Source organism: Eublepharis macularius, chromosome 15, assembly GCF_028583425.1.
Source record: "Eublepharis macularius isolate TG4126 chromosome 15, MPM_Emac_v1.0, whole genome shotgun sequence".
Lineage (NCBI taxonomy): Eukaryota > Metazoa > Chordata > Lepidosauria > Squamata > Eublepharidae > Eublepharis > Eublepharis macularius.
In genome coordinates, this window is record NC_072804.1 from 56,087,485 (window position 1) to 56,189,135 (window position 101,651).

The window sequence follows — 101,651 nt, forward strand, 5'->3', positions numbered from 1 at the left end:
GGTGGGGTGGGCAAAGGTGATAAAAAAACAACAAGGAAACTGCTTTTGTGCTTCAGGTAGAAAGCCGTGTTGGCCATAGAACAGCAGGATTTGAGTCCAGTAGCACCTTAGAGACCAACAAGATATATAAGCTTTCTGCTTTCAAGAGTCAAGATATCTGAAGAAGGGAGCTTTGGAAAGCTTATATACCCTGAAAATCTTGTTGGTCTCTGGAGTGCCACTGGACTCAAATCTGATTTTATGCTTTGTTTCAGCTCTGTTTTTGGATTTCTGCAATCCATATCTTATTGCTGTATTTATTGTTTGTCCCATCCTGGTGATTGTCTTTGACTTACACTGTCTGATCATCTTTGAGTCTCGGTGAGAAAGATAGGCTATAAATAACATAAGGGAAACAAAGAAATAAAAAATATGAGGGTTCTCAACTTCTCATTGTTTTTGGAGATGCTTTCTGTCCTATGGTGTACATTGGTATCACAAGGAAAGATCCAGTACTAATATAGAGTGGTCAGTATATGTGGGGAGCTTGTAGGCTAATTTTTAACGGAAGGGAAGACCAAGGCAGGGTGAGAAGAAAAATATACACTTGTTCAGTGACACATACGTAGGCTAAATCTCAGTAAGGACGGGGTGAATTGCCCTAGTATGATTGAGCCCCCAAATGCACAGGAAGGCAGATTTGTCCATGTGCAGAATTTCTGTGTGGGAGTTGGACAAGCCAAGAAGTGAACCCCCTTACTAACATGCCATGCTCTCCTGATGTGAATGGGTACAGCTGTGCTGGTGCTGGTAACCTCCTGGCATGGAAAGACTGTGAAAATGGGTGAGCCTGATGCTTTTGTTGTTGTTGTTGTTAAGCTGACTTAGCTTAGTTTTGTTAGCACAAAAACAAGTGATTCATGCATCTGCCTTGAGTGTCAATATGGGTTTCAACCTTTAACTCTCGAAAGCTCATATCTTGGAAATCTAGTTGGTCTAGGGTTGCCAGCTCCAAGTTGGGAAATTCCTGGAGATCTGGGGGGGTAAAACCTGGAGAAAGTGGGGTTTGGGGAGGGAAAGGACCTTGACATGGCATAATTCCATAGCGTTCACCCCCAAAAGTAGCCATTTTCTCCAGGTGAACTGATCTCTGTGGCCTGGAGACCAGTTGTAATTCCAGGAGATCTCCAGCCACTACCTGGAGGCTGGCAACCCTAAGTTGGTCTTTAAGGTGCTATTAGACCTGGATCTTGTTCTTTCACTTTAGACCAACATGGCTACCCACCTAAAATTTTAAACCAGTACACAGACCTAAGATCTTCAAGGGGGACCTGTAAAGAGGGAGGGGGGGGGTTGAGTTTAATTTGCAGGAAGGCTTTGAAGAAAGTAAGAGGTGGCATTCCATAGGGGGATGGGGTGGGGGCTCTTCCAAGCATAAGGGAGAACAGATATTTAAGGGAGCAGGAACCCATTAGATGGCAGAAAGTGGATTTCCAAGGACTGTCCAACAGCAGAGATGTTTTAGCCGGTTGCAGCATCCCATATTACCAGAGACTTGGCAGAGGCACTGACTGCATCTGCTATCTGCTCACTCACAGAATTCGGGGAAGGAACCAAAAAAGGAAAAACAAAGCCCCCCCCCCATCTGAATTCCAGATGTGTTGATTTTGGTGCAGGAATAGTGATTCCTCTGTAGGTTAAGACAAAGGAATGGCATTTCTATTGCAATAATGTCTTTACCTTAGACGTGACTGACAAGCAGCTCAAATGCCTCCCTACAGGGAGAGGCAAAACCAAGCAGAGAAACATGAGCTAAGAGGTTCAGTGCATGTTGCCATGGAGACCCCCATCTCCACGAGAAGCAGATGCCAAGAGAAGAAACGGCCTAGCACCTGCAGGTGAGCTCTCTTTGACATGCGATGTAAGCAAGAAGACAGTACAGGATGCCTTGTGACGGACAGCGGAGTAGTGGTGGTTAGACTGGACAGCTGGCTTTTGAGGGCTCTACACGAGCAGTGTGGTGTGAGCGTTTTCATGGAATATCAGGGGGTTATACCTGATCCAAAGCAAAACAAAACTGAACCACATGAAGACATCACAATGCATCCTTCACACAATACATTATTAATATATGGAAATAATTGCCACAAGATGTGATGGCAACTGTTGCCTCAAATGGCTCTTTTAAAAAACATAACAAGTGAATTGTTGATAGGCATGTTATCGGCTATCAGCGATAATTGCTAAGTAGAACCTCCATGGCCAGAGGTAGTGCTCCTGAGTTCCAGGCCCTGGAAATAATCTTCATTGTGCTCTGCCTTTAAAGAGTCATCCACCAATGGAGACTGAGTGCAAAACTACATGGTCCAGCAAAGCAACTATTTTGGCCCTTGCCGCTTAAATCAACAAGTGGCAGAGCCTGCTTGTGATTAAAGTCACACCAAAGCCTGGTGTTTGAAGTGATGCTGGAGCAACTATCTGCACAGAAATCTATTATCACGGACAGATCTTTGCATTGGAAAAGAGCAAGAGTCCAGTAGGTACTTTGTATCTGAAGAAGTGAGCTGTGACTCACAAAAGCTCATACTCTACCACAAATGTTTCTAGTCCTATATGTGCTACTGGATTCTTACTCTTTTCTATTGCTACAGACAGAATAACATATGGCTACCCATCTTGATATTATCTTTGCACTTGTGCACAAACACACAAACAATATCACAGGGACATGGTGGGGGAGGTCCAAAAATGAAAGAGAGTGGAAAGAAAAGCACCTGGAAATCATAGCCAAAGTCACATCAGCAAAGAGGTGGTTATCATGTGCTTGAACATGACTGGAATTTTAATTCTTGGGTCATTCATCATTTTACTGCTCCCAGGAAAACTGCAAACTGAGCCCACTGAGAGCGTAATACAAAAGTCTTTATGACATTTTCAAGATCCCTCCAAGCCATAACAGTTTCCACCTTCCAAGAGACAATGGCTGCCGTGGGAGGGAACAAGAGAGCACTTCACTTTACTTCAACAGAGTTTAAAGGCCCTCTTTACAAAAAGATTTTTCGGGCTCCCTGCTGGATTTCTCCTTCTCTGCGCATGCAGAGAGAACCCCATTTTCTAGCATTAAGAAGATGCCATTGGTTTGTGGCATTCCTTTCTCAGTTGTTTGGGACGCAGGGCTTTTTTTCAGGGGGAACGCGGGGGAACGGAGTTCCGGAACCTCTTGAAAATGGTCACATGGCCGGTGGCCCCGCCCCCTGATCTCCAGACAGAGTGGAGTTGAGATTGCCCTCTGCGCCATGTAGTGCGGAGGGCAATCTCAACTCCCCTCTGTCTGGAGATCAGGGGGCGGGGCCAACAGCCATGTGACCATTTTCTCCGCGGGCCGCCCACTGAGTTCCACCACCTCTTTTCCCAGAAAAAAACCCTGTTTGGGGGTATTATATTTCCAGCAGTCTTCCACCCTCTAAACTGACATTGGTGGATTCCATTGCATGATGTTCTTTCTAGCGAGACTCTTTTTTGAGGGAGGGGAACTGACAGGTCAGCATTTTTATTTGGCATTGACAAGGAAAGTTAATTGCTCGTTAATTAATAACTGCAGTCCATGCCAGGCAAACACATTTTGTGCACGTAGCTTTGGCCCCTTATACTCTCCAGAACTAGCTGACCCCAGCATCGTGCTTTTGAAATGTCCTCATTGCGTTGACAATAATCTGGAAGAGATTGCTTCTGATCTTGAAACAGTTATGTTCTCCAGCTAGAACTGGCAACCTCAAGGTGGGGACTGGACTTGTCCCAAAATTACAACCAGCCTACAGAAATGGCTGATTCAGAGGGAATCGCATTGCTGCTGAGCTCCCTCCTCAAACTCTGCCCTCCCTAGACACCGTCTCTGAAACTCCAGGAATTTCCCAAGCTGGAGTTGGCAACACTGTTTCCAGCCCAGGGTTTGTGGCTTTTACTAGAGCCCGAAGGGCAACAATGGAACCAACAGAGGCTTCATACGGCCTGCCAGTCATAGGGTCTGATGTTGGCAGCTTTGATGCCTGAAGAGACCACTGAACACTGGACACACACAACTGCAGGTTGCTGCGCCTCCAACCCTAAACTCCCAAGGCAAGCTCCAAGCAACCTCATAATTCCTTCATCTGCTATTTGGACTAAGCAGGAAACAGCATAAGTATCATAGCAATCGTAGCGTGCTTTAAACCATGGCCTACTTTTAATTTTCTGTCTTATCCGTTGCCATTCATCTGGTCAGCTCTCTGCTTCTTTCTCTTGCTCTTCATCCATCATTCTGCTTCCCTCTTGTTCTTTCCCCAGCACTCCTCAAAGCTGGTTGCAGACTTTACTAGTTTGACCCATGTTAGATAAAATAAATAATCAATCTTTTATAACTCTGGCCGTGCCATGTAACTCTTCCAGTTTTACTACTTAACATTTTCAGCCGTTAAGCCACCTAGGGTCATCGCCTGTTTCCTGAAAAGCATTGAGACCCAAAGCTTTGAAAGGAAGGATCTAAATTGTTAGCAAATGGGGGAGAATAGAGTGATAGGGTTCTAAGGGGTTCCTCTGGGATATCTTCCCCTTCGTCTGCAGTGAGCCTTGCCAGACCATTTCATCAAGGCGTAATTGCCAAGAGAGCTGAAAGGGCCTACACTTGCCTAATTGCCCATGTTCTCACAATAATTACACAATCATAATTACCAACTTTGCCCTAGCTCCAGGGACGAGGAAATTTTCTCCACAAGACAGAGCAAGAAGAATTTTTCTTAATTATTTCTAATTTTAAAAGAAAAATGCACATCCGCTACACAATAGCAGCAATAACTTTCCCTTCTTGTTAGGACACAACTCTTCTTTGCCGCAACCCATGTGCACATCTGTGGCCCCATTCCTGGCCTTACACTTTCCTGATGCTCTGGCACCAACAGGATACAGAGAGCAAATTAAATCCCAATCGTACTCTTTAATCAAAAGTTCAAATATACTTTTTCATAATAAAAAGTTACTAATGCTAGGGTGCAGCACAAATGCTTCATCTTGCAAGTTGCTTCCTGAAAAACAGGAGGTGGGTAGCTGGAGTTTCTTTATCACTTGAGAAGTAAACATTGGACCCTCCTCTTGTAATGTTGCTAAGATGTGACTTGCCCTACTTCTGAGGAGGCAGGTGGCTATAAAAATCCACAAAAGCATATTAATGTCTGGAGGGCTGTGGATGGAGCGTCACTATAATTATGAATATTAAAGTCTCTGTCAAAAGCCAGATTGTCTCTCTGAACACGTTGAAGGAACAAGTCAGGGAGCACTTCTGACCAGGGCTTTTTTTCAGCAGGAACGAGGTGGAACAGAGTTCCAGAACCTCTTGAAAATGGTCACATGGCTGGTGGCCATGTGGCCACCAAGCGCAGAGGGTAATCTAAACTCCTCTCTGTCTGGAGATCAGGGGGCGGGGCTACCAGCCATGTGACCATTTTCTCCGAGGGCAACCCACTGAGTTCTACCATCTGTTTTCCCAGAAAAAAGCCCTGCTTCTGACTATATGTATTTAGCTTTTACCAGCACAGCAAATAACTGTAGCCTGTACACTACCTACCCATTTTAAGATTAAGGGGAAGACATTGCAAACAGTTGCGATGGCCAGTTCCATTAAATTGTTGGCTCTGGCCAAAGTTATACGCACCAGTTAAAGCCCTTTTTGGAACTTCTCCCGCAGCTTATTCATACGTGTGAAAAACAGAAGTGCAGTTCCAAAGGTCTATACCAGCGTTGTCTGATCTCTGACAGTGCAGAAAGGTGGATTTTCAACCCCATTTTAGCTGTTTTGCAGTGCAGATGTGGTGTCATCCAAATCCCTTACTCTTATCTCCAACCATATTTCTGTTTTTGCTATTCTCTTCTCCTCCTCCTCTCCCACTCCAATCAAAATGTAGAACGTCATCCTCCTTGGATCTGGGACCTGTGCGTTCGTGCGTATGTGTTACTGCAGGCCTGTAGAACTTGCAATCCATCACCAGCCTGATAAACCTATTTTGTTTCGTCATGTCACCTAACGTGTGGCTCGGTTCAGCATTGTGGCTCGGTTCAGCACAGCTGGTATTACGATTCAAAATTACATGCATGCTGGTGGCAGGAAGGAAAGCACATTCCAAGTGATCCTCTCCCTTTCTCTAGAAAGGTAAGCTCTGCTACCATCCGCTGTCAACCCCCAACTTTCCAAATCCTCTCTCCAAGGTCCATTCAGCTGTTGCATTACGGACACCGTGTCCCTCTTCTAAGCGCTTTTCATCACCAGCAATCATTTCACCTAAGCAGCAAGGAAAAGAGGGAATTACCCAGCTTGTCTGGCCTCGTTCCTTTGAAAACAGCCTTTCTTCACATACTTTCTTGGGAAAACATCAAATACGTTGCAGATAAACCATGATTACATAAATGATGCTGGTATTAAAAAGGCCTTTTGGCACTGAACACTGTTTGCTCAGTTGTTTAGTTTTCATCGTGACTCAGACTCTTTGTCTTCGAGGTTGATTTTTAGATTTGAACTGTGGAAAAAGTTTTTTTGTAACCTTGATCCTATCCCTCCACAGGGCCTTGCTTTCCATTCCATGCACATTTATCTTCCTGATAAAGGGACTAACTCTGGGTGAGATGAACAAGGTGTTCAGTGAACCTGTCTCCACCTGGAACCACCAGCAGGCTTTGCAAGAGAAGCTGGGTTTATAGGTAATGTTATAAGTAGCATTTGAATGCCTCTGTGAATAATTGCAAAATTCCTATTGATCAGAATCTTGTTCCTTTGAACTCTCAGCTGCCTCTCCGTTTGTGGGGAGGGTGGGTATACATTTGATAAAAGTAAAATAAAATATGCCACATGGTTAAAGCCCTCTTTGATGGATTGAATGGTGCCATTATTTTCCTATGTTTTAGAAATAACCTATATGTATATAGGTTTCACAAAACCCCAAGCCTCCTGCATATTATGGGGCAAACTAGGGAGACGTGTCATGAAACACCCCTATTCTCACAACCAAAGATCAGTGTCCTTCCCCTCCCCTCTCCCATTGTTATTCTTTGTTGAAGATGCTATTTCAGCTGCTGTAGTTGGTATTAATTTACTCTGCCATTATAGCAAGCACAGAGGATTGACTGGCAGGGGCACAAGGCCTGGCTGAGGTGGGGAGGATGAGACAAAGAACGCAAAGGAGAACTTTTGTGGGGAGGTGGATTTTGAACCCACCTGTGTTAAGAAGAATTCTCTCCATTGCTGAGTGTCCTTGCATTGGTGTCCTGGGCTGTGGATGGAAAAATCAGGAAACGTGGCACCCCCGCTCTCTCTGTGTGCATTTCACCAGCAGGTCCTTACAAAATGCAGCAAAAATACTCTGGTACATGTATAAACCTGCAGTCCAGCAGGCAGGACTTTGGAGGGCAGTCTCTGTGGCATCACACCCTTGCTGAGATCCATCCATTCTCCAAACTTCGCCCTCTCGAGGCTCTGCTCCAAATTTCCAGGAATATCCCGAGGTAGAGTTAGCAATCCTTGTTGAAGACCACTAGTTTGGACTGAACAAACTTATGAAATTCACCCTCATCCCTGTTTGTGTGTGTATACTCAAGATGTGTCCACCTTCTGTATACCTATTTCATTTACACCCCACCTTTCCACTCAACGAGGACCCCCAAGTGGCTTACACAATTCTCCACGACTCTATTTTATTCTCACAATGATCCTGTGAGGTAGGTTAGGCTGAGAGTGACCGGCTCAAAGTCACCCGGCGAAGCACCTGTGGTGGAAGGGGAATCTGAACCTGGGTTTCCCACATATTAATCTGACCCTCCAACCCCTACGGCTCTGCATAGAGGTTTAATTTCTAGAGACTTCGGATAAGGAATGAAACCTGCAGTATCACACAACTCTAACAAGCAACAGAATTGAGCAAGGCATTTCCCCAAAGGCAAAAAATAGTGACCACAATCAATAAAGGACAGGAGCCTCCAAATCAGGATTTCCCATGCTAAATAAGCGGCTGCAGCACCTGCAATGTCCCATAAGCAGGGCTTTTTTTCAGCGGGAACGCGGGGGAATGGAGTTCCAGCACCTCTTGAAAATGGTCACATGGCCGATGGCCCCGCCCCCTGATCTCCAGAGGGGAGTTTAAGTTGCCAACTCCCCTCTGTCTGGAGATCAGGGGGCGGGGCCAATGGCCATGTGACCATTTTTATTGAGGGCAATTTAAACTTTAAAAAACTCCCCCCCTTGTTCCAGCTGACCCAAAGTGAAGTCATTGTGCAGTCCTGAGTTCCACCACCTCTTTTCCCAGAAAAAAAGCCCTGCCCTTAAGTAACTGATCTGAAATCAGTAGAAATAATTTTCTCGGAAGTGCTTAGCAGCGGCTACAAATGCCTCAAGCCCCTCTAGAAGTCGAAGACCCTCAATACTCCCGTTTCTGACCGGGCCACTAGATAAGATAGGGAGATCTTGCAGCCAAGCGAGGCTTTGTGCTTGCCCCTCCAGCTTCTTCTCTTCTGACAGCTGTGGCTGGCTGCTGTTATTTCACAGGCACGTTGCATCAGCCAATCAAGGAAGTGGGAGATTCAGCGGCCGCTGGAAAGCATAATGTCTTAAGAGCAAAAGTGCCTCCTTTCCGTCTTCAGATCAGCTATGAAATCCCAGTCTCAGTTGCATCAGTAGCCAGAATGGCAGCAATACTTTCAGGAGAGGCCGTCGTGCAAGCCTGTTTGCTGCCTGCCAGGCACTTCCTGCCCTCCAAACAGCTTATCTGGTTCAAACCAGCTGGCTGTAAAGCTCACTCGTCTTCCTTTTTCCACTTGTATCTGACGAAGGGAGCTTTGACTCTCGAAAGCTCATACCCTGGAAATCTAGTTGGCCTCTAAGGTGCTACTGGACCCAAATCTTGCCCTTCTTCTTCCTTTGGGTCTGAAGGAGCCGGCGGAGGTGGGGGGGGGGAGAGGAGTCATTTCCCGGCTTGGTTGGTTTGTTCCCTGTCCTAAGTGGAAAACAAAGCAGGACTACTAATGGAAGGGGAAAAAATTATATTTGCAGGTTTATAGGACATGCGGGCGGGTAGCTATCCTGTGTCTTTAATAGCAGCCAGATAAAAAGAATTTAAGCAATTTTTTTTTTAAAAAACCATTCCTTCATAGGGGGAAATAAAGCTTCAGGATGCTGCTAAAGACACAGGAGCAAAGTCAACGAAAATGGCAAGTGAACTAGGAGCTACCAAGCTAGCTGGTGTCCACGCTGCTGTTGGAGGCAGGGGCTTTTCTATTGGTACTAGAGCTGCCACTTTTCTAGCTCCCCCCAGCTCCTTTAGTTTTCACAGCTGTCTGTCAGAGAAAGGATTCCTGGCATGGAGATGTCTGAATGGCAGGCTGCTGAATGGCAGGACAGAAAGATGAAACCGAATGTTGCATCCCAGGCTCCACTCCTGTCGAATCTTTCAGGGTTGAGAGGAGGCTAACAGAAGCAATAAACCAGCTGCTGTGAGAGTGCTTGGCTTAAGGACCAAGGGGGGGGGGCAAGGAAAGATAAAGAAAACAGAACCTATCGCATTCCCCCCAGCTGCATCTGGTCTACTTGATAAAGGGCTTGCTTTTGTCCCCCATCAGAGGTGGAATGCTCTCTCAACAGAACCAACATCTGGCTGAAGGATATGGTTAAAGTGGTGTCATTTCTGCACAGCAATGACCTGGAAAGAAATAACGGGGCGGGGGGGGGCAGAGTGCAATGCAACAGCTATTACAAGGGCCCCTTTCTTAAAAGACCCTTATGTCTAATATAACTCAAATACTTATTTTCCAAAATAAGAAATGCCGGGGCTCGTCTGTGAGCCCTTTTCTTCCCCAATCACTTGTACACAGTTGTGGCTCCTCAGTGCTGAGGCACAGAGCACACCATACAGAGCCAGTTTGGTGTAGTGGTTAAGAGCGGCAGGACTCTAATCTGGAGAGCCGGGTTTGATTCCCCACTCCTCCGCTTGAAGCCAGCTGGGTGACCTTGGACTAGTCACAGCTCTCTGGAGCTCTCTCAGCCCCACCCGCCTCACAGGGTGTTTGCTGTGGGGATAACAACATACTTTGTAAACCCCTCTGAGTGGGCATTAAGTTGTCCTGAAGGACGGTATTATAAATCGAATATTATTATACATTCTCAGAAGCATTGCTCCAGGAATTTAAAATAGGCGTTGAACTCTGCCTCAAATGAAGCCGCAAGCTGCTTTTCTCTCTCACTTTTCCTATAAGTATGACCAAATGATTGCTTCTTATCTCATGGACGTGACCATTTAATAAGCCAGTTGGCGGCATGTTATGTTGCCCAATGATGATGAAACATTGTACCATTCTGCTTCTGATCAGAAACACAGCTAAGCAGGGGCAAGCCAAGATTTGCCTCATCACCTCTGGGTTCCAGGTACATACATAATTTTGCTCATTCCTTGGTGACATGTTTATATTTCTTGTTAGATTTATATTCCGCCCTCCTCGCACACAGGCTCAGGGCAGCTCACAACAGGCATATAAATATAAACATTTAAAATTACATATTAAACAGACATGATGCAGATGTGCCCCGAAGCCACAACTGATCCAAGCTGCTTCTCTCCACTTCAGCAGCTGTGGGGGTGCAGCAGGAAGTAAATACAACTAATGATCATTTTGGATTTTCCATCTCTGTCAATTTGACTTGAAAATCCTCCGTTTCCCATCCACATCTCCTGAGTTCAGTTTGCATGTAGTTTTCATACCATTTCCTGTTTCCTTGCACCAAATTATCCTCGTTAAACAGTTGTTTTTTGTTACACCAATGGCAGAGAAGATCAAATCAGGAGCAGCCGCTAAAACAGGCAAAACCAAGGGCATATTGGCACATCCCTGTTTTCTGAACTAAGTCTCTGGAGTTGAGCATCATACATAATCCAACTTGCTGAGATTCTTTCTTCCCAGGAAATTCCTAAGGCATCGATTGTAGCACTAAAAGCCTGACCCCTCGTGGCCACTGACAAAAATTGTGCAGCGGCTGAGATGGAACTTTTCTCTTTAGGTCAGCTGGCATCGGTCCCACCCATGGCTCAGGGCAGCAGGATCTCAGACTTGACTCTAGACTCAATTCAGTACAGCATCAAGTGGATGGAATAAAAGCAAACACGCCTGCTGTTTACAGGGCATTTGCGGAGCAATCAGGGCCAATTGGCAGGGCCCCGTGACCTTCCTGTTTAGATAGGACTTGGAAATAAAAGATGTAAATTTGGGTCAGACTGACCTTGAAGAGTTCTAGAACTGCATGGGAACTTAGCAAAAGTGTAACTAAAGCTGCTAAGCACATGGTGCATGACAGGGATTTCCTCCTGACTTGCACGCAGAAACAGTTAGTGAGGTGAAAGGTTCACTGTTCGTGAAATTGGCAGGAGCTGGTCCTAACCATGTGGATGTACAAAACTCTGCCACAAGCTGTCTCTCAAAGTGGCTGTACCAAGGATGGCTAAGACAGGCTGGCAAGAAATTCCTCTTAGATGGCTAGGAAGGAGATATCCCCCCCCCCCCGCCCCATTCTAGGCAACAACCAAAGTTATGGTTGTTGTGGCTTTTCCGGGTTGTATAGCTATGGTCTTGGCATTGTAGTTCCTGATGTTTCGCCAGCAGCTGTGGCTGGCATCTTCAGAGGTGTAGCACCAAAAGACAGAGATCTCTCAGTGTCACAGTGTGGAGAAGATGTTGGCAGGTAATTTATGTCTATTCAGGAAGGTGGGTTTAGGCTGAGTCATCCTGTAAGAGTTTCCCAGGGTGTGGAATACTAATGGAGGGAGGCTTCACTGTATCCTGAGGAGGTTCTTTTGCATATGGATTGGTGCTTGATATGGTAATCTTCTCTGCAGGGCTGTTGCGGGATGTAGAGTATTTTGTTAGCCTGGTGTTTTACAGGACTGGAAACCATGCTCTGTTCATTCTTAAAGTCTCTTCTTTCCTGTTGAAATTGTGCTTATGCTTATGAATTTCAATGGCTTCCCTGTGCAATCTGACAAAGTAGTTGGAAGTGTTGTCAAGTATTTTAGTGTCCTGGAATAGGATACCGTGTCCTGTTTGAGTTAGGCTATGTTCAGCCACTGCTGATTTTTCAGGATGGCCAAGTCTAACCAAAATTAGTTTGAGTGGGCATCCAGGCTTATAAGTTTCTCTGAAGGGTGACAACTTCTGTGCACCAGCCTTCAGACCCATGACCCCTTTTGCTCAGTCCCCGGTTAGCAATAAGGCTGCTGCTTTGAGAACGTAAAATCAAGGCCACCAATTTCTACCCCCTCCAAGAGGCCTGCCAGCATCTCCTGTTGGCACAGATGTAGCTTTTCAGCCCACTTGAGGGCCAGGCACCATTCTCCATGGGTTCAAATGAGCTCGAACAGCCTCTAGCCACAGACAAGTGCCAATTACTGTGGGTCCTCTTGCTCTTGTTCACTGTGAAATATGCCCACAAGGACAGCTCAAGACCCAGCCCTACACACTCAGCCTTCAGTTTTATTAGCGTGGTGTTTATCTTTCTGTCCTGGGGTGGCCTTTTATCCTAGTCCCACTAAGAATATTTGGCACCTGTTCTAAGCATCACACAAGTCAGCCCTGCAGTACAGACAATTACTGTGCAGGAAATGCTCTCTCTTCCATAGAAAACGGAGAGGCAGCTGTTTTTTTAAAGTATGAACAGACACTTTATTTCAGTACATCACTTCACTGGCAGCACAAAGCACTCGCCATCACTCACAACATACATACAGTTATGGTCCTTCTTCCACAACAGACACAGCGCAACATGTTAACAGGAATGGATAGAGAAGGGGACGTGGACTGGTTGTACAGAAGGGGAGTTGCTGAGATTGTGTCAGCAGTGGGATAGCGGGACTTCCTTCCCTTCTGATCTGCACCCTCTTGTGAGAAAAAGAGGCAACCCCACCCAGGCGACTTCCCATCCTCTGCCTTTCTCCTTGTGAGGAGACAGGCAAAGCAAGCCTGGAAACATGGACTGGTGTCCGATTCGAGATGCTTCCCCCCCCTACCCCCCACCTCCAACTATGGAGTAAATGGCCAACTTCGGTTTGTGCAAGTCACTGATTCAGGGGACTGGGTGAAGAGAGATGAGCCTGGAGGGTTCGTGGCAAGACCTCGCCGATTCCTTTCTCTGTCTCTCATTCTAGGGACTGTAACATGAGTAGCTGCTTCAAGACCTTTGTCTGGCTGGTCTCCCGGATCTCGCCGGCCAAGAACATCTCATCTACCACGGTGTAAACCTGCAGCGAGAAAAAGTTTCTTCTAAGCAAGCGGCACCATAAGGAAGACCACAGAAGCGCCGTGGCCTTTTGGACTCCTCTGCCCCATTTCTAGGGGAGTCTTTCTATCTAACCAGCAAGAAGCAAGGCAGAGGCAACCCCCGGTGCTAGAGAGTCCCAAGAAAAAAAGATGGACATGGCATTCTCCCTGTAGGGTATTGGCAGAATATGGACACGGCTCAGCGTGTTCTGCTGGTTACAGTATGGGCCAGGCTGGCCTCAAGCCTGGTCTAGAAACCCTGCTGCATATATACTGCCGGGCATCCTGCACCCCAGTGAGGCCAATCCCTCGGTTTCCTCAGCAGAGTCCCTCCTTAGCTGAGCTCTCTGGGGTATACACCCTCCCAGGTGGGCATCCGGGCCAAGGGCCAAGTAATTTCTGCCCCAACAGCTCAGCTGTCTCCCTGCTCCCACTGCTGTGTGGATGCCATGCCCCTCCACCTCCTTGTGCCCTTCCAGGGCCTGACTTTCACCTTCCTTTCAGATACAAGATGACAATGCTGATGAAAGAGAAGCCTTTCCCATTGGCTGCTGAATCAAATGCGCTGCCCTCTGCAGAACACGGCCCTAAGGTAGCTGCCTAATGGCCGGTCTGGCCTTAAAAGCTCATGTCGTAGGAACAGAGTTTTGTTCCTTCCTTACTCTGACTTGATGGAAGCATCAAGCACAGAAACCCACCTTGTAGAAGTTGAAGACCAGGTCGAGTTCACAGACGTTGTGGAAATATTCATTCAAAACCTAGACAAAAGAGAAAGATGGTGTGCAAGGAACAGGGCAGAAATGGAGGTGTGCGTATGCCTTTCTGCATGACGTCTAGCCACTGCAACTCAGTTTTCTGAAGAGCCGATGGAGCCAACAACTGGGGGGGTGGGGGACGATGACATTAGCCTATGTGTCCATACATTTTTGTCCAGCACAAACCTTGCTGTGCTAGTCTTCTGTTTTCTGGGAGTTTTTTGTGCAAGGGAATTTTAAAGCTGGAGTTTATCGCCTGGAGCCTGAAGTGGCACAGTTCGTCCTGCCACCTCAGGACGTTGCTCTCTCATTCACAGCCAATGAGCTTGTCCACAACCGGACTATCTATTCAGGCTACAGGGGTGGGGGTGGAATTCACATGGGTGAAGGATTTCATAGGGAAGGAAAGTTACCTGCTCATGAAGAACTAGCAGATAAGGAAGAACATGGAACCAGAGACACGTCTCTCAGGAATCATCTTGGGGAGAGGAGATTTTGTGCTTGTTCTTTTCCCCCCCTCTAATGTACAGAAGCATTTGATCATGCAGTTCCCCACAGTGGGGTGTGTGTGTGTGCGGGTATACATGCAGACGCACGCACGCACACACGCGGTCGAAGATGATAGATACCCACCTCCACAAAGTTGTGAATGGCTTCCAAGTAGGCCAGATTGTTGTCATTCACATCCACACAAATGCAGAAGTAGAGCCCTGCGTAGCGTCTGTAAATTATTTTGAAGTTGCGGAACTGAAAGAAAGGAGGTGAAAGTTGCCATCGCCACACAGAGGTACTCAGTAGGGGCTACTACAAGGCACCGAAGCCTTGGACAGAAGGCTCAAGTCATGCAAGACGGCAGGGGCTACTTTCTTGGCAGGGGAAAGAAATTCTAGCTATTCACCAACTGACTTTCTACCTGTCCAAAGGTTGCAAGGAGCTCCCCAGGAAGAGGGCCAGGATTATACATGTTTGCCCCACTATGCAAACAAAATGCAGGAAAAACTTGAAGCCATGGGCAATTACTGGGGAAGTCTCAGGAATCAGACACTGTCCAGTCATGCTTTTAAAAAGCTCTTAAAACCCAGATATTGAGAATATTTGTAGCTAGAATCTGGAGAACCAAAGAAGGGAAAGGTGGGCCCTGAGGCAGCCAGGAGACAGATGCAGGCCCCCAGCGGGCTGGAAAGGGGCCGGGGGGGCAGCAAGCGTTACCTCGACAAAGTTGGTGTGTTTTGCATCCCGCACAGTCACAACCGCATGGACCTCCTCAATAAGCTTCTGCTTCTCGTCGTCGTCGAACTGCATATACCACTTGGCCAGACGTGTCTTGCCAGCCCGGTTCTGGATCAGAATAAAGCGAATCTGAAAGAGAAAGGAATCGCAGAAGGCTGAGACTAAAGCGGCACCCTCTCCAAACTACCGATAACTGAGGTACACTTTTACAACACAAACCTGGTTCAGCGCTTTCGGCCAAAGGATGGTCAGTATGTGAGAGAAAGTAACCTGTCCTCTGGGGAGGCTGCTCATTCACCGCTCTGATCATGCAGCACTGAGAGCCAAGCTACAAGTGACGCCTGACACAGGTTGGGCACTTGTCAGCTTCCCTCAAGTTTTGATGGGAAGTGTAGGCGTCCTGGTCTTGCAGCTTGGCTCTCCATTTAATTGAAGTTTACAGAAATCCCCCACACACACCCAGAGGAGGGGAAGGGGGGCACACGGCGAGAGCCCGACGCCTGCACTCCCCTCCTGACCGCATGTTCTCCCTCCCATAGACTGCCGCTCCGTAAACTTAAATTAAATGGAGAGCCAAGCTGCAAGACTAGGGTGCCTACATTTCCCATCAAAACTTGAGGGAAGCTGACAAGTGTCCAACCTGTGTCAGGCGTCACTTGTCGCTTGGCTCTGATTAGAAGTCCAGAAGTCATTCAGAGACGCTTGAATCAGACCCTTGGTCCAGCAGGGTCAGCATTTACTCAGACTGGGAACTGCTCTCCAAGGTCTCCCACAGAGGTCTTTCACATCCCTTATTTTATGATTCTTCTGACTAGAGATGCCAGGGATGGAATCTGGGACTTTCTGCGGGTCACAGAGATGCTCCACCACTGAATCATGGCACTTCCCCTATATCGGGATTGATTTAATGAGTTACATAGGACTAAACAGTCAAGCAGATTGGAGCAGCAAGTCATGCATAGACAGAACAAAAGAGCAAAGAGTCCAGTAGCATCTTTAAGACTAACCAACTTTATTGTAGCATAAGCTTTTCAGAACCACAGCTCTCTTTGTCAGATTTATTGTCAGCTTTCAAAAGCTGATGATACATCTGACGAAGAGAGCTGTAGTTCTCGAAAGCTGACGATGCATCTGACAAAGAGAGCTGTAGTTCTCAAAAGCTGACGATGCATCTGATGAAGAGAGCTTTGGTTCTCGAAAGCTTATGCTACAATAAAGTTGGTTAGTCTTAAAGGTGCTACTGGACTCTTTACTATTTTGCGACTACAGACTAACACGGCCGACTCCTCTGGATAGATAGAACAGGCAGCCTTCTCTATGGGTGTGCGTGTGTGTGTTGTGCTTGCAGGAGCTTTTAATTCTTTGATAACTGATTCCACACAACACACATATGCAAGAGCCTGCTTTGGGGGAATCACTGCCTTGCAGTGGATCTCATGCATGTTTACTCTGAAAAGAATTCCACCAATTTCAATAGTTCACAAAGCAAGGATGCATAGAATTGCAGCTGTAGAAATGAGTCTTTTTCAGTGCAGGCGGTTTAGAATAAGGAAAAATACGCAGCTATAAAAAACGAAAACATAGCTCCCACCACCCTTTGTTTCCCTTTCCAAACCTAACTGCTTCCTTCCCCTCAGTACAGTATTCAATGGCTAGGCATATATTAGAAATGCCCTTCTAGTTTTCTCTGAAGGATGGGACAGGCTTTCCTGATCTTTCTGCTGTGTGTGTTAATGAGATAAGGAAATGACCCATCCCAGCAAAATCAGCAAAGAAAACAGCTGACAACTCGTTATCTTCTCCAACAAACATGAACAAAAGTCACTGCAGCTATCATTAGTTGCAAGAATCTTCTATGTGGATGAGCCCCCCGATTAATCAGGGGATACAGCTGCATGAACTACTTGTGAACACAGAAGCAATATGCCAGTGGTAGGAACTTTAGGGGAAGCAGAACCCATGTAAGACTTGAAGCTTTGCCCTATACTTTGATGTCTAGTTCGAACGAGCCAAACTAGCATGGGAAAAAAATAACCAGTAGCTCACACAAGCATAGTTCTATGCCATAACTAGGTCCATAGGCCCTCATGTGCCAGTCCAAAGAAAAACACACACAAGACCACCTCCTCAGAGGTATCATCGCATTGCCTGTGCCACTTTTGGTGCATGTTTAGAATGGTTCTCCAAGCATTATGATTTCAGCTATCTGAGTAGTTCATCAAAGTAGAAGACTGCCAAGGTAATCAAGACATACACTGATGAACTCAGAATCTGCAGAAATGCCTCATGTGCAGAAGGGAACACATCCAAGGCCACCTTCTCCCCTCCAAATATCTTAAGGCCTGGACCATTTCAGAAAGTTTTACCTGCAAATAACAGGTGCATAACCCTTCTCCATCCCAAGAGCCACAACACAATGAAAAGAGTTTAGTCATTCTGAAATGTCAGCACCCATGAGCCTTAACAGGCAGATCGTAAGATTCCAGCCCAGACAACCAATTCTAGGTTTTTGCTGCCCCAGGGCCTCTTTGGGATTGGAAACTCGCCCCTACTCTGGGAAAAACAGTCCCTCAATCCCCATGACACTCTCCCTCTACTAAATTTGAGGATGGCAAGGGCCCTGGATTGGTTGGTCCATGAAACAGCCATGGGCCTCAGTGGATGGCTGATTCCGCACACTTTCAATGCACTTTATCAATCGTTTGAGGTGGATTTTTTTGTTCCGCGCACACAAAAATCCGTTCCAAATGATCTATAAAGAAGATTGGAAGTGCATTATCCAACATGTGCGGAATCAGCCGATGTCTAATATTGGAGATACAGGCGCCAGCCAAGCAAATCTGGCATTCCACTCAGTGCACCCTACTTGAAGAATGGGATTTCTTCTTTGGAACTACAGATGGCACCTGCTTTCCAAAAGCAATGATGCCTCAAGAAAGAGTCTTAAAATATAGGCCCTGGACAGAAAGGAAGCAAGTCACACCATTTCTTGGGCTATTGCAAGTGAAACAATTAGATCCCTCTGAATTAAAAATAAAACTTGACTGCAGATAACTGCCCTGATTTAACTGCTGGACTCATGTGACAGATGGGACACTTCTATGGAAAAACCAGAAGGGAAGCACAAGTTGCACAACTGCCTCTCCCCCAAGCCAAAATGGCCTTGACGCTGCCGTTGTCAGAGATCTTTCCCCACAAGAATTCACTACAGAAGAAATTCCACAGCTCTATAGATATTCATACTCCCCTGCCAGAAAAAGAAAAACCCAGAACAGATGTTTCCAAAGAATTCAGTGGTCAGGCCAGAGCAGAGCAAAAAACAAAAAAAACATTTTGCACATTATTCTAGGAATCAAGTGGCCAAAAAGAATTCCAAAACTCTGACGGAAGATGCAGTCACATCTGACTTGTGGGAGGGCCACCCCACCCCGCAAAGTTGTACAAAATCCATCTAATGAGCCTTACTGAGGACCACTTTACTGCAGTAGATCTTGCAACATCCCCCCCAAAGGATTGTCTTTAAAAGCTGCAACGTTCAGTCAATTTTACCCTGTCCTTCTCCTGAAGAAACATTATTCAAGATGAGCAGGATTTGAGTCCCGTGGCACCTTAGAGACTAACAAGATTTTCAGAGTGTCAGCTTTCGAGAGTCAGAGCTCCCTTCTTGTTGGTCTCTGTCACTGGACTCAAATCCTGCTGTTCTACTGCAGACCAACATGGCTATCCACCTAAATATATTCCAGATGGCTTACAATAATAGTAAAGTTCAAAATGCCATACTAAAAAACAATCGTAACTATATTATAAAGTAGCATAAAATAGGAAAACAGTAGTAAAACCAAAGACCAACAAGCAAACTGCAAGCCACCTCAAAAGCTGAGTTGTGGCATATAATTAATCATTTCTTTACAGCAATAGAGATAACACGCAAAGCAGATTGAAAATGCTTAACAGCTGTGTTATTGTTTATTAATAATAAAAACTGTACTTATATATCGCTCTTTAGACAGATGAGAATCCCCCCTCAGAATGCTGAATAAAGTCAGTGTTTTTATTATCCTCATTATAGCTGGAGAGCTGGGGCTGAGAGTTCCCCAAGGTCACATGCTGCGCTCATGGCAGTAGTGGGATTTGAACCAGAGTGCTGATTCGCAACCTAACCACTTAACAACTTGCAAATATTAGATATAAATACTATCAGCTGTGTTATTATTTGATGTATTAAACAACAAAATTAAATGAATGAAGGACTGCTAGCAAATATATATAAATATGATGAATTCATACCAATACTAACAAGCACTGCCTACTTATTCATATAGTTTCCACTGAAGGTCTTCTACAGGGACCCTCTTCCTCCAGGGTTGCCAACTCCCACCTGGGGAAATTCCTAGAGATTTTGGTGATGGAGTCTGGGGAAGGTGGTGAAAGGGGCCCCACTAAACTATAATGCCACAGAGTCCACCCTGCAAAGCAGCCATTTTTTTTTCAGGGCAACTGATTTCCATGGCCTGGAGGTCAGCTGCAATGCCCAGGAATCTCCAGACCTCACCGGGAGGTTGGCAGCCCCAAATTGCCCCCTCCCCAAAATCCCAGGGCCCCAATGACCCTCCCTTAATTTCTTTTCCCCCATGGAGCCCCCCACACACACACTTATCGCCCCTTCGTGGGGAGGGGACCACTCCCCTCCAAAACCCTCTCCCGAGCTTACCATGGCAACAGTATCTTTAGGTCCACGCTGAAAACAGAGACCACCGCTTTCTACCCCCTTCTACTTTACTGACACTTCCCCCAGGATGTCCGGTGGAGTCGCCCCCTTGGCATGTCGGTAGTTGTAGTATCCGATAAGGTGGGTGGCATGTTAAGACTGCGATGAATGCCGGGAGTTGTAGTTTATTATGGTATAGTCACTGGGCAGAGCAGAATTGAATTGAAACTCATAAATCCGCTGACTACTTACTGTCTCCAGCAAGGGGAGCTCTTGCTACGCGGCTGCAACGCAGAGCCGGGGAGTTGCCTAGGAGGACGAAGCCGAATGTCTGGCGCTTCAGGCGCTCTCAGAGCCGTACTTTAGCCCCAGGCTCGGGAAGGCCTCATAGGCCCAGAGGGAACAAGTTGGTCAAAGCGGAGAGGAGCGCCTTAGGATACGGGAAAACAGAGACTGTGGCTTGGTGTGCTGAGGAGGGCGATGAAAAAAATCTTAGGCCGAAAGAAAGTGATTTTCCAAAGGTCAAACTCTCTGTCAAGCAGGGAATTGAACTCTGGTCTCGTTTAACATTTTAACCACTACAGCTCTGGAATAATTGCCGCAGTTTACAGCAGAAGGAAGACTGAGGAAGTCTTGCTGTCCCTCTTAAGCAAGGAGATTCTATCTTCTGCCGCCTGATCCCTAGGGAGATTTCCCCCATTTCCCCCCCTTCACAGAAGGAGAAATGCCTTGTTAAGATGTTCCCAGACGTGTCATTCTGCAGGTTCAACAGCCCTCTCCAGAATTCGGAGCAGTCTTTATCACACATGTAAGTAAATGGCCATGCATGAACATGAACCCCCATGGCGTACCCTGCAGGTGCACAGTTATATTTTTCAGTATTGATAGCAACCTTGCAGGGCAATTATCTTTTCCTAGAATGCTTTTAACTTCATTGGCTTTTAAAACAGTGCAGAATAGAGCATACACCAGTGGGATAGAGCTAACAGCAACAGAGGAAAAGGGATTCATTATTCTGCTCCTTCTTTACATTTCCATCCTGCCCCTTCTTCCAAGGTCTCTGGGTAGCTCTTGATATGGGAACAGGTCAGGGTTGTTTTTAATATATTATTTTTGTATAAAATATAAAGGCTGCCTTCCCAGAGACCTGCTCAGAGGTGGCTTACAGCTAGGATGCAAAACTGTTAAAACACAGCAGTTAAAAATAAAGCCCTGCCCCTCTGTTCACCTGTGAAATGTTGAGAGGTATGAGCCAGGAGTGTGCCCTAGAAAATCTGTGGCTGAGCAGAGGTATGTTTTAAAATATCTGTTGCCTGATGATAAGCCAAAAATATCTCTCTTGGCCTTGGAGAACAGCAGAGGGAGTCACACATGCGCTTGCCAGCTCCTGACCCGACGAAAGAGTGGTGGGACAGTTCTGGTGAGGCTGCAGCCAGCCGCATTCCTACGCCCATCATCTCTGGTCACCTATGAAGCTATGGACCACTGACTCAGGCGGCTGGGCCATGGGATTCAGTATGGCCTGCTCTGAGCTAGGGTTCCCTCCCTGCTCTGCCAAACAGAATTGAAACTCAAGCTTTTGTGTAGGGCTGCTCATAGCGGTTGAGGCTGTGTGCCACCACCGAAAACTCACTTCAGCCATGACCTCCCTAGGAGGCCTCCTACAAACTGCTGCGATGTGAAAGACCTCTGAAACTCTGAACTGCTGCTTCCTGTCAGAGTAGACAGTCCTGATCTTGGTGTGCCAAAGGTCTGACTCAGCACCTGGCAACTTTTGTGTATTCTTTCATACCTACTCCTAATGCAAGGATGAGAAAACAGCCTACCTTTCAGGGCTGCTGTTGAGAAGACGGGGAGAATGTACAAATGATGCTTTTAGGCCCTGGAATATATTACATGGTGGTGGAGAGTGCCCTCAAGTCATAGCTGATTTATGGCGACCCCTGGTGGGATTTTCATGGCAAGAGACTAAGAGAGGTGGTTTGCCATTGCCTGCCTCTGCAACCCGGGTCTTCGTTGGAGGTCTCTCATCCCATTACTAACCAAGGCCAACCCTGCTTAGCTTCTGAGATCTGACAAGATCCGGCTCACCTGGGCTATCCAGGTCAGGGCATATTACATAAACAGCAGAAATTATTATTGTTATCCTTTCAGTGCTTCTGGTTGGATAGTACAGGGGAATTTATTGCTTTTCTGAGGAGCCCTGGGAAGAGAAGCTATAATGCTATGTAGCCAACACCTCAGAAAACCTCTTCATGCATGTAACAGCTACTTGGCGCATGAGCGCGGGCAACATCTGAACTCAAAGCTATCCTTGATTTGGATCATTGAACTGCCGTTATTCTTGCATGTTAAGGTTGCCAGCCTCCAGGTGGTAGCTGGAGATCTCCCAGAATTACAACTGATCTCCAGGCCATAGAGATCAGTTCCCCCGGAGAAAACAGTTGATTTGGAGGGTAGATTCTATGGAATTATACACTGCTGAGGTCCCTCCCCTCCTAAACCCTCCCTCAAAATCTCCAGGAATTGACCAACCTGGAGCTGACATATAAACCCTGCCCTTCCTCCAAGGAACTCAGAAGGGCATGTGAGGATCTCTTCTCCTCTGTTTTATGCAGTCCTGCACTCTCTGGGGTTGGGGAGGACTGGCTGGAGGTCCCCTAGTGAGTGCAGATTTGAACACGGGTCTTTGCAGTCCTCGTGTCTGAAAAGAGCAGGGGAGAGGGAGAAGACTGAATCTGGGAGGGGAGGACCTCGCTCCCCCATCCTGTCACCCTGAATTCTGGCTGCTGCCTCCTGCAGTGAGTCCAAGGGTGCTAATTGTTTGCGCTGTTTATTTATAGTGTCCCGGCATGGGGCTGGCATGCCAGGGAGAGGTGTCTAGGATCAGCGTCTGCTTCCCGGCATCTCTTGACAGCTGCCTCCCACTCCGCCTTCCCAGGCGCATTTGCAAAGGCCCCGAAGGGAGGGGGCAGGTCCGACCCTACCTTGCTTAACCTACGCTGGGGATGACTTCATTGTAAGGATCGATGAGTAATCGCTCGCAGGCACCAGTCTGCAGCAGGGGCGGGTGACGGGAGCAGCCGCATCTCCTATAGGCGACATTCCTTGCTGCCAGCCGCACATGCCAAGGAGCGGTTCAGCTCTGCTGTTCAGTGTACAGTAGGTTTGCATTCCAAATGCTTTGCAATTTGCCTTTCTACAGAAATGCCCCACAGCCCCGAAGGAAGACCCCCTCCCTCCTGTGCAGAAGTGGGAAACAAGACCATCTCGGATCCTTGAGCACAGCTCCCAAAGGCCCCCAGGCTAAGACTCCCAGCTCCACAGGCTGGTCATTGGGGAAAGGCCACCTTCTTTTCCTGGCTGAGGGGAGCAGGTGACGAGAACGAAGACAGCACTTGGGTCCCTCCCTCTATGCATGCTGCCGAAGACCCCGGGGGGGGGGGATACTCCTCGAAGGAGGCCCCCATCCTTTCCTTGCCTCTATGGCCTCCACCTTTTCCAGGATTCTTGGACAAGATGGCCACAGCGAACATCTTCAAAGGGGAGAGATGGGCGGAGGACCAATTGGGCCCTTCTCCCACCTGTTCCCCAAGTGCACTCTCTTGTGTTGAGTCACGGATCCAGGAAGAGACAGGTGTTGTCTTTGTGTTCCATACAAGTGGAAGGAGTTGGGGCGGGGTGTGTGTGTCTTGCTTTGCATGGGGCAGAAGGCAGATGAGCAAGCTGTCTGAGGTGTACAGCTAAACAAAAATCCTCACACCTCCATGCGTGTGGGAGGGAAACGGTTGGTCCTTGTTTCTCTGATCGGCCGGGTTCTTTCCCCTTTGATCAGCAGAAGGCCCTGTCTGGTACTACAGCATCTTTCTGGGGTGCTAGAATTTGAAAGGCTACTCTAGGAAAGGCCCAGTGCTCCCTCAGTCCCTCAAGGCAACAGGGGCAGGGTGTTTCTAGCTCCATTCACATAAGGAGGTAGAGAAGGGGGTTACAATTTGGACAACGCTAACGGAGGGAACACTGCACCAAGCTGTGCATACAACAAAATATCCGTTTGTGGCAGAAAAACAAGAATCCCAAATTGGTGCTTACAGCAACCAGATAGAGCTCGAGACAGGCTGGGGTGTGTGCGTGTGGAGTACTCACACACACTGAGAATTGCTCCCAGACTGGACCTCTGTCTTCAATCATAGAGACGAGATGACCCAAAGGGCAATCCAAAGGCACCCTCTGGGGGGGAAAAAATCCTCAGACAGGCAAGGCTTCCCCTTGACTGCCCCGTTTGTCTAGTAAGTTTGTTTTGAGCAAGGTTCAGGTAGCAGAAAAAACAGAGTTCAAACCGTGCTGCATGTCAGTCCGAACGAAACATGTTGACAGAAGCTCTGGGCACAGCAAAGTTCATTCCAAAACAAACTGCTGGTTGAATAGTAACAAATTCAAGTGGGTCAGGTTGATGAAGGGCTCTACCAAATCAGGAGAGTTTAGATGGGTAGCCGTGGAGAAGAGCAAGATATCCGTCCAGAGGCACCTTAAGAGACCAACAAGGTTTCTCCCCAATCACTTCTCCATTCCATGTTTTAAATATCTATTTTCAGGTGCTCAGAGTGGCCAATGTGGGAGTTCTCGAGTGGTGTGAAAACGCCCCCCCCCCCCCGCCCATATTAGAGGCAGAAATTTCAGAGGGAAGAAAAAACACAAATAGCTTAGCCCCCCCCCCTTTCCCCCATAATTAAGGCACAAGATTTAGGAGGAAAAGCCTCGTCCGCTTGAGCAGGTTCCCGTCCAATCAGGCCTTCTCTTGTGCCAAGAGAACAGGAGCCCCGCCCAGAGGGCGGCTCCCTTCACTGAGCCTCAAGCCCTGCCCATCTGTGGGAGGGGCTCCTGTATTGGGGTGGGGCCTAATGTATAAACAACAGCTGGAATATTGTACATGGGAAAGCTGGTACTGTTTTTTTTAAAAATACTCCTTTCAAAGTATTATGATGATGCAAAATAGTACAAAGTCCAGTAGCACCTTTAAGACTAACCAACTTTATTGTAGCCTTCGAAAACCACAGCTCTCTTTGTCAGATGCATCTGATGAAGGGAGCTGTGGTTCTCAAAAACTTATGCTACAATAAAGTTGGTTAGTCATAAAGGAGCTACTGGACTCTACTATTTTGCGACTGCAGACTAACACGGCTAACCTCTGGATCTATTATTATGATGAGATTCATTGGTATTGAGTTCCTTATAAAGACCTGTGCCTGGTGCAATACAAAAAGAGAATCTTTGTACCACAGGATTTCCCTGTGAGGTTCTGATTTGGAAACCCATTCTGTTTTTTCCTCTCCTCAGACCACTGGAAAAACACCCTGGAAGAGACGTGCATCAGCCCCCCTACTTCCAGGGTCAAGTTATGCGACAATGTGGGCGTTTTGCAGGGGGGGGGGAGACGCTGCATCCCAGAGAGCAAAATGACTCCGCATGATGCAATTAGGATGCCCATTATATATATCAAGTCACATCAATAGCTGTGGTGCATTTACTGTGGTTATTCTCCGCAGAAAGGATTTTCGGCCCAGCTGTCTCGCCAGAATGCCAAGCGCTACAAGGGCTGTGTCATGCCTGATGGGGCTCTGCCAAATTTCTAACCAATGTCGGGTTTTAATTGCTCCAAAAGGATCTCAATATGCTGCAGGACTAATATTAAAGACAACAGGGTGAGGTTTTTTTAAAAGACTCAAAAGTCTGTGAACGACTAGGGGGGGAAACCACCCAGTTTTGGAGGGTCCGTGAGGTTGAAGCTTTGCACGGAACTAACATTTAAGATTGCTAAACCACATCTCCCCCAACAAAGCTTGAAACAGAATATAATTTGGGCTTTGCCTATTGTTTCTGGCAGGGCCGGAACTAAATCCCACAAGCTCAACGGCCTCGAGTCTGAGAAATACAATACTGGTTTCTAGAATGCTTCTACCCCACCCCCCTCCCCAAAGTGGGTTTCTGGTTTGGATGACAGAATCAGAAGAGATTCTGACATGTCACCTTCCAGGAGGTGGGAGGGGCGGTGCCTAGGGACAGAGTTTGGCTTCTCCTAGGCTATACTGCTGAGTCCACTCCCTGAAGCTGCCGTTTACTCCAGAGTAACCTTTCTCTGCAGTCTGGAGGTCATTCTGGGAGAACTTCAGCCCCTACCTGGATGTTGGTAACCTTGTAGAAGGATCTTAAGCCGCCTAACGCCCTGCTTCAAGCCAGAATCTGAGAAGGTCAGGTGGTAGCACACCTAGGGCTGGCCTGGTCATCCTGCAGCCCCGACCAGGCCACCAGGAAAGGAGATGCCGTGGCCGGGGAACTCTCTGCAGTGGCAATTCTATTGAATTGCACTTGCTGTTTATCTGAGGCCCTAGAACATCTGCTGCATCGGCTCCAGGGCCAACCCTGGAGCTGGCCTAGTGGCTTGGATACAGGGATGACCTCCGAGGGAGGTCCTAGGGAGCTGCTGCAGGATAGTGGCTAAGTGGTTGAGCTGTGAATGAGCACTCTGTTGGCTCAAATCTCCGGACTGCCCTGAGCTCAGCAGCTGGCCTGGGGTCAGCCACCCCTCCCAGCTCAGCTCCCCAGCTGTATCCTGGGGATAATAATACAGTATGAGAGCTGCTGTAGCATAGTAGTTAAGTGGTTGAGTTACAAACCAGCACTCTGCTGGTCCAGATCCCACTCCTGCCATAAGCTTAGCAGGTGGCCTTGGGTAAGCCTCCAGCCATATTGTGGGCATAACAATGACACCGACTTTCTTCTGTCCAGAAGTGGTATTTCAGCACCCTGATCTTTTTACAACCCCTGTCTGCAGATCTTATTTTGGCGTATATGGAACACCACATGCCTCTGCACCATTTCTTGGTTGGGAGGGCCAGTCCCAGGCATGCAGACTCTCTAAGGAACACCTTTATTCCGAGCAATGTATTTTTTTTTAAAATCACGACTTTAAAAAAAAATTAAACAATACAAAAGGGGGAGAGATCTGCAAGCGTTTGCAGGCAAATCCTTCCGCAGAGGTCCAGCAACAGCAGCCGGAGATTGCAGTAGGGTGCGCCACACCCCTGCTGGCGCACACGTGTCTGCATGCGCGTGTGTATGCCCAGCGCAGAGAGCTCAGGATAGCAAACAAAGGCTGCAGCCCTCACCGAGGGCGGGGAGGAGGTTGCGGAGCCAACCGCGCCCCGCGCAGCGCGCCAGCAGCGGGGGTAGCAGTCGGCCGAAGGGCTCACTCTTCCTAGCTTGCATGCAGGGTTCGAGTCCAGTGGCAACTCAGAGCCCAACCAGATATCCAGAGGGCTTGCCCGAGTCAGAGCAGCCTTCTTCGGACATGCGGCTCCGCCATCGGGACGGCCGCCGCATCGGGTCCGCATTGGCACGACACGCGTTTGCAACGCCCCACGTCCGGCTCTGCACGCCACGGCTCCTCGGGGTTCTTTCCAACTTGCCCCCTCCCCTCCCTCTCCCACCGGCAGCGTTCCCGTTGGCCGCCCCGCCTCTCCCCGGGGTGGTGGAGCGGGCGCCTGCAATGCACACACGGATTGCAAGGGGGTCGGAAAGGAGGCGGGCGGCCAGCCCAGCAGCCCTCCGTCCCGCCCCTCCCTCGCGTGCGCGCGCAAAATAAATGAATCAAAAGGCGGCGGCAGCAGCAACGCGCGCGCCCCAACGAAGCCTCTTGCGCGGGGAAGCCGCGTGTGGGTGCGCGCGCACCCTCCTCCTCCCACTCCTCCCCCTCGGCGTGCGGCGGCTACGCCCACTTTCCTCTCGTCGCCTCGCCGCAGCCGGCCCCGCCCCTCTCCCCTGTCTCCCGGCGCGCGCCAGCTCGGCCCCGCCCCCTCCTCCGCCGTCGCCCCCTCCGACTCGCCCGGGCTGCGCGCGCACCCAGAACCCCCCCTCCGCCGCCGCCGCCTCAGCCGCGTCCTCGCGCTCCGTCGCGCCGCCCGTGAGGGGCCCAGAAGCGCCGCCGCCGCCGCCATTACAGGCCGCTCCCCCTCCTCGGCCGCGAACCGGAGGGAAGGAGGGGAACATGGCGCCGCCTCCTTTCCCTCCCGGCCTCTCGCCGCCCCGCCCCGAGAGCCCGGCCCGGGCCCGACGCCGACCCGGTGGGTATCGCCGCCTCAGAGGAGGGAACAATGCGGGAGGGGCGGCGGGAGGGGGAGAGCGGGGCGCCCCTCCCCCGCCCGAGCTGGGGGTGGGCAGCGCCCCTCCCGCCCCCTCCCCTCCGCCCGCCTCATGCGGAGGAATCAAATCAAAGAGGCGCTTTCTCTCCGGGAGGGAGGGGCTGGGGGGGAAGACCCTTCCTGGCAGGCGGAGGGCAAAGCCCCTCCTCGCCGCCCCACAATCATTCCTGGAAGAGGATTTGGGGAGGGGGTTCACACCTCCTTTTCCTCCCCCCCAATTCCTGACGAGGATGCACACAGCTACCCCTCCTCCTTTATAAGGTAGGATTTGCACCCATGCCTTGGGAGGAGGGGGAGGCACGGCCGCCCAGGAGCCCCCCCTCTTTCTCCGTTTCGATATGGAGTGGGTGGGGCAGAGCTTGAGGGGGGCAGAGAGAGCGACACCCTTCCCTCACCATGACATTGGACAACATGCTTGAGATGGAGTCCAGCTAAAAGGTGTGGAGGGAGCAATCCCTGTAAAGGTGAGGAGGGGGTGAGAAAGGCTGCATGCTGCATTGCCTGGAGCAAACCCTGGTTGCTGCTTCTGGGGGGGGTGGGCGGCTGTTTATGAGGCTGGCGTGGGGAGAGGTGGCCTGGAAAGACCCATGCCTGCATCCTCCTTTCTTTCTCTGTCATCTTTCTCTGTGCATTTGTGGGTGGCAACGATGAGTTGCTTCTCTCAGCTTAATTCTTGTTGGCTCTTTTCTCCCCGTTTTCAAAGGAGTTGGATATGCTGAGATTGCACCTCAAAGGGGAAGTGAATCATCTTGAGCAACAGAGGAGGCACGTAAGTGGTGCTTGGCTTGTGGCCCTCACTTTTGGAGGGAGAGCATCTTCCCCCAAATTCTGTAGGGCTTAAAACAGTGCTGAGAAGAAGGCTACGTCTTTTTGCCCAAGTGCCTCATTGTTCTCCAATTCCACTGGCTGGTGACTGTAGGCAAGGTTTAGGTATCTAGAGCAGCCTTTTCCTGTTTTTTTTTCTCTGTAGGGGCTTTTGTGTAGGGAATGCACGGTTATTGGATTCTGGTGTGAGTGAGAAAGAGACATCTTCATTTGCAACTTGACTCCCAGTTTTCCTAGAGATGGCAGGTTTCTGTCACGTGAAGTCAAGTCGCGAAGGAAAAGTATAGGGTTTTTACCTCTTCAGATGCAAATAATTCTTCACTAAAGAGTTTAGCAAGATGGTATTAACTGAAGCACTTGATGCCTTTTGAGGATGATGGTATAGGAGAAAGACGAGTGCCCCAACATGCCAGAGGAGATGGGGCCTTTTGTGCCTGTGTGCTCTCAAAATAACATCTAGTTTTCTAGGAAGACGGTCCCCCCCCCCCCCCGCAAAAGTGAAAGAAACTAGGAAACACTGTTAGGGACTGTTCTTACCTTCTCTTTCCCTCACAGTGTTCCATTATTCACTGACTTGTCTGTTATTTTTAAAACTCTCAAGACATCTTTGCCTTGAAGGAGGGCTGCCTAGTTGAATGAGAGTGGCGGCCTCTTTCCACAGTCTCTCTGCTGAACTGTTTTGGTAAGGGTTTGCTATGAATAGATTGACATGGAAGAATGCCATTTTCTGTCCCCCTCTCCCCCCTTTCAGGATTAGATGACATATCTTCAATTTTGGAGATAAAGGGAAGAACTACTTGACCTTATGCTACCTGGGCATGAACTTCCTTAATCCTCTGGCAGTCAGGGAGAGTGCTCCAACTTCCTAGCAAATGCATCTTGAATTATTTCAATATTTAACTTTTTTTCCTGCTTACTCTGTCATTTTTCATCTATGTTTAGGCATTGTTAAACAATATCTTTGCAAAGCCTGTTCTGAAATAAGTTAGAATGTGCACAGCTGAACAGCAAGTGATGGGCGCCTAGTTTACTAGACATCATCTCTGATGTCTACTTTTAGTAATTGATTAAGTTGCAAGAGTTCTTGTTGTAGAATAACACTAGCCCGATGCCTCATGTTTAGGCAAGCCCTTGCTATTTAAGAATTAGAGCATTTAGAAATAATTAGGAACTAGTAAATATTATAGAATGTATCAGATGCCTTAAACCACTAAAATTCAGCTTGTATTTATTTTAAGCGTTTCTATCACATCACTGCAGATTCAAGGCGGCTCTCATATTAGTGCTAGGAGCTAAAGCATCACAGAGTTAGTCTAAGAATAGCTGCATCAAGGATCTCTGTTGAATGTTGCAGGAATATTTGCTTGTTTGCCTTCTGAATTATGTTTCCTTGTACCCTCATGTTTGAATGTTTGTGGTATCAAGCAATGGCTTTTTTTGTAGCTCCTGTTTCCAAAATGTCAACAAATTCCAGTTATAACTTTAGACCAGACTAGATCTGCACCATCGGTGTCTTTGCCTGCAGAATCTGATCAGTAAAGCTGAGACCAAGCTTACTGGGCGTTCTGCAAAGAATCATTCAGTACAAATTGATTAATCAGTCCTTGTTTAAATCAGGCTTTACATTTAGATTTGTGCATACATCTGTGTAGTTCTGGGCATTACCAACTGCTTTGGGTAAATATGAAAGAAAAATGTTCCTTTGTGATGCATGCCAAAGTAGTTTTGATCAGTGGAGCAGTCATGAGTTTTAACTGTAAATGGTGCTGGAGAAATCTTAGCAAGGAACCAGAGTATGCACACACCATTAAGTGAGCTTTTTGTAAAGCTACTTAATTACTGTCAGAAGGAAATTAATTTGATCCTGAAAGGCCTTTAAGAGTCATCTGCATCTCTCATTTGTGAGGCATTCTGGTCACAAGAATTCAAGTTCTCTTTTACAGAGGGCCAAAAATATTGCCAAGCACAGATTTTCAGGATGTGGCAGTAAATGGTTGTAATGTGTGTTTATTTTCCTTTGCACATTGTAGACTGAAATCTTGGACCTGTTTTTTCCTTACCACCATTCATTTTCTTAAAGAATGTGTGGGTGTCCCTTAGCAGGAGTGTTCTACATAGTAGAGCAAGTAGACCACTAAGAGTGGATTCCTGCCCCCCCATGCCCTCAAGCTAGATAACTAGTAGGATAGAGGTTGTTGGAAAAGCTCCTTTTCCATACTGAGAGTGGACAGTGAAGGGAGAAATTCAGAGCCAATGATGTGTTTAGATCTGCTTTTGTTCTCCAAGAATCCTTGGAGTTAACATTCTGTGATAGCTACAGATGCCGGTTGCTGAAGTTCTTTATCTTAAAGAAGAGTGTTCTGAAAAAGCATCAGTATCTCCCCCCCCTCCCCCAACAGGTATCTCTTTCGGTAGGTAAAACTGGGGCTATGCTGAGCAAAAAGAATAAACAGGGTATTGCTTCAGCTTAGGTTTTTTGAAGGTCGCTTGTCAATCCCTTCATGAAAGCCAGAAATTTTGATAATTTCCGTATTTGCCTTGCATTGTAAAAGGTCTGTAGGCATCCTGATGTCATGCCAATTTATTTTCTTCAGTCAAGTTTGGACAACACAAATACAAATTGTGTGTGCTAGGATCTGTTAGGAGAAATCCAGCAATTGGCCTTTATTGTTGCTGACATCTCAAACTTGGGTATGATTTCTTGGGAGTAAGAACAGTTGATTTCCTTTTGCTTCCTGCAAGTGTTTCTGCTTTAAGATATGTATAATCCTGTGTCTTTTGTATGAAGTCGCCTTTGACTTTGTCCTTAAATAATTGAACGATTAGTTTGAACTTCTGTGTTTCAGGAACAAACTCTTTGGAGTTTTGTCTTGTGCTAATTTATTTTAAACTATAAAACTGGCAGATTTATTATAGTGAAGAGATTTTAATGTGCTGTTAGGTTCTTTACTTTCAAAGAGAATTGGGGTATTTTCTGCATTATGTACGCTTTTGAACTACTGAATGTGATGGTCTGAAATAATCCCTTTTTTGCAGTTTTCCCATCTTTTTGTGTCAAAATTCAATTCTTTTCCTGTATGCTTATCAAGAAACCACCTATTTGAGCTTGCTTTCTTATTTTTGACATAGCATAGGCTTTGTGTGCTGACAGCTTTCAACCTTTTCCTCGTCTTTCTTGCATGGTTAAAAATGGAATCCCTTGAATTAGTAGATTTTGCTTGGAATTGGGTAAAAATATTCTCTCACTTACAACTGTGTATGTCCCTGGCATTGGATTAGAGACCTACAACTTGTTGACATTGGAAGATACATTTGGAAGTATTCGAAGTTGGGGATATATTCATATATTTTACACATCATAATTTCATGTAGCATACATGGGTAAAGGTGTGGTAGATAATGGATCACCATAGAAGGCAAGCAGCCTATAATATGTCGCTTACAGGGATGACCAAGAGCTTTGGCAGTGCCTTTTCTAAATGTTTTAAATCCTAGTTCTCTACTCTTAATGTTTTGAAATCTGGAAATAATAAATGGACTCTTCCATCTTGGAAAAATCCCCGATGTCTGTTTGGCAAGAATTTATTGTGGTACTTAGGATTTCCCATCTCTGTTGTGGTTCTTAATGCTTACAAAACATTTCAAACAAAGTCTTAAAAGTATGTTGCTGCACTCATGCGGTCTTTGAAGAAAGTGGCGGTTCTTGCCCACCTGTACTGGATGATATCCGATAAAGTGTTTAGCATTGATTCTTTAGAAAGGTCACTGGCTAAGGAGAGAATTTAACTTGAGTCTTTTTTTATTTTCAAACTTGTGTTCTGCCTTTCTACCCAAAATTCAAAGCAGTTTAGAGTAAAGTGTAAATCCATTGTTTTTTAAAAAGAAGCGAGGCAAATGCATTGGAGCAGAAATGACATGTCAACATGGATAAGTTCAGTCAGCTGTGTGCCAAAGATCTGCAGGCCTTCCCAGGAAGGGAATCCCCCCCCCCCCGTTGTGGTAACACCACAGAAAAGGCCCTGCTCTGTTGGCAACTGATCCTCCGGAGGCCGTGCAGGAATAGAGATGGTGTAAATAAGCAGTATGGACCATGTAGGGGAAGATGCTCGTAAGTTATCCTGCATCTGCACTCTGCAGGCAACCATATAAGTGAGGCCACGGGAGCTTATTCTGAATCTTACGAATTGATTATTCAGCTTGTTCTAATCCTGGCACCTTTTATTTCTTCACGGAAACAGTGGAAAGCCAGATTCACTTAATAATCTTTTACAAATGGGGGATTGTTGATCCTTTTTTGTGGGGGAGGGACCAACAACAGTAAACATAGAACAAGAGAATTGCAGAGAACCAGTGCTGTGTAGTCTGTTCTGGCAAGTGTTTTGTGTACCCGGATAATTAGTCATGCCCCAGCATAAGAAACAGTGTTTTGTGGCCTGTTTAAATTTATTGCGCATCAGTTTAAAAATAGTTACAGTGTTATATCTCCAAAGGAAAGCTTTAAAAGACTTTTTCTTTGTGGAAAGGTCAAGGTATTCAGTTTCTCTTTGGATCACTACATGAGAGAGAAAATAATTAAGGAGGTAATGGGAGTAGCTTTGGCTGTTACTGAACAGGGATGAGAAAGCCGGTCCTTTGGTAGGTGGTCTTAAGGTTCTGAGATATCCAGCTTCAGGTGGGTAGCCATGTTAATCGGCAGTAAAACAGCAGGGTTTGAGTCTCGCAGTGACCCCTTAGAGGCCAACTAGATTTCCAGGATATGAACTTTTGAGAGTCAAAGCTCCCTTCTTCAGATTTCACTGTAAAAAAAACCCCACCGTACTGTTTTTCTAACAGGATAGATTGATTTTTAAATCAGTGATATAAATAATTGATTTAAATCAAGTCTCCCAATTCAAGTATTTCCTGCACTGCTGTGCATACTTATTGGCTGCTAGTAATAGTGAACTAAACTGAGCTTTTTTAAAGTACTATCCAGAAGCCTAATTCAAAACTCAAATGCATTTTGCATTATGGAATTTATTTCTGCTTAGGAGGAAAGTTGTGAAATTGAGAACTTCTGTTTGATGCTCTTCTCTCTACCCATGCATACTTGCAAATTAAAAGTACTGAATTTTTCAGAAGCAAAGGTTGGTAGTTAAATGGCAGAATACTGTCTCCCCCCCCCTTGACACTGTGAAGATTTACTGCTTGAACATTAATAACTTGAACAACACTACATAATTTTGTAAACCCCTTGGTTATCCCCAGTGTGGAAACTGCAAGTAGGAATCCTAAAAATGGCTTGGTGATTATTGTGATTATAATGGGTCTGAGTGTGATGCAAGTGCCAGGCTCTCAATGAGGACTGTTTCTGGATGATACAGTGCCACTGTCACGATGCATTTTTTAATGGCCCGAAACATTGATTTTTCTGTCTAAAATTCTGTCTAATGAAAAATGTGAGCTTGGTTAGCAAAATAGTATGGCGTATTTGACCAAAGGGAGGCATTTGCATATTGCCCCAAACATGGAAAATTATCATAACCGTGTTTGGTTGAGGTGTTCTTATCCAAAGCTCAGGCCCCCTTCCCAGTCCATTGATTCCAAAAAAGCGGCCGTCCAAATGCCCAAGGGAGGCCAGCGGAGGTGAACACTTCTCCTGTTGCCCCTGAACACTTGGAATTTACAGGAGCACTGCTCTTGAATCTGAAGGCCTCTTTGAGGTAGTCATTGATAGCCCTTTCCTCCACGAATTTGTCAAATTCCTTTAAAAAGGCTGTCAGTTAATGGCTGTGAACGTAGAATACAAGTGCCCTGCCGAGGCTGTTCTGGTCTGAGGCAAGCAAGTATGCCCAGGTAAGTTTATGGCCTGAATTGAAGATGGCGCTGTGCAAGAACCATGAGAGCTTGGAGCAGTGTGCAGCAGCACCTGTGTGAGCCACAAAGCATGTTTCCCTGAGATGACAACCATGTCGTGCCATTCTTGCTGTCAGAGGCATGAGATGAAATGTCTGGGACTGAGGTGCATTTTTGCACACCATAAATCATTGTCTGAAGTCTTTCAGAGTCCTTCCAAGTGGGCTGGAGTTGGAGATTTTATATCTAGTGTTGGTCGGTGGGGAAACTAATGGGCAAAGTAGACTATTCCGTCAGATGGCTACTAACCTATTTAGTTTTTGTTCTTTTAGTCTCCCCCTGCCTCTGCCCAGCTCCCTCTGTACAGATTATTATATACTTTCTGTTATCCATGATGGAAGCGAAGAGGATAGTAATAGTTGTGAAGTCATGTGCTGAGCTGTAAGAGGTAAAGTCTGTCTCTTCTGCCCACAGCACCCTTGCCTTCTTGCACAGCACCACATCTGACCGCTATAAGCGTTCTTTATTGTTCTGTCTGTCACGTACCTTTCCCCCCTTTGTTTTCATTCCATCCAATGCAGAATGTGGTGCTACATCAGTATACAGTTCTTCGTTATTTTATTAAACAAAAAAGTTTGGAGAGCTTTGCCTTCATATAGGGCCCAAGGGGCAGCCCTATTGACACAGATATCACCTATCTTTTGTCTCTTGTGGACAGTGTTTCCATGAGCCATTGGAGCATCCTAACTCACTGAGAAGCGCTGTGGCTGAATTTGATTGTTCCAAGGGATGAGGCACACGAAACAAAATAGGATGAGGCCTTTTGGCTGGATCCTATAAAAGATAATCTGATGGTTAGAGTTAAGTAGCTAATAATATCTGAAATGTTAGGTCTGTTATTTAGAGCTTTCTGCAATTTCGAAATATATTGTATGCTTTCCTTCACTTCCCTCTTATTTCTTTGGTTTCGATTCTCTGGTTTTGAAATCTATGTTGTGCTTCCTATGGAGAGTGGACTTCGCTTTCCCATTGGAGGGAGGGGGTTTCAGGTGCGTGGCCGTGTTGGTCTGTTGTAGAAGAGCAAGATTCGGGTCCAGAAGCCCCTTAGATGCCAGCTAGACTTCCAGGGTATTTCCCTGGAGGGGCTGTCAGTGCTGCTTTTTTGATGACAGGGATTGTGGTTTAGTACTTTGGGATTTTCCTCCACCCAATGGGCTGTCTACTGCCGTTGAAACACAGTAGGGAGCATAGTGTGTTTGGGCTCAGTTGGTCAGTGAGAGATGGAAACAGGCTGTCCCTCTTGTCTCCTGTGCAGCAGTGGGAAGCTTCCTTGCTGTCCAAGAGCTGTCCTAATTTATGCTGGACCAATAACTTGCCTGTTGGTTAGCTGGAGAGAAACTGTAACAGGTCCCTTTAATGTAGGTACTCTTGTGTCCTAATCTCATTAAAGGCGAGCACTGATATGAATTGTGGGCATCCAGTGTGATCTGAAATACACTTGGTATATATCCTGCTTCTGGTAATTGCAATATGCCTTGACTTAGCAATAAGTGAAAGTGACAGCAATTGGAAGTTAAATAGGAAAGGAACAGAGGCTGCAGATGGGACTACTTGTAACAGATCTTGGGGAAAGAATGTGCCAATCAACGGTCTTGATGTTGTCAGGTTTCAGTCTCTTTACTGAATTTTGTCCTTATAATAGAGCTCTTCAACAAACTATTCTGTCACTTACTTTCTGTAGTGACTGGATCAATGTCTCTCCTTTAATTCTTAGAGAATTTCTCTCATGGTTTACTTTGAAGTATGATCTGTTCAGTAGCTTGCCTATTTGGTGTGGTAAAACTAATTCCCTTCTCAGTCTCCCGAAAGGGTTCCACTAGCTATTTGAGGGGTTATTTAGAACACTGTCGCCCTTGCTTTTCTGTGCTGCTCACCTGTTAAATCATGCTGTCTCTCTATTTGGTCTGAATATTTGGTGGGATCAGGATCACACCAGCTCACACTGCTACCTTCTGGTTCCTTGTAATTGCCCCCTCATAGGGTGAGGTGTTTGCATAGGGGTCTGTTGATACAAATCCCTCTGTCTATAGCCCCCAACGTCTGGGCCTGTTTGCTTCTATTATGTGCTAAGCATATCCTATGATTTGGACACACACACAGTGAATATAATGCCCATTCCACGGACAACTGGAGCGGCTTGTAGCATGCAAGGTAGCCTGAGCCAAATCCCAATCTCCCACTTGCTTGAATATCTCTGTAAAATAAGTGTTTCCATTTACCAGCTATCTAGAGAGGCTTAAAGATCAGGGCGTGTAACCCCATTGAGCCCAGTGCTGATAGTTTAGCTGTGGTTTCAAGGTAGCCTGTAGGAATTAAACTTCTAACACTGTTCTGTTCTCCGAATACAGAACTCTGTAATTTAGTTTTTTTTGATATTTCAGAAGCGTTTGCTATGCTCTTTTGGCCCTGATCTTACAGGCTTACTCAGATCCACTGTGGGGGGTGATGGTAGGGAATGCATTACAGTAGTTTGCCTGTAGAAGGGTCACCCAATAGAATGCTGGAATAAGAGGTTTCCAACTCTTTGATTTGTCACTTTGAAAATCTGCTCAACAAGTACTAAAACTTCCTTTGTGCTAAGTAATTTGTTACGTGAAATAACTTTGATAACTCTAAGATTGAGATCATTAAGTGATCTCCACAAATACCGGGTTTTGCTATACTTTTATTCAATTTCTTAACTCTCTTGCATGTTTACTTAAGTACACAATATTAAAAACAATAATTAGATCTTTTGCCCTTTTGCTTTCTTATCTTTACCTTTTTATTGTATTGTGCATTTGTATTTCATTGTGACTACTTTAAATTTATTAATCTATGCCCCATACTCATCCAGATGCACCTGCACCCTTCCACTAGAGGCCCCCCCCCATTCCTGACAGAGTTCTCCAACACCTCATTATCTTCTGGAGCTGCTAAAGCACCTAGAACTTAAAATGTTCTAGCCCCAGCAAGGTGGGAAGTCCATTGCCCATTTTTAAAAATTATTTTGGTATGAAGAGATTGGCTTAATCTTAAAACATCATCCCATTTTGTAAATTGAGAGGCAAATACCTGTTTGGCCTTCAAGTACTGGTTTATAAATATCCTAGAAAGTCTTCTGCTCAATGTGTGGAGGTAATTCAGGTGATTTGGGCATGGTCAGTCGATTCTGGGGTAGAAGTGCTGCTACTCAGATTAAATTTTTTTTCTTAAAAGTGTTAGTAGGCTCTGTGTGTCTGTGCGTGTGTGTGTGTGCGTGTGAGTTTGGCCTAACCCTTATTTTGGATGTGCCGATGAGAAGATTTGAGAAGAACCTTTGTAGGAAAATGTCAGCCTTTTGTTAACCAAGCTATTAGTGGAATTTGGTTCACATCCACTGGGAACGTTTCAGTTGTAATTCTTTCTAAAATAGGAAAGTAAAGCTGTACTCGTGCGCAGCACCCATTAATTTCATTGGGGTCTCTGTGCAGGTAACATTCCCTAGCGGATTGCCCCCCTTCTCTGTAGCCTGGCTGCTAAATTTACAGCTGTCATTCTGGAGGCTAAATGATAGTTGCCTGGTTATAATTGCAGAAGTCTTAGCAATTCCTTTGCAGCCATAAACTTACCTGTCTCTTTTGAGAACATCTTTGTCCACTGATGAGACCGGCGGTGGTGGAGAGAGCAGACTGTGGAGGGCCTGAGATACTGTTTAACTAGAGCCTCCCTCCCCCGCTTTAGTTAGATTTAATGACCTAGCTAGGGAGAGAGTCCAAGCCACTTGGCTTCTGTCCAAGTCTTCCACCATCTGAGCTGTTAGATGCTTCAGAGTGTTCTGACACCACAGTGATAGGGGCTTTGGAAATGCCTAAGCGAGCTGTAGAATGCGTTGCATTATTTGCCTGGTTCTTACACATTTAAGGCGCGATTCTGCTCCCTAAGAGTTCCTTTAGGATTGTAATAAGCCATTGCTCAGGATGAATAGTGGGGCCAGGAGAACTGGCTCTTTTTCTTGCAGCTTGAGGTTTTTACGGAAAACTAGGATTTTCATTGCTGGTGACAGATGTGCTTGACTTGGTCGCATGTGCCTGCCTAGTCTTTCCAAATATAGAAAGCTGAAGAAAGTTCCTTGTTTTTGGCATAGTTCTATTGGATTGCAACTGTGCTAGGCAAATGTACAGATGGCTGAAAAAGTGCATGTTACTTATATATCATAAGAGGAAGGAAAAGCACAATTTGCTATTTGGGGCATTTGAAAGAAGCTTAGTTAAAATGAATGGATGTGGTTCCTTGCACCTCAAGCAGCTAGGTGAAGTGAGAAGAACTGAGGTCAGGGTGATAACAAGTCTCAGAACCTTGGTTGTGTGCCCTTACCTCTTAATTGGTGCCCAGATACACCTACACCTTACAGCAGGGATTCTCAGCATTCTTCTTTGATGATGCAAGACGACTTGCAAGACCTTGCTAATAAAAATAGCTCTTCAAAGAACTGGACACACATTTATCCTGCAGTTACACGGGGCTCGCTGAAAGAACAATATAGGTTTATTTTCAGACGTTTCCTTGGCTAAAATGTTGCTTATCTGGCAATGGAAAGTTAATTAGCTATTCAACACAAAGTTTACCCTCTTTTTCCTCTTGTGGTGCACTTTCCCTTTTGCCAACTTCTTACATTCCATCCCACCTCTGGGTCCTGTACTTGTTGTTCACTAATGCAGATGGATATTACGTATTCCACTTTATCTCAGAGAATATATTGGGGGAGGGGGGAAATTCCACTACTGATCTTCCGCTTTGACCTGGATAGCCCAGGCAAGCCCGATCTCGACAGATTTTGGATGCTAAGCAGGATCGGCCTTGGCTAGTAATTGGATGGTAGACCTCCAAAGAAGACCAGGGTTGCAGAGGCAGGCAATGGCAAACCACCTCTGAATGTCTCTTTCCTTGAAAACCCCAGAAGGTTCATCATAAGTCAGCTATGACTTGAAGGCACTTTTCTCCACCACTTATCCACTAGGAGTTTGACAGAGCTTTATAGGATAATAATAATAATCTGAATAGGTACAGTGGCATAATACCTTTTTATTAAGACCCTCTAGAACAACTAAGCAGTGAAATAGCTTGAGTATCATAGGACTCCTCTTTCAAGCTTGATGCTTTAAAAAGGTAGAGGGGGCAAGGCAGAAAAGGAACGGACTGAGGCAGCAGACATAGATTGTATTAACTTAGTTCTTAGCTCACAAGAGTTCGGCATTGTATGCTTCAGTTATAACTTTTGATCAGATGTAAGAATTGTGACTGCTGTCCTTCTGAAGGCAGGGAAGGTGCGTGCAGTTCACAGGGCTTGGCCCTGCCCCATTATGGAAACCCCCAGGCTAGGTGGGAAGATACAAAATGCTGTAATGCTGTTGGCATATATATATTTCCCCTTTTCTCCCTCATTTATCACTTTTAATTAACAGCTGGCAAAGACAGGGAGCTTTGTGGCTTGAAGAACAAAGCAGGCAGGCAGTGTTCCATCTGCTGGTTTAGGGCACTACAGCAAGAAGGTGAGAGAAATGGCCTTTATTCCCTTTAAAAACCAGACCATGAAAACACGATTATCTGACTGGATGGGAAAAGGAAACCAAACTCTCTTTGTTAGACATAAATCCAAGAAGCAGTTGCCCTGTGGCAGTGCTAGAGGAATAGGCCCAGTATTTGGCTACTTTACCTAGTGGTAGACTGCTTCCCCCATGCCCTTTCTCCACCCCCTTTTCTGTTTGCAGTGAAGAGAAATTGCTCTGCTTCCCTGCAGCACCACATGCTTCACGGTGAATTGCTTTTGAACCCTAGTTAAGTTTACATTGCAGTCAGTGAGATGGTAGCATTGGGGACCTCTTGTGGGGAAGAAAAGTTTAAAAGTCCTGCTGTGTCAACCATGTCTTTCGAGTGGAGTGCCCTCAAGTCATAGCTGACCTGGTGACCCCCCCCCCAACCCCTCCCCCAAAGTGGAGTTTTCATAGGAAGATACTAACGGAGGTGGTTTGCCATTGCCTGTTTCTGCAATCTTGGTCTTCATTGGAGATCTCCCATCAAATTACTAACCAAGGCTGACCCTGCTTGGCCTCTGAGATCTGATGAGATCAGGCTCACCTCGGCTATCCGGGGCGGGCCCAACTATGTCTTTGGACCCGCCTAAAGTAGCTCTTGAATCCTGGCCACAAAGTGGCAAATTTCAAAGGGAGTGCTGTCAGTTCAGATCTAATTTTGTTCTTTTTCCAATTAACATGTTAGGATTTAAACAACAGTTAGGGTTATTCTTACTCGTTAGTTGATAGGCAGCTGGAAAAGTATATTTTTCTTCAGCTCCTTCATTTTTATAATAGAGGGTGTGTGTGTGCATGTGTCAGTTGGCCTTCAGGAAGCTGAATGGGGAGTTCCAGCAAAAGGACACTTCTTATTTTAAGGTGAAGTTTTTAGGGAGACAGGCTTCCAAAATAATCATATTTGAAAACTCTGAAATTATAAGCTATGTTATTTATGTGGTGTTCTAAGTATCTTGGTGCTTTTCATGTCTTCTATCATAAGTGATGAATAATAACATTTTCTGTTTATATCTAAGTAGGAAGCTTCGTCATTTAAAAGCTGAAAGTAAGAGAGGGTCAAGCATATAACTGATGCTATTGCATTTAAGCAGCCTGTGAGTTCACATCTGTTCATGCACTGGGGCTTAAATTTTGTATGTGTGTGCACCATTTAGGAGCTAGATGAGAGAAGGGAGAAGACTGGTTCCTGGCCTCTGCTGCAACCTACTTGTGAGGTTCAGTCTTCCAGTGATAGCTTAGATGCCCTGATTTTTTCCGTATTTCTGATTCTGCAGATCTTTAAAAATAGTGTTAGGTAATATTTGAAGATATTGTTATAGTTGAGGTGCAAGTTTAGGACTTAATGTTCCCTGAAACTGAAGTTGTGTTCTTGAATATATTAACTGGGGACAAAGATACAACAGTCCATTCCATTGTATGTACTATTGATAATGTCAGTGCTAGCTTGGGAAATATGGACTCAGAAGCACTTGACAGTTCAGAGTCTCTGTACACAAGACTTTTGACACATGTTCTTCACGTGTTGGGAAACGTAATGTTAGCTGGGAAGTGTAGTTTTAAATGACAGAGCCAGTGGAGATCACTCCGGAGGAGATGGATCCTCTCACAGCCCTCTGCTGCCTCTGGCATCTCCCCTTCTGGAGCCTTTGCCCTGGTGAGGCTCTGTTATTTATTCAAAGTTTTAAGTAGTGAGGGTAAAAGCTCCGGAAGGGGAGACAGTCCTGCACGCCAGTGGCAGTAGAGAGCTGTGAGAGACTCCTCCTCCGGAGCAATCACCACCGGCTTGGTCTTTCAAAACTACGCTTCCCAGCTAACATTGCGTCTCCTGACACTTGGCGGACATATGCATTGGCATCTTGTGTAGAAAAGCTCTTAGAACAGGGGTACATTTGTGCAATATTCCATGTGTGATGTTATTTATAAAACAAAGCTGCATGTGCATATTAATCTTTGGTCTTAAATAGATGTTTGTGTTGCCTTTGGATTTTTTGCTTTAATTCTACGTTTTGAAACATTCGGTATTAGCTGAACATGTTTGAGTATGCATGCCCTTTTAAAGTAAATGGGCAAGATTGAAGCTTTTGTCTGTTTCACTAGAAAGACCAATATTTTTGAAGCTTAGCTGTATGGCTTATTTTTTTAAAAAATAAAATACTGTTGTTTGTTCTGTTTTCATCAAATAAATAGCGTGTTTTCCACATGGGGCCCAAAGCAGTGTGTGTGAACTTAAGTGCATACGGTGGAATGTTGGCAGTTAGCCTTTTCCCTCTTGCTCCCCTGCATTACTTGCAAAGCTGCTCAAAATTTAAGAGGCCCTTCCAGAGCAGTATTTGATGCAGGGATAGATTTTTACTCCTTGGAAAAGAGAAGTATTGGAGTGCTCAGACACGCACATAGAAGTCTTTTGGCAGCCTTGTTCTCCTAAAGAGGACTGCAAAATAAATTATACATTATTTCATAGAATTGAAAGGACTCTTCTTTAATTCCTCCTGGTAGGGATGCGGGTGGGCTAGTAATATGTAATAGGTTTGAAAACTTCTGCAATATATTTACTGAAGTAGCACATTCATTTTGCATCCAAGGTTTCTCGCCAACATTAGAAGGGTTGCAGAAATAAACTTAACACAGTCGCACTAAGTTTATGGAAGGGTTTAAAAAAAACACCCCTCATAGTGGGCTGCTTCCGCGTGAGAGTGGCATAAACTGGGTACTTGTCATTCAAAAACCTTCATTTTTTAAAAAGAGCTTCAGCACACTCCCTTGTGCAAGATAACTGAAGTGAATGGAAAGTGTGCAGTATAATCCACAGGTGAATTTTGCCTGTGCTTGGAATTTTCCCAGTACTGGTGGTTTTTCAAAGGGATTCAGAGAAGGGGTGAATTTGGGGTTGGTGTGCATTGCCTGTAAGCTCCCATGCTCCCTTCATCTAAGAATAGTCCATCTGTTGCCTGAGATTAAACGATTCAGATCCAGATGGTTAAAAGCTTAAATCAGCCTTTGCAAAGATACAAATGACCCATTTCAGAGATTTTCTACACTTGAGCCACTGTGATGCAGTGAGAAAATTTACGATTCTTTGCCCATTGTTATATATACAGTATATTCAGCAGACTGAGGGCCTCCTCCCTTGTGGTGCTGTGCTTCAGGGTTGTTTGGTGTTTCCTTTATTAAAAGTGATTTTCAGCAGTGTGATTCTGAACCACACCAGACTGAAATTTAACGTTAAATACAAATAGCACAAATGTTGTTTGCAGTAGCAAACACCCCTTAAATTAGGTTAATTTGTGGTATGTTTTAAAGAAAGTGCTCAGTTGGGATGTGTTCAATTTTGCATAAGAACAGTATCCAAGCAAACAGGCAAGATAATTTAGTTGTGCAACTTGCAGCAGGGGAGCTTTATTCCACCAATAAAATAACCTAATTTAAGGTTGCGTTTTCATGTACCTAGCACAGGATTAGCTAGGGCTGTCTTTAGGTCTGTGCTACTTCTGTGCTTATCTGGCTGCTTTCTGTGTTAGAGACTTGTGGTTTTCCTCCTGCTTTTCTCCCAGATCATACATAGTGTTAGAGAGCCTTTTGCTGATTGTCACTTTGCACATGCTCTGCTGTAATGAGCAGACAGGATTGCTGTGATTTGAATAGACGAGAACAACATGTAGCCCAGTCCCTGGGCCAGCTCTTGGAAACAGTGGAGATTAAATTGCAGGGTTGCAACATTTATTTGGTTCAGAAGAGTTAGCCGTGTTAGTCTGTAGTCGCAAAATAGTAAAGAACCCAGTAGCACCTTTAGGACTAACCAACTTTACTGTAGCATAAGCTTTCGAGAATCACAGCTCTCTTTGTCAGATGCAACCTGACAGTTGCATCTGACGAAGAGAGCTGTGGTTCTCGAAAGCTTATGCTACAGTAAAGTTGCATCTGATGAAGAGAACTGTGATTCTCGAAAGCTTATGCTACAGTAAAGTTGCATCTGATGAAGAGAGCTGTGATTCTCAAAAGCTTATGCTACAGTAAAGTTGGTTAGTCTTAAAGGTGCTACTGGACTCTTCTGTTTAACATTTATTTGGGCGACTAAATTGATTTTAAAAACCTGTGTGATTGTTTTTAAAAGTATCCTTGGTTAATTGAGAAATACTTTTTCAAAAATAGTTATTTGTAAGAATTGCAGGTGGCAGGCACCATCTTAGAAGAGGCATTCCTCTTCTTAGGAAAAATATCTCTTAAGACATGGTGCCTGCTGTGAGACAATACTATTGTTTATTCATATGCAAATTTATGCAGATTTATCTGAATGATCAGTTGAAATTATATGGTCAGCTAAGATTTCTTTAATCAAATGACAGTTCTGTTAAATTGTGAAAAAGCTGTGCCTTTTAAGGATGCAGCCTGAGACATAAATCTTTTTCCTTCCTTCACCGAAATGGTACCCCTGCAGGGCAGTACTGGTCAGCCCCTACTGTGGGACCACCCACACTGGGTGCTTGGTACACAGATTTCACATCTAGAGTACCAAGAATGACAGGACACGGGCAACACAGGAAAAAACAGTGTGTGGAGCTGAGAGAACAAGGACGGAATAAAATGGTCAGCAGATTATAAGGATGTTGAGACATTTATCACTTGTAGTTTTCTTTCCTTTTGTTATTGGTTTGAGACCTTGCTGGCACCTTATTTGTTTCAGATTTTTACAGTTTCTTTCTTAGAAACAGAGCAGCAAAACCTGGGCAGAATAGCAGCATGTGTTAAGTGTCCCAGAACCACAGGATGTCATTAGGCATGCTTAAATGTTTTAGCAGATGACCATTAAGCATACTAGTGACTAAAGTTTCAGGGGTAGAGAAGTTCAGTGTCCAACAAAGCTTTTTATATATATATATTGTACCCATTGAGGGCTATTCACTTTTTTTAGTTGTCATCAATTTGTTGCATGTGTTAAAAGAACAGCCTTCTATGTTGTTGTTGTTGTTGTTTTTTAGGACTGGGATGGCCCACTGCTGGTCTTTCCCTCTGGCTCATTAGTGTATGTTGACATTGCTGGCTTGTTGTGGTAGCCTTCAGCTTTCCCCTACACTAGCAGCACCCATCTCTTCCACTTCCACTTTTAACAGCTTCTCTTGTAGCTGTTTTGCTGTGTGCTCTTCCCAGGAACCTTAAGTTTGACCAGTATTTGTGCCATTTTGTGGAGAAAATTGCTTTGTCTGCCTTGAGCCTTACTGTCAAGGGTCTTCTCCAGGGCTTGCCTTTGGACAAACCAACTTTTGCTTCTGTGTAAGTTTTTTTGCAGGGTGAATTTGTTTAATTTTATATAACTCTTGCATATATGCTTAGCATTAGCACACTTTAAAAAAACAATTAAAATAAAATTGTTAACTACTCACTGTGATTATTAGCAATCTCTTGCAAGCCATCTATAAGTCAGCGATTATTAAGACTATGACAGGAGATTATTGTTGGTTTGTGAGAGATGCTGATAGCCAAAAAGATGCTGATAGCAAAAAGATGCAGATAACAAAACCAAAATTGGGTACAAATCAGAAAAAAAGCAACACAGTTTAACTCAGCCAAAGGCCTTAGAGACCAAAAAGTCTTCATCTAGTGCTTAAAACTGAAAAGTCTCTAGCACCAAAAGAACAGATGTAGCGGAGGGGTTCCACAATTGAGGTGCCACTGTCAAAAGTCCCTCTCCCATATCTGACAACCACCCATTGCACCTCTCAGTGGAAGCACAATAGAATGTCTACTGGATTACTCTTTTCTATATGCTTGTTAACCCTATCAAACAACTTCAAGAGACTGAAGAGGCAGCACTTCCCATTGCAGAAGCCATGCTGATTTTTCTGTTGTTAGGCCTTGTTCTTCTGTGTGTCTGATAAGACTTTTAAAACAGTGTCTACTGATCTCCTTGGAAGAGATATTAGACTAACTGGCCTTTAATTTCCTGGGTCTCCTCCAGATCCCTTTTTAAAAGTTGGTGTGTTGCTTGCTATTTTCCAGTCTTCTGTTAGGGAAGTTGATTACAGCAACAAGTACAAGATCAGCAGTCTTGCATTCAGGCCCAGAGACTTGTCCATTAGTTCTAGAACTTGTTCTCTTGTCATCTCTATTTGACTTGACTCTTCAGACACTCTTCCTGAAAACAGTATGGGTATCTGCAGTACTCTGAAATAGGCTTTGGGTTGGTGGAAACCCTCTAACTGTACTCACCTAGGATAAAAATCACCATTTGGCTTTAGATTAGGAGCTGCCTTTAATTTCTAGCACTTACCAACTTCCTCCATCCCACTTCTGTACTAGAATAAAAAACTTAATCTGGTGACTCAGCTGATTTTTTTTAAATACCTCTTAGAAAAGTTGAATGCACTTAAGATCAAATGTTCAAGGGTTTTTACTTGTGACTCAAGCATACAATAGCATTTTCAAATTTACAGCAGCCTTTTGTCTTGTGTAACTCATTCCAACTGAAGAACAAGTTGAACTACATTATTCAGTCATCAAATCAAAGAGTGATTTACCCTGGCTGCATATTCAAAGTCCACTTTCTCTGACAGCTGGCTTGTTGGAGCAATGCTGGCCAGCCCTGTCACCTAAGTGCCAGGTTTTTTTTCCTGCTAAATTTTTGAAGTGCAGTGTCAGTTAAAAAATAAAACTCAGAATATTTAAATGTAACATGCTGCGAAAGCAGCATGCTCATCATGACACTTTTCTGCTTGCTGCTTAATTTAAGAAAGCATCTCTTTTTAGTAGCTAAATCTTGCTTAATGTACTGCAGTAATATTCCTTAAGAATTTACTGAAGCCTTTTCACACTTTAATCTGATTGTGATCCTATTAGATTGAGCCTATCTTGGGAGTTCAGGGAGAGATTATCCTACTGATAATAGGAAGACAATATCTGGTACTGTTATTGACCTTGAAAAATAATCGAGGAAGGGACTGTTTTAGCTTTTGACAACATTTAACAGAAGAGATTTTCTCTTTATTTTAAAAAGATGCTAAGGAGGTAGAGTATATATGTCCATCAGTCCAGTTATTTCTGCCTCTGCAGCTGTTGAGTGGCTTTTCTCTTGTTGTTCTGGCCTCTTGCCAGAATCGGTCTTCATTCCTACCAACTTTGCTGACCTCTTGGTATTTTAACTGGGTTTTGTAGCCAGGTGACTGAGAGAGTTTATAGTTTACAGACACAAAGTTTGACGTGTGGCTGGTGCCCACAGACCACAGGATGTGGCCTTTAATTGGTAGTTGGGAAGGTTTCTCATCCTTTGTGATTAGCACTTGGTTAGTATGTGCAGCCAGAGCAATAACTTAGATTCCCGTTTGTCCACTGGAACCTGTTTTGGCATAGCCTTTTGCCTGGCGAATAAGGATTCCCCTTGGTTTGTAAGCTAGTTGATCTAGTCAGCTTTTCTTACAATTTTGTTATTTTGGGATCTTGTAGAAGTGATTTTTCCTTGGGTTCTTGCATACATCCGTCTCTTTGGGCTCTGGGAATATTGTCAGGTGAATTTTCCAGCTGGCAGCAATGGCTGAGATCCCAAGTATTGCCCCAGGCTGGCATTGTGTGGCGGCAGTCACACAGTGGGGAGTAGAATGTTTAAAATTTAGCACATTTATGTCCATGGCTGAGGTACCTAAAACAATTTTTTTAAAAGAATGAAACTAGAATTCTGCCATCTTTGTTATGGTTGTGCTAATAAGCAAAGGGTATTTGGTGTGTACCTGGAAGGTGTTTGGGTTCACATTCCTCAGCGCTATAATGGGAATGGACCAACTCTAGTTTGAAGATGAGCTAGATAAAAATTCTAAACATCCTTACAAATAAATATTATGGGGCACTTTCCCACCCTCTGAGCCCCCTTTCCCCTCCTGCCCTCTACTGGCTCTCCCATCTGTATGCTTCCCTGGGCATATAGATGGGAGCATAAGCTCCCTCCCCTCCCCTCCCCTGCCCAAACAGGAAAGGAGGAGTGAGGGGCAGCAGCCCTTAACACTGTTCTTTTTTGCACAAAGTGGTGCTTCTTCATCTCTCACGCAGCCTCACTGACGCTGCCTCTGTTAACAGGGCTGCATTGTGGAGTTTGTGGGCAGGGCTTTTTCCTTCTTCCTTCATACTAGGAAGAGAAAGAAAGCGCTCTCATTTGGAAGCCCCAGCAGAGCAGCTCTCTGAAAGCTGCGGGCAAGGCTTTCTCCTTTCCAGCCTTACTCCAAACGAGCGAGCTCCACAAGCAGCTTTTAGAATGTGGCTTGGCTGCGGCTCCTGAGTGAGAGGGCTTTCTTTTTCTTCCCAGTGCAAAGCAAGGAGGAGAGAGCCCCACCCACAGGGACATCATCTTAGAAGCTGCCTACAGGATAAAGAGCAGGCTTATTAGCATTGTGTTATGCAAAAGAAAGGGGGGGGGAGCTCAGTGCTCCCATTTACTGCCCCCATGCGCAGGGCTGTTATGTTTTCAGGAAAGGTGCAGGAAGCTGACTATAGAATGCTTTCCCTCTTTTTCAAGGAAGCAACCGGAGAACAGCCTCCTATGCTGTCTTTTCCTGTTCTAAAAGAGGAGCTGAGTTCTAAAGACTGCCTGAAGCTGGGGGAGGGGGAGTTCCATGGGCACCTTTCAGTACTCCTCAGATGCATTGTGATGGAGGTTTTTAATTTTTATTCTTTTCCTGTCTAGTTGAATATATGTACTTAAAGCTTAATGTATATCTTTTGATCATTTGATCCCATCTTTGGCACCTGAAAGTGTGAAAGCTTGTGAGGTAACTTCAGGCATCCTAATACTTTGTTTTGTTTTCCATAGGAGGAAATGCTGTCCTTCCAGTTGTGAGGATTGGTGACAACTGAGCTGCTTGCTGGTGCATGCAACATGGAAACGGCCATTTTTGTTGCCCTGGTGATCATCCACCCAGATTGCAAATAGCCATCCAACTCTTTCTGAGGTCTCATGGGGTACAGAACACACTAACACTCTTGGAAGCAGTCAAGTGTTGGCAGGATGTTTGGATGATGATGATGGCAAGGAAGCAAGATGTTCGCATTCCCACCTACAACATCAGTGTGGTGGGGTTGTCTGGAACGGAAAAAGAGAAAGGGCAGTGTGGCATTGGGAAGTCCTGCCTCTGCAATCGATTTGCACGTCCCAGAGCAGATGACTTCCATTTGGACCACACTTCGGTTCTCAGCACGAGCGACTTTGGAGGAAGGGTTGTTAATAATGACCACTTCTTATACTGGGGGGAAGTTGTACGTTCTTTGGAGGACTGCGTGGAATGTAAAATGCATATTGTGGAACAAACTGAGTTTATTGATGACCAGACTTTCCAGCCACACCGCAGCACAGCCCTGCAGCCCTATATCAAAAGGGCGGCTGCAACAAAACTGGCATCGGCGGAAAAGCTCATGTACTTTTGCACTGATCAGCTTGGGCTGGAACAGGACTTTGAGCAGAAGCAGATGCCAGATGGGAAGCTGCTGATCGATGGTTTCCTCCTCTGCTTCGATGTCAGCAGGGGCATGAACAGGAGCTTCGATGATCAGGTCAAGTTTGTTTCGAACCTGTACAATCAACTCATAAAAACGAAAAAGCCCATCGTTGTGGTCCTGACGAAGTGTGACGAAGGTGTGGAGCGGTACATTCGAGATGCGCACACTTTTGCCTTAAGCAAGAAGAACCTCCAGGTGGTGGAGACGTCGGCCAGATCCAACGTGAATGTCGACTTGGCGTTCAGCACTTTGGTGCAACTGATCGACAAGAGCAGGGGGAAGACTAAAATTATCCCTTACTTTGAGGCGTTGAAGCAGCAGAGCCAGCAGATTGCGGCAGCGAAAGATAAGTACGAGTGGCTGGTGAGCCGCATTGTCAAAAACCACAATGAGACTTGGTCAAACGTCTCACGAAAGATGCAGTCCTCCCCAGAGTATCAGGATTACGTGTATCTGGAAGGGACGCAGAAAGCCAAGAAGCTCTTCCTGCAGCACATTCATCGTCTCAAACAGGAGCATATCGAGCGCAGGCGGAAAATGTACCTTGCTGCTCTGCCTCTCGCCTTCGACGCCCTCATTCCAAACCTGGATGAAATAGATCACTTGAGCTGTATAAAAGTGGAGAAGCAGTTGGAGACGAAGCCGGACTTCTTAAAGTGGTTTGTTGTTCTCGAGGAGACTCCTTGGGATGCCACCAGTCATATAGATAACATGGAGAATGAGCGCATTCCATTTGATCTGATGGAGACCTTGCCGGCGCAGCAGCTCTATGAAGCCCATCTAGAGAAGCTGAGGAACGAGAGGAAGAGGGCAGAAATGAGACGGTCTTTCAAGGAGAATTTGGAGACCTCTCCTTTCATAACACCAGGGAAACCCTGGGAGGAGGCTCGCAGTTTCATCATGAATGAAGATTTTTACGCGTGGCTTGAAGAGTCTGTTTACATGGATATTTATGGTAAACACCAAAAGCAAATCATCGAGAAAGCAAAGGAGGAATTTCAAGAGCTGCTTCTAGAGTATTCTGAACTGTTTTATGAGTTGGAGCTTGATGCCAAACCCAGCAAGGAGAAAATGGGGGTCATCCAGGATGTGTTGGGTGAAGAGCAAAGATTTAAAGCGCTACAGAAGCTGCAAGCTGAACGAGACGCTCTAATTCTGAAGCACATTCATTTTGTGTATCACCCAACAAAAGAGACCTGCCCCAGTTGTCCAGCCTGCATAGATGCTAAAATTGAGCACTTGATAAGTTCCAGGTTTATAAGGCCATCTGATCGCAATCAGAAAAACTTACTTTCAGATTCCAATATTGATAGAATCAACCTAGTGATTCTTGGGAAAGATGGACTTGCCCGAGAACTAGCAAATGAGATTCGAGCTCTTTGCACAAATGATGACAAGTATGTGATAGATGGGAAAATGTATGAGCTGTCCTTGAGACCAATAGAAGGTAATGTCAGACTTCCGGTTAATTCTTTCCAGACACCAACATTTCAGCCACATGGTTGCCTCTGCCTTTATAACTCAAAGGAATCTCTGTCTTATGTTGTTGAAAGCATTGAAAAGAGTAGGGAGTCAACTCTTGGCCGAAGGGATAACCACTTAGTTCATCTTCCCTTGACTCTGATACTGGTGAACAAGAGAGGCGATACCAGTGGCGAAACACTGCACAGCTTAATACAGCAAGGACAGCAGATAGCTAGTAAGCTACAGTGTATCTTTCTTGACCCTGCTTCTGCTGGTATTGGATACGGGCGCAACATTAATGAAAAGCAAATCAGTCAGGTCCTCAAAGGGTTGCTGGACTCAAAGCGCAACTTAAACCTTGTTAGCTCAACGGCAAGCATTAAAGATCTGGCTGATATCGACCTTCGGATCGTCATGTGCTTGTTGTGTGGAGATCCTTTCAATCTAGATGACATCCTTCTGCCCATTCTTCAGTCCCAAACTTGTAGACCTTCCCAGTGTGGAAGTAGCAATTCTGTGTTACTTGAACTTCCTGTAGGACCACACAAGAGGCGCATTGAGCTGTCCTTGCTTTCATACCATTCCTCATTTAGCATTAGGAAAAGCTGGTTGGTCCACGGTTACATTTTGTTTTATTCAGCTAAACGTAAAGCATCCTTGGCCATGCTACGTGCCTTTCTTTGTGAAGTACAGGACATTATCCCAGTTCAGATTGTGGCTCTCACTGAAGGCTCCATAGATGTCCTAGACAATGATTTAAGTAGAGAACAGTTAACAGAGGGAGAGGAAATTGCCCAGGATATAGATGGAAAGTTTACAACCATTCCTTGTAGTCACCCTCAGCATAAACTAGAGATTTTTCACCCATTTTTCAAGGATGTGGTGGAGAAAAAAACCATAATTGAAGCTACCCATATGTATGATAATGCGGCTGAAGCCTGCAGTACGACAGAAGAAGTGTTTAATTCACCCCGGGCTGGCTCTCCTCTGTGTAATTCGAACCTTCATGATTCAGAAGAGGACATTGAGCCCCCCACTTACAGCCCTTTCAGAGAGGATACATGTATGCCCACTTTGTCCAAAGATCTTTCTAAACTTTCCATGGAACTGGAGGGGAATGATGGTCTTTCTGTTTTTTCTGTTATGAACACTTTTGAAAGCAAATTGAACAACAAAGTACCTCCACCAGTGAAACCAAAGCCCCCTGTCCACTTTGATATTACAAAGGGGGATCTCTCTTATTTGGATCAAGGGCATAGGGATGGACAGAGGAAGTCTGTGACTTCCAGTAGCTGGCCACCCACGGATGGCTTTGACCCTTCTGATTATGCAGAACCCATGGATGCAGTAGTCAAACCGAGGAACGAGGAGGAGAATATCTACTCTGTGCCTCATGACAGCACCCAAGGCAAAATCATCACCATTCGTAATATTAACAAAACCCATTCCAACGGTAGCGGGAATGGCTCAGACAGTGAAATGGACACAAGTTCATTAGAACGTGGCCGAAAGTTGTCCACCATTAGCAAACCAGTGTTGTATCGGACAAGGTGCACAAGGCTGGGGAGATTTGCCAGTTACAGGACCAGTTTTAGTGTAGGGAGTGATGATGAGTTGGGGCCCATTAGGAAGAAAGAAGAAGACCAGACTTCCCAAGGATATAAGGGAGATAATGCTATCATTCCGTATGAAGCTACTGATGAAGATCCAAGGAAAAGGAACATCTTGCGTAGCTTGAGAAGAACCACAAAGGTAAACCTTTTATTGCTTTTCAAAATCTTTTAAAGTTTTGAAAAGGAGCTTGGCAGCCTTTTGACATCCAACACAGATTCAGAGTCATACTTCCTTTGAAACTTGGGAACAGTTGGGGGACCAAAGGGCTGGGGGGAGTTCTTCATTTCCCAAGAATATTTGGAATGGAGGCGAGCGGTTCCGTAGTAAATCCAGATGTTTATCTTAAATCTACGAAGAAACTAAAAATAGGGACTAGGCCTCGTTTTAGGATACCTAAAGGGAATTTTGGATACATTGTTTCGTATCTGCATGGGCCATAGGCAGCTCCCCTCTCTCACCTGTTCAGAAGGGTCTGTATACGAGAATTCCTCGAAAACAGTGGAGCAAAGAATGCCATCCGACCTGTTTTAGGGTTTGGCAGGAAATCTAAATGCAGACTTCCTACTTCTTCTTGCCTTGCCACCTTGTTTTGAGATGGCGGCTGCTGACCTTGGATCAAGATGGTAGATCTGGTGTACCTGCTTATCTGTATGAAAAAATATGCTGTAATGAGAACATAATTTATTTTCCCGTTGAAGCTTGAATCAAAAAAGCAAACTATGGAAAAGAAGCAGCCGATTTCTTTAAGCCGTATAGAATTTTGAGGGATAAGGAATGCAACATGCAAATTTAAAATTTGGGAATTCTGAAGATGGGAATGGCTTGCTATACAGCTATCTAAGACATTTAGAGAAGCCAATTAAACTGCAGTTTTAACACTGTAAATAGAATATATAGAGGAGCTATCTTTTCACATAAGGTTTAATATTTCAAGCTTTGGTTTTGAGTTATTTTCTTAACTTGGGCTTTAGAAGTATGTGTGTGTATTCCCCATTGCAACACCAAATAAAGAGCTACGGAACAAAAGTAGGTTCATTTCTTTCATGCAAAGACTTTGTCTCTTTAAACAATGTCGTGACTGCTTTGCAAAACAGTGGTGATTTCATACTTGCAGCAGCTGTCCCCTTGCCAGCGGGGTATACTTCTCTTCATTGGCATTAGAGCCCTGTTCCTGGAAGAGGGAGAAAAAACAAAGACAGGCTAAACTGGTAAAAGTCTTTGAGGAAGCTTAGAGCTTTATTTTTCCTGCCATTTAAAACAAGTCTATTATTCTTTGTTGCTTTTTATATATAAAAATAGACTTTCAAAATTCTGCTATGGCTTCATATAGTGTAAATTAAGAAAAGAATAAGTTTAATAGCCTTTTTTATTTTTGGTAAAAAGAGGTCCCCCTGTCACAGTTTTGCATCCTGCAGTTAAGTTCTCGGGTCTCCCCATAGGAGCCTTGATCGGAAAGAGTGTGAATGTCATTAACTCCCATCCCTTCCAAAGAATGGAGGAGTAAAATGTGGGGGTCAGTTTTGTACAAGGCACATGTTTGGTCTGCTACTGGATGGAGGAGGGTAGATTTGGAAATGGGGCTGGGAGAGGCATTTCCGCCTTGACGCTCTTAGCGTTTTGAGAAGTGTAGTTTGTAAAAAGTGTCCTATCTTAACCTGTCAATAAGAAAGCTCAATGAAAATTGTGTTTGGAATGCTGTCAAAGACAGGCAGGAGTGGTCCTTAAAGAGCTGGCAGGGAGTTTTTGTATGTGCTGAGCTGCTCCAAAGCCAGCAGAGGGAGTGTATGTCAGCTGTCAGACCAAACTGCTGCTGCTTAATGCTGGTGCAAGAACAATTAAGTAAATTGGAAGCTTTTGTTAATTTCAAGCTCAGTTGAAAGTATAGGCAGAGCATCTCAAACACTTGCCTAGCAGGTGAAGAAGGCAAAATAAAAAGAAGTGTTTGGGCTTACAGAATGTGGAAATATTGGTTGGGGTCTCAATTTTAAATAATATACCCATTAACCAAAGATGGTTTTGAAGTGTTAACATGGTCTCGATCTCAGCAAGTAGCTTGCTCTACAGGTCTAAACACATTTCCAATAATGAGAAGTCCTGGGGTTCAAATCTACTGGAAATCCTTTCCTTTGATACTGGAAGTCCTCCAAAAGTTCGATGTTCAAAGTGGTTATGGGTACTCAGTGGTTAGGGAAAAACTCTAAACTTGCTTAGGGGCACCAATAATTTAATTCTAGTTATTAAAAACTGCATATTGAATAGATAATATATAAGAACATTTGTAACAAACCTTTCTCACAAGTAACTCAAAGCAGTGGTTGCCAAGAGGCATATTTTAATAATAGTAAATGCTGTACATACTATGAAAACATTAAAATAAACCAGTCTAAAAAAGTTAAGCAATCAGTTGAATTTCACAATACAAAATCAGGAAAATGCAAAAGCTTTACACTTAAAGCCCTCCGAAGAGAACAAGCTCACCAAAAAACTTGGACCCCTCCCTCAATTCTACAAAATCAGTGCTATAACTGAAAAAGCTCATGCGTAGATAAAGGCCGAAAACAGAGCTCTCATAGAAGGTACTGTAAGCAGCAGATGGTGGGAAGAATGTAATTGGTGCACAGGCCTAGATAGAAAGATGGATCTGCATTTGGATCCAGAGTTATCGAGGGCTTTAAATTGAGCCCAGAGCCAAATAGGCAACTGGTGAGGTTACTTTAAAATAGGTGTGATTATGTTCAAACGGCTTGCTCTTGTCAAAATACAAGCTGTTGCATTTTGCACTAATCAAAACTTCAGAGATGTCTTTAAGGGGCAGCACCATAGAGACTGTCTTACTGTAGTCTATGCTAGAGGTTACAGTAGTAGAGATTAGTTTAGCAAGCTCAGCTGAATCTAGAAAGGGAAGTATGTTTATGTACTGCTTCTTTGCCATTGCATTCAACATGGTTTACAATTCAAAACATATGCATAGTTTACAGTAGCTTGAGTTGGAGGTAATTGAAAGAAAGTTCTCGCTTCAGCTGCAGCAGCCTGTGTCTCAAACAGCAGAGCTAGGTCCAAGAGAAACCCATAACTTTTCGCATATTTTGCTAGGTACAGATTTCCTGTCTTGAGGTGGCAGGTCAGAACATTGGCCTTCTATACCAGCATCACCATAATCCAGGCTGAATTCAGTTTGTTTCCCCCCTGATTCTGGGCTGTGGCAGGACACTTATTCAATGAAAGAGTCTGTTAGCACAACCTCTTTTATTTGCCTAGCATAGATGTTAAAGATCATTGGTGGGAGTATGCACCTTTAAGAACTCTGCAGGTTAGGTTCCCAGCAGTGGATATTAACATGGGATTGGGCAGGAGATGACTGGAATTTGCCATGTTGGAGGGATGTCCTCCTCCAGTAGCTGATTGAGCTTGGAAAATGGACTAAGGGCAACTTCCTTTGTATCATCCTGTTTTCAGAGGACATCTTGGGAAGGTGAGGTCTCAGATTCCACAGATGACTTTCCTGACATCTCATCAGTCGGTGGAGTCTGCTGTGGGGCAAATAGATTCCTTTTTCTGCTCTCGGTATGCTGAGAACAGCTTTCTTCTTGGGATTCTTAAGATTATTTAATGGGGCAAGATGAGTATGATTACTGACTCTCTAAGGAAGAGAATGTTTTAATAGTGGTGAGAGGGAGTAGTCTCTAAATTCTAAGTTCGGGCTGTTTCCTGATACCCTGATTGGTTACTCAGACTTTGTACTTGTTTTAATATCATGTTGCCACCTTTTATTGTTCAGCTGTGCCATTTGCTGGTACCTTCTTGCCTCCCAGCTGTGGAAAGTGACCTTTGGAAGTGTTCCAAATTGTGTACTTTATTCCCTTGGCAAACGAAGCTTTGAGCACACCCTTTTTACTTGTTCATGTACATGTCCCCTCTCCCAAACCAATTTCTCTTATGATCGTGAAACCATCCATGTAACATGGATAATAAATGCTTAAACCTTCCATCACCCCCGACTTCATCAGACCAATTCTCAGGTGCCTGGATCATGGATTTCTACTTGCTTCTGTCACATTGATTTTTTTCCATGATAAATCTTCTCCTTTTTATCTGCATTCCCAGACTACAAGCTTAATAGCTGATTCAGCATATGGTCCAAGCCAATTGTATATGGGAGGATAAATTGAATTTTGCTATAGCGTTCTTGTTTTAAATGCAACAGAAGAATCATAAAGGGTACATTTTAATCATGGTTTTGTGAACTATTTCAGATATATTTCAGTGGATCCAACCATGCAGATAGGAAAACTTAAGTTAAGGCAGGCACTGCACAGTACTTGTCAGCCTTGGACTTCATGAAGGGCTATTGGCAAGTGCCCATGGCCCCCAGTGATCGGGAAAAGATGGCCTTTGCCACACCCCAGGGATTATTCCCATTCAAGGTGGCACCATTTGGTCTCCATGGGGTGGTGGCCACATTCCAGAGGTTAGTTGACTGGGTATTAGCTTACTGCTGGAACTTTGCCAGGGCATACATAGATGACGTCATAATCTTCAGCCCAGACTGGGAATCGCACCTCCGCCACTTGGCCACAGTCCTCCAAGCCTTTGCTGAGGCTGGCCTCTGTGCCAACCCCCGGAAAAGCTGGATCAGCTTCAGGGAACTGATATATTTGGGGTATCGGGTCAGCCAGGGGAGCTCCGACCAGTCCCTGAAAAGGTAACCATGCTGGAGCAGAGCCCCAGGCCCCGGACCAAATGGCAAATGTGGCGCTTCCTCAGATTAGTGGGATATTTCCGCAAATTTATACTCCCACTTCACCAGTTAAGCCAGCCCCCTCTCTTACTGCCTGGAGAAGGACCAGCTGGCTTCTATCCAATGGACACCCTAAAGAACACATGTGTTTGAGATCCTTCACCGGGCCCTCTCCAGTTCTACCGTGCTGCGCAACCCTGACTTCAGCCAACTGTTCCGAGTACAGACAGACGCCTCCAATGTAGAATTGGGGGCTGTGTTATCCCAAGAGATAGATGGATGGGAATACCTGGTGCTGTTCATCAGCTGGAAGTTGCAACTGGTGGAAGCCAAATAGACGGCAGTCAAGGAGGCCCTGGCCATGAAGGGGGCAGTGGGTGCCCTGCAATTCTGTCTCACCAGCAATCCCTTCACCCTCATCGTGGAGCCCGCCCCTCTCCTTTGGATGGCCCACATGAAGGAGCATAACCCCCAGATCCTAAAGTGGTACCTCTTTTTGCTTCCTTTCAGTTTCACCCTCTGACACCGGCTGGGAAGACAGCATGTGAATGTAGACTACATGTGGGGGACAGGCAGTACGTAGGGGTGGATTGGGCTACCCCTGTGGGGGAGGGACAGAAGGGTGCTATAAAGAGGAGAGTTCTCCAGGACACCGGAGAGGAGAAGGCTGGAGAGAACTGGAACAAGCGGGCGTGCAAGAAAGAAAGACAGTTCCCCCAGGGGGCAGGAGAAGGGTGCTGGCGATGGAACCACCCCTCCCTGCCTAGCTCTGAGGGTGAGAGAACTCTTCCCCACCAAGCCCCAGGAAGATGGCCGAAGGTGGGGCCTAAGGGGGTGGTGGGGTGGCTCACATGCTGTGTTCCCTTAAGGAAGAAAATTCAGCTAGCACTGTATCATTAAGAATTTAAGAATCTTTTTCTTCATAGATAAATTGGAACTGCTATCCCAATATGATAATTGTGTACAGTACTGCCAAAAGGTACATGTAACTGGGGTATAGCTCCCAGTTGCCCTTGCGTGTACGGCAGGCAGGTAACACCCATGAGTGGGGGATGATCTTCATTTTCAGAGTGTTGTACACCACTAAACTCTAGATTTGCTCATGTGTCGATCCAGCTCATATTTAATAATTGAAGAGCTTTCCCCCACTCCTCATTGAAGTGGATTTCTGGAACCTTTGTATTGCCCAAGTGTGGAGTTGTCTTTATCTGTAGAGTTCTTTTTTTGTCTCAAGTTTAATGTGTTGGTTGTGCTCATAAGTATATCAGATCTCTATGTTTTGGGCTTCTGTGCTTAGCTGTCAAAGCTTATTCCTATGTTTTATGGCAGCTCTGTAGGCTGCAGCTCGTTAATTTATTCCACACTTTTTAGGGCATCCATGTGATTCAGTGCAGCTGAGCAGACACTTTTTTGTTAAGGTTGTTCGGTGGCTTTCTGAAGAAGCTTAAGGAGCCCAACTGTAATGGACTCTTGCGTTTTCAGGTGTTTCCTTTAATCTTTGTATCCTGACATTGTTTTCTGAGATTTTAAAAGCATGTATGTTTAAATGCCCTTTCTTTGTGTTCTGTGGAACAGACAAGTTGCAGTATTATTTTTAGTTATGTAGCACCTGCATGTGTGGTGCTTTACAGGATAGCCACAACCCATGCCACTGACAGAGAAGCTTATGGCATAAAATTTGGTTCATTAAGGGGGTGAATGGGTTAACAGGAGAAAAATACGTGTTCAGTTCAGTTGCAAAAGCTTGATTAAGTAGTAAGGTGTCATGCCAAAGACTTCTTGTTACAGTGGGATTTTCAGGAAGGGTTTGAAGGAAGAGAGAGGCAGGACCATTCAGATGTTCTGAAAGACAATTCCAGGCATAAGAAGCAGCTAGGGAGAGTCATTGGAGGGTATAGGTGACCTGTAGATGGTTAAACTTGGGAGGGTAAAGGTTACAGACAAGGGGATATATTGGAATATGGATGTGGAGATAGAAGGATGAGAGGAGTCCATGGAGGGCTTTGAAGGGAAGGATGTATGCTATGCGAGTGGACAGGAAATCACTGCTGAGATTTAATAGGAGGTCTTGCATGGCCAGGGCGAGTACAGAGAGTGTCATTAATTTTGGGGATGTGGTTCTGTATAGAGGTCAGGGGGCCAATGAACAAGTTAGAGAAGTGCAGAGAAGAGATGGTTGCAGGAACCAAGTCAGGAGATGACTGGAACTTGAACTTTTTGCAAGGAGTTGGAGAAGCCTATCAAGGCGTAGATGCAGAAAAGGGCAAAGAGTTTGCACATTTGCAGTGTGCTGATATTGACGGAGATGAGTAGTGCTGTGTACTCTTCTTTAAAGGAGGAGAAATTACGTTCTCTTCGTTTAAGTATGGTAACATTCCTAGGCAAATCATGGGGCTTGGGCATTTTGAACTATTCCATATAAAAGAGCTGTGGTCTCTGTGAAGAAGCTAAATACGGTTTCTGTTTTGTTGATGGTAGTTTTATATTAGGGAGTTAATTGTGCCTTGCAAATGGATTTTGATATAATTGCTTCATTAATAAGGAATGGAAACATAGACTAAGAAGGTTTCTGGATGATGCTCGGGGGAGCAGCCGCGATTGTTCTTTGTGGTCTCTGTGCACTACACTGGGCTTTGCGCCTGTGCAGAGCTTTAATTGGGAAACTTCTAGAGCTACTAAGCATGAAAATCCTCTTGACTGCACATGGCTCTGGGAGAGGAAGCCCTTTCAGCTTCTGTGGCAGCAGACAACCAGTTGGAGTCTCCTTGGTATTAGGTGCTGCTGATCTACTTTCTGTTGCTGAAACCATTGATACCAACTCTGCTGAGACCGCAGGAGACCAATCAAGCTTCGAGACAGAAGTGTTGGGTCTGATCATCATCAGAACCGAGGAAGAACAAACATCCCCCTTCAGGAAGATGACTAGAGATGAGCTTTTCCAACCTTACCGTGGCCCGCGGAGGTTTCCCCACATGTTTTGGTAGATCCAGTCCCAACACGGCTAGAACCAGATTCAGGAGATCATCTCAACCCCGAGAACCCCATGGTTTGATACAGTTCAGCCCTCAGACATCCAGTTACTAGAATCCCCATGGGTCTGTTTCCAGCCTCCTTACCTGACTCATTACCACTGGAGTCACCTAAAGGCAGATTTGTGTCTTATTCACAATACTCTGGCACTTCCTGGAACTCGTCACCAAATTCCTGAAGCCAGCACCAACTGCCTCGGTGTTATAAGAATAATCCAGATCTATAGATACAGTTTTTGTCCTCCTTACTGCTTGGACTCTAGTGCATGACTGTCAACACTGTGTTGGCAGCACATGGTACTCTCTCTGGACACTTCTTAATGGCAGACACATGAATAACTGAGGCCGCTAAACATTTGGCAAGCACCAAACCAATGGCATTTCCAGCAGGGACCTGTGCATTTAACCCTTTCGCTAGCTGCCACTTTAGCCAGGATCTTGGTTGGGAGTACGCACTTTGCGATGCCTAATGCACTGTAATGCCTCCACAAAATGGTAGCCTGACAGAGATTTGCGGGCAATAAAGCGGAAGTGGTCGGGGTTTTGCACATTTTGCAATGTGTGTTCTCTTTTTGTTACATTTGCTGCCCACTTCAGTTCCCTTCCTGCTAGCCTTGAGTGTCTCCGTGGCTGTTTCTTTTCTGTTGCCCGTTCTCCCTTGCTCTTTTGGGCAAGGGTGGGTCTCTGCCACCTTTCACTGGCTTTGCAAGAGACTCTAGTGGGACATTCTTAAAAGGATGTGCTCTGTCATGCTGTTCTCTGGCCAGGGGAAAAGGGCCGGGAGTCCAGATCCTGTTTAACCTTGCCTGTTTTGAAAGAATAGCTGTGTTGTGCCAGGCATTGTGTCCTTTCCCCACAACTCCTCTCCTGTTGATGAACAGTGGGAGAAGTTGCCAGTTAATTTAGCCATTGCCCCTTAATGTTGTATCCCACCTTCAAGAAGTAGGAGGAGAGTTGTAGCTTTAAGACTCATATTTGGTCGTCTTCCTGCTGTGCGGTGCATCATTAAAATGATGTACACTGTGAAAGCTTTTTACAGAGTGGAGTCATCACAATTATACTTGCTTGTTTCATCTCAGGACTAGCTCTCTCTCTCTGTCTTTTTTTTAGCCCTGAGAGGCCGAATGCCCAATAGCCAGTGCTTTAAAAGGCTGGTTTCGTTTTTTCTATTCTGGGGCCATGATCAAATATATATGCTTGTTTGTATTGCCTGTCGAATATGTTTGTGTTAGTGGTGTTCCTATAGCTGCAGAAGCTTTGTCAGGGCGTTCCTGCAGGCAGCTTCCTAAAGGGCATATGCTGAGCTTGTTCCATTTAATCTTGAAACATAATCTGCCATAGGGGACTTAATTTGCAAGTCACGAAGGTTTTCATATGTCCTATATTGTAGCAAGCAGGAGGGCATGTGGCAAGCCCTGTGTCACTAAATCCTTTACCTCCAAGTGGTAGAGTTTGGGCTCATTCACTATTTGGCCTGTTTCTATATAATACACAGGAGAGAGAGAGAGAGAGAGAGAAGCCCTTTTTTGTAGCTGTTGTTTAAAAACACACTGTCCCCCCCCCCCCCCCCGTTGTTGCAAAGAAACATTCTGCTACAGAATAGGAAATTGTATGGAAACAGACTAAACAGGAAGTGATCGCTTTTGGTTGGAGGAATAAGGCATAGACAATGGGGGGGGGGCTTCCTGGGGCCTGCAGGGTTCCACAGATGTCCTCAAGGGAAGCTCCTGGCCAGGAGTGAGTTAATCTCCTCTCTGGCTCAAAATAACAGGACACCTGCCTGCCCTTGTGTGATTCCATTGTCAAGCTGTGGAAGCCTTCTCGCAGTTGCGTCACATACCGCACACTGAAACTTTTCGATTGCTGCAGCGTGTCCATCTCCTTCCAGCTTTCCGGCCATCTACCTCATCTGGAGAGAATGTTGTGAAAAACTGTTTGTGTAAAGTTATTTATATCCTGTACCTGCTATTAGTGGATATTCAGAGTTTTTTTAAAAAATTACTATTGGAGAACAAGGGATTCTCAAATTCACATATCAAGAATTGCCCCTTCCCTCAGTCGCTAACATTTGAGGCATGTGTCTGAAAAACATTCCTCATACATGTTATCAGACGGATTCCAGAGCCGTTCATAAGGAATGTGCTCTGCCCGTTTAACCCCTTCTCTTAGTTTCCTAAATCCAAGTACTGTAAATCTACCCTTTTATTATGTGCAGCTGTTGGCAGTGGGCACTGCAGGAAGAGAGCAGCTTCAGTTTCCAAAGAAGAACACTAGAGAAATAAAATTGGAAGCCTCTTGATACTGTTTGGCACCATGCACCTCAAGGGCAATACAGAAAAATAGACAAAGTGTAGGTGGTAACTTGCACTCCTTTACCTCCTTAAGGATGTGACATTTGTAAAGTAGATGAAAAGTAAAATGGGTGTGTGGGGGAGGGAGAATCTACACTGGCAACATCTTGGATATACTGGACAAGGATTTTTTTTAAAAAAAATTAATATTGGAATTTGAGATTAGTGAGTATAGGGATTCTTGGTGCGAGTCCCCCCTGGAGGATGCTCGGCCATGTCTTGAGAGAGAGTGCCAGCCACCTTTGCCCAGTCCATCCTCCCTGCTTTTAAAATTATTTCTTCTTTGGCAATCTTGTTCTCCTTGTCTCTGGTTCAGTTTCCTCCGTGTGGCATGTAGAACTTGGTGTTCTACACAGAGTAAAACTAACTGAACCTGTCGCTTCATGCCCTCGTTTGTACTTGCTAAGCTGTTCTTGGCATATTGCTGCCTGAATAGAACTGATGGGGACTGAAACAATCCTCATTTGTTTGCATTCCTTTATCCACTGTGGGAAGAAAATACCTGTTAGCTTCAGAACTTTTCTGGGCCCCCCCCCCCCGCCCCCTGAGAGTGGAGTGTAGTTCGTATCAGAGCATCCCATTCTTAGAGGAGAAGGTACAGAATACTTCCTAGTAGAGTTTTACTGGATATATTTTGTGTTTTATTGCTGTTTGCAGCTATTTTAGTCTCTTGCTGATAAGGTGTAAAGATTAGCTTGTGCTCACTTGTTTTACTTAAGAAGAATCCAATATATATAGCATTTACTGTGATAGGTGGATGTCGTATCTGGCAGTTTAAAAATGGTATTTATAAATTAGAAAAATAATACATAGTTGTGCCTACCTACTGGTGTGCCACTTGCTGAGTAAAAGCTAGCATAGGTTTATGGTGAGGTGAGCCCATGGTTTAGAATGTAGAACTAGATTTTCTATTTGGCTAAGCAATGTATTTGTTAGATTTTTAAATCTATCAAACCTTACTTTGACTTATTTCGGCTCCTTTGATAAAACTTCATTAAAAGTGACTATTTTCTTTCTTTCTTTCTTTCTTTCTTTCTTTCTTTCTTTCTTTCTTTCTTTCTTTCTTTCTTTCTTTCTTTCTTTCTTTCTTTCTTTCTTTCTTTCTTTCTTTCTTTCTTTCTTTCTTTCTTTCTTTCTTTCTTTCTTAAAATGTTTTTTATTTTATTAAAGCAAAAAGGTAGTAGGGGAAGAAAGGGGAGCAAAAGCAACTGTTTTCTTATTGACAAGTGTGCATGTTTTCAACTGCATTAACTTGGAAGGATTCTTTCTTACAGAAACCAAAGCCGAAGCCTCGGCCATCCATCACAAAGACGACATGGGAGAGCAACTATTTTGGGGTTCCTTTGACTACTGTTGTGACACCAGAGAAACCCATTCCCATTTTTATTGAGAGATGTATTGAGTACATTGAAGCCACAGGTAAGGTCTGTGCAGCAAAAGGCAATCACTGAATGTTGGGCGCTTGCAACCAAATCAGTTAGGTTAGCTACCTGCTATCATCCCGGAATGAAGATACATTTGTAAGGATAAGTATGGTGGAGGAACAGGAAGAGTTTCGTAGTTCAGCAGCTCTAAATGGTTCTGCTTGTTGCCTTTTTTGACAGATTAACGTTTATATTTTGGTCAGCTGTTGCTCGAATAGTGTGTAGCTAGTTTGTGGAGTTCATTGTGTGTGAGATGAGCCAAAGCTCATTTTCTTTAAAGCAGATTGCAGTGTCAGTGCTGGCACATGGGCTTTGTTGAGTTTTTTAAAAGCATTTTTTACAATTTATTGGAGAGCTTTGGATCATATTGCAGGAAATGGCCTGTTCTCTTACCTGTGTTGTGTATATTGATTTCAAAACACTAAAAATAAATTCTCCACAAACAGATTAGCATCTGTAAACAGTTTTGTGGCTTCAACAGTATTTGAAAGGGCATGCCTGCTATGGTCCAGAAGCATTTTCATTTTATGCTATTTACGCTTGGGTTAGTCTATAGATGAATGTTTTGCTACTTTTAGTTTGCTTCCAGTTAATCAAAAGGCTCAGGAATACCTAATCTTTTATTAAATTCTCCTCATTCTTTTACTGCCAAAATCTAACTTTTATCTTTCTCCAGAGAGGAGAACTGAAAGTATAATAACTGGATAAACACCCGGTGGCATCATGTGCAGGATATCCCCACTCAATCTTCTTGCACAGCTTTGTCAAAACAAATCCCTTTCCTAGAATGTAGGGGTGCTTTTCAGTGACCTCTGATCTCTGCATTGCAGCGTCCCGAGACTGCTGCATGCTACAAGACTGTGTTTAGCTAGAGCAGAGAGCAGCTGTCTTTTGCTCCACGCAGTTCATTCAGAGGAAGAAGGTTGCTGTGACTTGTAAAGTGTTTGCCTCTAGGAACAGTTTTAAGTAGCTTGATTTTTTTTGGTTGCTCCTGTCAAGGTGTAACTGTGAATATGTTGGTTATTTTTACCTCTACTACTTTATTTTTAGCCTTTTCCAAGTATTTCAGGGTGAGATTGGTTTTTACTTTGAAAAGGGAGCTATGCTAAAACCTTTTCTTTGGTCTGGAGGTAAATGGACATATCAAGCAACATTTTTACTCTTGGTCTGTGTGTTGCTCAGTATCAGTATAGCACTCTTTACTGGTGCTCTTTAGTTAGGCCAGCTGCATACAAAGCAAATGGTCAGCTGCTAAGCCCCAGCTCTTTCCCTATTTCTTGAAAAAAATGGGATTGTCAGATTGAGAGCATCTTCCGTGCATGGTAAGCTAAATGCTTTCTACTGCTTTTAGTGAGGTATTAAACTTTCCTTACATGTGCCGATTTTCTCATGCATTGTAGGTGACAGCATTTCTCAGGTGGAACAAACAGGCTTCTGTGCCGTTAGGCGTCGCTTCAGGGCTGCAAAACACTTCCAGTGGAATTCCCAAGAATCCCACATGCAAGGAAATGATCACATGACTTCCTCTGTCTGAAAGGAACTCTTAAACTTTTTCTGCCTGAGGGTAGCAGTGCAGGTGACTCATTTTAGAAGCAAGCCAGTCCCGCATTTAAACATCTTAAGTATTTGTCATACCTGCTGTGCCAGCTTCCCAGAAATAAGCTAAAATAAATTTAGCAGAAATGAACATAGTGCTGTAATAGTTTTGACGTTCACGCTGAAATATAAACCTTGTGTAAATGGTATGGGAGAACCTGGAATTGTCAGGGATTATCATCCCAGGTTTGTAGCCCATGTCAACATAGGCAAGAGAGTCCTTGATTTTCATTATCCTTCTGATCCAAAGGTGCTCTGAGTCATTTGGAGAATTATGTGTATGCTTGCTTGGAATTGCAAAAGCTGCTCACTTGTCTAATTCTGATGTTGGCCATGCATACTGAAAATGAAGTCTTAAGCTCCAAATTAGCACGTGGATTTTTTGCTTTGGTTTTGCCTCAAGCTTTCATAAGGGCCAAAACAGATGTGAACTTTAAAAACATGAGCTTTTAAAAGTCTAATGATCTGTGGAGCCCTGACTGAGATTGAATCTCCTGTAGTTTTGCTAATAGAAACTTTGCATGTATACATTTGTGCACATGCACAGAAAGAACAGGCACCTTCTCTTAGCCCAGGAAAGAATAAAGGACAGACAAACAGCAGGAAAAGGTGTATATGTGGTTTTGACTAGTAAAAATGTGCAGAGGTGGAAGGGTTTAAACCTCTCCTCTTCTGCACTGCAGTTCAAGTCCGAATTGGGGCCCTGCATGGCAGCTATTAGCTTTTTAAAAAAATTCTGGGATCCAATCTCAGATCTGTCAGCATGACATCTGTCTTGGTCCTAATCACTTTGGAGAATGGAGCAAGCTTGTCCTGAATTCTTAGAGCAAATAACGGCAGTTGATTAAAAATAAACAATGAACTCCAGTATGCCATATGTTAACTCCAGCACCCAAATGCCTGCCCGAGCAAGGCGTGGAACCGATCATTGTCACAGAAGTAGCTCAAGCAGCACGTGCAGAAAATGAACCTCCAAGGGCATAACTGTGGCGTAACTGCTACACTTTCATATCCTTGAGCTTGGTTCACAGATGGTGTTCATAGGGGACATTCTATCAGTCTTAGCAGCCATAAAAGAAATTAAGAAGGTATGAAGTACCCAGCTACTACATGGCTATAATCTCAAAAGCTAAAATACTTGGCAGATGTAGACGTCAGAACTGTGTTGTCTTCCTGTTAAGCCGTGTGTAGATTTCCTGACTCTTGAAAGGTCAGGGAGTCTTAGATCCTTGCCTTGTGCTTCAGACACGCATCTGCTTCTTTGCTCCCCCATATCCATGCCTTGTGCTGCAGTTCAGCTCCTTTAACATGGTAATGTATTCAGACAGTATTGTATAAATAGCAGTAGGGACAAGAGTCTTTAAAGTAGTTCTATATTTTGCTGTCCCGGTGAGATGAAACTCCTTGCGGATACCAGATAATACAGGATTCCTGGTGCTATAATAGTTTCCCTTTCTTAGCTCTGTAGATCATGTGGAAGTAGAAAGCTGCTTTTGGCAGGCACAGCTTGAGCTGTTAGTACTGTAACAAAGAGTGAAAGTGTGGTTTGGTGGCTAAAATTTTGGATTAGGAGGCCTGTGTTCAAATCTTCCCATAGTCATGAAACCTGTATAGGAACAAGCTTGCACAGGAGAGGAAAAAACACCTCTAAAAGAAAAAGGTACAATTGTTCTTAGACAATGCTTGCATGTATTGTGACATGCCATCTTTCCAGAAGGTGGATTTTTCTCCTAAGGCATGGCTTGCCAGCTGCTGTTTTTAGAAACATTTGCCTTAAAAGTTAAAATCTGCTGCCTGATCAAAGATCCCATTTTAATCGATCAATCTAAGTGATCTAATTCATTGAACATTACAGTCCTACTGAGCAATTTGTCGCCTTGCTGTCCCTAAAACCATAGAGGTCTGCTGCCACCACAAAGACTGTCCAACTTATTACCAGGGACATGTTGTATATGTGGCAAGTTTGAGCTTTGTTTTGTTGTGGAAAATGCTAAGCACCTTGTAGTGTAATCTTTCAGCTTAGGCAGACACTATGTTGGATCCTGTAGCTCCCTTCCAAAGTAGGAAACCATCCTTGTGGGATCCTGCCCTATGTTGATTACGGCATGCTTTAGATTTTCCACTCCACCGCCCCACCCCCAACACAGTTTGTTTCTGTCTTAGGTCATTGCTTTTATAAACTACCTACATTCAAGAAATCTTTCCAGATCATCTAGTCTGCTAAGGAACCTCTGCACATTGGTGGAGAATGCTGGGACATAGTGTAGGATGAGCTGCCAGTTCTCACGAGGCAATCGCCAGACAGTTGGAGCCTCCTTGTTATTCCTCATAAATGGACAATGTGGCCTAGAATATCTGCAGCATCCTCATGTAATTGCAGGTTTCTGTGCCTAACCAGCAGCAGAGGGCAAGGTGTGTGTTGTTCAGAGTAGCTTGTCTGTGTTGTTACTGAATAACCCACTAAGAAAATGACATGTTTCCAAGGAATTCTAATTACCTGAAAAGAATTTGAAATCATTGGTGTGCTCCGACCCAAGTGCAGTGATGCATAGTGAGTAGGGGCTTAGCCCAGGGAGACCTGTGTTGAGCCACAAAGCTTAGAGGATGGCATCGGGTCAGTCGCCATCTTTCAGCTTAATCTGCCTCACAGGGTTGATATGAAGGTGACGGGTGGGCACGAGGAACCAAGTAGACCTCCCTGAACTCCTACGCCTTCAGCCCGAGTCCTGAATCCAGTAGATAAAAATGGAATTATAATTTATTTCAGTGACGGTTTAAACTTTAAACCTAATTCACTGCTTAAAATCCTGCCTTGTTGACGTGACAGTCCTCTGAATTTTACTCCCTATCATCTCACCTCTTTGCTGCATCAATAATTGACGTCATGTGCCTAACTGTGGAAGTTCAAACAGAATATGGATTCTTTTTATCCATTGCAGCAACAGTAGGTGAAATTGGATAACATCTGTGGACTGTTTTAATATTTAATTATCAGCCAAGTTCATCTTGAAGCCTTAAAAGAAATCCTTGCCATTGTGTGTCCCCCTAGGATAAACATTTCGTGAACCTGGGGGCTAAAACTGCAAAGTGAGTGAAAGGTCTGCTCTCTTATTTGCAACAAAAATAGGACTGTCAGATTAGCTGCTACGTGGCCTTAAATCATTTGCTTAGCTTTTTAGTACAGTTCCCACTTCTTCCTTATAAGGAGGGATCTTGGCTATGGCTTCATGTTGTGGTATGAGTGGTATTTGCTTGTGGCTTTGTGTGGTTACTTGTTGAAACAACTTATTCCCTGGTGGCCAAAGGAATACTGCTTAGTTAACCCAACTGTTTACTATCAAGGTTGCTGATGCTCTTGATCATTTCTAATAATCTAGAGGATCTTGTGGGGAGGAGGCATTAGACGTGCTAGTGCAGTGTTTGAGCACAATGCATCAATTTTTATACATATCTGCTACCCGGAAGTGTGTTTATCAGAAAACATGAAAACTTGACGCTGTGGATTTGTGGCTGCCTTAGATCAGATACAAAATAATAAAGCGTCCAATAGCACCTTTAAGACTAACCAACTTTATAGTAGCCTAAGCTTTCAAGAACGACAGCTGATGAAGAGAGCTGTGGTTCTTGAAAGCTTATGCTGCAATAAAGGTTATGCTACAGTAAAGTTGGTTAAAGGTGCTACTGGACTCTTTACTGTTTTGCAACTACAGACTAACACGGCTCACTCCTCTGGATCTTAGATCAGGTGGTGTGAGTCATTCAGGGTTCTAAATGGCTTGAGCCTCAGTTACGTTCTCTTGTGGATTAAAGCCTGGGCTCTCCATCTCACACATTGGTGGCTGTGATGACCTCTGTTCCTTTGCCATGCAGCTCGGGTAAACGAGCATAATGATCTTGTCTGGGCACTCGTATTTTTACATTTTACCTTTTCATTTCGGGAACTGTTTTCTGGAAAGCACCCCCGCCCCCAAGAAATCTTAGAAAATGGGTTGGCATTGAAGAATCTCAGGAATGTACATCTCTGCCTTACAACCTTTGATAGTACTTAGAGAAAATTTGGAATGGGGAGAATTTTCACAAATGTTCCTTTTGAACAGCAGCCTGGTTCCTGATGGTGAATTATTGTTGGTCGTAAACTATAAAGCTCCGAAGAAAGCTGACTGGCTGCACACAGCCTCAGTTTTGGGGACGGGGCAAGGAGGTTGACTGGCAAGGTGTACTTGAACTCCTAAGGGACTGTGAAGTCATACATTTAGCCTGCGTGATTAGAAAGGTTTCCCTTTTCTCATTCCACCTGTGAGCAAAGGCAACTCATCATCTAAATTTTCTGCAAGCTTTAAAACCTGTGACTGAATGAGCAGGTGTACTTCTAGACACGGTGTTTGAGAGTTGAGACACATTCATCTGTTTCAGAATGGACCCTTGTTGCCTCTCATAAACTATGTACTGATTCTATGTCTAAGATCCCTCCCCCATAAAAATGAAATAACTCAATTCTGAGCAGACCCTTTACAGTCACCTGCTGATCAAGGTGATTTTTGATACCCCACCCCCAGAATTCGGGAACACCTCCTCTATATGTTAAAAGCTCCGCTTCCCATTATCCATTCCCAAATCACGTATCCTATTTAATCCAGAATTCCGTTTTTGTTTATATATTCTTTTGCTGGTCATTTCTGAATGCTGCAGCCCTCCCCCTGTGTACATAGGATTTTCAGTGCTGTGAATGAAGTTGGTTGGGTAGCTTCCAGGTTTCTTCTAAACTGGTTTGTGTGTGTCTGTGTGTGTGAGAGAGAGCGCTTGCAGTACAAGAATAGCAGTCATTAACTAGCTTGAAACTTGCTTGGATGCTTCCCCTCCCCCCCAAGATTGCCTGCTAGATGGTCCTTAGATCATAGAGCTGAAGATGTTGGTTATCCAGAATTGTCATGTTTATCATCAGTCTGCCATTAATATTGTTTCCCTTCCTGTATGTAGTCCTTTTACTGCAGAGTAATCCTTCCCTGTCTTGAGCAATGAAGTCATCAGTTTCCCCTGTGCTTGAAAGTATGTCACAGCAGTGAGCCTTGGTAATAAACACTAAGTGGATACCAACTTTGATTGTAAAGACAGAAAATCATTTAGAAACCAGCTTTTAAGATCTTTTGTAAGCACAGAATGTTCTATCAAGGACTGTGGACTGAATTAGCATGTGCTTGGGTTTGTAATTGCAAATTCTGCTTATGAATGCAGAGAACAGTGCACTGTAAAGATAGAATATTGTTATAGCTTTTAATAAGCTCCTTATTTTAAAAAAATATCCAGGATTTGAAGTCAGATGGCTGAACTGGAGCGCGCTCTCTCTCTCTGTCTCTGTGCGTGTGTGTATGTATGATATTGCACTGTTGATTTTCAGACCATATTTTGAAAATAATAAAAATTTTAGGAAAATACCATTGAAAGTGAGTTCCTGCCTAGTCGGGGGTGGCGGGGACTTGCTTTCAGGGGCAGAGCTGCTACTACCTGCTCTGTCCCCTTCGTCTCTGCACATTACTTTGTTGATGGGAGATCTGTTGTTAACGGGTTTAAATATTTTTTATGATGTCTTGGGAGGGGTGGTGGTACTATTGTTAGCCACTTTGAGTCCACAATTGATTGGAGAAAAGCAAGTTAAAAGCGCCCCAAATAAATGATCAATACCAACTCCAGGAATGGGTTGATGAAATTTGCATAACTGATACCTATTAGTGTGGTGTGCTTTCCAACAACATCCTGCCGAACTGTTCCAAAGACCTGTGCCACCAGTTCCTTGTGCCCAAGGGCTTTTGACTTCCGCTTCTCAAAATACAGTCCTTTGTGCTACATGGCAAACCATTTTTAATTGCCTGGTGGGAGATTAAAAAGAGGTTTGTGACATGGTGTGATCAGGGGGGTGGGTGGCACTGCTGCCACCCAGGCAGCAGTAGAAACAGCAGGTCTTCCTAGGTGCATACAAGCTCTTGGGCTGTCCAAAAACAGCTCGTCGGATCCCAGCCATTGCTGTCACTTTTCCTTTGCTTGTGCTGCCTGAGTTTGAGCGAGTAGGAGGCTGGTCTTGGCATAAGTTGTTTTCAGATTGCATTCTGGTATTTCATTACATCGTGAAAGAGCGTCACGTAAGGAACTGTGGCGCGTGAAGCCCTGGCTAGACCCTGCGGAGCCCTGACTGCCGTGTGCTTACATGAACGTGTTTGCAAGCAGCTGTGTTGCTGAGGCAAACTGTGTGGCAATTTTATGTGCTACTAGGTGAAAAGAGACGTGACAGGTACGTCTCCTTGCTGACTGTGCATATGTATGTCCTGTTACGCCAATAAAGGTATTCCATTCGATTCGACGGGTACATCTCTTTGCGGAATTACAAGAGTTTAAGTTTTTTCCCAGATGTTCCCAACTTAATTCATGGAAGGGGGAGAAAAACCAACCCACCGACCCCAAACCTGTCCTTAACGGTGCGGGATGCGCTGGCAGCGGTTAAGGGGTGCACCTTCAAGCTTTTGCTTAAGGGCTGGTGTGCCACATTATGTTTAGACTTTGTGAATGTTTGCTTTTGATGACTACCAGCTGCATAACTAGTTTCTTCTGTGAAGTCTTATCTTTGTTGAATATTCCAAAATAGATCGAGGCAGTGCATTGCCTGGTGCATGTATTCAGTTCAAAGGTGTGCACACACGATCTTTGAGGCTTGTTTCTCTTTAAATAATTGCCTTGAGGCAAGTGAGGTGCTTCACTTACATAATCCCCTTTTTTTGACCAGTTTAAAAAAGTTTGTAACTAAATCATAATCTAATATGACTAAACGTATTTGTCTTTGTGACATGTGTCTGATGTATTTCAGAATAAGTTACTTTTTCATTCGCCTTTATGAGGGGTTCAGTGTAGCTTAAAAGCTTGCATACCCATATATATCCTAGGAAAACATTGGCCCAGTGATTTCTGTACCCAAATGTCATGGTTTCAACATCACTGTCAAAAACTACAGTAACAGCACATTGGTCCTCTTCTGTAAACTAGGCTTAGGAAATCAAGTTAGAAGGGAATTGAACACATGGCTTCCCGTTCCACAGGCACCAGCCAAAAGAATTTGCATGAGTAAGGAAATAAGCGACCTGGCAGTATAATTCAGGCTGTATGATGAGCAGTATTTAAGCAAAGACTGTCGGCTTGCATTCCAGAGGAATATTATCAAGGCCTGTTTGAAATCAGGATTGTTCTGTGGCCAGAGCAGTGTACGATTTTCGTCTGCGGAGTTCTGCACAGGATTCCGTGAAACCCACCGAAGAATGCTGTCAGTGGCATTTTGTGATGAGAATTTATTCTGAATGGAGGGAGTTTGTGTAAGCTGTACTTGGCCAGGGAAGCGAAGCTATTGCTAAGGATATGTTCAGGCAAATGAGTCTGGTTTCCAAAGAGAGATGGGATTTAAACTGGGAAGCCAGAAGCAGCCAAGCTGCTTTGAGTCTCCCTTGGCAGCCACATCAGGCTTAATGGATGGGCAAGGAAGGAGGGGGAAGAGGCTGAATTATGATCTCATGGTGATTTTGCAAACTCATGCTTGGATTGGTCTCTCTCAGGAAGTCGTGTGTGAGGGCTGGGACGAACAGCAAGCAACGTCCCCGCGGGGAGGTATTGGTCGTCCTTACATACCTTGTGGTGAAAGCCTTCTGGTCTGATTTGTTGTGCAGAAGACGTAACTTCTCTGCTCTGCCCCCGTTTGGTCAGCTACGCTTGCTGGTTTAAGAGAGCTTTGAATGCTGAAAAATAAGAAACTTGTATGTTTGCTTTATTTAAAATATATCCCAGCTTTCCCCAAAAGAATATGCTAAAGGCAGCTCCATGTTGCACCCCAGTGGTCTTCAGCCCATCATTGTAACCACCACGTGGGGCCCAAAGTCCTAGCCTGCTGTGTCACGAGCACCTATAGGCTCCCACTACTTGTTGGTTTTTGGGAGGACCTGTACAGCCAGGGCTCCACGCCTCCTGCCTCTGTGTGTGTGCCTTCTGACGGGAGCAGTGATGGTGGAGAGGGTTCTCTCTTAGCACAGACGGGTGCAGAGAGCGGCGTCCCTCTTGCATAAGTTCTTCCTCACTTGCTTCCTCTTCCTTCAGCACAGCTTGCTCTGGTACTCCAGTGCTTGATGCAGCTGCTGTTCCATGGTTCCTCCACTCCCTCCAAAGTTTTGAGGGGGAGGGGAATGCTTTGTGCCACAAGCACATTGGACAACTGGCAGGGGGAGGCAGGTTGCACTTGGGGCGCTGCACTCTTGGCCTGGGCGCCAGCGAGATCACAGACAGGCCAGAGTCACGTGACTTCTCATCACATACTGGCAGTTCAGTGGGTCCCATGCTGGGGGAGGGGTTTGAAGTTGAGACTGCAAAGGCTGAAAATCACATTTCCACACCACGGCCATTCAAGTGAATCAGTCTGCAGGCCATTTTATGCTGCCTGCTGTCTATAATGGTCTAATATAAATGTTGTACTGACCAGTGAAGTTTCCCAAATCCAGGAAAATGGTCTGAGAGCATGTGTTGCTATCAACCCTGTTGAATTTCACTGCTCGCCACAGTGAGGCCCCCAATGGGAGCTGTGAGGGCTGGCTTTGTAGGTTATAACTACCTCTTCTGAGCATTGGACATATGGAAAAAAAATGACAAGTGCCATATAAATTACGTATGATGAATGTTTACAGTGTGCATGAGATTGTCATGGCCTGAGTCAGACCATCTGTCCAGTTGACCCAGTATTGTCTGCACTGTTTGGCAGCATACCTCTGGTGTCCCTGGAAGAGGCGCACCTTTCCCTGCCTGGGAGTTATTTAGCATGTGCTCTGCTACTGAGCTGTGGCCCCTTCCCCCCCAGGCACTTCTGTCCTACTTCTCCTCCCTAGTGGGTTCAGCAAGATGTTTCCTTTTAACTAGTAAATCTTAGCATCTCTGATCTCATGCTTGTTTTAATGTAGCCAGAACCTGTTGCTGTTCTTCTCAAAAAGGGATTCAGATGGTTCTGCAAGTGAATGAAATGGTTCAGAGTGTTTGCAGACTGTTACTATTTCTTCTGCGTGTGTTGGAAGTTAATGGTGACTTAAGCTAGCTCTTGGCTGCCTTGAGCACTACTTAATGTGATAACTGTTGCCCAGCATGGTCAGTTGGGGCTGGGATGAACAAAGGAAACAGTGTGCATTTCAAGGCAATCTGGCTCCAGGGTTTGCCTGATTGGCACCCTCTGATATCTTGGAAAACTTTGCAGGACAGATGGAAATGTGTCTTATTTCTAGGGCTGATGGGTCAAATGCCATCGGAGGTTTGTGCAGATTGTTACTTGTGCTGGTGGGGCTTTTATTGTCCCCCAAAGCCCAATCAAATTTATGTGGAAATTGCCCTTGAGCAAAAATATTTGTGGCATTTTTAGTTTGGCCTGTTGAAAAGAATGTCCCATTTTACCAGTTAAGCAGACACCTTATTTTTTTAAAAGCATGTACCTAAACAATTGTAACTGTTGGCAGACTTTTTTGGGTAGAAGTTGGCAAAGTAAAAAAAAAAAAAGTAAAAAGAAACATTTCTTTCCAGTGTTTTCATGATTAATACAGAGGTACACAAAGGCCTCAGTAATGACTTCAGAACTTGTCACTGCTGATTCTTATGGGGCACATTTGAGATGATTGTGCAGCAGAAGTGGGAGCAATTAATGTTCATATATCACCTTTTATAAGAGAGGGGTTAGTGTGACTGTGGCTCCAGCAAAATGGTTTCCCTGTATGTCACTGAAGCAGCCTCCTTTGTTAATCTTGAGTCTTGAATATCAGATTTATGTGCAGCTTGTGACGTTCAGCTAACAGTTGCTGTTCTGTCTACCTACGTGCACGTTTGAATAGCTGGCATGTCTAGAACTTGGCATGGTATCATCAGTCATGCAGCTAGTCATGCGTCCATGGTTTATGCATTTTTATCCACCTTCAGACTTTTAGACTTCTGATTCTTGCAACTTGCCTCTTCGAGTGTACAGATAGTGCTCATGCGGACTAGAAGTGCATTTTAAGTTTATGCTGATAGTTTAGGAAGGAAACGTAGCTTGTTCTTGTTGACCTGTAATTAGGTGAGCAGAGTATGGAAACAATGCTCAGTCTGTGTGTGTGTGTGTGTGTGTGTGTAAAACTCTTGTGGTCTTCCCTTGGACTGTATTGGTGAAGTGAAAGGAAAGCCGAAAGCATAAGAGCTATTTGAAGCCTAAGAAGAAAATAAGCGGACATCTAAGTCGGGTATCAGAAGCTTTTCGCTAGGGGCTTAGGAGGTATGGTGGCAGGAGGATTTTGTGTGTGTGTGTGTGTGTGTGTGTGTGTTGTTTTTGAATCTCCACATTTGCTCTGATGCTAGTGTGAATTTAATCAGTAGGACTAACAGTTTATTTATAAATAAGGCCCTCTCAGAACCGCTAACCCTTACTGACTTCTAAACTGGGTTTAAAATCCTGGTGGATGTGTTGAGGGTCTCTTGCTACTTACAACTGTAAATTCAAAATAGGCTTTTGGCTGGGGTATCTTTGCTGCTTAATAGCTAGCTGGCCAAGAGCAGGGAATAAACAAATTGACAAGGTCCTCCAGTGGCTCTTGTAGCTGACCATAAAGTCACTTCCGTGCTTTTGCTGTTTCAATTTTTGCCAGTCTCTGACATATGTCTTGCTTTGTCCAAGTGCTCCGATCTGTAGAGACAAAGGAAAGGGCTGGAACACTGGACGAGAGGGGTGTGTTCTGTTTACATCCATCAGGAAGAGAGCCTTTTACACCAAAAAGTGGGGAAAAGGCAGGCAGCTTCATGAAGCCCCCCCCCCTCAGAATTTTGGCACACTGATGTAATTGACTTGGAATGCAGTTTTTGGAGTCACGGATACAATGACACAGATCCTTTTATTGAGGGATTTGCACAAGTACAAATCTCAATCTCCCATTTTAAAAGACAGTTTCATATGTGGTTATTTTGCTTTGGGTTCTTCTTTTGTTGTTGCAGAATATGTAGCCTTGTTTGGAATCCTGGTTGGAGCCAGGAGGGATAGAAGTTCGGGATAGTTGGCGCATTGGGAAGTGGCCTTGGAGCTTGGGTGCAGGACTCGCCGAGGGCTCTGCAGGCTGAAAAAGCCTTAGTCTCTAAGCCCTTCTAAGAAACTGGCAAAACGCTTTCCAGGCTGCTTCCTTCCATCTTCCCCATTGTAGATGCTACACCGGGGGGGGGGGGCGGATGGCTGTACTTGGATGTATTTTGAGCCATGGGAAGCTTACCTGTGTATTTGTACTTGGCTTTCTAGTGAATCACTTTCAGTATTGTTTCTATGATGACATGTTGTAAGTTGCTTAGAGGACCTCTGTGGTTGGAAAGCACCCTTAATGTGCACTTGCTTCGCCGGTAACTTCTGCTGTGTGTTCTTCTTTTGATGCTCTGGTCTGAACTGCAGAGGATGACCTGTGGGGGGTGGGTGACTCTGGCATGGGCAATCATGTAGTTGAACTGACTTGCCGTTAACTCTTTCCGTTCTGTTTAATCAATGAGCACTTTTTTAAAAAGGATGTTAGTGAAAACCCGGATCCTCAGGATTCTGGCGACTTTCGAAAACATCATTGACATCATCGCAACCATGTTCATTCTGCATCTTCCTATGCCGCCCCTCCTACTCCCCAGGCACATATTAATGTGCTGGCTTTAATAAAAATAACTATTCAATTTTGTTGTTAGTAGATTTGAGAAGCACAAGAGAAGCCACCCAATAATGAGTCCATATGATGCTCCAGGTGTGGTGCAAGATTTGCACCTTTCTTTCCCCCTAAACCCAAGAAGCTTATGGCACAGCTGGCTGTGAACATAACGAACCCATAAATTAGAAGAACAGTAGCAGCTGGTCCTCAGGCCGGCACCCATCAAGACTGTCACAATATCGCAAGTCTGTGCTAGTGGTGAAAGGCAATGGCTTACTTCCAGCAAGGCACATTTCCCCTGTATGTAGATTTCCCCTGCCAAATTGAAAATACCCAGTGAAAGATGCAAAGCACAGGGCAGTCGCCTCTTGAGCTGTCTCGCACCTTTCTTCAGCACAACTCAGTGGAAACTGCCTATGTGAAGAAGAGATAACCTTCTCAGGCGTTTAGAGGGAAGACTGGTGAGGACAAATTAAAACATTACCCCGCCCCACCCCATGAAACAATGTAAGGCTGAGTTGAGTCAGTCTGTGGGGCAGTGGCACTTCACTGTTAATATCTCCAGGTTTTAAAAACAATTCTGTCTTCTCTTGAATATTCTGTAGCATCAGACCCTGTCAGAGTGTGGCAGAAAAAAAACAGCTGCAAGTGGAGGGCGCTAGAAATAACTGAGAGTGGGGGGAGTTTTATTCCCGAGTAGCTTCTTTCGACTTATGCAGGATCATCTTCCGGTAACTTGTTATACCTTGGAACATTGGATCTTGTATTCAGACAGGACTACAGATTTGTCAGAAAATAAGTGGCGGAGGGGTAGCAGCGTGAACCGGCTCTTGGAATTCCAGAATGTACAAAATACTTTCATTTTGTTGTCTAGTGCTCTGTTTAATCTAGATTTGCTCCCTTTTATGAAGAAAGTTCACTTTTCTTGCAAAAACCTGTCACTTTGCCCTTTTTGGACACACGGTCACTGGCAGGATGAGACCCCAAAGGACAATTGATTACCAGTTATTGTTTCCTTTACGCAAGGATAATTTTGTGCCTTTGCCCATGTTAAATATTGGAGTACAACATTGCCCTAGCTGTTCCCTTAGAAACTTAGCTAATATTGGCTTGTTTTCTGTCTAACTGTATACTTTATATAAAAGAAACTTCATTGGTATACAAACATCTAGAGCATGACTCTGTGTGAATGTGTATGTGTTGGGTGTGTGTGTGTGTTGATTTGTAGGACTTGTCTTGGGGTGTATTGTGGCATACTGACTTCTGTTTTCAAATGCAATTAAATTTTACTGGGGTAAACACGACAAAATCAATCTGAGTTGGCCAGTTATTCCTCCACCCTCAGCAACATACATTTTACCTGTGTCCAGAGTTGTGAATGGTCAGTATGCTAATCTTGTAAACATAGACACTGTACATAAAAATATAATGGGCTGTATACTTCCCGCAGTTCTGGTCTTCTGGCAGCTATGCTTATAATTTGTGTGTGTGTGTGTGTGGTGTGTGTATAAAAAATATGACGGCTAAGTATAACATCTCAGGCATCTGTGGTGGGCTCTGTTCTGTGGGAACTTGTGCCACAATAAATAGCCTTTAAGGTGTTGTAAAATCTGTATTTTTTCTTTGCCAAAGGGAGACATTTGGATGAAATGTAACTGTTACCGAAATGCAGTGGATCGTGGAACTGTAGCTTGTGTTATGAAATAAGTTCCCTGTAGATTAGGGAACATCTTTATTCAAGGTAACCTCGCATCCCTTTGTAAGGGAAGGGGTGTTACAAAAAACAAAACGTTAAGCAAATGTTTGCACACATGGCCCATTCTGTCTCTGTTCATTTTCCAGCAGAAGTCTTAATGTATTTTTAACTCTGCAGGACAGGTGCTAAATATAGATTGGGAATTAAACGCAGTAATGAAGAGCTAACCATCATCTCACAAAAATTAATTGTTTATGTGAAACGGTGCGATCTCCGGGTACATCTAGGTTAAAGATCCTTACGACTGAGATCCTGGGGTAGGATAGCCTGTACTTGGGAGAGGTGCTCTGTAATCTTAATCCTTCCTTGGTAGTGGTACTGCTCACCATGTAGCATTTTAAATTTCCTCATGTTATCCTGCAGTTCTGGAAGGCAGGCCAGCCTTACTGTGTAGTGGGGTGGGGCAGGGTGGAGGCTGAGCGTGGATCACCTGAGGCTAAGTAGTGATTTCATGGCAGAGATGATGAGGTTTGAATGGAGGATATTTTGATTTGTAGCTTTTTCAGCCTGTCTCCTAGGACAACTCAGCTCCCTCAGGCAGCTGGCTCAGAAGCCTAACATCTTTCTGATGTTTCCCCCAGCTGTTAACTGAGCTATTTATCAAAGCTAATGAACTCTGCAGAACATGCCCTCATTCGCTTCTTAAATTTTCCCTGTTTTCCTTCCAAATGTTGAGTGAAATTCCACCCCCAGCTAGTAAGATACTAACTGTCCCAACAAAAGTCTTCCTCCGAAATGATGTATGCTTTGAAGCATTTGCCCTTCATTAAACAAGTAGCAGCTCTAAGTGTGAGTGAGAGATCACTGTGAGGAAGACTAATTGTGCCGGAGTCCCATGTTTCGCAGGTTCTTGTGATGTGTGAAAGTGCCCCATGGCGTAAGGCAGTTGGGTTTGCAGCAGTTGTGGGTGCAGCTCTTTCTGTTAGATGAAGGCAGCAGGAAGAAAGCCGCCTCAGTTCCAAGAGAGACAGTAGTGGTGCCCCTTCTGTAGCAGAAGCCTGCTGATGGTTCCATTACAGCTTTACCTTGGGGATGTTTGATGAATGAGGTGTATGTGTTTGCATTGGAAGCCACTGGGGGATCTCAAAGCAGATTAGCTATAATGTGCTTATTCTGCCAGGATTCTCTCCAGCTATTTGAAAGGCAACTGCATTCTGCTCCCCACAGATACAGTCTGAGGGTTATATCTGGAGGAGTCGGTTGCTGTAGCAGTCAGGCAGTTCAGAAAATTCCAGGCCATCTGCTCAAGTGGAGAGACCAGCCGTGATGGTGTGTGTGTCTTGAGTTTCCCCAAGCTGGTTAAAGAATCCCTAAAGTACAGAAAATGTTCTCAGCCTCAAAATTTCAGCCTGTGTTGAGAGGCTCTGTGTAAACACGAAGTCCTTCTGGTTATTCTAAAGTTCCCTCAGTGCTTACACGTGTCACAGCTAAAAGACCAGCTGTAGCCGGCCACAAGGGGCGGCAGGAGCTTCCTTGGGCTGGCAGCCACAGCTGCTGCTGCTGCTGCCGCCGCCGCCGCCGCCATGGATATTTATGCTACCAAAGTATAGAAAGGACAAAAATGAAGATCTGTTTAGCAACATTTTTATCTAGAAAAAAGGGAGTTTTCTGACAGGATTGTCCAGACACATTGCCCTTTTCCTGTTCTGTGTGCACTGCCTTTTGATCTTCCCAGGCTGTGGTTTATTTGTAGCCAAACAAAACTTGTGAAACTGTTTTGCTAGCATGGCCTTCTTTATCCTGCTGGTCCTTGTGTTCGTTTGCCGTTGGGCTACAGGAAACCCTGAAGTTGTGACTGATCCACAGATTGTTGAGAAGCAGCTAAGAGTGATGGTGTTTCTGAATCAGTGGGCGAGCCAAATATGGGCTTGCTCAGGTAAAATGCCTTCGTTAGTCTCTCTACCTTGGAAAAAAAAAAGTGTGGCCCTGGGTCATAGGCGTTATATTTGGCAGCTACCTGATGCTCAACTCCCTCATCAGGCAGATCGGTGTTGGAGCCTCTTTTTTCACAGGATCAATGACATCTGCTGTAATCAGCTGCAGGCAGAGCAACTGCTTAGCGAAAGACCGCAGTTGTCGCTTTAATTGCTTCCTGGATTAGGCCTGTTTCTGAGCTAGATCTTTTTGTTGTTGCTGTTTGTTATCATCCCCCTTTCTCGCTGAGATCCAAGGTGGATTACATACGGTGAGTGAATGCAGTATAATCAACAAGAAAGGACTTGGCGCTCTTGAACGTACCTTGCAGCCAACAGGGCTTGTCTTCCTCCATTTCTTTGGTTTTTATGCTGCTCTTGCTCCAAAGAAATCTCGGCAGAGCACATAGTCCTCTTCCACACCCAGTTCTATTCCCTCCCTACTGTCTTGTTGGTAATTGACCCAAGGCCTAGTGAGCTTCATGGCAAAGCGGGGGTTCTGCCCGGGTCTCTTTATCATCTGCACAGCCATGCCCATTCTCTTTTTTGCCATGTACATGGATTCATTGTAATACCTCAGGCGCTGTGGTATGAGACGAAGTCTGGTGTGAGACAGGATTTTGTAATGTAAACATGGAAGTGGATTGCAGGAAATATTAAGCCTCTTATTAAACATTGCTGTTTCTATGCTGTGAAGCTGAATGGCTTTTACAGTTGACTTGCATCGCTCCCAGTGCATGGTATGATTTGTAAGCTGTTGCCAGCTTCTTAACTTGGAGGCAGTTGATGGTTTGTTGTTAGCATCTGAGCACAGAGGAGAACAGGAGGACTGCATACATGTGAGGCGCCCAAACATTCCACAGTGGCGTGCAAACCGTGAAGCCATCTTGCAGTCTGTAGAGCCCGGCTTTAAGGACAGAATTGCTAAAACGTCTGAGCTCACTAGCGCCTGTGTTCCTACCACAGAAATGAGGCCCGCTTGTTTGGCGTAGTACAGCAGGGGATATTCAGGGTCATGCCTACAAACTGGAGAGCCATGCTTGCATGGGTTCTTAATGACTGTGCCTGGGCATTCAAACAGCCCTTCATGTTTCTTGCTGGTACCTTTTCCCCTCGCTCTAGTTTAAACGCACTGGTCTTTTGATTTTCTGCCTGGGCCCTGTTGTGTATGAAAATGGAACCAGGGGGGTGGGGATGGCTGAACAGCCCCCCATTTGCCATCGAAATGCAGGAATGGTGTATTCTGAGGCATCCTAATGACAAGGAAACAGGCTGCTGCAAGAGGTGTTGCAGGGCGCTTTGTGTGAAGCTGGGCTTTAAGCATTCAAAGCCTTTCACTGGGCAGTTGAAGTTTTTCATTACCATTTGACCAAACTGATGTGAAAAACACAGCTGAGAAGTGTTTCTATAGAAGAGCTGGCTTAAGAGATCTCGGTGGCTTAAGCGAAACCCCCCAAATACACATGGTTCACTGCAAGCAACACACCCATCCCCCCACCCCACACACACACTTTAACGTGAGCTGAGCAAAATCATAAGAGTCAGTCAGTGAGGCTTGCATAGGAACACTTTTCGGTGGGGCTGCCCTGTCCTGCTTCCACTTAGTTGCCCTTAGTGGTGCCCAAAATCTCTCGGCTGAGGGCAACCACTTCACCTTGCCTCTGAGCAAACAGGACAGGTAGTGGTTGTTCGTTTGTTTTCAAGTAGTCTTGTTGTCCATTAACAAGTTTAGACTTCAGGCTACAGGAAGACAAATGGCAGCAGCAGCAGCTGCTTTCTCACTCCCCGTTGGAGAGGCACAGTGATCCTTTTGTTCTAGGCTTGGAATTATACGGCCCTCTGGGCTGGTCCATTAACCCAGTTTCCCTCCCCAATGCGGTGAATTGCTTTCTATGAAATGAGGTCCCTGTACAGGCAGCCTCTCCAGCAATTAGGAGCTTTTAAGCCATGCAGTTGATGATCAGTACTTCGAATAAATCCTCATTCCAGATTCACCTACCATCAATCTGTTCCCAGGCTGGGAGGCATGCATCCTGCCTCTCTGTCTCCAAATACAGGCTTCCACGAATGTGGCAAATATAAAATCATTGCTGAATTGTGATGCTCTGCTCTTGCCACTTACAGTGTTACTGAAGTCCTTCCTGTTTTATGAGGTCAATCCCCTTAATTCTCTCATAGCCGCATGTTTGGTTAGGTCCCATGGATCTGTTGTGCTGCCAGAATCACTTTCCTCTGAGGGAGAAGAAGCCTTCCAATGCAGGGCCTTAAAATTGATAAGGCATGTTATAGGCACCTTGCAGTAAGCATTGATGTAGCATTTTCAGGTATTCAGAGTGGTGGTTCCCAAGTGGTGCCTTGTAATCCTTATGACAGCTTTGTAGATTAGTAATGCTATTCCCACATTGTATTTGGGGAAGAGGCTGAAAGAATAGCTCCCTGAAGCCCATGGAAGGAGTTTGTGATAGTGGCAAGATTCAAGCAAGGCTCTTCGCCAGTCTTCTGCTCTTTAAAATGTTACACTCTGGGGGCAGTACTATAGCTCAGTGGCATGCACACGTTTCTGGCAGGTTCAGTCCCTGGCATTCCCTGCTGAAGAAGGTCTCTGGTCATAGGTCTGGGCAAGGTTTTATCTGCCTGAAGCCACTGAGAGCCCCTGCTGGTTGGAAGAGAGAGTGCTAGGTTAGATAGGGGTCTGACTTTTAGTAAGAAAGTGTCATGTATTCCTTGCAAGACTGCTGCATATTATGTCTGAATTGCCTTTGTGGGTTGGTTTTTCCCTTGGGGAGATGGGAAAGGAACAAGGACTTGAGCGGTTTCCATTGTGTCTCGGACATCTAGGGGACCTTAAACAGTAGCAAACCTGACTTTGCACATCTAATGTAGAGATTGGGAGGGGGGTGGGTTGGTGGTGATAGAAGAGAGAGGCTCAGTTTGAAACTCATTTGTCCAGTATTTTTGTTTACCTCTATCAGGTATGTCTTTATCTTGAGCTTGCTGGTGTGTGTGTGTGTGCAAATTAAAAGTGAGTTTTTGTAGACCAGTGACAGGGATCAGCTGTGTTGTGCTTCCCCATCTCTTTTGATACTCTCCTTAAACCCTTTTACATTAACTTGAAGTCACACACCCCGCCCCCGCACCAGTGTTAGTGTGGTTGCCCCCCCCCCCCCACACCCCAGGAGTTATTTTCTAGTCTGACTTAATTTCTTCTTTCTTATTCAGGTTTGAGTACCGAAGGTATCTATCGAGTGAGCGGAAACAAGTCCGAGATGGAGAGTTTACAGCGGCAGTTTGATCAAGGTAAGGCCCGATCTGGATGAGAGAAATGTATATAAATACAAAAGCAGAGAGCAGGTCTCAGCGCTTTTTGGAGAGGGGAGGAGGGAGTAGATGCAATCAGTGGCTTCTGATAATGGGATCAGTTACTTCTCATTATCAGAAGCTACTGATTGCATCTACTCCCCGCTCCCGTCTCCACCTATATATCTGACCAGTTTCTTCTTACCCTCCATGCATCTGACAAAGAGAACTGTGATTCTCAAAGGCTTATGCTACAGTAAAGTTGGTTAGTCTTAAAGGTGCTATTGGACTCTTCAGTTTTAAGAGTGTTACTGATTTCATAGCTGATTTATTGTATTATAATATTGTATTATAACTAGAGGTGGGCATGGACTAGGAAGACCCCATGGACCACTAGCCCATGGTGTGTCAATTTTCACAAACCACAGACTTTTCACAGACCAGCCCCATTCACGGATTGGTCCATGGTCTGTCACTTCCGGCAGCCCTGGCTCCGCCCCCTTCATACCCAGAGGGCCCAAACTTGCAGAGAATCTTCAGCAGCCTCTTTTCCAGCCACCCTCCAAGTTTGGTCAAGATTGCATTTTGGACATCCAAGTTACAGACCCCCAAAGCGGCTGCCCCCAGGAAACTTCCAGTAGATACTGGAGTTGCAAATGCCAATTGACTTGCATTGGCTAGCAGCACCAAAAAGTTCCAATGAGGCAAAATCAAACAGAAAAGGGTGGGGGAAAAGCCCCCTCCTCACCACACAGACACCTTCCCAGCCCTTGCCTACGGAATTCATTCTTGCTTCCTGCTTGCATAGCGAAGAATGAGAGCTCTCTGGTTAGCAGGCAGAGCTGCCTATCAAGGTTTTGAGTGCTAAGATTGGCTGCAGAATGTTCACCCCTCCGTTGCCTAGGGAATTCATTCTTGCTCCTTGCTCCATAGAGCAGAATAGGAGCTCTCTGCTCGGCAGGCAGAGCTGCCTATTAAGTTTTTAAGAGCTGCAAAAGATCTGCGGACGTCCTCTCCAATGCCTAGGGAGTTGATAGGTTGGCGCCAGAATGTCTGGACCAATGGACCAGCCCAAACGGACCAAAATTCATGAAAAACGTGAGTCCTGTGAACTGTGTGTTCGCAAACCATGAACCGGGCCGGACTGTGCAAAATTTTGGTCAATTTTCCAGACTGTGCCCACCTCTTATTATAACAGTATTTATTATAACGAATTAATTGTATTTTATGATGATGTGAGCTGCCCTGAGCCCATTCATGGGGAGGGCAGGGTAGAAATCAAATAAATATAATGACTTTGCTAAAATTGTAGCCAGCCATTCCCCTACACATGCACTTTCTCCCCCCACCCGCCCACCCCCGTACCAGTTCTTCGGTAAGCAGTCTGACATTAGCAAGGGCTGTCAGCCCCTCAGTAGTGAGAGCCCTGTTCTTGCATTTTACCTGGCTCCTTGTGGTTCCTGCAGTTCATAAGGTGTGACTGTTGAACTCTCTCTTTGCAGATCACAGCCTGGACCTAGCAGAGAAGGACTTCACAGTGAATGCTGTGGCTGGAGCCATGAAGAGTTTCTTCTCAGAGCTGCCTGACCCTCTTGTACCCTACAACATGCAGATTGAACTGGTGGAGGCTCACAGTGAGTGCATGCCAGTTGGCTTTTAGAAGAAAACAATTACTATTTTTAAAGCACTGGGGAGTGTCTGGATCCTTCTCCTTGTTAATACAAGAGCTAGCTTTCCTCTTGTTTGGGGACCCACAACGTTCATAGAAGCAGGGGCCCCTCTGTGCATATCTTAATCCTAATTTAATTCCTTCTCTACTTCCCACTCCCAGTTCTTCAGGCTCTTGCAGTATATCCTGGGATATTCTTGTAAAGGCCAGAACCCCCAGACACAACTGCTTTGCTGTAAATTGCCACTTGCTTGTTAACTTAGCTTAGTCAAGTTCAAATGTAAAACTGTAGAAATCTGTCCAGTGTCCTTTCTCTATGAGCCTTTCTTCTTAAGCTGCTACATAATTTAGTTTATGAAGGTCATCCATTTTTTAAGAAGCGCCTGCTCTAATTTCCAGGCTGTCTCTGGCTCTCTTGACAATAGCAGTATTTGAAAATATAGATGCTCTTAAAATGCAGTTCCCAGTAGCTGGATGTCTTGATTCTTGTAGCCATTTATCCTGGGCAGAGCCATGTGAACTCTCCCAGTGAAGGTTCCAGGTATTTAAATAGGGCCTTCTGGTGGTGAAAAGTGCCCTATATAAATCATGATTATTTTTCAGTGCTACTTCAAAGCCCCCCCCTTACTAGGTGGCCTTGGGCAAGCCCCTCCTCTCAGCCCCAGCTGTATTGTGGGAATAATAACAACACTAACTTGTTCACCACTCTGGGTGAGGCACTAATCTGTCTAGAGGAGCGGTATATACGTGCAGTTATTACTGTTATTATTACTTCTGTTAGCGATCACTACTACTATTACTTATCATCATAATTATTATAAAATAATTATTTTTAAAACATTATTAGAAATAAGAACATGTCCCTCCAGATAATAAAGTATTTTAATGCAGCACTATATGCCAAACAAGAATCCCGCTCTAATATAGAATCTTAGTAGGGAAGGAGTAAAGTCTCTCTACTTAACACTGGCTAGTAGTGGCTGGTTTTGGACTCTTGTTTTTTAAGCAACATACAGAAGAACTGGAAAAGATTGCAAGGCGAACTTGATGGATGGAAAAGAAGCTGAAAAACATGTTGTGAGGAGGGTTACAAAGAACATTAAGAATGGAGGCAAGGCCTGGGTCGAGGGGAGGATGACGTTTTCCATATACTTCCATGTTCTTCGTTCATTTGGCTTTAAAAAGGGTGTTGGACAAACTGATGGAGTACAGGCCCGTCGATGGCTATTAACCACAGCCACTAAATGAAACCCCTGTTTAAGCTTGCGAATGTCCGTGCTGGCTAGCAATAGCAGTGGGAGGCTTTGGCTTCCATTCCGTGCTTGAAGGCTGCCTGGGGACATCTGTTTGACTGCTCTGTGGAACTGGATGCTGGATTAGATGGACTACTGGTCTCATCCATCTATTCTTAATGCCACTTCGAAGGGGAGCTGCAGCTTTTTGAATTCACAAATGCGATAACAAAGGGCTGTGGATTTCAGTTGGCAAGAAGGCCAAATTGCAGGCATCTCTTGAGCATGAGGACTTGTCTCACCTGCCTCCTGTGGTCAGAACCTTAAGGGGCCCCTCTGAGTGCCGTAAAGAAAAAGATCAAATGCATGCATAAATTACACTAAGAAAGAAAAAAATGGGTCTGCTGTAGACCTGATAAAACCCTCTTCTCAACAGAGCTGCAGTCCACCTCTCCTGACAGAGCTATTAAAAAAATTTATTTTGAGAGGGCATTAATGGGCTTGAGTGAATAAATTTGTGTTTTACCTCTAGTGCCACCTAGAGCTGGAAAACAAAACAGCATGAAAAAAGAGTTCCATTGTGTTGAGAACTGCTGAGGCAGCATCTTTTCGGTTTTATTTCATTTTTTGTCCTCAGTGAGCAGAATAAATGACCCCAGAGTGCCACAGCTTGCTGTCTTAAAAAAACATACTTACGCAGGTTACATCAAATGATAGCACAGTATAATAAAACAGCTGTCGCTCTGAGCTCTTTCCAGCAATGGCAGTCTCATTGTGAATGGTCAGGGATTTGGGGCAGTGCCAAGGGGCTGCAGAGTAGGAAAGTAGCATATCTGGGCTCTGTGGGGCACCAAATGCTGGAAATTTCTCCCCACAAACCCCATTTACAATGAACGGGAGCCTAACTTCAAATCTTTGTAAGTTGCTTTGAATGGTACTTGGAATAAGCACAGTATAAGTGAGTAACCTTCTACCTTGTGTACTTACGTGATGCTTTCACCATAGAAGTCGCCATTAGTCAGGGAGTGGACCTTTTGTGCTGCTCCCGGCCCTGTTTAAAAGCAGGTGCATAGCTTACAACTGCCTGGAAGCAAGGCCAAAGAAAGAAGGTTGAGTGTTGGATTATCAGGTGGTATGGGACTGAACTGGGCTACCTCAGAGGAAGAGGAAGGTACTTATCACTGGACGTGAGGTGGCAGTGAGGGGCTGAAGGGGATGCTCATTCAGGAGTGTGTAGGGAGAGATTTCCACTTAATTTAGCAGGATTTTCATGCAGCGCACCTTAGAGACCAACAAGGTTTTCAGAAGGCAAGCTTTCGAGAGTCAGGGAGCTCTGACCGTTGAAAGCATACCCTCTGAAACTCTTGTTGGTCTCTAAGGTGGCACTGGACAAAAATCCCGTCATTCCTATTTTAGACCAACTACCTATTTAACTATCCACTTAAATGAGTCCTCTTTGAAAACATGCTGATTTTCTAGCACTTTTTGAAGCAGGTTGAATATTAAGAACTTGATTGCAGCCCTGCTGGCGTCTTGTCCCTCCTGGGAAATCCCTGCACCCGGCTCCAGAACTCTCCATGTAGAATTAACCACTAGGAAAGCACTGATTGGGCCTAGAATTTCATGGACTCTGTTTCTGAATGTAAGCCTCTGAGGGAACCCTTTTTTTAATAAAGAAAAGTTATGCTTTTAGTGTTAACAGTTAATAGAACAAGTTATAAACTAGGGGGCGAGGCAGAACTGTATTTTTAATCCTCAGCAGCAGTGTACAGCTCTATGGTTAGATCTCTTCCACCTTTCCAGATGTGAGCCATGTTTTTTCTGTTCCAGGGTAGCTTGGTAAAAGGGCAGCTGAAGAACAAAAACAACATGTACATTGAGCGTAGCTTGGCATGTATCATGGTGGTGATAAAATAATATGGGGAATGGTTTTAGGTGCCTTCAAGTTATCTGGATCCTCCTCGCGTGAAGCCCTCTGTGTTTAAACATAGGACACGTGACTGCTCTTAGTGCTGACAGGTGACTTCCTTGTCTTAAGAAAAAGGCTCAAGTGTCTTGGTCCCTGCTTGGGTTTTTGTTCTTGAAGCAACATCGCTGCTTGTGTTCCTTGTGGACAGCGAGGGTCATGAATACCTGTTTGTTTATTGGTCCTTTTATCCCTTTACACAGAGATTAATGACCGAGAACAGAAGCTGCACGCCCTAAAGGAGGTGCTGAGGAAGTTTCCCAAGGAGAACTACGAGGTCTTCAAATATGTCATCTCTCATTTGAACAAGTATGTCCAGCATGTGTTCCTTGTGTCCCCCTGAGAATAGGGAGGGGAGGTGGGGCTGTGCCCCTTTGGTTGACCAGTGGGCTTTTTTGAACAAGCGTCAGAGCCACGTGAAGCAAATGCTGGCTCATTTCACAGCCACAGTGAGGCAGCAGAGCCTGCCTGGAGTGAAACTCTTCCTTGACAAGTCTTCCAATTAAGCCCACATTTATCAAGGGTCTCATTAAGTTCAGTAAATTCTGCTGCTCCAGAAATTGGCAGCGGTGATCTGGCAGAGGCTGCATCAGGCCTGCCATCTCCCCAGTTTCATTAGCCACAGCCACAGGGCATTGGTTGCTTGGCAAAGATCATGTTCACCAGGCTCTGCTCTTTCCCGAATTAACCACCTAGCCCCTTTGGTTCTGCACTTGTGGTCTCTGACATACAGCAGAAGCCTTGCGGGGCTTGAAGGGCATCGTTCTAACAGCCTTCTGGTTTAGAGAACAAAGTGACTGATTTTAGTCCTCAGCACTCTTTCACTCCATAAATACTCTTGGAAAGAGAAGGAGATGATATAAAATATCCATATGAGTTAGGATGGGGGATTAAGACCCTGCTTTCCACAGGCCTGCTGCAAGCACCTCTGGCCAGCCCAGCGTCTCCCGCCAGCCCTGCCCATCCCCCCCGGTCTGCCTCTGGGCCTGACCCCCCCCCCCTCTCCCTATGCTACAGAAATGGGACCATCAGAGACATGGGGGCAGAAATCAGGGCCTGCCTTTGCCAACCGCTTGGAGTCTCTCGTGATTGTGGAGATTCTCCTGCCGCTTCTTCAGGAGGTATCCAAGGTGCCTTGCCCGTAAGCACTGGGGGGGGGGGGGGGCTAATCTGTTGGGAAATGTTTTGTGCAGCACCCAGCTTCTCCGCTGCAGGGGTGAGTGGGCTGTGCTAACCGTGTCTGGCACACTCTCCATATCTTTGCAGAGTGAGCCACAACAGCAGAACCAACCTGATGACGAGCGAGAACCTCTCTATTTGCTTCTGGCCCACCTTGATGAGGCCCGACTTCAGCACGATGGACGCCCTCACCGCCACCCGCATTTACCAGACAATCATAGAACTCTTCATCCACCAGTGCCCCTTCTTCTTCTACCATCGGCCCATCATCGAGCCCCCGGGCGCTACGCCCAGCTCTCCCTCCACCATTCCCGCCAGCACGCCTTTCCTCTCCTCCACGCCTGTGATGGCCCAGCCTTCTCCTCCACAGACTCCTCCTCCCTCTCCGCAGTCTCCTCTCCAGCCGCTTCTGCCGCCTCAGCTTCAGGCTGAACAGCACACACTGTGAACCTCAGAGCCGCAGGAAGTAGAGGTCTCCTTCTGTTCTCTCTCACAGAGCAGAGCTTGGGAACTCGGTCCTGGCACCTGTTGGGCCTCTCTTTTCTCACCACACTGTGGCAAGCCTCAGCCACGCTAACAGCAGCCGGATGGAGCAGAATCCTGTTGGGGCATCGGACACCTGTGGAGCCTTGGTTCTGCCTCAGTGCCTGGCACGGGAAGGGCCAGCTGGGTCAGGGGCATCTTTGGACCTTGCTCTGGCGAAGGGTGAGGACTTGAGCCTCTCGTTGAATGATGAACCTGTTCAGTGGGGATAAACTTTGACCTGAGTAAACCTGGAGCCCTGTATGAAAACTGCCAAGTCCAGCGGGGAGGCTCAGACCAGAGGCTTTGGACGGGCGTTGGGGAATCTCTTCCGTCCTCTGCCTGTACAAGAACAGAGGTGGAGCCCCCCGACACATTCCACAAATTATACCCAAGGCCTGTTCTACACTGCTGGACATCTCGCCGATTTTAGGGGGACCATGGTTTCAGCTTAGACCAATTCATGTCATCTCAGCCTAGCTGCTTTGAAGGTCTGGACCAACATGTCCATCAAAGGAAAGGCTTTTTATGTTTTGACAAGGCCGGAATGTAACTTTTCTCCTGACTGTGAAGTAATTGCCGATCCTAAAGTGAGAAGGAACTCCCGAAGTGGGTGAGGGAAGAAAGGGACACTAGAGAAATGTAACAATCCCTTCTCCCCCCCCCTCCCTTTCAGTCCTGCTGGTTGGGTTGTTCTTAGTCCACAAAGGGAGTGTTGACACCGGCTCTTTTTCCTGAAGGGAGGGTAAGGAGGAGACAGCCTGGGTTTGGTCTGGCCTGGTTCCGCTGTCTTCACTTGACAAATCACTGCATATCTCTTGCCTCACTCCTCCTTCCCCAACAGAATATTGGTGTTAGCACTTAGAAGGGCAGGCAGGCAGCAGGCACACACGCACATGTTTTGCAAACTGTCAAATGTTTTGCTGTCTGACTTGGGTTTTGATTCCTTTGGAACACTACGTGGACAGAAACACTGTTAGAGTGTGTGTGTTTTTGTTTGTATGTATGTGGGGCATGGGGTTGCTTGCAAATGGGGGGCTAGAACCACAGCTTGTTAAAGAGTTGCCAGTGGAAATGTTTTTTTTAAAAAAAGTGTGAGCCATGATGCAGGAGTGAAATTGAGGAAGTTGCAGGTCTGTCATACTTTCCCCCCTCCCGAGCGCTGAATTGAGGGGAGACTGCAGTTGGGGTTCGGAGAGCTACCAGAGGTGTTTCCATGCTGCTGTGACTTCTTGGGAGGGATGCCTCTGTGCGCTTGACTTTGGAGGCCTAGGACATGTTTCCAGGGATGCTGAAGACTAAAGCGCTGGGGGGAGAGGGGGAGGACCATGTTGAAGGGTAGCTTCTGAGGTCAGTGGTGGGTTCTTAAGGCCTTTGGATTGATCAACTCTGTGGCATGTTTCACTGCTTTGCCCAAACCAGAAAGGCCCTGTGCTCATATACCAGAGTTGTTTTTGCCCGTTCTCCTCCCTGCCCCTACTCTGCATAGATGTGTGTGCCACAGCTCCACAGTTTTGTGCGCCCTTGTGTAGTGCACTGATTGTCTCATGCCGAAAGCTGCTCTGATCTTCGCATCAGCCCTTAAACCTGTGGTCTTTCATGCCCTTCCTAGCCAGGATGTGCGTTTGGGTACACAGCGCCCACCTTCCTTTGCTACAAGTGATCTCTGCCGGTTTCCACATGGGGGGAAAAGCAAAGAAGTCCACCAGTAGGGGGAGAACCAGTAAGTGCCAGGTTCACTGTTGAAGAGAAAATGGGCCTTGGTGCTGCCACTGTGCTGCGTCAGTTGCACCCGTGAGGGAGGGGATGGGAGGGGCAATGCTTATCCTTAGGAACAGAGCGGTTTTTAAACTGGAATTTCCACGGTACCACTGGGAAGATGGAAGGGGGCTGTATCCCTATGCCATCCATTCTGTCTCTTCGCACTTTAAAACAACCTGTGGTTTATCACTTTTTTGGGAATTTCAAGGATGCCTGAGTTAACTGGGGGAGGGAAGGGGGTGGAGTCCTAGCCCCCTTCAGTAGTCAAGCTCCATCTTCATTCTGCTCCTCTCTGGCATAGTGTCATTCTCCGCCCCCCCCCCCATCTTTAGCCACCAAGTCTCTCTTCTAAATAAGCTGAATTACCTGCTCATTATTTTAAAATTGCATTGAGAAGCTGTATCTGTGACAGGATCATGTGCTTGAAAAAAAACACTGTCCCCTCTCAAGTTTTTATATTCTCATGTGTTTGAAAATGAAGCTTTTAATGTAAATATTGGGGGGGATTTAGAATGTTCAAAAGGAAAACCGAATATTCCACCTCTCTCTTAATTATGCATGCATAATGCTAAAAATCACATAGGGCAGAGGAAAATGGTGCTGGGAGGTTTCCCCTCCAACCTTCCTCTTGACCGGAGCGAGGGCTGCTTAGTGCTGGGCTGTGCTTGTGGGCATTGAGATGTCACTACCACCACCTTAGGCTGGAAACTGCTGCTTTCTGCCTGGGGTGGGTGACTTCTGGTGCGCATGCAAAGGTGTGTTTCTGTGCCTTCTCTCTCGGTCTGATGCTGAACATCTCCAAGACCTCTTATCGACACCTGTTGAGATGTGAGGCCAGCCTTCCTTAGGAATGTTTGACCACCATGGCGTTCCATCAATCTTCCTTCTTTCCAGTTCACTGTCCACCCCTTGACTATCCCCCCACACCCCTAAGTAGTGCTCACTGCCTGGTTTTCAGAGGTGGGGTCAGTGGCTTGGCAGCGGAAACTTACTGGGAAGCCGCTGTCTGCTTCCTATGGCCTTCAGAGTCCGTCCTTCGTTGGAGGTATGCAATAGGCTTAGTTTTGTTTGGACCTGTTCCTGCCTGACGCAGTGAAATGAGGAAGCTTGCTGTGTTTGTGTAAGGTGGACTGTGTGGACCTCGTAGCGCTCCCCCTTCCGTTTTTCCTATTTGCAGCCATACCAGTTGACTAGATATGTAGTTAGTGATCCAGAACAGACTTTCTCTGATAACTCTTCTACCTACTTGCTTCCCACCCTGCCTCTTGATGTAAGTGACTTCTAGTACCCACTTTTAACTGGGTTTAAATCTCTTTTCTCCTGTGGGGAAAAGTTAAACTACCTAAAGTCTCTTTGGTTGCCAGGGGCTTTCCAAGACTAGCTATTTCTTCTTGTAGGAGTTGACCTGCTGTCCTCCTCTGCCAAAGCAGGAATGTTCCTTTGCCACAAACGGTGTGCCCCTCTCGGGGGGTGGGGGTGGGTGGGGAGTGCAGGGTCTTCTCCTGTGTGTGCAGCCCAACTATTCTTGCCTTTCTCCATTGTGGAGTCAGTGGTCCCAGTTGAGAAGTATGTGGGTTTGAGGTTACTGCCCAGAGGCTGGGGATTGGTTGTTATAAAGAAGGCAGAGTCCATCATGGTCTCTCGCCAACTCTTTCCCCAAGCCTGGTTTAAAACCTCTCAAAGATTGCAGATCACTGCCCAGCTGGGTAAGCTGAAACTCTTCCCAAAAGCCAGTCAGGGCAGATTCCTGCTTGCCTTGCCATGGCTCTTTCTGAGCAAAGGCCCCTATAGCTTACTTTCCAAGAGGGATCCCCTGGGCTTTGCTTTAATAGAAAACATGCCGCAGACTCTATGCTACTTCCTTTAACAAGCAAGCCACTCCACCCTGTGGTTGAAAATGACCAACACGGCAAGGTCCAACAAGCTGCCTGCTTTCCGGTGGCGACCCGTCATTCATGAAGCTGCCTTATACTGAATTAGACCTTCAGTCCATCAGACTCCGTATCGCCTGCTCTCACCGGCAGTGGCTGTCCGGGGTCTCAGGTGGAAGTCTTTCACCTCACCTGCTGCCTGATGGTTTTGACTGGAGGTACCAGGGACGGACCCTGGGACCTTCTGCGTGCCAAGCAGCACGGGCCGTACCGTTGAGCCACGGCCCCTCCCCATCGTCTTTTCCTCTCCGCACTCTTGCAGTCGATCAGAGAATTTATATGTATGATCTCTTCTTTTTTTAAAGGAAAAAAAACTCAAAAGGAACCCAACTGAGGAATTTTTGAAAACAAAACGCAGTTTTGAATTGTTTGCCTGGATTAGTTCTTGTCAACTTTGTTAACTCAGCCATTTTGTGCAGCAGCTTCTCTTTGGTTTGTGTCACCTAGCCAGTGGGATGTGCTGGGTGGTCCGCAGGCCAAGCAGTGACCACCAGCAGCCCCTGAAGTGAATCTGTCCGTTCAAACTGACTAGTTTTCCGTAGAGGTTCAGTTTGGAGGAAGCATCTCCCCCCCCCCCGCCAGCCTGTGTAATAGGTCCTAGTTTTTACTGTTAGTTTTAACTCTTCCCTCCCACCTTTTGTAAAGTTGAAATACGATAGAAATATTGTATTTTAAATGTAGTTTAAGGCAGGGCATAAGTTATTGTTTAAATAAAATTAATTTTTTTTCCTGTGTACATTAAAAAAACAGTCCCATCTGTGTCTCCAATTGTATGGGAATAAAGCTTGCCCTGAACAGCTGGATTTAGTTCTGCACTCAGCTTATTTTTTTTCCCCTGGTACTTGTATTTTCACATGTAAAATAATCTCTATATATGTTGAATTAACAAATTTCTTTTTGGAGTTGAAGAAAAAAGATTAATGATAATTAAAAACAACGTGTTAGTAGTTCCAGCTAAGTATGTGCCCGAAACACTCTTTTTCACAGAAACAAAATATTGAAAGATCTGTATGTAAAGAAAAGTATAATGGTTATTTCTCTGTATTTTAGAAACCTAACAACATCCTTTAGTTATTGGTGATAGAATATATTTCTTTTAATGCTTCTTTTAAGGACATTTTAAACAATTTGTGGTTTCCCCCCCCAGGCCAATCCAATTAGTGCATGAAATTGTTGAAAGCTCTGGGCAAACAAAAAAAGCCCTTTTTTCTGCTGAGTTTAAAAAGAAAAAAAATCATGTATTTGCTACAGAGTATTGTATGTGTCTCAATGGGAATGGTGTAAAAACTTAAAAAGGCCTTACGTGATATGTATCATAGTTAATAAATCAATCTTGTACAAAAAAAGGGACTCCAGATCCCCCATGTGGCTGTTTGTGCTCATGCCTCTTTCTGTACACGCACGCGGCCTTTGCGTTGCGTCTGCTTCTTCAACTCTGGTAAAGATGTTTGCAGCCTGATTGGGCGGGGTGGGGTGGGGGGACCTCTAGCTTGGCAAACAGAAGCTTGTCAGTGTTGCCCCCCCTCCCCATCTTTGGAAGCAGTTCTTTGTAGACTTGTGTGGATGTGCCTCGAGGGGCGGGGCGGGCACCACGGTGCCTCCTGCATGAAACGGGCATCTGTGACTTGGCTTGACAAACGCAGAACCAAAGCTTCTGACCAGGCGCTGCTTGCGTAGAATTTAAATCACGAGGCCTCATGGCTGCAGGGGGGGCGGGACCCTGCATGTTACTGTGCGTGGGAGATGCCCTTGGAATGGTGGGGGTGGGAAGGTTGATCAGGCGGACTTGAACTAGTCTCTGGTGTCAGGTTCCTCAGTCTGCGGGGGAGCTTTTGAACACAGCGGAAGGCAGAGCAGCATCGGCTAAACGGGACTGCATCCTAAGGAGTCGGGATGTGGTTAATCCTCCTGCTGCCCCCCAAGGAAAGATCCCCCACCGGCCCTTTCCCTATACAGCAGTCTGTGCCATGTGAGAAACGGAAGGTGATCCGGGCTAATCCGGCCTTGGAAGGAACCGGTTCAGCCCTCTGTGCCAGTGAGTGCGCTTTCTACCCAAAAGGAAATGGCAGGGGTGTCCGCAGGGGCTGGGCTTTGAAGGCTACTTGGTGAGTTTGGTGCTCCTGCATCACAGTTGTTGTACTTAAATATATATATATATATTTATATATATATATATATTCTGCTTTTCTCCCTAATGGGCTCCCAAAGTAGCTGATCTTCACCCTATCCTCACAATAACAACCCTATGAGGTAGGTGAGACCCAGTGAGCTTCTTGCACAGAATGGGCTTCAAACCCAGTCGTTCCAGGGCCAAGTCTGACACTCTTAACCATTAGGCCATGTTGTTTTGTTTTAGAAGAAAGAAAATGAAGAGCAGCTCTGTATTTACTTCATTTATTCCCTGCTCATTGCAAGCTGGACCTCTTAAGAACGGGCGTGTGATCCAGCAAGTGAGGGAACAATTCAGGCGTGTAGCAGGGTGTGCTCTCGGCCATCAGATGTGTGCCCAAGGGCGCAGGCTCTGGGAGCACACCAGTTGCTTACGTGATGTATGAGACCTTGAACCCTGCCAGCTGGCCTGAGTGGCCACCGACCACCCCGGCACCTCAGGGTTACTTAATCGCTGCTGCAGTAGAAGGGGGAGGAACTGCATCCAAACCCAAAGCGATGCTCTAGGATCTCACCAAATCTTTATGCTAAAGACCATAGAGATGGGGGGGGGGTCCTCGAGTGTGTTCCCAATCTTCCTAGATCTGCCACAGCTGCTGGCATGTAAGCCCTGAGCCACCAATCGGGAAAGCAGTGCTGGGAGTGCCCTCCTTGCTTGGGCCATACACCCTTGAATATTCTGCAAAAAATGCTTTGCGGCGTCATCTCTCTTTAGCAGGGAGAGGCTTTTCAGGGGTCCAGGGTGGTCTAGGCTACTGCCCTCTATTGTGAGAGGCCGCCCCTATCCACAAAGAAAGCAGCACATGAAAACAGGCACACACACGCTAAATCTGATTTTTCTTAATGATTTAGGCCAATAGCAATGGCCACACACGAACAGGACAGGCGTCGAAAAACGTGCTCCTGGGTTAGCCACAGACTTGGGAACAAACATCTGCGAGGCCGGAAGAGGGCGGCCTCTCACACGCGTCTCTCTCTTCGTGTGAACCGTCTCCAACTCAGCCCGGGAAGCCCTGGCGGCTGTGGAGGGGTTTGTTGAGCCTCGCCAGCGCCTTCCTGCGCAAATGGATCGGGACCCCCTGCTTGCCTGTTGCTATGGGGGGAGGGGAAACCAGGCCCTTACCGCATCTTCTCAATACGTAAGGAATCCTTCCAACAACCCCGCAAGGTGGTCTGTAACCGTTGCACAGAGGCCGAGAGTGGAGAGCTTGAAGCTCCCGGGCTCCGTATTTAACGGGACGCAACTGCTCTCGTTGCCCCCTTCCCTCCGAGCTCGCTCCTGGCGCACATGCTGCGAGCTCCTGCCTGGCGCCCAAGGGATTTCTACGCGTCCGCCCCCCAGCGATATTTCAGCAGCCCGCGAGTGCCCGTTACGGCCAGCAGGGGGCGCCCTTGCTTCATGTTGTAGCGGAGGAGAAGCGGCGGGCGGGACCGGCCAGCCTTGGAGGGCGCGAGCAAGTCCCGCCCCGGGTCTGGCCCGCCCGGCCCCCTCGCTTGGGCCGCCCCGGCCCCGGTCGCATCAGGGCCGGCCCGGAAAGCAGAGGGCGCCGCGACGCGGCTGGCGCGGCCTTGTGCTCCGCCGCGGGCCTCCCGCCGCGCCACCTGCTCGTTCCCGAGGCGGGGCCGCTCCGGCGCCGCCCGCCGTCGAGACCCGGGGCGCGGGGGGAGGGGGGGCTGCCTCCGGCTCAGGCGCCGCCAGGGCAAGAGCGCCTCTGAGCGCGTCCAGGCGGCGGGGGCCGGGGGCGGCGCGGCGTTTTTGCGGGCAGCGGGGCTGGCCGCTGCCCCTGCGCGCCCGACGGCTGCCCGACTCGGCGGAGGCGGCTCTGTCGGCCGCCGGGCAGGAGTTGGCGGGGGTCAGGCGCGGGTCGGCAGCCGGCAGCGCCGGGAAGCCCCGCGGGGAGGCTGCGCGCGGGCGTGATTGGCAGCCGCGGCTGGCCGGAGCCAAAGGGCTTCCCCGCCGGGCCCCGGGTCAGGCGAGGGCGGCGGAGCCGGGCTGCTGGAAGCCCGCCTGGCAGCCCGGACAGGAGCGACGGGCCCCGAGCGGGCTGCTGGCTCCGGCCCCGGCGCCCAGCTTCCGGGTGGTTCGCCCGGCCGATGGCTGCGGAGGGGGGAGCCGCGAGTGCGTGCAAGGCGCGCCGCCCCCCGTCCCGGCATCATGAAGGAGCCCGCCGCAGGTCCCGCCTGACTAGTCCCTCCCTCGCCCGCACTGGCAGGCCAGACCCTCCCGCCTCCCCAGGGGCAGCGACGAGCAGTCTGGGAAATGCGTGTCGGGCCTGCACGTGCGAACCCGGCGGCGGCAGCCTGGGGGGGGGGCGTCCTCCACCCCTACCTCCGCCCGGTGCCCACGTGGCTGGCCGCCCCCCCCCGCGCCTGTCAATCACGCGCCTGGTGACAGGCCAGGCCCTCCTCGGTCATTACGGCTGACAGATGTCCATTATCTGCTAATCTGCGCGCATTAATCAGGTGTTTGCTGCCAATCACGCCCGCCCGGCAAGAGGCGCCCGCTGTCAGGTTTGCCTCGCAGCTGTCAGGCCCAATTACCGGCGCGCAGACAAAAGCCCGGCCGCGCTGCCCCTTCCCCGTCCCGGGGGGCGGGCGGGCCCCGGTCTGATGGAATCTCGGGCAGCGGCGGGCGCCCCCGAGGCTCCAGCCGGGGAGGCGCTGATGACTCGCGCCCTCCGCAGCCTGCTTCCACACGTGCCGCCCCGTGCCCCCTGCTCTCTCGCACGGCGAGCCTCGAGTTGCCCCCCTCTCCCCTGCGGGCCACGCAAAGCCCCGGAGGGGGGCGAGGAGTAGGCAAAGGCGGGCGACGGAGGCGGGGTGTGCCTGTGGTGCACCGCCGTCCCGAGTTCAAATCCCCCGTCTGCCGCGGAGCGCGCTGCGCGATCCTGAACCAGCCGCTCTTTCCGTGCCAGCCTTCCGGGCCGGATTGCTGTAAAGGTTAAACGGGGAAGGGAGAACGTCCTCTCCGGTGCAGTGGTCCCGCAGCACCTATAGCGGTGAAATCCTAAACAGAGTTACTCCAGTCAGCTTAGACTGTCTTGACTCTGTTTAGGATTGCACTAACAACCGGCGACTGAGACTAACAAACATTTGTGGTAGGGTATGAGCTTTCGCGAGTCACAGCTCACTTCTTCAGCTGCAGCTACAACTCACAGATACCAACGCGACTACCCATCCTGGTGCAGTGGTTAGAGTGTCAGATTGGGATCTTGGGAGATGCAGGTTCGATCCCCCGCTCTGCCGGCGACCTTGGGACTGCCGCACACTCAGCTTAACCTACCTCACAGGGTTGTTGTGAGAATAAATATGGAGGAGAGGCGGACGATGCCCGCCGCTTTGGGTTCTTACTAAGGAGAAAGGCGTCGCAGAAGCGAAATAAGTCAGTAAATAAATCGGGATAAGAATGGGAGAGACGAGGCACGAGATCCACAATTTTACGAAAGGCTCGCAGCACACCCGCATTTTTATTGTAGGGCAAACGGCGACTCGTGGGCGGGCGGGCGGTGCAGGTGCGAAAGGCCCCGCGGCCCCTACTCAAGCAGCGCAGGAACCGCGGGGGGGGGGGCCTTCGCGGTTCCCCGCCTCTCACGGATCGGGGCCCTACGCAGCCCCGAGGCCCCCACGCGTAGGCATCTGGAATGCGCCCGTCCTGCGTGGACTCCCCGGTGTGGAGGGGGACATTTGAAGCGCGCCTGCCTCGCACCGGCCCTCGCTTTCGGGCAGGGGTCGGAACTCCCGCGACGCGCGCTCCTCTTCGGCAGTACGGCGGGAGGCTCTGCGGCTCAGCTGGCGCGCACGAGCTCCCCGGTTCGATTCCTGGCAGGTGCGGAAGCAGCAGGCCTTGGGCTCCTGCCCCGAGACCGCTGCAACCCGGGAGCGCCGTGCCAGTTGGGGCCGAGGTCCGAGTCGCGATAAGGCAGCTCCAGACGAGCACGGGCGCGCCTGCAATCGGCAGCGCCTTCTCCCCTGCCCGGGGGCCGCCTGCGGGCTGTTCCCCGTGGGCGGCGGCCCCGATCCCCCTTGGGGATATTTGCTCTGGGCGGGGGCGGAGACCGGGCAAGCGAGGCTTCCGGGGGCGCAGGCCAGCGCACCCACCCCGAGCCTGGTCGCTCTCCCGCGGCCGCCGCTGCACGGCGCGGCCCTTCGGCGGCTTTGCTCGCCCAAGTCCGGCCGAGGCGCTCCAGAGCCAGAAGTCCGCCCGCCCCCCGGCCCGGCCTCCGCGGCCATTGGCTGGCGGGCCCCGCTCCTCTCCAGCGCCCCGGCCATTGGCTCCGCGGCGGCTGCCACGGAATGTCCGCCAGCATTCCAACTGCGCCGAAGTTGGCGCCCCGGCGCTGCCGACCTCCTCCCGGCCCGGCTCGCGGGGGCTCCCTGGAGGCGCGTGCGGAGCGCCCGGCCCGGCCCGGCCCGGCCCGTCCCGTCC

The 101,651-nt window shown here is 46.2% G+C and overlaps 2 protein-coding genes across 2 annotated transcripts; one reads left to right on the forward strand and one right to left on the reverse strand.

Moving 5' to 3' along the window:
- Positions 1 to 12,671: 12,671 nt before the first annotated feature.
- AP2S1 (adaptor related protein complex 2 subunit sigma 1) lies at positions 12,672 to 20,083 on the reverse strand. Its single transcript, XM_054999375.1, has 5 exons — positions 19,987 to 20,083; positions 15,255 to 15,404; positions 14,679 to 14,792; positions 13,989 to 14,048; positions 12,672 to 13,271 (listed from the first exon to the last, which is right to left on the reverse strand). The coding sequence occupies exons 1-5, from the start codon at positions 19,987 to 19,989 to the stop codon at positions 13,170 to 13,172; spliced, it is 429 nt and encodes a 142-aa protein (XP_054855350.1). The 5' UTR covers positions 19,990 to 20,083; the 3' UTR covers positions 12,672 to 13,169.
- Positions 20,084 to 27,906: 7,823 nt separating this feature from the next.
- ARHGAP35 (Rho GTPase activating protein 35) lies at positions 27,907 to 96,397 on the forward strand. The gene is made up of 7 exons (XM_054999155.1): positions 27,907 to 28,100; positions 49,236 to 53,134; positions 64,389 to 64,533; positions 84,719 to 84,796; positions 86,299 to 86,430; positions 89,867 to 89,972; positions 90,930 to 96,397. The coding sequence occupies exons 2-7, from the start codon at positions 49,295 to 49,297 to the stop codon at positions 91,288 to 91,290; spliced, it is 4,662 nt and encodes a 1,553-aa protein (XP_054855130.1). The 5' UTR covers positions 27,907 to 28,100; positions 49,236 to 49,294; the 3' UTR covers positions 91,291 to 96,397.
- The last annotated feature ends 5,254 nt before the right edge of the window (positions 96,398 to 101,651 follow it).

Coding starts and splice junctions, on each gene's coding strand:
- AP2S1 (XM_054999375.1), bottom strand. Junction 14,793..15,254: donor AACACACCAACTTTGTCGAG/GTAACGCTTGCT, acceptor CCTTTCTTTCAG/TTCCGCAACTTCAAAATAAT. Junction 13,272..13,988: donor TGGTCTTCAACTTCTACAAG/GTGGGTTTCTGT, acceptor TTCTCGCTGCAG/GTTTACACCGTGGTAGATGA.
- ARHGAP35 (XM_054999155.1), top strand. CDS start 49,295: ATGCAACATGGAAACGGCCATTTTTGTTGCCCTGGTGATCATCCACCC. Junction 84,797..86,298: donor ACAGCGGCAGTTTGATCAAG/GTAAGGCCCGAT, acceptor CTCTCTTTGCAG/ATCACAGCCTGGACCTAGCA. Junction 86,431..89,866: donor TGAACTGGTGGAGGCTCACA/GTGAGTGCATGC, acceptor CCCTTTACACAG/AGATTAATGACCGAGAACAG.